Source organism: Chelon labrosus, assembly GCF_963514085.1.
Source record: "Chelon labrosus genome assembly, chromosome: 3".
In the NCBI taxonomy this organism is placed as follows: domain Eukaryota; kingdom Metazoa; phylum Chordata; class Actinopteri; order Mugiliformes; family Mugilidae; genus Chelon; species Chelon labrosus.
Window position 1 is genome coordinate 18,263,933 of NC_140339.1, and position 122,850 is coordinate 18,386,782.

Here is a 122,850-nt window from a genome sequence, read left to right on the forward strand (position 1 = left end):
AGAATAGTTACAGGGAGGGAAGTGAAGCCAGACCGACAGTATGATGTTTGTATGCTGCTCAGAAAAGAGCCAAAGAAGCAGATCACAATCACGTCTGTTTCCTAGATGTGAGGTCTGCAGCAGACATAATCACTTCTCAGATATGTCCTGAGAGAAGGGCTCCGTGGGCAACACTAATACTCTGAAACACAGAGTCATACACAGACACTCTCCTTGCGAAGAATAGAAGTAGGAAGCACAGATACACTCATATTCAGTGTGTTAAGAGGCAATGATGAGTGAATACATACACTGTACTTTAACTTTTTTTTTTCTCCTCCGCTGCTTTGATGCATTTCCTGTGCTGCGTGGCACTCTGGGTGCCTGCAGAGAAATAACCCCAGACGCCAAAACAGAGAGAGAACGAGTGCTGGGCAAAGAATGGTATTTTAGGTCAATGCTTGCGTCATGAAAAGAATTATAGTTCATATCTCTGGAGCTGCGCTCATGTTCCCCTTTGTATTCAGCTCTTGTTCACTTTCTTTTATCTTTTAATGCAACCATTCGTCTCATTGTCTAACTCTGTGGCAGAAAGAAATAAGGCAGCATCCCATTTCCTCACAAGGGTGAATAAATCACAGGTTTCTGCTCAGAATCTTCCACCATGGCTTCATCTAATCCTTTCTGAATTCATGTGTGTTGAGTCAACGATCAGACACGCGGCATCTTTTTGTCCTCAACTCAAACAAATATACAGGTTTATCGAAAGTGTTCCTCGGTAATCCAAAGGCAGTTCAGCTTAATAGAGGCTATCATTCAGCGTTTGATTTTGACGACACAAAGGTCTTTTTCTCAGCAGCACCTGACTGATATTTTGGTGACTTGCTGTGAACTTGACTGCCAGCGTGGGAGGAGAGGCATGGAGGAAGGCATGTCAGTTGCAATCAAGCGCTACAATGCAATTTCAGTGTCAAGACTTTCCAGGCTTTGCACTTAAATGACACCGCCTGTTCAGGCCAGGCAAAAAGTTCAGCGGGCAAAACATGTCTAATGATTTATTAGGGGTTCAAGAAAACATGTGTTTAAACTATAGACTGTATAGTCCCACCGGACCGCTTTACGGAGTGGTTGGCATGGCAACTTGTCGCCATTATGTCACATCCTATTTCTATTGCATCAAATAACTAAAATTACTAAAATGAGAACTTATCCAAAAATTTCATCAGTGTTATATTAACTACCTAAAATGACAGAAACCATCCATGAAAAAAATTATTTGATGTATATTTTAGTGTTTTAGTTTGGCCCAAGTCCCATCCACTAACATGGAGGAGGTGACCTTATGATCGATACTGCAGCCAGTCACCAGGGGGAGCTCTACTTGCTTTGGCTTCACTTTTGAGAAGCAGTTCCGTTGTCCATATGTATGCTGTCTGTGGTTTAATCTTGTACATGTTGCTAGTTTTGACCATACCCACACACACAAAAACCCCACAACTTCCACTTTTTACAAAGACTTCAGCAACTATGGCTGCAATGCAGCCTTGAATAGTTGTGTTTATTATGTATGTGATTAGCTGGATGGTGCCCACATCTCACTGAGAAATATATCAGTGGTAGAGCTCCGGTGTTATGGTTAGAGAAGCAGTTTGGGACCGTGAGGTCACTGGTTTTAATCCTCCCCTAACTGCTCCCCTCCTTGCTTGACAGCCCACTGTGTGCTCACATGGATGGGTTAAGGGCAGTGAACAAATTCCTTCTTTGTGTGTCCTGTACCTATACACATGGAAAATAAAGCTGATTAGATAAAAGAAATTAAAATATCAATGGAGTACATTGCTGACTTCTGCCAAATCATTTATTGCATTAGACTCTGGTTCTCCAGGGGCCCCACATTAATTTTATTTCATCATTAGTTATCATTTGCCATCTACGGCTTATTCAAGGGGGCCATATATTTTGCCTGCTTTACATAGATAATCCATCACGGTGAACATCAGAGTTAAATCACAGTTCTGTTATTGTTTCATTTATTTTACATTTTTATCAAAGTTATGTTAGCAGTGCCATGAAGGTGAAATACAACATCTTTATGTTCCAGTGAGACAATTTACCATCTTAAACTTAAGAGACAACTAAAGGCACATTTTTCAAGGACTCCGGTTTTAGCTTTTTTGTTGAAGAATTGTTTTTCCTTGCTAATGCTTTCAGGATCCAGGAGAACAATGAGACAGTGTTATATAGGTAAAAACAAGTGAGCATGGATCAAGAATTTTAAATTACTTTCAGTGAGAAAGCTCTTTGTGAACATGAGTAGACTACATTATTCTCCTGGCCCACTTCTGTCACCGGACACGCTAATTGAAGTGAGGCCATGCTTACTTTGCTAATGTACAATATATGGTATTGTTGAAACGTTTCATTTCGTTGAAGGCTTCTATTCTGTTTAAAGGACATGCAGTCAGTGTTGGACGGTCACATTTATGTTAAGACCATCTGTCCTCGCTCGCTTCTGTGCTTTTAAAGTTGTTTTTTTAAAGGTGTTGAAGACTCGTCTGTGTGAAACTCACATGTACAGCAGATTAGTAATTAGTTCTGACAGATCTTTAAGTCACAAACCGTTATCTGCTGACTCTTGGAGAATCACCGAGTGTCACCAATCATGCCCAATCAATACTCTGAGGTTGTCTTTAAAGCTTGACAAGTCCTCACTCTTGTGCCACCAATGACGGCTGAGCTCAATTCTAGCAGGACGCCGCTGAGATTGGTTGCTGGCTCTGTTGAATTGACTTTTGCGTCCACTGCACCTGCGTCATCCAATCTGTCATGGCATATGTTGCTTTGTGAATTTTCCTGCATCATCCTCATGCGTTTCTGGCATCAACATTCGCTCAGTATGAACAACTTGTCCCCTTATACACATATTTCTTACATACACGGATTTTAAAAGGCTGTAAACCACGTCGCATTGGTGTTGAACCTAAATATTCCTGAGCCTGCGTGCCTACTGAAATATTTAAACGTAATTCAAGCAAAAGTAGTATTGTGCCTTTAAGGCACCAAAGCAATATTATTCACAGCAAAATTAGTTTTTACAATCTCCTGGGGCCACAGAAATATGTAAATGTGTGTTCTTGCCTACTAAGAGCTAAAGAAAAAAAAAAAGCATGTTAAAGCTATTACTAAAATGAAAAATATAAGCTAATTTCACGTTGAGGTACTTGCTATAATAATTGAGCTTATGACAGATGTTTAGAATTTCATCAATATCAGGAAATGGTTTGAGGTTAAACACAGCTTGACTCTTAACACTATGTAAATGGGTTAAATCTTATTTTATGAAAATAAAATGTATCTAAATTGTGTGGAAGGCCATTGGCCCGACGACAAGTTTTTGGAAAACTTCATGGTATGTTTTGTAATCTGTTAACGGTCGACTCCAACGGTGACTCGCATGTTAATTTCAGCTGTAGTGATAAACCCATGTTGAATTTTAACTGCGCTATGCAGGTTCCCTCATCTCTGTGGAGCTTTACAGCACATTTCATCTCATTTCCCACTATTTTTTACTGTTTCGGTTCAGTCTTACTGCTCCCGTAGAAGGCAGCTATTTCCAGTGAAAAGCTCTAAAATCTCATTTCGCAATTAATGAGCCAGATGTTCCTCCAGGAGTTCATAAAGAGCAGAACTAAGCTAAACCGAGACTGATTTGCCAAGTTGCCAGAAAGACGACGGCAATGATATATCGATATTGTGTCCACAGCTTATTTCAGCTGCTCCCAAGTGTCCAAAAAACAGCTATTGTAGGTTGAAAGAGTTCTTTAACACTCTCTTGACTTCTCACCTTGCTACAGTAATGATAAAGTGCATTTTAGGATCTGGTGACATTATCTGTTGGATGTGTTACTCATGCAATATAGCACATTTCTCAGTCGCTGCTGGATGTAGTTAGAACTATCAACCAAAGACGGCAATAAAGTAAAGGTGCTCTGTGAAGAAGTATCTAAAACACTGCAGCCAATGATTCACAGGATTTGCCAGTGCGTGGTAAGGAATAAGTCCTCCATCATTCTTGTTTAAGACAATACGGGTTACGGCGTGTTTTTTTTTTTTTTTAAATATATATTTATATTATTATGTTTGAATTAAGCTGCAGCTTATTTTAGGCCTGTTTGTGTGAGTGGGCCGTCATTGTATGAGTAATCACCTTCGTTTACGCTTTTGTTACTGACCTGGTGAATGCGAAATGGAGACACTGTTCTTTATTTGGGTAATCCTACATGAATGTGGCCGATTGTGTTGGCATTACTCATTATCCCGCGTATTATTAAAAGCAGGCGTCTTCACGTCGAGCCGTGTATCCAGATAATGCTTCTGAGCGCAAACATATTAAATCAGCGCTCAGACCTTCTGAGAGATCTTTTGGAATCCTACAGGCTGTATATACTGTATGTAATGATGACGACATGACAGCGGTGTCTTCCATGCAGCCTAGTGGGTGATGTAGGTGGCAAACTGTATTTCCCCTGACTCCATTGCCTTTTGTAACAGACAGTGGGAGCAGTTTTCCAAAGGAGGGGGGGCGGTCTGGAAAAGAGGACATCTGGGCAAACTGCTCGGACATAGCTGGTTTCCTTCATGAACTATAATCATAAAGTGATTTTATTCGTCTATCCTGTTATTTGGTTTTTATGGTTGCTGTTTTATACCTTGGTGGATAGTTAAATTGCAAATAATTTGACTCAGAATTACTCAGGTTGATGATGTGGAACTATGAATTCCTTCTTATCTAACACAAATACGACTATGAGGCTAATTTCACATTGTAATAAAATTAATATTTGCAGATTCAGATACAGTATAGGTGCAGAATAATGGGGCAGAAAATCAGCAGTTTAATAGTTTTATTATGTGATTTAATTCAAGTGAATCGTTATTTATTTAAAGTTGTACATATGTGTGGCTCTTATCTACTAATGCACAGTTAAATGAGAAATAGTCTATTCAAAAGCAATCCATAGGGCGATGTTTATCTCTGATGTTTGCTTTTGTTCAGTCAAAAATGGCTGTGGAATCCGTCTTATTGCAGCCGGCTAAATATAGACGACTAATTGATCAAAACAATATCATAATTACAATCATTGCAATAATCGGGGCTCATTATCCCCTCTAGAAGCAGAAATTTGTTCAATTTAGTGGATGTTGACAGAGCCACGCGTTGCCTTTCCAGACTGCTAATTTCTCAGTGCCACGTGTACATCATTTGTCTTGGACGGAAATCTATTCTGAATGGAAGGCTTTCATTAAGTCATCCAATAATGAGCCTGTTTGTCAAGTACAAATGCCATGACTGCTGAGGGCAGTCATTCAAGGGCACATTTTCCATGCAATCCCAGTCAATTGTGCTGCTCCAATACTAAAAAAAAATCCAATACTTGCTTCCCTGAAGAGCATTGCCTTAAATTAAGAAATTACCATGATGTGTGTGTTGGCGTGCACGTATAGCTGTGTGATTTCTTTTAAAATGTCCATGTTATAAATGTGTATTTGTTCAGGTAAAATGTGTACTTGCATTAGTTTTTCCTCAACTTTCTTTTTCTTACCTTTATTAGTTCCACAATATACATTTTTAATTGACCCCCGAGGTCTGCTCACATGCAAACACTCAATTCACACTGTGATGGAGTTTTACCCCGTCTTATCAATACACCAACCCCCAGCAGGGTCTGTGACACCGTCTGTCAGCAGGTCATCGTGTAGTGGCGATAACACCGCTCTGATTTTCTCTTCCTGTAATAGAAAGGCCACACGCCAAAGAACTAATTAGCCTGTTGGACAGTTAAATTTCTGCAAGAGAAGGTGTTCAAGACAGGTCCTGCTGATGAAAGCTTTGTAAGTGTGCAAACCTCCTGCTGCCCGAGGACAAAGAGACCACGGAGTCGGTCATTAAGAAAAAGCTTGAGGTAATTTTCCTCTAATTTTGACTGCCACAATACTGCCTCTCTTTCTTAATCTCTCCATTTACTTTTTTGCCCTTTATGTTAAGCATCTCATTTCACCTACAGCTGATCCTTTAACCGCATTAGTGTCTTTATCGTCTGCTGCTTTTCTGTAAAATACACAGAAGCCCAGTGTGGAGAATGATGTAGAATCTTGCGGTTTCCCCACCACCACCACGGCCACACCCTTAGGCAGGTGAATGTAAGTCTAACATATTAAACACAGCATGTGCAACAGTCTCCACTGCATCATGGGCCGATGTAATATATTATGCTTCTGAAACACACGGGAGACAGCAAGCAGAGACGTGATGTGCATGCAGCTGAAGTTCGCAACAGAGAATGTCCTGAATTATTTAATACCAAACAAGGTCTGGGTGAGAGCTGAGGATAACAGTTCATTTAGGTAATGCGTGGTGAGAGCACTGTCACATTTCTCCCCAGATACATTCTTAACACTTCCAAAGGAACTGAAATATGAAACCACGTTGTCTTCTCTTGCAAAACATTTCCAAAATCATTAATCGTGAAGGATTCCCACAGGCCTCATAGTCCTTGAAAATGGGTTAGTTAGAGAAAAACAAGGTGTTATTTTTCTTTTATTCAAATGCAGCCGTATCAGAGATCTTCAACTTTTTCATGATCGGTGTTTGTGCTCATTATTGTGCTTTGAATATGAACAGCGGCATTGTGCCCGCCTTGATATACAAGAAAGCATTGCATACCAGGAACGTATACTTTTGTCTTGGTCTCTACATAAGCTGAAGTTGAGGACAGGATCCCTGATGTCCGACTGAAAAAGCTATTTAGTACCATTCCTGTGCCATATATGTCCAGCTTGGCATCTCTAACAAAAACAAATGATGTTTTATGTCTGGGGCTGCTCGTGCTCAGCTAGCCATGCTTTGCACCGTAAACAAGCCACAAGGCGCAATAAATCCCAGACTAAGATGTATTTCCTGCACAGACGGCACAATCCTAATCTATCCTAATATACAATCACAATATCAGCGCTGTGCAGTTCCTGTATGGTATAGAAGGAAAGAGATGCAGTCTGAGTGAGTGTGTATGTGTATGTGTCTGTATTAGTGGTTTTCTGTTGGCTTTTGAGTGACAGCAGGCGCTGTTGCCCGCTGGAGATGAGCGTGCTTTAGATGTTTTTTTTGCATATCGGCCTTTCTTGCAAGAAGTGCTACACAGTGTGTGCAGCGTTGTCTTGAAGCTTAATGTTTGCTCCCAGCGTTCCCAACATCTTCAACTCACGCTGTTAAACTCAAGGGGCTTCACAGAGCCGTTTTTCCGACGCTTTTGGTACAAATTCACTAGCGTGAGCTTATTGTCTAGCTTCATAAGACACCAGTCAAACCGCATTTTCCAAGTGTCAGTAAAATAATTCAACTCATTAGGCTTCCAAGGCTTATCAGTTGTTTATGGGATCACAAGAACCAAAACTTTATTGGTGGGTGATTCCCTCAGGCACTCCCTGCCTTTTTATCGAGGCCTGTATCTCTGTATCTTGTGTTAAGCTCACTGTCATCAAGGAGCCCTTTCTCATCTCCATCCACAGTCGTTATCACTGTCCCTATTAACACAGAGCACCAGTGAAAGAAGCCAGCAGCCTCTGAACGATCTTATCAAGGTCATCCCCTGGATAGCGCTGAGGAAAATAAAACAGATAAGAGATCTTCCATAACTTAATTAGCTTTTTATCACACAATGCAATTACAAAATTGTCAAGCAGTTGGTATAAGAGGCCAGGAACACTTTGAAGGAACTAACAATAACAAAGTGGTCAATGCCACTGAGAGAGCGATGGCCCTTTTTTGTCTCCTCAGCTAAAGGCAGTAACTCAGCACTGAGGGTAAATCAGAAGGAGCAATGTGGTTTATTTAGCATCCTTTGAGTAATGGTAGCCCGATGCAGAACATACCATTCTGAGGCCGGAGCACCCACTGAGATGCTGATAAGAGAGATTAATGGTGTTGTCTGAGTGGCTGGCATCCGATCAGTGCTTGAGCAACCCAAATGTGTCTGCTATCTAAAGCATCTGTATCCCTGCGAAGCACTGAGCTGGATGAGGCAAAAGGACAAGATGTCACATGAATAAATAAAGCGACAAGAACAGGGGGGTAAAGCGGCCCCGTGCCCGTACATTCTGGTCAATGCACAAAACCTGCATTAAGGCAAAACATTCGGGAAGAGACAGCGAGATGGAGAGACGGGGAAAGAAATAGGTATAAATGTATAAATAAATCAAAAGGTTAAGCAGAGAAAACAGAGAGTTTGAATTGCAGTCACACTGAATATGGAAATCTTTTTGTAAGTGTGCTCAAAATTTGCATGGAAATTGCATTTTGGTCCTATGCTCTTTTGCGTGTGTGAGTGTATATGCAGGGCAGGGTGGGGGTCTATTATCGCCTTTGTAATCTCACCACTGCAGAGAATCACACACTGGATTCTGGATGTCATCTGTTTTTTTTCTCACTTGGACCATTCAAGTTTTACCAAGTGCACCAGCTTGTTTCATTGGAGGAAAACAGTACTAAAGAAAGGAGGGAAACACTCTCATTGGCAGAATAAATCACTGTGCGCATGGTCTTGTATGTCATGTCACATTATTTCAGCAATAACAGAAGCTGACTTTTGATGTAAGAGAAACAGACAGTCCTTCAACAGTCACTTTTTATATGCTATCTAGTGTCAGTGGCTGAGTTTCCTTGATGGCTACAAATTCCAGTCAAGCCCTATAATTCCTCACGCTGTGTGTAACACTTAGCTTTTTAACCATCATTTCTTTAATGGTTAAAAACAAACACGGTCTACTCGTAAGCGTGGTCATCTTTAATTTTGGCATTCATGGCAGTTGTACGAGGGGTGAACTGTCATAAAACGAATTAATTTAAATTCATTCATAAAGTTTCTAGTGCCTAGTGTCTGCCTCGGCATCCCTCACTCACCTCTTTGAATACTTGAATTAACTGGAAATAGGTGAAGTCAGGTACTGCCAATTTGGCAATGGCTAGGGCAATACACATTGAGCTTCAAAATCGCTCTAAATAAATCTTCTGCGTGCCATCAGGGAGTGTTCTTCCACCATTAAATGCAGTCCATACTTTTAATGCTATAAAACCCATACCATTTTCCACATCAGTCCATTTTTATTCCAAATGTCACTTTGAAATTTGAGATTAATGTCAGCTAGCATACTGCTATTGGTGGTTATTAAGACTGATGGTTATAATATCACCCCAGTTCTCCGTAGATTTAAGTAGATTTCAAACTCCATCACATGGGTATTTCATCACAGGATCTGAGGGCAACTGCTGCATCCACGATCACAGAGAGATCGGACACATTTGAGCCGTAGTGGAGGTTTGCCATGACGAAACCATTGCGCTCCAAAAAGAACATGCATGAACACAAAGGCACACAGTCATTTATCCAGGTATGAATTCTGCATCATATAAAAGAGTGCTTGAAGATAATGTGAGGACTTCTGTCCAGAAGTTGAAGATGAGCCCTGGATGAGCCCTGGAGGTGGTTTTGTGTGAAATCTGCATTTTGCGATATACTGGCACCACCAACCATACCATGTTCAAAGTTACTTAAATCACCTTTCTTCCCCATTATGATTTCTGGAAGAACTTCAGCAAATGGCATTGGTCATGTCTATGTGCCCAACTGTATTTCACACAACTATAAATCATAAAATTGCATAACATGATGGTGGCCATCCCTCATCCCACAGGCACCTCTGGTGCATTTGCATTTCCAGTGTTCCATACATCCATTGTAGTAGGAAAAATGTAACAGTTGTTCCACTGTTACTGTTGTGTGCAGGGTACCAACCCATTGCTATGGTTTTGTCAGTTTCTGTCACACGCCCCCACTACCAATGAGAAAGTAATGTCTGCAGCCATGGAGACAGGCTGTTAGAGATGGTAAACAAACTGTGTGGTGTGAGTTCACTGCACCCTACCAAGGAACTATGTTTTTTTTCTTTTTCTTTTTTTTTTTTTTTTTTTTTAGATAGATAGGTTTTATTTGTCACATGCACAGTTATACATAGTACAATGCACAGTGAAATGTATTGTTGTACCCACAGCCAGTAGTAAAAAAATATAAGTACTACAGTAAACAGTAGTTTGCACACAAGGTAAGCAATATAAGTGTAATGTACACCGAGAGAAATAAAATAAAAATATAGACTGTAAGACTCAATTGTAAACTTAGAGGGGGGGTAGTTGTATATGTATATAAATTTACAGTATTTAGCAGCTACATGAATAAAGTCCAGTGATATTTAAGTCCAGTTAAGGCTCAGAGTTGAGCAGGCGGATGGCATGTGGATAGAAAATCTTCTTCAGCCTCTCAGTCTTTGTCCTCAGGCATCGGAAACGCTGGCCTGATGGCAGTAGAGAGAAGAGAAAGTGTCCGGGGTGACTGGGCTGTTTCAGAATCTTCTTGGCCCTTAACCTGCAACGTTTTGGTGTAAATGTCCTGCAGGTTGGGGAGGGGGGTTCTGATGGTCCGCTCCGCTGAACGGACCACCCTCTTGAGGGCCAGGAAGTTCTGCCTGGTACAATTTCCCATCCAGGTGGTGATGCTCCCACACAAGATGCTCTCGATGGTGCAGGTGTAAAAGTTCCTGAGCACCTTGAGAGGGAGCTTAAAGTCTCTGAGGCGTCTGAGAAGGTAGAGACGCTGTCTGGCCTTCTTCACGATGGTGTTCAGATGGTGAGTCCATGACAGGCATAATTGTCTGGAGATCAATCCATTTCAGTACTCATCTTTCAGCTATGAATGATAACACATATCTAAAACAGGAAACTTAATAAAGAAATCTTGTAGCTTTGTATGGCCACCTTACCACCCATCCATTCAAGCAGGAAGGCTGTAGAAAGTCAGGCGAGGTAGTATAAAGAGCAACAAAACCCACATCTGCCAGTGGTTGAGGAGTAAGATTGGATCAAACACAAGACTTCTGAAGAAAAAAAAAATAAATTACAACATTAACCATATGTTAATGTTCTTTCTGCCAGAAAGACTCTTTGTCAAAATGCCTCTCTGCCGGTGGTCTTGGCTGTGGACACCTGGGTGCCTGTCACTGCAATGCTATGCATCTGCATGTAAATATCCATATAATAGTTTTTTTTTCTCTCCGGGTGCAGAGAATATGTTGGCTTGTGACACCTGGATGCAATTCGCTTTTGCCTTTTTTATTTCTTTATTTCTAAATACCGTGTTTAAGAGATGGCAGGTTGTGTAATTGTGTAACAACAGATGTGTGTTTGGGGGGGGGGGGGGGGCGGTTTAGCATGCTACTACTGTTATGCTACAAGGTCATTCAATTGCTATTTCATGCACTGCAGTCTCTTTCAAAAGTTAGCATTTTCGACTTGGATGTGTGATTTGCATGGTGGAGAAATGGCACCACTGAACGTAACTTATTTTCTTTCATTAATTTTGGAAAGAAAGAGAGCTCCTGCTCCCTGGAAGTAGACAAGCTCAGGAAGTGCAAAGCTGTTGAAGTGTTGGAGCTCATATAAGATCTAAGAGTCGCCGCTTACTGTGTGTTTCGGAGGGAGCAGTTATGACTTCCGAGCAATTTCATTTGATGGATAGCAGGAAACAGAGGCTTTATTTACTAAGAGAACCTGGGAGAAGCACTACAGCTCTTTGTGTTAAAGCCCATTCTGGTTATCTTGGATGTGAACGTGACTACTGCTATAACTGAAGTACTAGTTGCCCTGATAACAGACTTTCCAACTGCCACTAGCAGGAGGAAGGGCTTTGTCTCTGATTGATCTTCAATATGGAGAACTGTGATGTGCCTTTGGCACAACTTCAATGCTCTCTATTGATCACTTCCCAGTGATCACGATACATTTTCTTCAGTACTATGGCTTCCAGTCGATGTGTTGGGGTGTAGATTTAATGTACATTAAAATCTCAGGCATTTTGTAGGAAATCTGCTTTCTACACAGTTGCAGATAATTAAAAGCCAGAAAACTGTATGCCATCAGTCTAAGAAAAGTCGATAAATGTCCTTTTCAATACAAAAGACTTTACTATACTTGATTGGTTCAATGGTTTCATCGTTTTCACGAGTGTTTTAAATTATTTGGGAGAGCTGTACTGTATGTTTATCAATCCTTCCTATGCTCCGCGCTTCCATTGAAAGGCCCTGATTATCCTGATGCATTATTCATAGTCAGTGGGTCTTGGTTGTCTATGTGAAGAAAGAGGATATAATTTAAAGGGCGGGGAACGTAGGCTTGGCCTGTCTTGGAGTGCAGCCTAAGGAGCACGTTGAAATGAAACCACCCTTTTTGTAATCTGCCTGGCATTTATCAGCAGGATTGCTCTAATGGGGATGTCATTGGAGGAGGAGAGGAACCGTTTCGCTGGGCTTCAGAAGAGGGACCATGATGGAGATGGAGAGCCGTGTAAAGATTAGCCATATCTCCAAATGAGACCTCCAGTCATATTAGAAAAGGGAAATTGTGTTCCTTAATCTGTGTCCTATTTATCACATTACACTAATGGCTATATCAGGCCATAGAGACTGATGGGGTTGTTGCCCTAACTTACTAACTGATGCAGGATCAGTCATCATGAGTGTCCAGTGACTCACTGTAGGATCACAGCTGGTAAGTTGCAGGGTGATGATGATGACTAATTGATTTGTCTTGGTAAAACCACAACACACTGACTGGTTGTCAAAAGCAGTGTGGAAATTTCTGCAGTTTCCTCTGAACACAGATTCCTTTCGAAGTTTTCACCAAAACTGATTTTTTATTTTCGAATCTGAAAGCTCTTTTAAGTCTCAATTAAGTCTGAGAAAGAGGGTGGAAATAGGACAAGCCATCTGCAAATACTTCAGCTTACTGTGATAGACCAAGAACCTTCCCAAACAAATCATCCAAAACCCTGACATTTTTTTGATACGAAAGTTTTTTTTTGTTTTTATTTTATAAAATGTCCACTTTGAAATTATTTCAAAAACACAGTGGCCTAATTAAGATGAAAAAATCAAGGCAAAACTGAGTCCAAATACACCTCTAGGCACTTAAGAATTAGCTTCACCACTCAGAAGTAGGATTTACTGCTTGATACAACAGTTTGCATAGACACAAGCAAATACATGCAGACATGCATAAACACCCAATCTCACTTTCAGACATAGAGTGTAAGCCTGCATAAACATAAGTGGACACATCCCTCGGGCACACGTGGATCATAATCTATGTGTTTTACTGTGTGTGAAGAGATTCGTAGCCCATACAGTGCCTTCTCTCTACCTTAGCATGGGCTTCCATTTATTTCAGTGCACAGTAGTGTTTTATATATGTTTGACATGATATAAATGTCTTATAGAGCCAAGATCTGAAATATCTAATATCCCGTGCCTGGTTGTAATTCTCACTAAATATATATTAATATATATTACAGGGTTTACATTTATTTCATTTATTTAGTTAGTTCACATGTTCCTGGGGTTAGGGGATTATTAATTAATAATTTTTTTTGAGTGTCCATATACAATATACTGTATTTCAGTATGAGAAGTTAATACTAATGGACTAATGATGGACAACAACCATAACCATCAATGAGAGTTGACAATGTAAAGTGTATGTCTTAATTTTCATGTGAAGTGACAGAAACTAGACACTTTTAAGGTATTAAGATAGAAAATTGGACATAACAAATTAATATAGTTTAAGATTTATAACTTATTTTGGTCAGTGGCTTTTCTTGGTTCTGGGATTAGTTTTTGCCACCAGGTAAGCAGATGTAGAAGTCAGTGAGTCACCACATCACCATGACTTCATAGGTGGAACCAGGATACGTATGTGCATTATCTGGTAACTGTGTGACAACATCTTAACCCCTTCACTTCCGCTCAGACTACAGCCGAAATAACGCATGTAATACTCCAATGTCGGTTTGTGCACATTCAAAAAACTCCTAGGAACCTTTTGCAAGCACTAGTTTCTCGTGGGACTGGTCGGAGTGGTAAGCAAAAACACAAATAATTAATTTCTTTATATAATTGAAAAATCAATTCAGGCGTTAAGGGGTTAACAGTGATTAACTGCAGAACTTAACTATGCTTAAGAGGTCTGGATGTGTTCTGATCAGACTCTGCTTAGTAATATCACAACCATAAGGGCATATCATGTCAATCAGAATAAATTGTGTTAGTCTGAGGGACTGAACCTGGAGAATAAAACAGAACAAAACGGGAGAGCTTTGTCCTTGTAGTTTGGCATTAAGTCAAGTTTGTCCTTTGTAGATTTTGGACTTGTTCCTTATCCCCTTTCTTCTTTTCATAGACTTAGTCGCCACCTGGATTTAACTAAGCAAATAGGTATGAGCCTCCTATTGGATAATTACTGCATGGGCAATTATCTTTCAGCTGTCAACAAGTTATTTAACCCCAACTGATGCAATGATTAACTTCTGATTTCTTAAACAACCATGTTGAAAGACACATCCCGTGGTTGTGAAAAAGATGTTAGGCTGTTTGAGAAGGGTCAAATCATTGGCATGCATCAAGCAGAGAAATAAAGGAGATTGCAGAAGCTACTAAAACTGGGTTGAGAACTGTCCAACGCATTATTAAAAACTGGAAGGATAGTGGGGAACTATCGTCTTCGAGGAAGAAATGTGGTCAGAATAAAAACCTGATTGATTGTGATCAGCGATCACTTAGATGTTTGGTGAAAACAAATTGAAGAAAAACAACAGTATAAGTCACGGCTATGTTTAATAATGAAAGTATCAACTGTCAGTTGCTACAGTTGCTCAGGTCTAGGTTCAGCAACATTATGTTGCCCAAAGAATGAGGTCAGCTGACTACCTGAATATACCGAATGACCAGGTTATTCCATGAATGGATTTTTTTTCTTCCCTGATGGCACGGGCTTGTTTGAAGATGACAGTGCAAGGATTCATTTGGCTCAAATTGTGAAAAGTGGTTCAGGAAGCGTGATACATCATTTTCATGCGGATTGACCGCCACAGAGTCAAGACCTTAACCCCACTGAGAATCTTTGGGATGTCCTTGAGAAGACTTCGTGCAGTGGTCAGACTTTCCCATCATCAGTACGAGATCTTGGCGAAAAATGAATGCAACACTGGATGGAAATAAATCTTGTGACATTGCAGAAGCCTATCAAAACAATGTCACAGTGAATGCGTGCTGTAATCAAAGCTAACGGCGGGCCAATGAAATATTAGAGTGACCCTTTTTTTTTGGTGGCGACTTTTGTTTCTGGCCAGGCAGTATATGTGGGAAATGTAAGGTAATACAGTATCTTTGCTTTGTTGGATAACGTTTTCCTTCTGAGTTGTTCCAGAAGGACAACGTTATCCACTGTTGCCTTTAATTGTGGTTAGCTGCCAGCTGCAGAGCGGTTGGTAACAGAATCAACATGTTCAAGTCCACGGTTCTCTCATCGAAATGCATGGCCTTCACCATAAAAGTTAGAGAAGTTCACTGGAGTCCTGTTTATGAGTGAGGAAAGAATAGATCATGAGATCTGCTGCAGGCTGGGAGCAACAGCAGCAACAGCAGTAATACAATTTCTTCACAGGACTGTTGTAGTGAAGAGGAAGCAGAGAGGAAGAGGAAGCAGAGCTGCAATCTAAAGTTCTCTACTTAATGGTCAGTCTACCCTCATCTGTGTTCACAAACTCTTGGTACTGACTGAAAGAATAAGGGATGGATTTAAGCGGCTGGTTGAAGTTCAGCCGAGGAACTCAAGAGGAGAGTCTTTACTCTGCATAGAGTGGAAAGATTAGCCTGTTGAGGTGGTTTGGGCACGTGATTAGGATGCCCTTTGAGTGTCTCTCTTTGGAGGTCTGCAAGGCATAGCCAGCTTAGAAGAGATGTCAAGGTTTTATTTATAGGTTCAAGGACCCAGGGTTATATCTCTCAGCTGGCATGGGAGCATGGGAACTCCCCAGGATGAGATGGAGGAAGTGTCAAGGAAGTGGGATGTTTGAGCTTCTCAACAAATGAAATCAAAAATCTTAAATCTTATATTAACAATGAATAATTTAAGTGTGAAAAGTGAAAGGTTTTTCAGTTATTCAAAATGAAAGATCCGCCCACCTTCAGCTTATCATACCATCTTGGCTTATCCCTTCGGTTAGACTTTCACATATGTTGTATGGTTCATTAAACCTTTATTTCAGGAAGCTGTTTTCTAACAAAAACATAGTATATCTTCCCAACACCAAACAACAGACGGAAAAAGTTAAAACTCCAGCTAGTGAAGACAGTCAAAAGGGGCCAAATATTTCTCTTGGAAAATGGTGGAGACCAAAGCAGGGTTAAAAGGGCTTTTAGAAAGACATGGCAAGCCTGGAGTGTTTTCTTTTATGGTGGAGAAGTTGCCATCCAACACATTCCAGATGTGGCTAACGGCTGCTTTAATCATTTCACAGAGTAAATCTTATGCATGTATGTTTCATTCCTCCCCATGCCACGGCACTTAATTTCTACATGAGTTATTCAGAATATAATATTTGTGACACTCTGTGAAGCACTCTGCTGCTGTCCTGCGTCTGACCCCCAGTACCCATCTGTCACTTCATCCCACCTACCCCTGCGCTCCTCTCTTCCCCCTGGCTTCTCTGGAACACAGCCAGCCGACTCTGTGACGACTGTCCTTTACTGTGGTCATAAGAAAATAACAATACATCAACACAGGATGAGCTGTTTTTGTCTTACGGGTCTAGTTGAGGATTAAAGTAGACAAGAGTGTTTCCATGCATTTAACAGGCTATGAAATTTAGCTGTGAAATGCTTGACATTACTGTGAGCGTTGTGATTTCTTATCTGGCAAGTTTGGCACATTAGAGCCAGACTGAGACATGACTTTTGGGGTCACTGTCGACAACAATTTTAGGGAGTAAAAGTTACAACACTGATATTTTGGCCAATATTCTTTATATCTAATGTATACTTCTGGGTATAATTTTTTTCTCTCTGTGCAAAATAACAACAACAAAAATAGTTGACAGTAGAACAGATTTGCAGTACCCAGCACTATGAGAAACGCATTATGAAGTTAAGTTGCAGTCCAGACCCTGTAAATTGCTCTGGTCAGTTTGGCTACAGCAATTTCTTAACTCACCCATCACTGCCAAGCAAGATTTATGGTCTTATAGGCACCTGAAATTTAGAATATAGCGATAGAAACTGTTGCTCATTTCACAAAAACTAACAGCTGCCTGCCTAATCATCTGTTAAAGAAACCACAGTGGCAAAATTCTTTTTAAATACCAAATGTTAATGCCTCTCATATTAAATTGCTCACTGAACAGATGCTAGCTTCTTTTAATTAAGTAACCCCTGAGTTTTGGTACTTCTCAGCCAATGATAAACCAATCTGCTTCACAAACCTGTAACTAGAGATGCTGAACATCCCATTTTCCACAATGCTGAACTGGTTCTAATGATCAGTGATAATGGCCCTTAACCATATACGTCCGTAGGTGGCAGCTTAGGGGGTAAAGACAGCAATCAACAGGATTAATCCAATCCATTGTGTTTTTTAATACAATAAATGCACTGTTTTGCTGATCCTATGATAAACATAGAATGATCTCTATCCCATTCTGTCCCAACAATTTTGGATACTGTGTGAATACAAAGTATGTAATTAAGGCCAATAACTAGTGGCAAATGTTTGCTGAAGGATCATGTGAGCAGCAATGTAAGTTCCTCTGTGAAAAAAGGTTTTCTCTGTAAAACAACTTGAGGTAATGGCATTTCTCTCGCATCTTAACCTCTGGCAAGGCAGCAGTGCCAGCCCCTGTGGTCCGTGACATTGTTTGCAAGGTTTAATTAAGTCACAGCCACTCTAGATGGAATTAGTTAAAGTCATGAGCCCCTGTTGACTTTGAAATGGCTGAGTGAGGCACATTTGTGGCGTCTGATTATTTTTCGTCATTAAAAGATCCAAACCCTGGAGAAGTTAAGGAAAGGGGTGCAGGAGATTTCATGAGTTGGGTTACTGGAAGCTGGACCTAAGGCCAAAAATAAATAAATAAATAAAAATACATGGCGGCAGTTGCATTATGCATCACTGTGTAGCAATTCAAGTACATTTTATGCTCACGTTCATAAAACATGTTCATGAACGTTCATGTTTTCAGTCTTTATCTCATGCGTTAAGTTCTCACCCTAGAATCCCCTCATTCACGAAAACTAAATAAAAGAAATAGATTTAGTCGATCGAAGTCTGAACATCGGGCATGTTCCGCATTTCAGCACCAACACTACGCAGAGAGCATTAAGGAAACTGTTCAGGTGACTTTGGTTGCTGTGTTTTGTAAGAATAAATTGTGGACAGGGGACAGAACGCCCAGGCCAAATCTTGCAGATTTAGCTGTCCATAAAATACAACTTAACAGCGATGAAGTCTGTAACAACACATTATTAAGACTCATCAGGAAATAGTGTAGTCTGGGTTTTGACAAATCATTGGACATTAGTTTATTGCTAATTGATTGATTATTCAGTGACTATATTTTTACTGAAGAGGTTTTCATTCTTTCCTCACACCTGCTGAACAATTTATGTTTACCTTTATTAAAATCACATTTCAGTTCAGGTTGTAGTAAATGCTGATTTCTCAATAACAACGGAGCTCACATATCAATTTCAAAACGATCAACGAAAGAAATATTAAATGACAAGTTGCAATAAGTGACAAAAGATAGTCAAACTCTTGATCATGTGTTTCTCAGTGCAGATTATAGAACTAGTGTTAAGAAACAGTTGTTTATTTTACATCCCAAAGTTTCAACATAACAAGTTTCATTTGTTATGTTTCTGATCATCTGATAAATCTAATTTTCAGTTTCCGAAGTACTCCTCCAGATTTTAGCTTTCCGCGAAAGCATGACTGGTATCAAAGCTGCAATGCTTAAGCTTTTTCTTTCTCCTAGTATTTGATAGAACAAGATGCAGGCACCTCAGGACTCTAAAACTGACTACAGTACATCACCCTGCCTCAGAAGCCTTCCTCTTCAGTGCCACAGACACACAAGACGGCAACCGCTTGAAAATCTGTCCTGATAATTAGGGATGTCCCAATCGGTGTCAGAAGATTGGAATCGGGGCTGACCCAGGGCTCAGATTGGCCTTCAGCCAAGCCCGATCTATTTGTTTTAGGTCTGCCATGAACCAAAACTACATCCCTGTAGTGTTTTTCAGTTTTAATGCCGGTTGGCTATCTTTAAAGCTGACAAATTTTGAAGAAGAAGAGGGAAAATCACATAAATAAACTGCTGTGTGGAAGTAATTTACTCTAGACAGCGATTTGTAAATGGTGCAAGGTGGTAGTAGGAGATCATCATTCAGTATGACCGCCTTGATTTGCCACCTACAAAAAAAAAAAATTTTTTTAAAAATCACAAATACATCAAGTACACTCAGGCAAACACTGCTTCAAAAAATGAATTCAAACATTCATTGACATAATGCAACCCCTGACCCTAACCATCTCATCTAAGTGCGTAACCCTTACCATTACTATAAGCTAATTGTAACCTTTACCCTAAAACCAAATCTTAACCCTCAAACAGCCTTGGAAAGTAAGGGCTGGCTAAAATGCCCTCACTTTGCACAAATGTCCTCACTCCACTGGTGTAAAACTTAAACTGCTCCTCAGAATAATAGCTGTACGAGAACACACACACACACACACACACTCTTATTTAGGGAAGGAAGAAATCTGGCAGCCATAAGTCTGAGAGTGTTCAAACACAAAATGAAAGTACAGTGGTGAGAATGAACATCATTCTGCCTTTATCATGCTCTCTCAGTCTCTTGCTGTCTATATGCCCCACTAAAGCTGAGGTCAGTTTGGCTTCATTTGCAGCACAAGCTCTTAATCCCTGGAGTCTCCAGTGTAGAAAGGGACATGAGGAGCATATGGAGGGCTTCTGATCCCTATTAGTACACGGCGCAGACTGCCAGAAAAAATTCAGGTAATTTTAGAAAGCAGGACTTCTTTCGAGCCTTTGTAGTTTTATCATTATTTCTCCTCACATCATGGCCCATCTGGGGGAAGTGTGAAGCCCCCTTTCTGTCTTTTAAAAACCTGTATTAGAAACTAATTTGTGGAGATTTAACAAGATTGTCGAAGACGAGATAAGAAACATATTTACCTCACATTTTCGCAATATTTAAAGACAAAGTTAAGCTGTGGTAGTTTTATTCTCATTTGTTCAGCAAATTCCTTTGTGTTTCCTTCTGCACAAATGCCCTACTTTACCCTCACTGCTCATTCATGTGTTAGAGCTGCCCACTAAGACCCCAGTCTTTGACTGCAGGTCTCTAAATAGCTCCACTTAAGCTGTTGGGGTTAGGAAGAGGGGATTATTCATTCACTTTCAAAGCCACGATTTTAGTGCTGGCACAGATTTCTGACCCAGCAACCTTCCAGTAACACATTTGCTGCCATCCATTTTCGGTTCGGTCCATGATTTGACTTCCTCAGGCATATAATGACATGGCTGTAAAAATCTGAAACAGGAGACCATCCAGCTTAGTGAGGCATTCTCCCAAATCACAAATTACTCCATCGTCTGGAATAAATCTTTCCACTCTGTTTGAGTGGATGTGATGCAGCAGCCCAAACACCACCAATCTCTCTGCATACTGGCAACACCGCATATTTAACACTTAACATTGTACCAAACTGACAGAGAGGTCCAACCTTAATCTCCCCTCACTATTAAAACAATGACTTTATCGGGCTGGATGAATGAACCTCACCCAATCATAAAAGGGTATCTATAATAATACCACATCACCCACGATATAAATGCCGGACTCATACACTTCTATTAGAAAGTCAAAACACCATAAATTTAATTATCTTCAAGAGTCTAGAACCATTTGATATCTTACAACCGACAATTTCTTTACAATTCATAACCATGTGGGTCCATTTAAACTGCTATGGACCAACCATTTATAAAAAACATTTCCTGGTTTACTCAATGATAACACCAATGCAGCAAACAACACTATGAACATTTCCTTGATCTTCTTAAACTTGCATTCCATTATACAACGGTGATGATAGGGCTAAACAGGCTTGATAGGTTAACATATTACACTCACCAATAATAGATCTGGTCCACATAAAGGTGTCAGTATGCAATGAATGCAAAATATGTGATATCACAAGTAATAATATTACTAGATGATGATGATCATGGTCAACACTAGCCTGACATTGCCAGTTCTTAGCAGAATATGAATCTGGTCAAACGTAATTTAGATTGGTTTGAATCGATACAGAGAGAGAAAATTAATCAAGGACCCAATGAGGGATTTTCCACTGGGCTCAGATGATCATATCTTTCCATCACTGCCCATCCAGATGATTTGATTTGGCCTGGTAGATCTTTGCAGAGTATAATTAGTTCCTAAGGGAATGATTCCAGACCAACTTGAGTGATCAGAAGATGCTGTATTTTATCCGGAAGTGGTATTGGGACATTGTTACTCATGAATATTTTCAATCATTCAGATTCATATATTGTTGTTGTTGTTCATGTCATTATTTACTCCTCTTTCAGGTCTATTTTTGGTCTCCCAGCTCTTAAGGGAAATATCTGTCACTTTAGCTGCTAAATGCTTCACAAATTGCAAGTTGTGTCTTTTGCATTAGAAAACAATCCTGCGAGAGGGGTTTAGAGTGAGACGATACAGTAAAACAGCGGGCCTGACAACTGATCTGAAACTCATCACAAACCTCCATAAAAACCCAGGGAAACTGCAGATTTAGATATTCAGAGTTGAGAGAGACAGAGTTGTCTATAGGTTCAAAATCATGAGTCACCCTTTTATATTCAGTACACACTTAGACTTACATAAACAACAGCATAAGGTGATTGCCAGTGGCTCTCAAAACAACATATACTGTATAACCTTTTGCTGAAACAGCCTCTATGGTCACTGTTTCAGTTTGCAGGCAGGTGAGATAGTATAATGAGTGACAAAGGCGGCATTTGCAGGCTGAGGAGGGTGATGGAAAGTCAAATGCTGGACTTTCAGTTAGGAGAATGGGGTTTGTTTTCTGTGTGAGCCACTTGGTTTAGGAAGGGGTCTCTGCCCTGCATTCAACCATTACTTTTTTTGTGCCGTTGACTTATTAGTTGTATTTCTTCATTATTACTTCCAGTTTCAGTGTTTGGTTAGGTTTAGGCAGCTAAATCGCTTGTTTATGTTTAGAAAACAGTTACAGTTTTGGTTCAATTTAAACGAACCAGTCAAACTTCTCTCATCTGTAACAAGCTTCTCTGCCATTTTCTTGGCTAGGATGTGAGTCCCACCCCAACGGGAGATGTTACACGCCTATTTATTGAATTTGTTGTAACACATGTGCGAGAGGTCACACGCACAGAAACATCTTTTATTTTTTATTGCTAAAGTTGAATTATATCATACAGTAAATGCTGTCTGCTTTTACGTGTCTATCCTAAACCCTTTAATCTCCACACACTTCTACACACATACAAGGATACGAGCAGCTGGCATACACATCTCTGCGCAGACAGGTATCTGCGTCCCTTTATTTCTCCCTTTTCCTTTGCTGTCTCATACAGTCAATCAAACTGTTGTTTAAGTGGTAATTCTCTGGTCTGTCATGTTCTTCATTTAACGTCACTCAAATGTATTGCGAGCAATAAGCAATCTTCACACATAGTTAGACTCAAGTCAGCATCATCATCATTAGTGCCAATCTACACTACAAACTCTTTTTCAAACTGTTTTGTTCAATATGGGGCTGGGAATGTCAAACATTAATAAAATAGATTCATTACTTAGCTGGAAAAAGGAAAGAGTGCAAAGGAGGATAAAATACCCCCCTGCTGCCTCCTCATTCAGAGCACTTCCAGCCCAAAACCTTTCTGCCACAGTCTCAGCCTTATTTTTGTTTATCTGTATTTTTTTTTTTTTTTTTTTTTTAATGCATCATGAACAAGATCTTGTCTCATGCATTCATAATTTCTGTGCCCTCAGAACTTCCTAATGGGGGCAATGCATTTTCTCCTCGTCTTTCTGTGCTGTGATCATTTGCATAACTAATCTGGTATTTACATTCATCAATTGCTTCATTAATTAGGTCAGTGATCAAAGCAGGATTTCAGGGAGGGAGGGAAAAAAAATCTCAACTTTTGGTGGCTCTCTGCTACGGCTCTGCTGAGAAACTCAAGAAATAAAAGCGGGGAGCTCGGGATGAGAACTAACACATAATTTTGTATGGACAGCCTGCTGAGAGATACTGCACTCTTATGTAACTCAGCAACATCATTATGAAGACAGTCAGAGAAGGCAGAGAGCCTCCATCTTTTGCCAGCAGCTCTGGCAGAACAGTCAGTTCGCCCACGCCATCTACTGGTGGATAGGTGGAGAGATTGTTTTTAACCACCGCTAATGACCACCCAGGGGAGAGGGCCAGGGGCAGAGGAAAACTAACAGTTCTTTGAGGGAATGGATTTGAGGCTTTTGAACACTGACAACATGTATGATCCACCATCGGCCGCTATCATTAGTCATGTGAGACAAATCCACGCTCTGGGACCCACGCTGCTGTTCTCTTGCTCTTCTGGTCCTTTGTCAGCAGTGATGTGTAATTTGTCTACCTTCCGCATTCATCTGACCTTCCTCTTGACAGGGCATCGTCTAAAAGACAGGTTTGTGTGCGCTGGGCATTTGCGGCGTCTTGCTGACACACGCAATGTAACCGTCGAGCAGTGCTCAGGTCCCTGCTCCACTTCTCCAATCTCTCATCTGCTGGCAGCACTACATCATCATCTGGAAGCTTAAGACAGGAAAGGTACACAAATAGAAACTGCTGACCCGTCTTTTCTATGTATGTGGAGGGGGGGAAAAAAAGCAAGAATTATGAAGTATGTACGAAATTGAAAAGGGCGTGATCAATTTGATAGGCATGACTGCGTTGAAAAATGAGCGTTGCCTTGCTTTAATTGCACATATTGAAGTTTTTGTGCCTCACTGACTTAAGTATTCTATTATTTTATGAGTTCACACATCCTGCAGAACCTGCTTAAAATAGACCTTCTGCAAACGGGGAGACTATAAATTACAGCTTTAAGAAAAGGCTCAGTAAATGTGGCCAAATATTAACTCCTCTAGCTCGTCCTGGTAAACCGTGAAGTCCACATAGCTGTTTCATCAAATGACACTAAAATACCAGCACACACACACACACACCCACCCACACACACAAAAATAAAACAGATTCCTCTAATTAGAAAGAGCAAGGCATTCTTTCCCTGATTTTCTCTTGCCCCTTCACTCTCACCTCACCCTCTAGAGCATACGTTCCCTAGATACTAATGCAGACTATTCAGCAAGCTTCCAATTGATCCGTGTTGACCCCAGGTCTGTTGTTGCTCTTCAGATGCCCAGGAGCAATCAGCTACACCCTGAGGTCTTAACCTTAGTCTCACAGGCCATTTGTGAACATGCTGACGTGAATGCTGAAGATACACGTGCATTACGTGTCTTATAAATAAATCAGGGGTTCGCAGTTATTCAGATACGACTCGTGTTTTGCAGATGTCCCTGCATTTAAAACTTTTTAAACTTAGTCACAATTTAAGTTTTGTACGCAACATGTGGAAGTACTCTCCTCTTTCTCAACAACTTACTGTACACAAAATCTTAAGCTGTGTGCATTACAGCACGAGTGGGTAGAATATACGTATATATCATCAAAATATGTCACATTCACTCCCCATTGCGTCATTTTTTTAGGCAACAGCGGCCATGATTACTTCAAGATTAAATGAGCTAGAGGATGACGGCATTGCACACAAAAATAACCACATCTCGTGTTTACCCAGAAATCCCTGTGTGAGGCTTGTCGTGTGGAAGATTAAATTCCATTAAATGACCTGCTGTTGAGGGAAAAGTAAGTCGAGTGCAAATTCAGATTGAGTTATATTATTTTTGTCCTGGAAATCCTGACAGGACAGAAGGTTTGACCTGCCTTAACTTAAGTGCGTTGCTAGTGTTAGGTTGGAAAAGTGGTGAAAAATTCAGACTTAAATGCGAGAATCACCGAGCGGGAAGCATTGTCCGTCACCACACATTTCGTGATGGCTCTGTCCCGACGACAGATTGCAGCCTCCAATTCTTTGGTGACCTGCTGAACTGTAATTGCATGCTGTTGCTCCTGTCTGCCACTTTCATGTCCGGCTTCCTTTCGTTGCCCCACTGTAACCCCTGAGAACCGCTTCAGAGTAAACAGAAATTACATGAACAATGAAGGGTTTTTTGTCCTTTCTTACCCTGGAAAACAGTTTGTGGAGCACATTCGTGTGTCCCACCTCTATTAGCATTGACTACTAAACGTCTTCCGTTATGCAAGAGGAGGTTTGTCGTGGTGTGTGCTTAAAGGCAGCGCAGCAGGAGAGAGCGCTAGCTGTTACTTTACATGGCGCCGTGTGGGATAACCAGTGCAGCTGGACTAATGAGACACTGCAAACGCTGCGTTCGCCATTGATATTCAGTGATACCACCTCTAACGTTCATCTGTGAGACAAAAGATGAAGATTTTGCTCTTTTGGAATTGTTTAGGCTTTATTAATTACTACTAATTTTGTTTTGTGTTCCCCTGACAAGCTACCTCCAGATTAAAAGAGTCTGCCCTATTCTTTCTCTCTACAGTGAATTGGTTTTGGTATCTGGTGCCATTTTGTTAATGGCAGCAGTTACAGCTGCACCATTCTTAATGTCAGTCAATTCCAGGTGGGGTGTTGTAGCTAAAGAATGGCAATTTTAGTGTCTAGTGTCTAAAGTATTTTCCGGATTTAACTTTTTCAGTCTGAATACTTTGAAGTGTGCTTGATTTCAAACAAATGCTTAGTATTATATGCATACAGGGACTGATAGCCTATCAATGAGAGAGAAAATAGGGGAGGAGAGAGGAGATGAAAGAGTGAGAGAGCGATAAGCAGAAATGGAAGTGTGTTTGGGGAGCATGCAAAGGGCCAAAGGAGTAAATCAGAATGCGGATGACAGCGATGCACCTCACTGTAATAAGTAAACACATCACAACCCCATGTGATTTATTGCAGGGCCGGGATGACATTTCCAGCTGCAGGACAAGGAGCCGTGGTCCTGTTTTTTTTTTTTTTTTTTTTTTGTAATGCAGAAGACAAATCCTGCATTCTTATTCTCACATTTCCCCAGTAAAGAAAGGGCAGTATGCTTATCTCACACCAAGAGGAGAATCCAGCCACTTGGGCTGAAAAAGGTGAGAGGTACGGTATTGGAAAAAAAGGGATGGGAGTTTGCAGCTTGATAAAGACCCAAGAAGTGAATCATGACAAGAATAATAAACCTTCCCTGCCATTGATTTCTTTGTATTTGTTTTTTACTGTTTGTTTAAGGATTCCCACCTCCTGCAAAATGGACACCAAATAAGAGCAAAGAATCATCTTTGGTGATTCGTTCCACCTAGCTTTCAGAAGTTTTAATATTTTACTAGCTGAAATCATGGATCACTGAGTCCATAGTTTGTGCCAATACTTTTCATCAAAACCATGCCACATTGTGCCTTAATAAAAGCTCTAAACTGCACACCCCAAAAATCACAAATAATGTACCCATGAGTTATTAAGAGAGATCCGCTTTAAAGAAACACTGATACTATTTTGTATTTCAGACGTGGACTCAAAATGGTTAACAAGAAAGAAAAGGTCTGGCAGTGCAGATCCCAAGTCAGCATTCTAGTGCTATTATGCCTGCCAGGGGAAGCTCATACACAATAAAACTTTAAACATAAAGGTGTTGAAAAGTGATAAAGCAGAACACCATCTCCACGCTGAGGTGTTTACATACAGTAGTAAACTGTAAACTACATTTAGTAGCTAACGCATAAAGTCTGAGGGTTCGGTGTACTCTCACCCTCACCTCCAGAGGAGCAACGTGAAGGTAGCATGCTTGTCTTTCACTGCCAAAAGCAAAATATGAGCTTCTCCATAAAACATCCATCGCATTTTGTTTAATAATCGGCAACGGATATGACTTCTGCATTAGCAGGGATTCATAGTGAGATTAATGCTAATTGTTCTATCACTTGTTTCAGATTATCTTTAGGATAACAAAGAGGATTTTCCTGTCCATGACTGCAGCTGACGCAAATAGGATAAATAATAAATGTGTGAAAGGATTATGGGTGGATGTGCATTGACAGTTGACAGGTGTAAGGTAACAAGAACCCGTAAGAGCTGCTATTATGCTCTGTAAAACTGCTTAAAAACAATATTATTCAGGCAACTGTGTCTCGTCAAACATTTTATTGAAGATGTGGAGGGAACATTAGGGTGTCGGTTTGAATTTGCCCATAAATAGACCCTCAAGAGGGCAGTGATTTGTTGATGTCGCTTTAGATATGGCTGCAAGGGAAACGTTAATGCTGGGGTGCGTTTAACTCCCCCAGTAATGGGTAGGAACAGGAAACCATTAGTGGACACTGATCATTAGACCAGAGAGATGATCAATATCCTGCTTCTGCATCAATAAACGTTTATGTAAACCCCCACAAGTTGTCATATACACCGATCAGCCACAACATTAAAACCGCTGACAGGAGAAATAAATAACATTGACCATCTTGTGACAATACAATGTTCTGCTGGGAAACGTTTGGACCCTAGGCACCCCCAGCCCATAGCAATGACACACCTTGATGGCAGCAGCCATCCCCAGCAGGATGCAGCCTGACTCAGGCACATACACATAAATGATTTAGGAACAACTCAAATGAAAAACAGCACAAGGTGTTGACCTGGCCTCCAAATTCACTAGATCCCAAATTTATCAAGTATCTGTGGGATGATCCACAGAGGCCCCTCCCCTCCCCATAGGACCCAAAGGCCCCCACTGACAACATTGTGTTGCCAGACACCACAGGACACCCTCAGAAGGCCCATGTCCATTCTCTGATGAGTCACAACTGTTTTGGAGGCACAAGGGAGACAAATATAATATTAGGACGGTGGTCATAATGTTATGCCTAATTGGTGTGTATCATGGGTACATTTAGAAAGTCAGTGACACAGTTCACTGAGACTGTCAGACACTCCTTAGGCTGCGCTTCCTATATCTAATTCAGCAAGTATTTTAAAGACTCCTTGCCAATTGTACTTACATACAGTGACTGCTTGGGCGTCTTCCTTGAGCTCCAGAGGAAGACAGAGGAGGAGGGAGCATGACCTCACATCTTCACTCCTACCAGGTCGGGTGATTGGGTTTGTCTGGCGGCCAACATTCAGCTGCCTGCAACGTAATCATCAGGAAATGCCTGGGAAGTGTTTTAACCTGCCCATCTTAATCCAAATGCCAGAACACTAAATCAGGCATCCCAGAGCAAATATTCCAGTCGTTTTTTGGCTTGGCCTCTGCAGTGGGTTTGCAAAGCACTCTCGCTCTCTTTCTTTCTCTGAAACACTTTGGCACTGACCCCACAGAGCAGCATACATTATGAAAATACTTGGCAAGACAACTTGACAAAGGTATTTTTATTATATGTACGTATTTTATGTGCACGTCCCCGGTTCAACTTTAGTGTTCTCGAGCAAGGCACCAAATCCCTTTGAAATTGCGCAGGGGTCAACAGTAGAAAAGTGGCTAGAAGCTGACTGCACGTGACAATGTAGTGGGGCGTGATTGCAAAAGAGCCCATATTCCCAGCTCATTCCCTCCCAGGATAAATAAAAGTTAAGAAAAACACACTTAAACACTGGCCTCTGACTTCAGTATATGTAACAGAGATGTTTTGTCATACTGCTGGGACTATCCTGCATCTATTAGTTTAAGATTGATTCCACATGTTGTTAGCTTCGATCTTAAATCAATGTGAAGCTTGCTTTATATTATGTGGTAACTCCACGGCGTACAGTAGAGCGCCTCAGTCGTGGCTAGTATTATTTGAAGTTCAAGTGTTTGCTGTAATCATTCAGAAAAATAAACACAAGATGTGTTTAGTCCCTGCGGGGAGTGGCTGGATAAGAATTTGAATGCTTCCCAAAGGGTGGGAAGGTTTTCTTTTTTTTTTTTTAAAGGTGGAATTTCAGGAAGAAGCTCTAAATTCAACATCTGACCGAAATGATTAGGATGCCTCAGATTTTCGAGCAATTGTGTAAACTGGGTCCATGTGATGTTTGCATTTTGTCCTTCATGAAAAAAAAGGAGGAGCCTTAGTGCTGACCACTGGTGTGAAATTTGAGCTTATAAATTTTTATCAGTGTACTGAAGGCCTTGGATCAAACTGAATAATGATATCTGGCCAAGGAGGCTAGTTCTCCTTTTAGAAACACAGCCTCTTGGAGGAGATAAGGGGAAAGAAAATAGTTGTTTCGCTATTCTCTTATCAGTGAGAACTGCATAACGTAATCTGACTCAATGGCGTATCAGATCAATCATTCTGTCTGGGTGAGGAAGAAGGGAGAGAGGGGGAGGGAGTGGAGACACTGTTCGGGTGTAAAAATGTACTTAGTGTGGAATTTTTATTTGGAAATGCATATTTCTGCTGCTTGGTGCAGAAGTAACACAGTGCAACGATCTAAAAAAAATATATATCATGTTAGATGCAATGCAAGATTTTGTGTGGAATAAAGTAGCCAGGGCAGTTAGCATGACCAGAAAAGGATACCCTAAATCATTTATATTACATGGAGGTGCATGTCAGGGATGCGTGGATCAGCTGTTACGCCTATCAAATCAATATGCATACAGATATACGGTAACAGTACTCTGAAGTGTGCTGGTTTAAACTAATAATCATTTATATATTGGCTATTTTCACAAAAGTCTGAACACAGACTGATTTCTTTCGTCCCGTCATACCAAAATCATGAGTTTTATTTAAATCTCCCAATCTCCCAGTTTTAGAGATCATAATTAGCTAATTTTTTTCAATCAATCAGACAATTCATTTTCATGTACATGTTGGATGATCCGCAGATAGGACTGCAGTCCATGCAGCCCGAGTGCATTTACTCCACAATAACCTCATACTTATTTAAGTGCAAACATTGTTTTATTATTTTTACGTAATAAGCAATGGATTCAATTGTTTTAGCTTCCTACCAAAAATCTAATTTGGAAGATTGCACAGTTAGTCCTCAAATGTCACTTTTTTGTAATATTAGAAGTTAAAACAGAGCTACCTTTGGATGACATAAGCCACCTAAACACATTAAATAGCCAGTTGAAGATGGTGTTTTCAAAGAGGCGGAATTAGACTACGTTTACACGTGGCCGGTTATTTTCATAAACGGACATTTTTCAAAAATAACATTGTGCACACCTATCAGTTTTCAGAAAAGTTTTCGTTTACACGAACCCGTGTATGTGCCGTCAAGAGCATGCCAACCCTGTAGGTGGTAGTGTAACGAGAAGCTCAAGCCCACGTTAGCCAATCAGAATCCTGAAAATAGAAAGCAAGCGACGAATAAACATAAACATAGGTCGCACTTTTGGAGCACGCAGGTGCACCTTCTGGCGCATACTGTGACGTCGGCTTCCTAAACCTTCGTTTTTGTCAGTTTACATGCAAACGTGCAACCGAAGTTTTCCAAAATATCCACTCTGGCCGGAGTTTTTAGAAAGCATCGTTTTCAGAGGCGAATTCTCCGTTTGCGTGTAAACGAAGGGCTCAAACGAAGGTAAATGTCTCCGTTTTTCAAAATAACCATGTACGTGTAAACGGGGCCTAAAACATTGCCCTGCAGAAGAATTTAACTGCCAGCTGATTTCTTCTCTCTTTTTTTTTTTTGCTGTGTATATCATACCAATATGTGTCAGATCTTCCAACTACATCTAACCTAAAAGAAAGGCAACCTGAGTACACACATAATCTAAGTTTTAAATTATAAATTTATTATATAACACCAACTGGATCCTTGCGGGTAAAGAAAAAAAAACTGTACTGATAACTTGTTGCTGCTGGATTAGACACACTTAAGCCTGACTCCTAGCAGCCATGTTCAATCAAGTCATCGCTTAAAAAGACAAATTACCAGAAGCATTAGGTTGGTTAAAAGGTCTCACCAGTAGCACTCTGCAAACATTGAGAGAAATTCCAGAAGAGGTTGGAAAGAAGGTAATTGAAATACATCCGTGTAAGACAGGTTATAAAACTCTTTCTATGGCTCTGGAGCTCAACAGTAAGAACATCATCTACAAATGGAGATGTCTAGAAAGCATAGTGGCTCTCCCCAAAAGTGTTTGACCATCTGAAATTCCTTCAAGAGCTCAGTGGCGACACATCAGGCAGGAAGTTGCCAAAGATCCTTGGAAAACATGAAGCCCTCTCACATATCTGTAAAGATCAGTCTTTATGATTGTATTATTTGGAAGGCACTAGGCATCATGGGAGAATGGGAAGACAAAAATCGCTACTAAACCATGAGAACATTACACACCTTGATTTCAGACATATGCTCTACTGATGAGTGGAAAGTTGGACTCTTTGGAAGACAGATTTCCTGATACAGCTGGTGTAAACACAGAAACACAGATTTAGTTTGGAGATCTGACACAGTTTGGTTCGAGATACGCAACAATAGAAGAACCGAATAGGGATCAAATCCTTTTTTTTTTCCACAGCACTGCAGCTAGTTGGCCACCGCTAATAAAATCTGACAGCAACAGTTGTTATTTCATCCAAAATGAAAGCTTGCGGGCAGATTTGTTTCTGCCTTGAATCCCAAACCCATTGTTTCCAGAATTATGAAGGCTTTGCTGTGATAAATCTGCTCTCATCGCGGGTAGCGCATCATACTAATGGCACAATAAAATGATCCTGCCCTTCAACAGTCCGCACCTTCCTGAATCCAGTGAACGGCGACTTTTCCATTATTTTTGTACCTTGTTCTGAATATCAGTGTGTTAGAGTATGCCAGCCTGTGTGCCTGCGCACAGGAGTGCCTTGCATGACTCTTTCTCCTTGAACAATATCAAGCAGAGGTGTGAGATGATTTCAGATTCAGCCTGTTGTCTGCCTCTGTGCTCTGTATACCAGCTCAGCCAGCATCTGATTACCAGGACCTTGTTGTGTTGTCTAGAGAATGTAACAAAGAGGAGAGGAGAGGGTTGAGAGAAGGAGAGCCATGGAACAGAGGAAGGGGTACTTCTCTAGGGGCGTGGAGACAACAGCACAAAAACACATGTGTGGAAACGATTCTCTGGGGACCAGCTGTGGATTTCTGGAGCTAATTGAATAGGCTGCTCCAACAAATTTACAGGCTGCTCTTTCTTTGGGAAACACATGACAATGGAATTCACACTCTTGCATCACTTGCCTCCACCCACACTACCTTACAGTTCTTGACTTTGTTTCCCCTCTTTGCTCAATATTTCCTGGCAGTCGTGGCGGTGTGTAGTGAGTGCTAGAGGTGCCCAAAGACAAGGGCGCTTACTATGCCAGTCACTTCCTTCTATCTCCACGTCCCTGAGAGACCTAATTGATATTCCAAAGCAGAGTTGGAGCTGCATCTCAGGCTCACCTTAGTCATTAGTGAGCCCCACAGGGCTGTTTGCATTATAATCTCTGATTTAGATTGTGTGTTGCCTCCGTGTCCTTCCCTCGAGGTTGAGCTGTGTGAGCAAAAGGCCACAGTCCTGAGGGATCTGGGCTCAAATTAGACCCTGCATCTGAAGCAAAGGGTTAGAGGCCACGAACTCGCACCTAAACACACAGGTCAGATGAGCAGATTAATATCCCCCCAAGGATTGTCACAGAGCGTGAAGAGTGAAAACCACCATCGAAAGGTCCATCTGGACATTTGTATGGTAACGAGGAAAGTGAAAGTGCTCATAACTCATCAAATCAGGCTTATTCACGGAAGGAGCATGAGAGGAATACTAAAAATTTGCAATCTTCCAATGCGGTACCGTCCATCTATCTGCTGTATTTTCTGGGTAAGGCTGCATGGTGTATGATACATGTATATTAATGCTCTCCTGTGCTTTGCTTAATTGCATGTTTTTCTCGTCAGCCTGTTACACTCTGGTGAATATTTGTACTCATACTTGTCAACACCAAACAAGCACAGATATGCCCTACAGCTCCTGGTTCCCTTGACTAACCTCAACCATGGTTTAGCATCAATCACATCCCTCCCCTCCTAATGTGGGGAGGGCAGATTGTCAAAGCAGTGTGCCTGTTAGGCAATTAACTCTCTTTGTCCTCCCTCCTCCTTCCTTACCCCCCGATTTCCACTTCATTACGTCAGCAGTATCGAGGGACTGAAAGATTTCACCCCTTGGCCACACCGTATTTTGAATGTTCTGTGAACTTGGCGTCACGATCACAGATGGGATTAGTCAGTGTGTCTTTTTTCATACAAATTAGGTCTCACGTCTTGCTTTCCAGATGAATCCCTCACTGTTTTGTCCTAAACAATTCCACTGTGAACTGTCTTGACAATCTTGGCACTTCAGTCTCAATACAGGGAGGGAGACAGAGGACCAGTTCAATTGATGTAAACACAAGAACACTTTATTAAACACGGGGGGCTTTCAGCCTTTTCTGCCTGGCGTATGCAAAATTATAACGTGCTATAACGTGTTGTATTATGAAGCAGATGGTATTGTCCAGCAAGGATCCCTTTCTTCTTATCTGCCGGCTTATTACCTTTTACTGTATATTGTAATGTTGTTGTAACTCTGCGCTCCACATATTCACAGCACACATTTAGATCCTCATAAATGCTGTTGTGTGATCATATTTTAAGACATTATAAAAGCTCCCCAGTTTCAGTGGCAACATTAAAAGCAGTGCTTTCCATGAAGAATGATGCCTTGTATCTGCGCTCTTAGGATGAAACAGAGAGTCCATCTATGTAAGTCCCTTTAACAGGAGGTTTGATGTTGTGCGAGGAATAAAACAAAAAGCAAGTCACCCTGTGATTGAAGGCATTTTCATCGTTTCTGTCTCCTTGTATCTGATACCGAGCCAAGAACAGAGTGCAGGTGCCTGATGACTCTCCTTGAATGAAAATGAAATTAATGGAAAGCAGGTGGGTACTTCAAAGGCTGACTGCTCCAGCGGTATTACCAAATGTGCGTGCAATCGCCAACCTCAGCTGTTGTATCTCTGTCGTGGTGAAGAGGAAGTTGGGATTGTAAATGGAAATAATGACTTAATATTAGAGCCGCTGTGAGTAAAGATGAAAGAGAAAGGATCTGATGGAGTCAACAGTTATTCCAGGGTCAAACTACAGATACAGCTTGTGGCTGAACATTGCTGACAGTCTTGATGACAAAGTGTGTTCTCGTTTTTTTTCTAACAAAGCCATTGTGCCATAAGTCAGCGTACTAGATGTGTGCTTTATTGTTACACTTGCTGGCCTGCTTTCACTGCACTAATAAAACCCATGTTATTGCAGCAATGCTTAAACTCTTTCACTGATCTATTTTAACACCTACGTAACAGATCGAACCAATGGCCCGAACAACAAAGGCGCAGCTTTTTTTAATAATACGTTTATTGGATTTATTAATAATAATAATAATAGTAAATCTCCCAACATGACCCAAAAATTATTTGCGAAATAGCTGGATATCTTCCACAGAAAATGCAGCCACAGCGGTCTTTTATGTGTCTCCAGCAGATTACAGATGGGAAGGAAGGCTGTAGGACAACAAAACGCTGAATGTGTCAGATTCTCAGTCGACTTCAGGAAGTGGTTTATCATCATGTCTTAGATTGAATGCACAATTTTTGGCATCACAGTGGTCTCACTGCGGCTGAACTGTCGCTGTATTGTTCCATTCTGCATCCTTTAACGCAAGAACAGGGAATATTAGGCATGTGCAAGAAAAAGAGATGTTCTACACTGGCAAGCGATGGAACTTTTTTCTGTACATTTTTCATCTATCTTTTATTTGTGTAACAGACTGTTTCCGTCAGGAATAAGGAAGGATCAAATACGTGTATTGCAAAATGCAAGTCTTGCAACATCTGACAGCTGCAAAGTTGAAAGAATGTTTTTTTTCCTGTTCTTTTTTTTTTCAATAATTATGAGCTCTCCTTATGTGATCTTGTGTGTTGTCAGCCGTCAACATTAGCATTAAATCTCCTCTGTGCAAAACCTGTCTCTGTGGAGAACATGTCGCTCTTTTGACAGGAAAGATACAAGTGGTGTGTGGCTGCATTAACAAAATAGCAGTTTTTCAGGTAAAGACCCACAAAAAGAAAACATCACTTTATTCAGTGGATTTGACTGGACTGAAAAACAATGCTTGGGTTGTTGTAACATCACATGTAAGAACTTGTGTCAACTATCCACATGCATTGACTCAGAGAAAGAAGTCATAGGTATGTAAGAGCATCCTTAGCTTTGATTCTGTGCAGCTAAAGGTTGCACTCAATGGGAAGCCTACTCCCCGGCTCCTTCCCTCTGTGGTGCATAGTCGTTGAGATCAATGCTTTCTTTCACTATACCTCACAGGGTACATGGTGTTTCCAGCCGACAGCAGATGCACACAGAAGTCGCACAAAAACAACCAACCTTGCCTCACAACTTAGACTAATCTCTGTGGAATGTTTCGGTGACATGATTTCAAGGCGTTGAGGTTCTCTGCTGGCCGGCCTCTTTAAAGCAGCAATTTCTGTCTCAGAGGAAAGATCCCATGGGATCAATCTGTAATTAAGCAAAAAAATAAATAAATAAATCTCAAGCCTAATATAACCAAAAGAACGTCTAAGGGCATGTACACACATGCAAGCCTTAAAAACAAGGATGAGCTAAAAGAAAGAGAGAATTTAAGCTTTTAAAAAGTTCTACACAAAGTGGGACAGTGACGCTGTCCACCAGGAATTTCTCCATTTTGGGCCACTTTGAAACAAAATTCACTCATAAAGTAGTCACAGAAAAAGTAAGATCTGAACACACTCTAAGGAACCGTTGCTTATGATGATGTACTGGTTTTAACTCAGACTCTTGTTGACCTCTGAGAAAGACTTATCTTAATCCAGTAATAACATAGATGGAGGTTTTATCTAATATCTGAATGAGTAGGGCCCATTTGTTAAAAAACAGGACACTTTTTACACAAATGTCTGTTTCTGTGATGTAACTTTTGGACAGGCAGGCCTTTTACAAGCAAAAAAAAAAAATATTCACATTCACATGGACAGCTATTTTCCCAGTATGATCATGATAAGTGACTCTACATCCACATGGTGTACATTTGACATATATGGAAATCACCATCGGGTTGTTTTTCTACGTCCTTTTTCAGAGAGTTGCCTGTTGCCCTGGAAGAATGATGTCCTTTCTTTGTGCTGTGGCACACTGTGGCTGTTGCCCCTCCGATCCGTGCCAAGGAAAATACAAACTGCTGACTTTGATAACAGCGGGAAATCTGATACATTCTGCATGAACTCTATCAAGGCAAGCGAGTTTCAAATCCCACATGAATGTGTTTACTAATGACCTATCTCGAAAACATTTGTGTAAATGAGGGTCTCATATCGCAAAAGTGCTTTGAAGAACAGTGCACAAGCGTGTCTTGTAGGTGAACCCAGCATGCATACACTATGCATGTCTTTTGTGCATTCAGTGCGCTACAAGTACCATGGGGAATGAGGGGTGGAAAGGGATATTTGTGTGTATGTGTTTGGTGGGAGGAGGGTTTGAACAGTGTCCGAACTGACCTCTGTTTGATATTTCTAAGGGCGGAGTACACATTTCCCAACATATCCACCGCATAAAGACAGAACTGTGTTGAAGGAGAGACGTTATTTCATTCATATTAGGTCATATTGTATATTACAAGACAGTATATCCTAATTATGTTCACTGTTTATACAAATGCCACTCTAAATGACTTTCTGCCTCAACAGGGCTTTATGTTACCATAGGATCCTGTTAAAAGAACTGTTTTGTTTATTGCGTGGATTCCATCAGTGTTTATCTGTGACAAAATGCTCCTGTTAGCAATTAGGGAACTTGCCATTTGCATTTGGTTGTTGTAATTTCAGGTTTTAAAGGAAAAGGGACAGCATAACAAGCCTTTGAAACAGCGGGAAAAAGCCATGTTCACATTGTCACTATCTATGCTTGTACAAGATGAGAAAAGAATTCAAGGCGTGAGAGGTGTGTTACAGTTTGAATGCCTTTGTAGATGGTAATGTTGACTCTGGAAACCTCATGGAGCCCTGGCTGCTGCAGGCCAGGAAACATCACTAGCACTAGGGCCGTGTGGGACCTCTCCTTAAAAAAAAAAAAAAAAAAAGGAAAAAGTTTGAGATTTCTTCACAGCCCATTGTAAGCAATCAGGCAAATAGAAGCTTGCAGCCTTGCAGTGCAGAGACACTTTCCAGAAGGCAGAGAGCAATGCTGAGTGTACTGGCAGGCAAGTCAGCAGACCGACAAGAAGTCAGGACGTATTCTTATATTCTCAGATGGTAACTCCACCAGTAAGTCTTCTGAAGCCCACTCTCTCTCTCCTGGGTGTGATTGCTCTTGAATGCACATTCAGTCTCCTCTACTGGTGCCAGTGAAGAGCTGCAGATGCACTCAACCACAGGCTTACTTTTCAACCCGGCATCTGACTCAACACAAGACTGTACCCACGGGAGGAGGATACACATGTTTTATTGACAGAGCTACAGGTGGTTTGAGTTTCAGCTGCTTGTGGACTGGAAGGGTTTCTTTTCCTTTGTGGTGAGCATCTTTGGAGACAGAATGTTGCCTGTTGTTGTAACATGCTTGGTATTCACCCTGCTGGGCTCCGGGCAGGCTCAGGATGCCACACAGACACGAGGGCAGAGTCAGAGTCAGAATCAGGGCCAGGATGGCTCTGCCACCCCTTGGAGACAGGTCATCCAGTGGGAGAACAATGGCCGGTTGTTTAGCCTACTAAACAGTGGTGCTGAATACATTCCTGCTGGGGCAGAGGCCCAAGACAGAGCTCCCCGGGTGGTGGTGGCGGATGCTCGTCCACGCTCTCCGCGAAGACCTCAGGAGGGCAATGTCCGCCGACAGGCTCCTTCAAGGGCATCATCTGAAACTGTCCGTGGGCAGGCGAGGCATCCTTTTGGCTTTGGACAAGTCCCTGAGAACTGGAGACAAACCACTGGCAGCACGGGTGCTAGCCAGTTCCAGGGATCCTCGAGCAGTCGCTTTCGGCCAGCCACCGGCTCTTCATCGGCGTCATCATCCTCATCCTTTTCATCATCTTCGTACAATATACAAGCCTACCCACAGTATCCATTTCCGCAGCAGTCTCCCGTCCTACCTTACGACCCTAGTTTTGGGGATGGACAAGTCAGGAGCTACGAGCCACCTTTCCAGCCTATTGGTGGAGGGTATGGTGGCGGTGGTGGGTATGCTGCTGGAGGGGTGTATACAGGAGGTAGCTATGCAGCAGGTGTGGGCCCGGTTCTCCCAGGATCTCCTTCTGACTTTACCGACGGTTACTATCAGGGTTATGGCTATGGGTCAAATCCTGTGGTGCCTGCACGTGCTGTTCAGCCACCATTAAGAGATGGTCTGGATCACAGATACACCCACAGTCTCTTCAACGAAGAATCTGCCCCTGCTGTCCCCGATGCCAACCAGGCCACTCCTGTAGTAGTGAGCAGACCCGGACCTGCCAGTCAAACACCAGTCAGGAGCCCCCAGTATGAACAGTTTCCTCCGTTTGGAAGACCCCAGCCTCCATTCGTGCAGCCCTTTCCTTCAGGCAGAAATAATCCAAACTCTGCCATTGAGAACCCCAGCATAAATGTTGGGAGCGTGTTTCGACCCGAACAGAGAGGTACAGTAAGGTTTATTTTGGCTGTTTGTGAACTTACACAGTGTATCTTTCATCAGCTAATCTTTCCAAGACATTTGGGCAAAACTTGATAATAACAGAAAATGCTGTGACACGTGAGTAGAGTGGTAGTAGATGCAGATTTACAGCAGTGTGCTTAGTTTCCAAGGAAATCTTGAAGCACTTAAAATATTTCACATTTTCAGTTAAAAAAAACAAACTCTGCACGTGTTCACTTTAGGCATTCACTCTAGGTATGTCTGTTTCCAAGGCCAAAAATGAAAAGCTTTCTATCTGATCTCTGGTATTTGCACATATGAATGTGAAATATGCAGAAACCCTGGGGAACAGAAGGCCCAGTGCAACTTCAAGCACACGGTCATGTTTTTCCAATATTCCTTTGTCATCTTCAAGAGAAACCCGAGGTAATCGAAAATGGAACAGCTGTTTAAAATTCAGCCTCTTTTTCAGTTTACAAACAGAGCGAAGTGGACACAGGGTTCATCTTTTCCCACTTGTATGGTTATTGAAACCAGGTGTTGAGCAAACCCTGCCAATGCTCGGAGAGAGCCGACACAAGAAACACTGTGTTTTTGTGTGGGGAGTGCTGTGCTACAAAAAAAACAAGTAGATTGGTTCATGAGGCGTGTGGAGATTGGTAATGGTGGTGGTGACCTCATAGTGGGGCTGGTGACAGGGTGTTTGGTGGCTAACTCCTGGTCTTGATGGCAGGAAAGGAGAAACAAGGGAGGGAGATACAGTACTTCCCCACTCCCTGAGGGGGAGGGATAGCGTGGAAAGTCCCTGTTACACATGGGGTCCATCCCTTCAACTACAGGAAATCAAATAAATATTTAGTTGGTTCTTGGGGGAAGAAAGAGTGTCAAGGCATGCAGCACACAGTTTTTTAAAATGTTGATTGGGCAAAGCAGCCACTTTCTTTGAATCTGTTAGCCGTCGCCTTCATTTTAATAAGCTATAGCCGTGCTACATGGAAGAAGATTCTCTTGAGATTTGTGTTAATGAGTGAGATTTTGTGCCTCAATGCAAACAACATGAGGGTCTATGTTCTGAGTCCCGGAGGCTGTGTCTGGTCTGAGCTGAAAATACAACGGGACCTCCACCGAGATTCCCAGACTCTTAATGCAGCTTTATCATTTAGTTTTACTCAATTATTTGCCTTGCTGTGCAGCAGTCTCTCTAGTATGCTGTGTGCCGCAATGATCATTCATTAGGCACTCTAAAGCTGGGAGCCATTTCTGCTGCACAAAAAAGCCAACATGTGTGCAGATGCCTTAGTGCTCTCAGTAATCATTGTGATAAAGATTCAGCCATTGGGAGCTGTTGAAAAGCTGACACTTTCATAGCGCCGCTTCACATCAAGACATTAAGCCGTTATGGTGTCCTATTAGCGCTTGTGATATATACAGTGTATTTAAAATGTTGTTAAAAGACAATAGTGTTTATATTTTAAATCCAAAATAACAGAAACATGTACAAGGCACCGTGATATTTCAAATAAATTATTTATTTCAATGGCCAGGCCTCTCATTGAATAATACAAACTCAGTTTATCCAACCATGTGTGTAAGATGAGTGCATAAACATAAATCTAAGCACAAACAGAGCTACGACTGTTTTATTGTGTGTGGACAAGATGGAGGGCATTATCATTACCAACCAAAATGAATGTTCAGATATCTGCAGTTATTGTACTGTATGTGAGGTGATAAAACAGATTGCATTGCACAACCACTGGCACTTGTGATAGGGCTTAAATCTCTACTATTCCTTACATTGCTGTACAAGGCAAACTGACAAAGAACAGACTCTGCACAACAATGAGTCTGATTTGCTAAACGATTGAAAGGGATGGACCAAATTGATTCCCCAGGGCAGATTACTCTGTGTTAGCAGCATACAGGAAAGAATCTGATTTGGACTGTGGTTCCTCTGAGTGCCTTCTAGTTTTGAAAGCCCCATCTTTGCAGGGGCTTTGCGAATACTGAATTATCTCTGATGAAGTGTGATGCGGCACAATGTCATTTCATCGCGCTGTTCTCACATTCCGTGACAAAACCAGCTGCTGTCATAGGTGAGAATAATTAGGACATAATTTGTGCCTTCATTAAGGTAGCGCTCAGGTTATGTTAATCATTTGTTTTACCAGAACATATTCATATTGAAAGAACAGATTTCAGGACCTCACTTTTGCTAAAAATGAACTTGAATCAGCTGACCACAAAATATGAAATGGTTTATAATCATCAGAACAGATAAGATGCCAGATCATTTACTGCAAGAGGAAGTGGGAAGGATATATCAGCTGTCAAAGGAAACTGTGAATATTAAAGCATCTGCATAGTTAAACGCTGGTATTAAAAGGAGCTTATTGAATTTCAAATATTCAAATCTGTCTGCAGCTAACGGCCCATGGCCTTCGCGTCTTTTATTTTGCTATATTAGAGGGTGTTCAAAAGCCTGGCAAGATTCAGTTTCTTTTCTCCGTGCCCCACTTACAGTGTAATGTGTGGCTTTGTCACATGCTGCTGAGAGCCGATCAGCTTTGGCTTTTCAATACACTTTATCCCTCAGAAAGAGACCCACTTTCACATTTCAAAAGATTAGAGGGCAGAGAACAAAGCTTTCCTGGGGAGAGGGGGGGAAAAAAATTGGGGTTGGGAGTGCTGTTGGAAAACTGGTTTACAGTGTTTACACGGTCTGGCCCAGGAAGCTCCCCCATGTCCTGTATGCCTGCCTGCCTGAGAGAGAGAGAGAGAGAGAGAGAGAGAGATGGGATGTTTACACAGTGCCCACAAAGGCAAAGCTTATATTTAAACACACAGCTGTGGAGGGAAGACTCACCTGTAAGTTAAACTTCAAGAAAATATAAAATGGAAAACTCGCTATCTAGTTTCTATACACTGACTGTAACTGAATGCCTTCACGTAAGTCCAAAATCATAAGACACCAGGTTTTCTCAGTTGTTCTGTCTCCCATGTTTCTAGAGCGACCAGCAGCGTGAATTATAGGTTGTTGTTTTTTTTGTAATTTTTTTCAAACTACCAGGCTTAGAGTTCAGATGATTTGGCTTTCTGTTGATTGAACGAGTTAAGTGTGTCTGACCTTTGTGAGCCGAACTGGGAGCGGTGATAAGCCAGAGACCCTTGCCTGAATGGCCTTTTCTGGAAAGAGACAGACAAACAGCCATTTACTCCGACACGTAAGATCTGATTTTCTTTTCTTTCCTTTTTTTTTTTTCTCGTCTGACTTATGTTTTTCTGACAGATGTGGTCAATGGCCCACTTTAAAAACAGCAGCGATACAAGGTCATTGTTGTTTTGCCCTGGCACACACATTCTTCCTCTTCATGTCTCTGTCTGGTTCCCTCGCTGTATCTCTGTATACCTTTGTCTTTCTACATCTCTTCATCTCTGGCTCTTGCTTGCAGAAACCAAAGTATTAAAGCACAGGCTGCATAACAGCGAGTGCTCGTCTTATACTGATACATTTCCAAGTTTAGCTTTGTCCCTAGCATATATGACTAGCCCTGTTACCGTGTTAAATGATAAGCTGAAGTGACACGTTCATGTTAAGATTTGTGTGATGGAAGATCACATCGCATTAGCCAAGAACGCAAGCAATTACTAGGACAGTTTACCCCGTGTAAACAAGGAGAATTTAGTAAGAAGCCAAATGTAAGTGACACTAAAAGTCAGTGTACTGAAAGTGTAATTATATGTTTTTTGGGAGGGGGTTGCAAATAAGAGATCCAAATGTCAAGCTTGTGCTCTTCCGCCCCAAACTCACCCCTGTCTGACAGGCCCACAGAGCAACAGTGTCTCATTAGAAATCCCCGATAATAATCTGGAATGTACGGTAATTAGTCTCTTCAGCGTGACCCAGTCTTGAACTGCGGGACGTGTCGCTGAATTGTTGCCCGTCACGTCCTCCATCAACAACCCCATATTTACTTGATAAAAATGATGAAAGTATGTGAACAAGCACTGGGGCAGTGTTGACATTTGGATTACTCTGGTGTAAATGACATACACGAAGTGACATTGTTCAAGTATAAATAGCTCCTCTTTAGTTTTTAATATCTGGAGCAGACTTGTGAGTAAATCACAGTTGCCTCTTTCAGCGAGGTTGAATGAATGACATTGTAGGCTGAGCGACGTGTCTATCATTTCAGGTTTGCCTGACCTGGTTCCTGATCCCAACTACGTCCAGGCTTCCACATACATCCAGAGAGCCCACATGTACTCTCTTCGCTGTGCCGCTGAGGAAAAATGTCTGTCAAGGTAAAACCCAATTCTTTATGTCCTTTGCTTGTTTATTCATTTATTCATACGTTTCTTACCTCTTCATTGTGTTCCTTCTGATACCAGAGCATCAAAAACACTCGTGCCCCCTTTGGATTTATTTATTTTTTCTCATATTCAATTCAAAATACTTTAGTTGTCCCCGAGGGGCAAATTGACGCAAGTGTGTTGCAAACGAGTACACATGTCCAATTCGTTCACAGTAAAAAGATGAAATGTAAACGCAGTTCAACAGACTTGGCCAACAACTTCTACAAGACATAAGACATGCGTAATCAGTCTGTACACAAGTAAACTGACCGTGTTTCTGTTCGTGACAATTCCTCATTTAGATGTTTTTCTGCAACAGGGACAGCATTGTGGCTCAGCTCAAAGACAATAAATGGAGACAACAAATTGTGTTCCTTGTCTAAATGTTGCCAAGCATTAAGCAACAAGTCAGCCATCCACTATTCTGTGTTAACCTTTATGTCCATTCTGTACAATAATATCTGAAAGCAATAATGGAAAAAGTTGAGTAACAGCACAAGTGGAGGGAACTAAATCCTGGTCACCTTCAGGGATACAGGCTGTCCTTAGTTTCATTTCTCTGTGTTGGTGGAAAGCATCCCCTGAGCCCCAGGCCTGGGCCCTTTGACTGCCTCTGCACTAAGGACACCATTGAAATGATGGAAGTGTGATGTCCCTGTGGCTGCTCTATTTGCCCTCCTCTCATCACAAGCACACCCATCCCTCAAAGCCCTTTCATATCCTGCCTGAGTTTGCAGCAATCACCGACAGATGGGCTGTTGTAATTTGCCATACACTCCAATGTCAACAACAGTCACAAGATGAATGACTTAGATCTTCAGTGGTATTGTGAACTCGAGGTTGTGCCTACTTTTCCACACACACACACACACACACGCATATACACACACAAAAGAGGGAATTGGGCAACAGTCTGTACACCTCGCTCTGTTCCCCTTCCTCATGTCGAAACTGTGTGTTTGGAGAGATAGTTGTAATCTGTACAATGAATTATTTAGTGGATATGCTTGTGCCTCAAAGCATTCCAGTTCTGCTGTATTTTTTTTTCTCTTGTCTTAGTTATGAGAAACAGACACGCCGACATTCTTTTTTTCAGACACATGGCAAGTTTTCCCTATCGTTCTTTGTCTTCATGTACGCATATGTCTCCCATTCAGCACTGCCTATAGCCCTGAGACCAGTGACTATGATGTAAGGGTCCTGCTGCGATTCCCACAACGAGTGAAGAACAAGGGCACCGCTGACTTCATGCCTAACAGGCCTCGTCATACCTGGGAATGGCACAGCTGTCATCAGTAAGTGATAATACATTATAATACATATCACCCAGCTAGCTAATTGTGTTGCACGTGCTACAATGTCAGCCGTTATCAAACATCTCTATAAATGTCTTTATGATTATACCCTAGGAGGGGTATTATGGGGTTGTGTGTAAGTACAGTAGCATATAGTCCCATTCTTTTGAACCTTTAACTAGAAGTTGGTGTTAAAAGGTCAAAGTTCTCTGAGACCTCACAAAACACGTTTTGGCCAAAACTGAAGAATTCATCATGACAAACGTTCACAGAAAAGTCTGACAGGACTGTAGTGTATATCCAGCACTTTCAAAGCATTACCTGAGAGGCAAAGGTGTTTGAGTGGAGGTTTGTAATGGTGATAAAGTGGAAGTGAAATATGATATTAAAAATTTAATTTTTATAATTTTTTGCTAGTTAGCTAGCTAGTGAGCAAGCCGCCATTTTGGATTGACGTCACTGTCTAAGTCATGGGGTTGGTCCGTTGCTTGGGCTACTTAAGACAGTCGAGCATTTCTGAACCACCATCAACAAACACTTATGCTGTACGTATATTTCACATAGGAGAGGGTGGAGATCTAACCTTGAACAATAAGCTCATAATTCATATTAAATCAAAAATAACTTGATTTAACTTCGTTGGTAAGATCAGTTTTGTAAAGAGTTTTTATTTTTAGGTTTAGGTTGACAAGCTAGGGGAGACCTACTTGAAATATCTCAGGCAACAGTGAGGTTATATTGGCTCCTTTATCATTGCTCAATGACTTTATATTTCATGTAGTCGGCTTGTACCTCCATTTCCACACGTCAGCCCTCTGACGCTAGATCCCGGCTCTCCTTTGCTATTCTCATCTTGGAGGAATGTTGACTGGCCGTTAGGAGATTGGCACTGTTGTTGCTGCCTGACATCAGTCTACATTTACACAGTGGTTCCCAGGAGGCAGAAAGCCAAGGCAATCATTCCACTGGCTGTGTGATCAGAATGACAAATCAATCCATTTTTTTCTGTCAATCTGTGACTCCAGATCACACAGCCGCTAAAGTATGATGGCATGGATATGGGTTACTGGGACAGAGTGTTTGGTTACAAAAAAAATCTCTTTAAGGGAAGAACATTTCTAGCCCAGATTCTCACAATAAACTTCCCTGCCCTACATTTTTGTCACATAAGTTGTGTATTTGACAGTTTTGCTTTTTACTACATTCACTCCTATCTTTCGTTCCTGAGTATAAAAAAAAGGGAAGGGAACAGCATCCTCCTGTGTATTGTGAACTGGTAAAATGTTGGATTTTTTTTCAACACAAATGGGGACAAAGAATTTTACTTGTAATGCCAGCCAGTTTGGGATCCATAAGAAGTCATTAAACATGCTTTGTTTATCGTTCTCCCTTATGCTACAACTTTTGTTAAGCTATGTGACCTTTGTGCTCAGAGATCGGGGTAGCTATTTGTGCAGGTGGTTGAACATATGTCTTCACATCCTGGTTGCACATTTCGGGAGGCAAACGTCAGGCCGCTGCTAAACACTCCTCAAAGAACCTACTGTAGCTCCCAGTGTTTTATAACCAACACTGTGATCTAAGCAACGCTCAAAGTCTCGTTTGTTGCAACACATGTGGAAAATGACTCACAACTATGAAGAAGGATTGGAATGTACATTACGATTACAAGCTAGCTACTCTTGTTAAATCCCCTATGTGTCCTTCCAACATTACATTCTCTATAGCTGACATAGTCAGTGTGGAGATCCAGGAATCCAAGGAGGCAGGGGACCCTTCCAGGCACCTCGTCGCCCTGCACCTCCCGCTCTCAGTCTTCTTTTTTCCTCTGTTTCCTGCACTCTTTCATTTTGTTTCACACACACACACATACACACTTCTACTGCAGATAATCATCTCAAGACTGCCACAGAAATGAATGCCAGTTGCGGGAACACAAACAAAGACTGCCATTCAGCTTTCCAGGCCCTCAAGTTCTGACTAAATGCACTCAGACATGCATTGCAACATGCGTACCCATATTCGCTCATAAAATAAGCCTATAAACAGACACAGATATGAATGCATGTACGTCAACAGAGACAAAGAAAGACAGACAGCGATTAATACCCAGAGTCACAGTAAAGATACTGATCAACCTCAAATAACAACAGACAGGTCTACCTGGGAGCAGCTCCTAATTGGTTGCCTCTCATATGGAACAAATGATTCCTTGAATGGGCACTTGCTCCATCAGTGGAAAGTACCCACTTTTCCTTCCAAGTCATCCTTCAATCTTTAATGACTGTTCCAGTAAAAGCTGTTGCCGTGTTGAAACATGGGCCATGAAGTAAGGCAAAAGGGCAATATTTATATAGGCTGACTTTGTCTGACTGTAACAGATCCAGAGCTTACCTCAACCACTACAGTCAAAGCAACTAAAGCATAGAGCAATTAGAAGAATTGGGCAAAAATCATTACAGTTACTACCCTAGGATCTGTTTACCTCCTTTAATATATAATTTCAGTATGTTGCCACATTGCCATCAGCCTTTTCTGTTCCCCTCCTTTCCCTCTTGAAAACAAGTTGAATTAAATAATAGACATAATATTAATAATAATACTAATTGACATAACATAATATTCCTATCAGAATATGAGTCTGGTAACACGCCATTTGGATTTTCACCATAGGGCGTGTTTTAAGCGATACAGAGAATATAACCTCTGCATGTGAGTGGATTGTCCTACAATGGCATATATCCTTCTAGTAAAAGTAATCTTAATCGGTGCTAACACTTCACGGCTCTCAGATGACATGTATGACTACGCTGCTGTTACTGTTATGTCCATCAAATCCTAAAGCCCGCCCAAATGCTTCGATTGGTCTGGCAGATCTTCACCGGGCCATAATGTATCCTGATTCCCCCACTAAAATTTTATGGGCCTGGTGTCCAGGCTATGTTCCTCAAACATCCCCCTGACATTGTAGTTGTATCAACTTCTCATCTTTTCAGTTTTACAGTGGAACAAGCCTTGGATGTACCCATAGGATACATAACTAAGACTTGTGCTATAGCGTATGTCCCAAACATGGTCTATTCTGGATCAAGTACAAGAAGACATATTAGATATAGTGAATGTGGGAAAAGATAAAAAATGAAAATGTAACCTGCTATAAATAACAACCAAACATTTAGCTTTTCTCTTCCTACATGAGATTATGTTCTCATTTTTCTCCATGCAAACATGCACTTGCCAGAATTCTGTGTGCAGCAGTCTTGTGGAAGTGAATAGCATCCTGGGTCACTTTCATTTTTGGTACAGGACCAAACCATACAGCAGTTAATATTGCAGATGATTTCAAATGGACCAGCTCACTGCCTGAGAGGGTCACTCAGTTCATATCGCGGTTCACTTGAAATGATCAGCAGCCATGTGCATCCAGGCTTTTCTAAGCTGCTAAAGCTGTGCAAATACACACGAGCGCACTGCAACAAGTGCACAAATGTTCTCATACTGTGATATACACACTCAGATGTGTGCGTGCAAGCTTGAAAATAGCCGCATGTGCACGCGCACAAATGCCTGCACGCCATCTCTCATGCGCGCAACACCTCTGATCTTGCCGATTGGCACAAACTAATTAACAACATTCATACATCATTAGGGCGTTAATGCTTTGCCTCGCCAATGCTTTATTATTGCCATTAATTAGTACCTATTATCCACTGATGATTTATGATGTGTTCAGTCAAGGTGCAACATCACTTACAAAAATGCTAACAGCTGAGGTCAACAGGATGAATATACAGCATATAAATCTACTGTCTGACTCAAAAGTTACCTGTTACATTTCAGTGGCAGTGGCAATGTGATTACAGTAGCATCTTAACAACCTTAATAAAGACACTATCATTTCTGCTTTGATACTTTTGTATAGTGACGTAGTACTAAAATAAACTCTTTGATTGCCCACCTCAGCTAAGACACTTTGCTTTTGTTTGTTCCGACAGGCACTACCACAGCATGGATGAGTTCAGTCATTATGATTTACTCGAGGTCAGCACTGGCCGTAAAGTGGCTGAGGGACACAAGGCTAGCTTCTGTCTGGAGGACACCACCTGTGACTTTGGGCATTTGAAGCGTTACGCCTGCACCTCTCACACTCAGGTAATGCAGCAAACAAACACACAAGTAGAGATAATCTGCCTTGAGACGGGGTCCCCATTTACTGCGTTCATGAGAAAACGTCATATGAATGACCCCCTCATCTGGTATTCACAACCTCGTAAGTGGAAATGGTTGGTAATGTCCAAAATTGTGACATGTTTCGGACATTTTCAGAAATGGCGGAAGCAGTTTGTGGATTAATACATTTTAACTTATGTCTGTGAATATTCTAGGTTATAGTATATCTACGAATAAAGCTAAACCAAATCACCTTCATCCAAGTGGCTTCTGCAGTTCTAAATGACTGATGGTTTTATTGGAAACATCTAAGGGTGGTGGCTACTTGTAACTCAGGTGACCTGAGTGTATTAATGACCCAATTAGAGGAAGTTGTTCAGATTAACCTCGGTGGTGTCCTGTTTTTTCACAATTAGCGGCCCTCTACTTCCAGACTTTAAGTGGTGTCTCAGTCCACCTCCCCTGTTCAGAGAGGTGTTTTACAATTTTGCAAAGATGGCTTCTGTGGTGGCAGCTTTATTTTTTCATGTTTCAAACCAACGGTCTTCTCATGGAGAATGTGCATGTTATTGTCCCCCAATGTAATTTAGTTAGATGGCGTTTTCTTCGTAATTCTATGTTTAAGAAATGATCATACACCCAACAGCCTCATCCTTTCTTCATGTCTTTGCATTGGCTTCTGGACACCAACAGTTGCCTAGCAGTGGTGTGCTCATAACTTCATTGACCTGTTCATTCATTCATTCATTTTCTGTAACCACTTGTCCTCTGGAGGGTCGCAGGGGGGCTGGAGCCTATCCCAGCTGTCCCAGACACAGGGAGAACTTGAACACTCTGCACAGGAAGGCCTCAGTCGACCAATGGTTTCGAACCCAGAACCTTCTTGCTGCCACCACACCACTCTGCCACCCATTGACATGTTTATTATTATCTACTATTTGATTCTTGAGACTGTTTTTAGCTCAGATCAGTACTCCTCATGAATCCCCCAACCCCCTTCTCTGTTTCTTCAGGGTCTGAGCCCCAGCTGCTACGATACATACAACGCTGATATAGACTGCCAGTGGATCGATATCACAGACATCCAGCCTGGAAACTACATACTAAAGGTAAGTGGGATTACGACATGCATGCGCATGACAAGTTTCAGGACAGTGCGAGGTCAGATTTTATGGAGTGAGCGAGCGCCGAGGCCGCCGAAACAAATCGATCCGGGTCATTAAGTTTTTAGGTTTCTTGTTATCTGGAATTTTTAAGGTTTGCAGAAGTTCATGGCTCAGTGCCACTGGATTCTCATCCATCATATTGTCTGTTTCCATGCATATTTTATTTGGTCAATATAGCTGCAGGATGTCCACAGAAACAGATCTATACGTGCTCCGAGGTGTGCGTTCTGAATACATTTTCTTTTGATGCAGTGCCACTTCCGTTTAGATGTCATGCATGCTTGTTTGAGATCGTGACTGTGGTGAAATGTGATGTCCTCTCTGTCTTTTATCTGCAGCTCCAAGTTAATCCCAAGTTCTTGGTGATGGAGTCAGACTTTACCAATAACGTGGTTAGGTGTAACATTCACTACACAGGACGGTTTGTCACAACAACAAACTGCAAGATAGCACAGTAAGTAAAATGGCGTGGTTGTTTTTTTTTTTAAATTGGCAATCGCTTGATGGTTTTAGTAATTCACTGGCAGGTTGTTCATTGCATTTTTAATGTTCTAAGAATCTGCTTTTGCAGATTGGAAACTGGGAAAATCTGTAAATCAGTATTTTTGCCACTTTCCCACTACTGCTAAACCACACGACGGGGTGGCCGCTAAATGCAGTTATGTGAAGAGCCTTGCAGTGTTTTGAAGTACTTAGTGAACTTAATGGGTTCCACGATGAAATATTTCCTGTTTTAATGAATTATGCTCTCATTCTCCCGTTAAGATTAACAGCCTCTGAAACTTTGATATTTTCCCTCAAAGGGAGATGTAGGGCTGTTGAACTTGCTAATGGTGCTATTAGGAAGTGTATCATTGCACTCAGAATTACTGTCATATCCTCTTCAGAAGACTTTATACAAAGAGGTTCAAGTGGTCCGGCTAGCCTCCCTTAGTTTCACTGGTGCTATGAAAGAAACACTTAAAAATATGTTTGCCAGATCACAGAAAGCTGGATAGAAGAGTTTGGTTTTTTAAAGCACTGATGATTAGAAAAGAACTGCCTGGTGCAGTCAGGTTGCAGACAGTTAAATGTATTATTATATATTTTTTGTCTTTCTTTGGCATCACATTATATTTAAACAAATTTTCAGTGGCTAGATATACACTACATTTTGATTTTGAACCAATTGGCACATTTGGCTATGAAAGTACATCTTGGAACAAAACACTAAGAAAGGATCATTGTATTATTGAACAACTCACTGGAATCACTTTTTGTTTGCAGACATTTGCTTTAGGTAATTCCACCAAATGCTAGCTCAATATGTTGCAGCACAGAAGCAACATAGTAACCCTTTAGAAACCTAACAGCATAACCCATACATTTCCAAAAGTCTGAATACTCTAGATAAAGACCTCAGAAGCTGTCTGTGAAATTATTTTACAGTAATAATTTAAAAGGTAAAATGTCAAAATTACAGTTTAGAAGTTTCCATCAGAAGCCAGAAGTTTTTATTCCACCTTTTCCCCCACTACATTGCAGTGCGACCCTTCAGTGAGTCTGGAGCGTCACAATTCCTCTAACATAAGTGTTGTTTGTCGTCTGTTTCTGTTGCAGGTCTTGATCAGTCTCTGGAAGGCTGCCACATTAGAGTGAACCCTGATCGCTATTCCATTGAAATGTGAATGGAATCCATTTGTTGTTGGTTCATTGTTGGTGTTGTTTGTCTCTAATTCTTCATGCTCTTGTGGGATCCCGGGTCCACGACAAGTGAGGGTTCCACTGGCGCCGAGACTGTAGAGGTTTCAAATAAACATGCACACTTGCACACCGTTGCATAATGTATATTGCATGTCGATATCCCAATAATGAACCAACACTTCACATCCCTGCAACCTACGCTGTGATATTGTCCAGCCAAGTACATTTCTCACATTGCAGCTCTTCCAGTCCGATTTGGTTACGTGCTAGGACATATCATTGACTTTCAAAATAGGTGTTTACTCCATATCCACACACAGAGTCGCTCTCTTTGAATTATAAATAGCATGAAATGGTGCCTGCGCTGCAGTGAGGGCTTCCAGACGAGTCAGGGTTCAGCTGCAATCCAACAAATAAAATTAGGCGACATAGTCTTCCCAGGGCCATTCATCCATGTAGTGTTGGGACAGACAGCAATGCCCAGTGACTCAGAAGAACTGTAATGTGTTTTCTCTCTCTCTCTCTCCCTCTCTCTCCCTCTCTCTCCCTCTCTCTTCACTGCCTCAGCGGGTCAAGCTGGGATACTGTGATTTTCTGGGCACGTTGTGTTTAATGTTGTGTTAACAGCAAGAGTGAGACAGCAGGTCATATTTGCATTTGTCAACATCAAATTATAAGTCAGCAAAAAGACAGACTGTCAGTGCTGGACGCTGTGCTCCTCTAAATCCTTGCATATTTGGCGCCGCGTCCCCATTCCTTTCTTATTTCAATAAAACAGGAACAGGAAGCTCGGTTGGCAGAAAAGGGTGCTATCCAAAAAACAAAAACAAAGAAAAAACAAAAGCTGCAGCACGTAAGCTGTGTCACACCGTGATCGCTTCTTCAGCTACCGACACTGGTCAGACGGCACACCTTTTAAAGAATGTATATACAAATATTCCACTGATGCATGACTTAAATGATAGAGATTATTTTGTTGTAACTGATAACTGTACTATGTTTATCCATTTTGGCTTGTAATTGTGAAGCTCAATGAGTTTATATATTTTTTTCTTGATAATCAGAATTATTCAATTAGTATGTGTTGTTGGAAGAAAACACTACTGCTAAGACTCAGTATTAGAGTGCCAGAAAGCTGTTTCTACCTACCTCTCCAACTGAGTGAGCTATGTCCAATACATATCCCTGCAATAGTTTACTATGGCCTTGTACCACACAGCTGATACCCTCAAATCAGCTGTTTATATATATATACTTAAGGTTTCAGCCCCTGTCCATTTGGCAACACTTGTTGTGTGTTTACACTAAAGGTCCCTGGAGACAGCAGGCTTTACTTGAACAGTTACGTTTGCAGAAACACAGCAGAAGTGGTGGATCTGTTTGCAGAGCAGCCAAACAAACTCATCCTGTTTTAGCAGTCGGTAATTTTTTTTTAAACCGAGCAGCGTGCCACACAGTTCCATTTCTCCCTGCACTATTTAAAACAAATCTTCCCTCAAAGAAGGCCCCGCATTACCATTGTCTTGTTTCCCTAAGGCATTTTTGATGATGAACTGAAACATTGCATTTCTTGTGTGCTCTACAATAAAAGGCACCTTGTGTTTTGTCAGTGGAGCACTTTTATTGTGAGGCGGCGACAGTACAAAATATTCCGTTGGTAACTTCTTACAGTAGATATATACCATAGTGTAAAGGGTCTGAACAGCAAACTGGGAGGATGTCAGGGGTGAGATTAAACTACAAGCAATAGCACTTGACCACTGACCCTGTCAGAGTCCAGTTGTTTTAGCTTTGTGTTTTGGAAATTCCTTGACCTGGATGACTGAGAACTTTCACAGACAAATACTGTTAGAGTATATAGAGCCAGTGTGTAGGATTTGGGGAGATCTATAAGCAGAAAGTCTTTATTGTATAACCACTTGAAAATAAGAATGCTTGTGTTTTCATTAGTTGTTTCTATTCCACAAAACCCTCCATCATACGAGAAAGTACGTCTACAGTAGCCCAGAACAGTCAAACTAAAGACTTATTCTGTGGAGTGCTTTTTGTGTTTTTTTCTCATTTTAGTGACCAGTGTAGGTTTCCCTACAAGCTTAGTAAAGGAGGGGTGAGGGGGGGTGCTGTCAGTTAGTTGTAGTATGCAATCTCACCACTAGGTGGCACTAAATCCTACACACTGCTCCTTTAAATGCTTGTTCAACTTACATATTATTTAATAGCCACTCCTGTAGAAAGCTTGGGTATTAGTACATGTTATTTGACTAGGTGAGTACTGCACAACAGTTGCTCAAATAAGCATTGATTAAATGTTAATAAACTGTTCTCAAGACAATTAATTGCTTTAATCTGATGATGTGCCAACTGTTAAATCAGGTTTTTTTAGCAGATGAATTCAAATTAGGCAAACTCTTAAGAACCCAATGTACTGGTCATATTCTGCAGGTATTTCATATTGTACTGTAAATACTCAGTCATCTTATTCTTGATCATGCTGTCCACACTAGCATCACACGGAATAATGTTATTCAGTGGACAGGGGTAAGTGACGGTTATATTCCACATGTGACATGTTTTGATGCAAAGCTGTATTTCTCTAAAAGTGAACACCTGTCAACCAACGTCTTATATAATAAATACACTTTCATGTTTGCTGTGTGCACACGTTGGAATATGAAACATATGCGCCGCTCTTAGGGCAGTGGTTCACTGTGCTGCATGCGAGCACACATCTGCAGGTTTATACAGAATATATACCGGGTGATCCAAAGGAAATGCCATACGACAGGTGTGACAAGTTGCTGAAATCCTCTCCTTCTTATAAGATTAGGTGTGATATGTTTAATGCAGGAAGGTATTTCCGTGGGTGCAGCGTGTTATTTTGTCATGCATGATTCAGGCAGGGATGCAAACCAGACCTTTAAATTATGGAAAAAATACACACTGCATATGAGATGCCCAGAAACAGTGAATGCAACTGTACTGTGGACACCAAATGAATCAGTTATGGTCTTGTCAAGTTTCCACTATTTGACATGTGTGAGCAAATCTGATTTGGTCATATTTCCATCATTGTCACCCGCTGTCACCAGAGAGCCTCAGTCATTTCTACAAGTTTTCCTTCCTGTCGCAAATAAACATTCAGTATCGCCTACCTTGTTTCAGCAACTAAGACCAATCACATTATGGCTGAAGGGTCATTCTGGGTCACGCACCGTGTTGAGGAACTTATAATGTTGTCAAAACTGCACAAAAAGAGATCCTATTTTATGTAATCAATTTATTTTTTCATCTCCATACTAAAGAAGGACTGGGATAGAGTTAATAAATAATGATAATGCACCATGCTGTAATGTAAACTAATTAAGAGTGCTGGGAACGTAGAGCATGCACAAAAACATCAAACACAAATACACAATCATTTCTGTCCAGGAGTTCATTCACAATCCAGCTTGAATGGCAACTTTGAATTTAAATGAAACGTTGCCTGTTATTCAACCCTTTGAGTTTGATTTAATTATTTACCAGATGAGAACTAACACTGTTAGACGATGCAAATAATGCATTGTTTTGGGCTCGACTTTTAAGCCAGCATGAATGAGAAGTCCTTAAAAATGCTCAAACGTTTGAATATTTAAACATGTTAAACTTGGGCCTTTTGAGGAAATCCCTTTGATGGGACTCGAACAACGTTGAGTATACAATGGAGGTGAATCAGCACAAAAAAAAAAAAAAGCTTGCAAAGTTTACATTTATCCTTGCACCGGCGAGCAGAGAGCAGGTTTCTGTTGCGAGAAAATGTGTTAAACACAGACATTCCTCGTAGAAGTATTTCCCGTCCCCAGGAGGAATTAGAATCCATTATCTTGTTGTTTTGATACGTACGTTTCACTCTCATATTTGGTCTGTGTTAACAAAACCACGACCCCCGTCATGGGACTTCCTCCCCATATGGGCTGTTTTTTCAGGCTGTTCACACAGAATCATTCCATTCCAGGTCTCTGCCACATCATGTTATTGTGGGAGAGTGCTGCATTATGTGGTGGTATTTTCCCCTTTTGTTAGAGAAAGAGTGATACGTGAAAACCTTCTAATGGAGAGAGAAACCAAATGATGCACTGAAGTGTTGGAGGTATTCTTTTTCCAAAAAGACTGCGTACATGTCGGTCTTCCTGTTTATATGTATTTATATTTTCATAAGCATGCTAAAAGCTGTGTTTGTTTCTTCATATGTTTGTGCAGCTGCTATTTAAGCAGCTTAAATGAAGTTTTACATTCCTCAGTGTAACTCACAGTTTCCACCAGGAGCCCCTTTTGCGGTGCTGGCGTCATGTTCGTGTCGTTGACAATGGAAGGGACACATACAGCAGCATCGGTAATGGCTGTCAAAGCCGGTGAGTTGTATACACATAAATGATTTAGGGCTATTTCTTGCAACAAGCAAAATACGCAATTGTGACAATCAGAAGTGTGCTAGCGGATGTTTCCCAAGTGAGTCCAAACAGTGTGAGATCCTGAGTGGAGCATGGAAAAATATCCCTCAGGAGTGTGCAGAACAAAACCCTGCAGACACACACTGTATCGCTGAGATGTACACACAGGATGCCGACGCACGCGTGATTAGGAGAAACTAGAACAGGAGGAGTGTGGGGGACAAATTAGAGCAACTAGCAGCATGTAGCGAGAGGAAGTGTTGGTGTAAATGGTCAGACGCCGCTTGTCACGTTATGCAATGATTACAAGAGCCAAATTATAGGATGTGTAGCATCGTTGCTCATCCTGATCTAAGATAAACCCACGGTGAGATACTCCATGTGGGCTGAAACATTCATATCTTCAGGCTTTATCCTAATTCAAACTGCGCAAGCGAGCGACATGCATTCTGTTATTTCCTTTGAACGCGGCAGATCCCTCCTCATTCAGTGCATGAGCCATGCATTAATGCTAGCACCCAATCAAAAGAACATGTGTGGCAAGATAGCGTATCAGTATCCTGTGAAAAGGGAACCATCCTCTAGACTGCGTGCAGATCAACTTACTGCATGATAAGAGTAAATCCACTACACGTGTAAATTCTCTGCTCGGGGCACTAAAATGTTATGTCTGATAAGCAGAAGATCTGTGGGGAGAGCTCTAAAGGCCCCCCAAGACAAATATTTCCACTTACAACAAGCCGTATTTACTTTACCAGCAAACCTATGTAAAGCAGCAAGTGTTCTGCAGCTGTGAGCTTGCAGCCTAATTGAGGGAACAGATCAAGTGAAGTGAAGCAGGACTGATTAGATCTTCCAGCATTCTCAGTGGTGAGACGTCATTGAATACACAAACCCCCCCTCCTCCCCGCGGGACTGCAAGCAATGGGTTTAATGCTGCTGATGCTGAAAGAGGAAAAACACAAGGAAAGACCTTTTTCAGGGTTTTAAGTTGTCAGTCATAACAAAACGGGGACTGCATATCGTGAACGGCCTTCGGTTTAATTTTCAGTGAAGCAGGGAGACGGTTGGCCATTACAGTTGTACTGACTGTGCACCGTGGGGATGTGTGATGAATGAGGGCATGTTTTAAAGGTTGTTAAGCCTGCAATCAAAACTCTGACCCATCATCTCTGCCTGTTTTATTTCACTCCGTCTGTCGTCGTCTTTTTTTTTAAGCTGCGATCACAAAGTAACCTCGGCTGAGCCTGTCAGGAGGCTCTGAGGATGGTTTTGTTTTTTAAAAAAAGAGAAATGTAAGTTAATTAAACATACATTTTCCCTCACTTACAATCATCTTCCTGACTTCCCCTGTACAGCAGATAGTTTAGTTGATCTGACATTCATTTCTCTCACGCAGCGCCTAATAATAAGTTTGTGTTGACACTGATGACAAGGCGACAACCCTCAGCTTCGCTAATTTGCTCACCCGAACTGCACCCTCTTTTCTCCTGTCCTGTTTTAGCCACAGCCAGTGTGTGCATTAGTTTGTGGCAGCGTTTGTGCTTTAATTGTTAATTGTGTTTAATCAGACTTTTTGTCTGTGGTCATTTGCCTCCGTAATCTGCACGGTGCCTGCATGAAGCTTTACTTAATGTACATATCTTTATTTCTGAGGCAGCATTTGTATTATTCATTTATATATATGTTATTTTAAAATATATCCAGAGCAGAATGTTAAACACCCTCTTTGTCCTGCAAAGTTTTTAATGCACTACACTGACTAGACCTTCCCCTCCATTAGTGTTGACAAAAACCCAAACCACTCTCCACCCTTATTTGACCAACTGGCTCACAAAGAGACGTGGCTGAAAGACATGACTTTAGACCTCCATTCTTCACTGCAGCAGGTTTATACAAGGCTAATTGAATTTAGTGGAAAGAGAGAATGGGGACTCTCTCTGTGAGGCGGCATTGCCAAAAAGCCCACCTCCAGACTTGAGGTCTAATTTCTGCAGAGTCTACTGTGTAGAGATTCTGTGGCACAATATCAAGGCCACAGGTAATTCATCTTCTGGCTCTAGCTCTGCTTTGCAACCTAATTAAATGAATAAAGATGTGAAGAAATCTTCATTTCCGTAGGGATAAACACATTGCTGCATGGGAAAGGTAAGAGGAAAGGCAGGCTTTGTAAAGCAAGAATAGAGGCAGATGAGAAACCTCTGGCTGCGAGATAGTCAATGGATGAAGACTTTTGAATAGTGAGGGAAAAAGTGCTCTGATTTACATGCAGCTGCAGTTTCTGCCTCATTTGTTTTGATAATAGCTCATCCGGCACACAGAGCAGACTCCACCATATATATCTGAGTTAACAAACATTTCACTTCTTGTGTTAACACACCACATCGAAAGGGATGGGCGTTTACGAGACAAAGAAGCAGCTTGTGTCATAGACACAAGACACACTCGAGTGCACTGGCTGACAGATTAAATACTGCCTGCCTCATCACTTAAACATCTGGCTTGTCTTTGGTGTCCGCTGCAAAAATAAGCACTCTTTCTAACAACTTAGTTCATTCACTTTCCTCACTCATCAATTTTAAGGAGTATGCAAATGGACAATTCCTTCAGCATCCCTGGGAGTCCTCATGGTTACAACAACAGGGCAATAAATTCTCATTAAGGCTTTTCTCCCTTGAAAGGCAGAAATTGAAGTCGGGATATTCGTGTTTATAGTCCCAGGCAATTGGAACAAATGAGGAGATGTTGTGTAGGGAAGATAGGCTCCCAGACTTAATCGGGTCCCTTCAGAAGCCACAATCTCCCACCAACCCACCCCTCCGCCGGCTCCATGGGGAGTGTCAATGATGAAGTCAGCCACGGGGAGCAACAGCCCTGCGCCGCTGTGCTCAGCCTCTCTCCCTTCTGACAGGCCCATATTTCACCTGAGTCATTCTCCAGCCTCCACTGTCACTGTTTCCTGCGCTGTCAGGGGCACGACTCCCATCATCAGAAGGGTGATTTCACAGCCTGGTGGCAGCAGCACTCCCTCGCTGAAGCTGACTAACATGGCCCCGCTCCGGACAGCTGGGTGACCCCCTCCTTTGTAGCTGGCTCTGATTCCTCCCATCATGCACATGGAACGATCATCTGGGGAGGGATTTTTTACTGAATGATGCTAATAGCTTTGGGGAGTTTTTGTTTAAAGAAAGTCAAAAGACCAGCTGGAATTACACCCTTGTTGTATTTCCAAAGTTCTCAGATAGATGGATGAGCAACAGGGGCTTAGCTTAGCTTAGCTTAGCTTAGCTTAGCGTAAAGATATAAATCAAGTAAAGAAAGCTTGCTGGCTTTGTCCAAAGATAACAAATCCACTGGACTTGGACTCACACCGTGAGTTATGTTGATATTTGGCACAAATGGGATCGCAGCCAAACAAAAATATGCAAATTTCCGGCTGTGATTGATATTCACCAGGAGATACGAGATTCAGATTCAGATCATTTTCTCAACTCACAGGAACATTTGATCTCAGTGAAACGACCTGACATTAGTTGCTGTTATGTTACTAACGACATCCTGCAGACAGAGCAGCCGTCGTGCAAGGCAAGAGGTTTTTTTTTCAAGAGTCACCATTAACAGAAAAAAAATCACATAAAAATACAATTTTTATTTTCTCCTTTCACTTTTCTTAAACCAGCTCTGTTTCCAGCTCCTCAGTTTGCAGACAGCAGATGCACATTCAGGACAGCAGAGTTTAACGCCCGACTCTCACACGTTGACCAGTCCTCAGACAGTCTAAACATGCGTTTTGAGTTCTTGCCATGTGTTGCATTACCAGCTCTCGCTTTGGTGAAAACATTTGCACCTAGCTCTCTTCCTTGTCTCTATCCTGTTATGTTTCACCCACAGCATGTCTGGGTGGGTCAATGACCCCCCAGAGAACAGTTACAGGAAATATGTTGGGTGTTAGGCTCCACGTGCGCATCTGTGTGCGATACACAAGCCTAAATGCATGCCTGTGTTTTTGCATGACTCCATGTCAGTGCACCTTTGTCCAGGCAGCGGTGTGTGTGTGTTTAACAGCATGAAAGGACCCTCTATCTCCATCTCTCCTGAGAAATTAAACACAAAGACTCACTGTGCTCCGTCCACTTCGGGTCACACCGTGCCCTTTACGTGCACCTCGCCGCATTCCTTCCCACAACCCCTCTGTTCTACGCCGTTGATATGACTGATCACTGAACCAAAGAGCTGGTTGTCAGGAAACACTAAAATGTCTCATTAGCTTCATAATTAACTTGGGCTTTTCTTAAATAGCCAGGTTTTTAAAGTCTCTACGTTTCCCAAAGCTTTCATCCCATGATATTGCTGAAACACTGAAATAAATTTACAATCTTCAGCAATTTCGTGACTCAAAGCGGCTTTAATTTAATCTGGGCCTCAACTTTACTGGTTTAATTCACTCTCCAGATACAGCTAAATCTCTTGCACGTTGACAGGCACAACACCGAACAACAGACAGTCAGAAACTAGCTGTTAATAGACGTGGTGCATTTCTTTGCTATAGATCATACATACGTATCTCAGTCGGCTGATTTTGGAGACTTCAAATCAAACGCGTTCTTGATTTTTATTTGCTAGCTGTGTTTGTCTTCTGACAGCTTGTTTCTGCTAGATGTAAATGATCCATATGCTGCCATATGCTTGATGAAAGGATGAGGTTTAGATGCACTAATGAAAGAAACCCTCTCTTTATTAACTACAGAAGGTGAAACATAAGCCGGTGCAACAGAAGACAGAGTGAGGTGAGACCAGATGCTTCGCTGTTTTTCTATACCAACACACGGTGTGACAAACGAGCCACTGAGGCACAGGAGCTACACGGGAACTTGTGTCGCTCCTAGTTTGGCTACTGTGGGAATAACAAACCAGATGAAACCCCGGTCCTGTTGCTGTGACATGATTTCACGCTATAAACTTGTGTTAGAAATCAAGTCAGATCTGAATTTCTTTTTGTTTTTAGTAGTCTGACTGTAATGAGAAGGCGCCCGTGTTTGACGTGTGACGGAGTAGAATTTACCAAAACGCTTCATTTGTTCAGCCTTGATTTGTCATGAATCAATGACCATATTCTATAGGTAACAGCCCGTCCTGTTTACTTGAAGCTGCAAGTCTTCGCTGTCACTACTTGTCACAAGGGATTTCCACGTGTATGGCAATTACAGTGTTTGTTGGTGGCTGCCGGTCGGTCCTCTGGGCATCTGTATCGCAGTATAATTTCATCCCCCACTCCACAGAGTAATTCTATCACTCCTGCAGCCCAGAGAGAGGCAGAGCTTAGGGACAAGAACAGATAAATCCATTTGAAGTGCATTTTGAATCTAATCTTTGATGGTCACCTGTTCGCAGGATGTCAAAGGAGAAATTGCTGCATGTAAGCTCAGGAAAAAAAAAAAATACAAATTTTAGTGTAGGCAAGTAGCATCAATCACTTTAACTATCTCAGATTTCTTGTGCCCTTGTACAGACTTAATAAATACATTGCTGGAAAGAAAAGCATAAACCGTGTGTATAGCGCCTCTGGTGGACAGCGAGCGTCAAAGGCGGACCACCGCAGAGGGACGATACTGCCACCTAAAGGCAAAGAATGGTTGCTTCTCCATTTTAACAGTGTTTAAATGTGGCTGCCGTGGTACCATTTGCCGTGTGTAATGTATTGGAAACAATTTAAAATCACATTTTAATGATTGAGTACAATGTCTTGATTAAATGGAGCAAATATAACAAAACACTTATACGAGAAATAAATAGGCTCTGTGCAGAGCAACCTCCTTGAGCAGAGTAATAATATGGCAAGCTGTTTGCAGTCTTATTTAAACAGGGTTTTAGGTCCTTCATCTCAGTCAGAGTAGGACAGTCTGTGTGTATATCACGGGAAACCAAAGTAAATGAAATGAGGTGTGAATTTGCCCATAATGACACATCCTACTAAACATGTAGAGGGTCTTCTTTTATCAGTAAGATCTGAATGTCAGAATACTTTTTATTTTTGTTATTGTAGTTTTTCTTCAGCAACAGCAACAGCAGCAGCAGGGAACCAGCCATGATCTGCTACTCGTCCAACAATTGACTTTTCATTTTTTGTACCCAACAGATCCACACGCAGTGCTGAGCCCCCACCCTGAACGTGTGTTACCGTGTTAGTATGACGCAGCTAAAACAGAATGCACATGACAGAGTAAATACAAATATATATACCATAAATGCAGACATTGACCTGTGAAGGATGAATGAAGGTAGTGTGAACATGTTGGAGCTTTTTATTTCATACTAGAACCGTCAGCGCCTCCCTGTGGTCAAACAGTCAAACAACAAGAGGCAGGTTTTCTCTTAAATAAATGCTAATATTTCCATTTTTATAAAAGACCACGCGCTCTAAATGGACATTCAGTACAAAACATTCACAGTTCTAAACAAAGTGCAGCTGGCTACATAAAACAGGTCACGCATCTCACTTTCTTTTTCTGTTTTCTGAATTATTGAACCATTAAACCTGATTTATCCCGTGATGTAAATCTGCTGTGTTCAGTGTCAGGTGGACGTGTCAACAGGAAGCATCAAGCACATCAAAGAGGAAGTTACAAGTACATTTCTGTTACTGATTAAATCCACCTGAACACCTGCAATAATACTGTTTCCTGTTGTGACACAAAAAGACTTCCTTTCGTCACTGCACCATTCTTTCATTAACAGCGCAATCATTGATAAACTGCATAGAAATATGACGACATTTCCCTGAAGTCATGCAAAGTAGCATCGTTTTCAATAAAGTTACAAAATTACATTTGATCTTTGGTTCTCCTTTTAGTTTAAAACACACAAAAAAACTATATATGAGTATAATCCTAATGATGGTCACACTGATAATAATAAAATTACTAAATCATTTAATCTTTAGTACAATAAAAATAAGTTTATAAGAATAAAAGAAGACAAAAGTCACTTTTTTTGCTCTCTTTTGTAAAACCTGAACTGCAGGCCGACACATTATCACACAGCCCTCATAATGGAGCCACTACAGGAATACTTATTCAGTCCTACTTTCACTCCCAACTGAAAAAAAACAACAATGTATGAAATGACGTTATACTCTACAAATAACTTGCACGCCCTTTAACACAAAGAGACAAAAAACAGCTTCCCACAGATGCTCAGAGCCGTTAGTTTGCTCCATAATATCAGATGGTAAGGTCTTCTTAACCGTGTTGCACAAACCTTGGCATTACCGTCACATTCTTGTTTTTTTTGTTTTTTTAACCCTTCTTGTCTTAAAGGTGCTACATTTGGTTGCCATCATACTGCGGGCTGGAGTACTCATTCTGCATGGCTCCAGTGGCTGCCCCCATGGCGGCCTGCTGGGCTGCTGCCTGGACGTGAGGGTTCTTCCACGCTCCTGTGGTCCATTCCTCCTGAGCTTTGGACATGCTGGCCCCGGTGCCACGGTAGAAATTATGGATCTGCAGACAAGGTGGGATCACGAAATTGTTGACAGCATTATAGCCAGAAGTTACTTACGGTTATTAGATGCTAATCATTAAGCCTGTAGGGCTATTTGCATAAACCTAAAAATGTTCCTTTGTTGATGTCAGCAAAGATGAATCAGTCTCAAATCCTTGACTAATAACAGCTTAGAAGCTATGGAACAGAAAATGGATTTAAACAGTTTAATAAAATGATGTACCAAAACACATAATGGCTTGTACTCTAGTGTACAAATGCATCTGTTAAATTCTTACCCTGGTGAGTGCAATGAAAGACAGTGAGGCCACAGCAGTGAACATGATAGTAGGGACCAGCATGATCAGTGCAATGAAAATGTTATAGCTGAAGAAGGAGATGGTAGCCAGCCAGCCACTGAAAGAGACAATAATCACCGTTAATGGAATATGGTTAAAAAAATAATGCTATTTGAATCCGAACGCGAACCAAAACTGTTATTATCGGTTAGTGAATTGTCCTCCCCGGCCTGCTGCTACTGAGCATCTGGATGTTAAATGCCAATAATAGTGTAGACTTTAAATGCTGCGATATAAACTTTCAGAGTTTTATAGCTCATACATGGGAAAATCCAACCGCACATGGTGACATTTATAAACTTTATGGAGGCTGTCATAATATTAATTTCTGATCATCAGCCTGAGTCAGGTGGCATTTTGAGGATCACTTTAATGGCCTCTCAAAATCTAATAACAGGACTATCGTAAAAGTTATAGGAGGGCAATATCTGACGGTCCATCACTGTCGTGTTAATGAAAGCTGAGAACAAGGGCTTTAAAATACATTCTGAGCTCTGGCCAGATATTACTGGAGCACAGAATGAAAGACCACAAAGGAGATTTTGTGGTCTTATTAAAGTAACGTCGGATTTACATTGTCGGCTTTAATTGCCCAGTAATGAATTAATCTCTTATATCTGCTGGTAGAAACGTCTGTGCGCTTTAAGGATGGTTGCACAGCTGAGTTGTCCTGTTAGAGTCTCACTGCTTTGGTCTAGTTACACTTACTAGTGCTGAATTGCATCGCTTTCACAGTACTTTTTTCTATTATTTGCAAGAAATCACCATAAATATATCCTTTGAATGAAAGATCCAAATCTCTGACTCTTACCACACTCCCCATCCTGGGATGCCGATGCTTTGGATGATGCTGATGCCAACTTGGGCCATGAACACAAAGAAGAACAGCATGAAGTTGAAGGAGCTGTCACTCCTGTGAAAATAGCAAAAAGACAAACAAACATATTGATTTATCCTTCTGTAGTTGAGGGTTCCTCTTTCTCGCCTCTGTGCAAACTATATGCTTCCTTTTATCCTCCACGCAGGCGTCATGTGCCCCCCGACTCTTCAAACGAGCCATGGAGCACAAACCGAGATCTAGAGCATATAGAAGCAATTTAAACACATTCCCTTTGACTGTTACGTGTTTCTGCTGTACAGTGTGTCACATCATGGAAGAAGATCCCCATGTCAACAGAGGATATGAAAATTACGCTGCCCTAAAGTGAAAGGGTGGAGGGGCCGGTCTGGATGGCCTCCTGTCTCCTGAGGGAAGGGTTGACACATTTATCCCTAATGTCACTCAACGCTCTCAGAGCATGGAAGACAAATGAGCTTTAAGCCAAATCAGCTATGGACCATAGCCATTGATGAGTATGCTCTCTAGTTAGCCAGTAAGCCATTTATTATACTGTTAGTGTGGACTCCTACCAGTAAAGGCTGAATGATAATTTGAAGTGATGTAAAACACTACTCAATCTATCCAAAAAAGGTTTGAAAAAAGGCAACTGGACTTTTTTGAGAAGATGTTTCACCTCTCCTCCGAGTAGTTTCTTCAGTTCTAGGGGATTGGTGAGAAGTCTGAGGTTTAAATAGGAAACTCCTACTGAAACTTGCTTGTTGTGTAAACAACCATAAACCAGCGCAGAAATGTAGGTGGTTCCTGTAGTCTGCAAGTTTCGAAGGGTGCTGCTCCCAAAAGTGCGTCGCAATATGTCTGTGAGGGTTCTCAGTCATCCACGTCATGCTATATCCAAAAAAGGAACTGAAGAAGCTACTCGAATGAATGGCGAAACGTCTTCTCAAAAAACTCTACGAGTCCAGCTGCCTTTTTTAAACCTTTTTTGGATATACCATGACCTGGATGACTGAGAACCTTCACAGACACTACCCCATCTAGAATTAGGCTGGAGACAGGATGCAAACCGAACAGGTTCAGACGTCCATTATAGGGCAGTATGCAGAACTTGCATTCATTCATTATCCATAGGCACTTATACTTCGAGTGATTGCAAGTGGGCTGGAGTCTGTCCCAGCTGACATTGAGAGGTGTGGTACATATGTGGAAAGGACACCAGTCTGTCACCAGTTAACCTAACATGAATGTCCTTGGAATATGGCAAGAAATCAGATGACCTGGAGAAAACCAGCGTAGGGAGAACAGGCAAATTCCTCACAGAAAGGCCGTGACAGTTGCAGAGAATTATTGCAGGGGAGCAGGGGACACCTCCAAAAGAGGTGTCAGAGTTAATATGTAGACGCACAGAGTCTCTCAATTTCAAATTATGGAGAGAAAATACTTTTTTTGGCAGCTTAAGAGACAAAAACTGAGTAGAACGCAATGTCCTACAACCTACAGACTTCTATTGGTGTGACAACCTGGACTAAAGCATAGATAAAGCTGAAAGCTCAAGTCTACCTGTGACCTTCCAATGTCTTGTATTGCATTAAAAAACACTGATCTTTTAACAGTATGTGCTACTCGAACTTATTTCTGAACAGCTTTTAAAATAATACTTCAGCAACAACTGCAGATGCTTAATCACATGTTAAAACAATACTAAACCCGTCAGTGTATATTTGGCTTACTTGAAGGCCTTGTAGATGGGCCTGAACCAACACACGTAAGAGCAGGGAGTGAACATGATGAGCCAGATGATGGCCAGTCCAAAGTTGGTCACTCCACCTCCACCAAACATCCAAGCGAAGCAGCCAAGGAGATTCACTGCAAGCGTGGCACTGTTCACTGCGAGAGCACGACAGAGGTGTTTTAGGTATTGGTGCAAGGAACTATTTGATAGAAACATGTGAACATGCAGTGGAAGAGTAGTAGAGTATGAAAAATAAAAGAAAACTGGATATGAAGACAGGAGGTATTGACTTTTCATATTAACTACACCTGGTCGTCCCATTGTTTGCCCAAGTTCTTTACATTTTAAGCGCAAAGCCAAACACAATGGGAACATGGCAATAGTTTAGTAAAGACATGCAGAGCAGAAAGAAAAGGCTATGTTCACTAATAAAATGAAGAAAAAAATGGGCAAACTGAAGAGTAAAAAAAGGCAACATGCATGCTGTACTTGAACAGTGGAACATAATGGCAAATCAAGAAAGGTTAAAGAGCAGGTTACTGCAGAAGAAAAAGAAACAGTAGCACGTCCAAACAGACTGGGACTCTCCATACCTGCTTATGTTTATTAAAAAGAAGACACCTGCAGAAAGAAAAGAGGTTAGTTGTGATTGAGGCTAGTTTACAGAGAGAGATACACAGTTAATCCACACGGAAATCATCTGTAGCGATGCAGCCAGTCAGCTGTGGTTTACAGCAGGTACATAGACTGAGAGCGCCTTCTAAATTTTCGCTTTCAGCTTTCGCCCAGCTCCATCTTTAGATTATTGCCTTATTCCTTACTGCTCAGTTACTGTCATGTCACCTGTGTCAGTGCTATGTCAGCTTCGGGGCTCTTAACCGCCCTCTGCTCTCTCGCATGAATTCACAGTCCGGCGTGGAGCTTTCAGAGCAGAGTAATATCACAAACACCATTCATTGTGCTGTGTGTTTACGGTGTAATAAACTCTGATGAAACTGCTTCTGGCAAAGACTGTTTAACACAATTTTAGTGTTAACTGCTCTGCTCAAAACCAAGACCATCTGGTCAGCGCTATGACTCATTAGCAAATAAACCAGTCAGGGCATTACAGCAGCGGCAGCAGCATGTAAAATGTTTTTTGGGATCAAAAGGACCGTTGTAAACCTCCGGCCTACTGTTAGGTAGTTCTTATCATGACCGGACAACAGATGAGAAGACTCTACGTGGGACCTGCAAAATTATTATTTATTGGGCAGTTAGGCAGCCTTAACAGCAATTAGACAGTTTCATGTTTGAGTTCTAAGCTCTAAGCCTGATGTAATGATGCAACTTCACAAGCTGATTCTGCCCAACATCCCTTTGAGCCACTCACATATCCACAGGTGGTACATTTTCTTGCACATGCTGCGGTGCTGCTCAGGAATCTCGTCAAAGTCTTGATAGAAACATGGCTTTAGAGGAATGAATCCAGGCAGTGGGGGGAAGTTGGGCTCTGCAACAAACAGTTAAATATCTGTTAGACGTGGTTTATTGTTATTATTATTAAAATTATGAATATGACTATTTAATTACTGACCAGCCATGTGGATACAATGTAGAGTTTGCTTGTTAGATTTACTCCTTCTTCAGTCTCTTTAGCCTGCGAAACAAAACGAATCTTCAGTTTAGGTGTCCATGTTGAAGCTGTGATGATTTGGAGTTGTGTTTATATGTTAATTGGTGTGGGGGTGGATCTTACGACAACAGATCCCACACACAGAGAAAGCGTTTAACAGAGGGCGGTATTAGCTCTGCTGCCGGGGGATTTAATGTGTGAGCCCTCCAGTCAAGTCTCCAGGAGATTTCAAACTATCGATTCCTTCCGGTTTCAGAAGGACGGTAAGAAAACACCAAGACGCTCCGTGCGCACTTGTTGGAGCAAACTTGAAACCTCACTTAACCAAAATGTGCCAGCGCACATTCGATGCACATGTGCGAGGAAGACAGTTGGGTATGTTGGAGCTGGCCATTGCAACCAGGAATTACGGATTCCAGGGGAAACGTAATCTGCTTACCTCCTCCAGAGAGCAGCCGCTCCTCTCTTTAAGGCGCTCTCCAACGGAAGCTTCACCTGCGCGTTGAACTGATTGTCGGTTACAACTGGACGGGCCCTGCAAAAAAAATCTGTTCCGCTATAAAAACACTTTTCTTCTTCTCAATGTGACCACGGAGATAAATCCTAGATCTCCTCGCCCTCGACCAATCACCGTGCTTAAATCCGCTGTCACTTTGATTCAGACCAATAGGCGGATTACTCTAATCCTTGACGTTGCATTGTTGACCCAATCACTGCCTAGCTCTCTGTCCATGGTGCTGAACATGGAGGAGCAACAAAGTGTGGCGATGAACAGCAAACAGCCTCAATGTTGACAATTTCATTAATATGACAAACACGCTGCAAACACATTTAGGGGAAACCTGACAAATCTGACACTTCTGATCCCACTCCCGTGTTACTGTGTAGTCGGCTAAGCGTTCAGAAATGCATGCAGTACTGGAAAAAAACATAAAAACCCTGCGGCGACAGAATAGGTCAGGAGGGAATTCCTTTATATTCTGCAAATGCAGGTGTACCACACTCCACATGGTATAGTGCCATCAGTCAAGTCACTGTCTGTGATAAACCTGAGTGTGAGGCTGGAGTTTGCTGATGACCTAAATACTAAGCTGACTACAACTCTCCAGCTGGGGTTGCTGTTTCACTACAGTTGGTGAGGGAAGCCTGTAACACAGTTACTGCACAGTGCTGTCAGCTTGGCTTTCACATTTTAGAAGGACTTTTTTTTTTATCAGTTAGTTAGTTAATAAAAATGTATACAGCAAATAAGACACTCACACTCTCATGCAGATCTAATACAGTGTGATTTACAATGAAAATATAAATTGACCTGGAAGAAAATCATTAGTACCATTCCTTTACTTAAGCAAAAGTATTACATTATAAGTAAGAGTAAAGGTTCTGCATCAAACGACGTGATGTACCCACCATTTTACAGTTGGAACCAGTTTCCTACTCTTTGTTTCCAACTTAAGGATCAGGCCTCTCCAAAGCATCCATAGACAAACCCTGGGGGGTTGGTGAGGAGGTTTATGGAAGAAGAAAAACAATGGGTTCTCTTGTACTTAATGTTGTTGTGGAATTTTGTATAATTTAACTTCCAATGGAGATTTAATACGTTTAATAACTAATAACACTTCTGTTGGACCCCAGCTAGATACTGGTGGGAATAGTTGGAAACCACTGAGTTAAACTTTGAGCAAGTACAGTTTTTAATGAGGTTATCATATGTTCTAAAGTAAAATCTTGTTATTAAAATGTTAATCTTAAAGGTTAACTGCTAAAATGGCCAAATGAATTTAAGAATGATAAGAATGTCAGTGTATTATGGCAATATCAACCAATACGGCCATGATGGTACTACACAGTAAGTTGTTTTGACTCATTTATTGAGTAAGCCTAATGAAAGAAATGAGCTGGAAGTTCTATACTCCGATCAGTCATAACATTATGATGATCTTAATATTGTCTCCCTTGTGTCTCCACAACAGTTCTGACTCATCCGAGGATGGACATGAGCCTTCTGAGGGTGTCCTGTGGTGTCTGGTAGCAGAATGTTGTTAGTGGAGGCCTTTGAGTCCTACGGGTTGAGGGGAGGGGCCTCTATGGATCATCCCACAGGTAATTAATCAGTTTAGGGGTCTAGGGAATTTGGAGGTCAGTTCAACACCTTGTGCTTTTTTTTCATGTTTTCTGAGTTGTTCCTAAACTGTTTTTGTGCATGTGCTTGTGTCAGTCTGCATCCTGCTGGGGATGGCTGCAGCCATCAAAGAGTGATTTGGTACATGACTAAGTGACATCCACATGAATGCCGGGTCCAAAAGTTTCCCAGCAGAACGTTGTACTGTCACAAGATGGTCAATGTTATTCATTTCTCCTGTCAGTGGTTTTAATGTCGTGGCTGATCGGTGTATATGACTGACATATATAGATATATACCAACCCTGAGGGTTGCAAAAAGCAGGGCTCAAATGCAAAACTCTGGTGGGTAAATGTAAAACTGCGCGGCTTCAGGCACAATTTGATAACAGACAGACAATCAGCAGGCAGGCAAGCACAAATCAGGCAGATGAAAAGGTCAGAATCAGGCTCGCACAAAAAAATGTGAAAAAATGCTAGAATATGACGGCCACAGTCCAAAGACAAACTGGAAACAGACTAAAAAGGGCTAGCATATGTACTAAAGAGATAAGGAGGGGTAGCTGCAGGTGTGCACGTGGGCCGGGTGAATATACAGGAGGAAAATGACCAAACATAAGCATCACTTGCAGTATGTGGAAAGAAACAGGCCGAATAATATGAGGTTGATATTTTGTTTAGCATTTTAACCACCCAGACTGGTTACATTAGTGTAGTCTATCATAAAAAGCAATGCAGTCGAAGGATAGAAATCATACAGGAACAAACCACAACGGCCAACCACCTACAAAGTCATTTGATGGCGTCATGTAGTTCACTAACAGACTAATGGAGCGCTTCTTTACTCACTTACTAAACAACTGCAGCAGACTGAGTAGCTCAGGACAGGAAATGCTTCTGTCTTGGAAGAAGTAAGACATAAGACATGTTTATTAATCCCATGTATGAGAAATTTCCTTGCCACAGTAGCAGGAATTTGGCAGAATATATATACAAAAACAATAAATCAAATCAAATCTGCATTAATTAAGCATTAATTAGAGAATCTGCCCAAATTTTGGTCACCCACCATACTCCAAAGATAAAATGCCCAATCTGGCAACACTGCAGGTCATGGGGTTGACCTTCGTCAGACCATTTTTGTCTTTCTCTGCTTTCTGGTGGTACATGTTGCTGCAGATAAGGTCCTTACTCTACACTAATGAAGGACAGAATGCTGCAGTGCATGTTTTATTATAAAACAGTTTATTGTTAATATCTCCTAATATGGATATCTTTGGAAAACTGTTGCTAATACACCAGATTTGTTTCCATTCTCATTCTCTGAATTTCATCTTTATTCAGTCCTTGAACAATGCAAACCTGATGCCAATCATTCACTAAGCTCATAAGAAGCCATCATGTACTTTTGTACGCTGAGACACAGGAGGTCCTTCAAACAGGGTTACCTGAGCTGAACCATAAAATTAGTTGTAATTCAGATTGTAATTGGCTCCCTGCAACCTTCCTCTCTGCCATTAATTTGCTCTGCAGTTAACTTAGCTGCCGCAAATAGATCGGCACGACTAGAAAAGCTGCTGTAATTGATCAGTCAAAGCAGGTCTGATGAAGACGCGCTTGTTGTTGTACTTTTCCAAAAGCTCTCAGTATCACCGCGTGTTCCAGACCCTAAAACTAACTATCCCTAAAGAGACCGATTCAAAGTCCATCGTGAAAAGAACATTTATCACTCAAATCAAAGAGGGAAATTGCAAGTTGTGTTTTTTCTAATAACAAAAAAGTGTTAAAAAATGAAACTAGTCATCACTTACAGACAACAGCAGCTAACAGTGCTCCAGTGTAATCAACAAAACCTCTTTTCAAATCATCGCTGAATAAAATGAGAAAATATATTCAAGAATACAAGTTTGCAGGACTCATTAAATGTATTCATTTAAAGTATGTCTGGAATCCAGTAGCAGTCTGAGTGGGAACATATTAGTGCTAGCGACCACATTCAGCAGATGGAGCCTTATCTCGGCTTAGTCATTGTAACCAGAGTTTAAAAATATTAACAATTTATCACCAGATCATTAAATGATCTTTTCATCTGCTGTCATCGCTTGTCAAATCAAGGCCACTAAGGATTGAAAGCTGTCCCCTCTCACTCCACTCATCTCACACTGTCGCTGCCCCCTCCTCTCCATCAATATTCATCTGAAGTAGTTTAGTCTAGACACGCTTGTGTGGGGTTATACTGAGGCCATCAAGCCATAGGGCTCGCACAGAAATAGACAGAATTGTAGGCTGTAAGTGGTCTCTCCTTCTTGTTTCTCTCATCCTGCCTCTCCCATCTTTCCACCAAACAAGGCCTCCGCTGACGGAACCATTGAGATGAGCTCCTTTCTTCAACGGCTCGCAGTCTTCAGTGGAGATACGGATTCGAGATCTACTTTTTGAGCTAATTAGGACGAGGGCAGCTTCTTTCAGGTAATAATGGTCCTGCTTCCTCCCTCTCCAGCTCGCCAGCAGTGCTTCACTCTGCATAGATTAGCATGAGAATGTCAAACTTCCCCTCGTGAGCTTTGCCAACACGGCGTTTATGGGACACAATGAGTCTTTTCTGGGTCCTCTTTGAAGTGTGCTTTGTCATCAAGCTGGATGGGGTGTAGACAGAAAGCAGGATATTAAGTACTGAAGAAGACAGTGGGGTAGGGTAGGAGGGGAAAAAAGAGGAAGACAAGAACATTAACATCTGAACACCAGAGGCACACAGAGGTACAATGTGTTATTTGTTTTAGAATGTAATGCTTACTTTGGATCTGTAAAAATCTGTCTCTGCTGCCTTTCTTGGCAAAAAGAAAGAAAAGATTTACAGTCCATTACTGAAAGATGCATATTAAAGTCACACATTGATTATGAGTGTTACTGTTTTGAAAGAAAGAGAAATAAGTCTCTCTGTGTGCTAAAGTTTTAGCCTTCCACACACACTTTCAGCCTCCCTGTTTCATACTGAAACATGAATCCATTTATTTATCGTTCCTCACCGCGTGCCTAAATGCACTTTAAATGAGGTAAAAATAAGTGTCTGTTGTTTGACACTCAACATCCCTGCTTGATGCTCTCAATAGCGTAGCAGCCTAGTGCCAGTGCACCCTAGAGTCATTGTCCTCCAGAAGAAAAGCCATTTGCCCAGTCACCCTCTAAGCCCATGTGCCACCATTGTCTTAGTTTCTATGGAGACGCTTTCCTCCAGACCAAGCATGTGGAGGGCACCCCTCCAGCGGAAGGAGGTGGAATAACATTGTGGAAAGGCAAATCATACTCCAACCCTCATTTACATGTCCAAACATGAACCATGGACCGCAGCTTACAGTGTTTGTTCACTAAACATTTCACAGTGTTTGATTAAACCGAGCCCGGAATGAAAGACATATAGTGTATGCCATTCTTATTTCCGTAGCAACAGAAAGTGTTTAGTTAATTCTGAAAGTGTGTGAATGAAAGCAAGTTGATGAAAACAGACGAGGGAAAGCTACAGTAACATGCAGTTATTCTCTCAGATCTCTCAAACCTCTATCTTTTGCAACAGTCAGTGCAAGTTCACTCCCTCTGGACTGTTGGCATGAACGATACATTAATGTGTCTGGGCCTGATGAGGTCACTCCCCAGCGCCTCCAGATGGGGGCACTGTTCCATCTGTCTGTCGGTCAGCCCGTGTTATGTCCTTACCTATTCAGGAGACGCACAGCTGTCAGGCGGCGTTGGATGTCTCTGACCTTGCAGAAGATGAAAGACAGCCACCTCAACGGCTACTGTACTCAGTAAACCTCCCAGAGTCAAGACTCTCATCTGTGTGGCCTGGAGGAAGGGACACAATGGGGAAGAGGCAAGCTGGTATTATTTTTATTATTATTAATTTCCACCTCCTATCATTCCTATACTTATTATCTGTTTCCCCCATAAAAACTACTACAGTTGAATAATGGGGCAGAAAATATGATAGTTTTCTGATTCTTGCTTGTGATTTAACATGGCTACTAGTTGATAGGTCATATAATAAGAAAACCAGAAAAGTAAATGACATTAACATATTTCACAGAAGCAGGAATTGTGGGCCATTGATAATCCAGGCCTGAGTCTTGGAGAGTCAGGAGCCACCGCTGCAGGAATGATAGTGCTGAAAGTGAGTGGCTGACATCACTGAAACACTACGTTCCAACTCTTTAACTTGGTCAAACGAACCCACGGTCATAAACAAATGTCAAATAAAAGCTAAGGCTAACGACCTATTTAACACATAAAATACCAACTTGCGACGGCACATGTATCACGCTGGAATATGAACCGTTTGTAATCCTTGCACCATAGAGCGGCTAATGAACCTCATAATGAAGTCATCAATATATGTTTCCCCTAAAATGCAGCAAATCCTTCAAGAAAAATGAGCTCATCTCACGTTCACTACAGGCAGGATACTTGTGTGTAATATCTAAACAATCATGCAGTGTATCATTGGGCGCTATTTGTTTGTCATGAATAGTGGTAATGAATGATAAGTAGGTTATCCTCATTAGTCAGCCCATATAAATCAGCCCGTGGCTCACTGAACTTTCAGGTATTCACTTTAGTTGTAGTTTGCTTCTGTTTCACATCTCTAATATTAATTTCGCCTCCTTTATACCTGTTTAGTAGGTAGAATAAAGTCTATATGAAGTAAATACTCGGGGCTCATATGCATTATATAAAGCTAACATGGATCTTAGTGTGAAATATCAAATTGAGTTTTAAATTAGCATTTATTGCTTTTTTCACTATTTATTTATGTCGCATGCTCCATTCATTTTTCATCAGTTGTTTATTTAAAGCTTTCAGAATATGTTTGTTTCTCCGCTGACTGAATTTTAATGTCGACTATTACAGTAATGTTGACACTGAACTCAATCCCAGCGTGCTTGTGAATAACTGGATAAAAAGCAGATTGCAGTTCTTTGTCATTTGATCCATGCATATTATCAGTGCAGAGTACGTGCGCTGGAAACGACTGCATAATTGTGTTTAAGCTCATCCCGTGCAGTTTATTCCAAGAAAAAGGTTTCTCTCCGCAACAGTTTCAAAGACGGACATTTTCTGGAAAGCGGCGCGGACGCTCTGCTCCTCACAAACCAATTACAGTATTGTCTGGAGTAGGGAAATCTAATTTGTTTTCAAAGAAAAACAGCAAATCCAACTTACCTCTAAATGCCAAGAGAAACCCCTAAACCCTCTCTGTTTGACTCAAGCCAGACAAGTTTACCATCCTAATTGGTCACAGTGGGCAGCGCATCAAAAGTGTAAATAATTTTCCCAGCAATTGGCTTAGTCTTGGCTGTCCTGGCTTTCTTTCACAGTGAAAAGAAAGCTGTCCCTGTTGGACGTTTTGTAATAATTCCTAAAGCACTTTTTTTTACATCTTGTCCTAAACAGGCGAAATATGGTAATGAGAGAGCCATATTCAATCACAGGAGCAGCAGCTTCATAATATGAATCAACCAGAGTGCATGACAGAGTCCACTTCAATTACAAGCAGAGCTTCAGGTGTTGCTGCACCATGTTCCCCTGGTTTGAGGTTTACGGGAATCGGGCTACATATAACTAAGAACATACAGTAACCTGCAGATCTAATCATGTTTCGTGGTTCTGACAGGCCACCCACCAGTTGTTTCATTTCTGTTTGTCAGAACTGTTAGCACTGCAATAGCATTAATCATGCTTTTCTACATACAGGTGCGCCGCGTTTATATGTTGAGACTTCGCAGAGAGCACACATACGCGGTGTGACAGATGGAGGCACACAGGCAAAACTCTGAATTTGTGAGCGGCTGATAGTTTGCGTTCATTATTTTCCCGGCAGCTGGGGAGAACCGGGGAAATTACAGCTTGACCACAATCACAGAGGACACGGCGGCACTATTAGTTTTCCAATGCAATCACATAATCCGATGGCCTGGGCATTTGCTTTAATCAGACACCTGGGAAATGCATCCATCCCATTTCATTTCATCAGCTCAAATCAATCTCCCATCAGTATTAAATGAATACACTGAAACGAGAAATCTGCCCGGACAGGATATTATTACCAAAAGGATCTCCTTCATTATGGCCTTTTATGGTGGCTTGTCTTTCTCCTCAGTGTTGGAGGCATATGAAACATTGTTTCCTGCATGTGTTGAAGCACACATATTATAGTGTATGAAGACCCATGTAATAATGTGTGACAGGCTTGTTTTTCATCCCATCAAGCATATAACAAGTACAAGTCACGTCATCAAAAGATGTATAATGGCACTGTGGAACTTCAAAGAACGTTACTTTGTCCATTACAGTGTAACAAGCAGAATCTCTGCTGTGCATATTCACATGTGGCATTATCTGACAGGTTAAAGCTTTTGCTTTTTATGTATCTCCCTTGCACATCTCCGGTGTGCTGGTGGATGTGGGGATGCTGCTGGTATCAGGGATGCTGAGAGCGCTGCACGAGGAGAGTCTTTGTCTGCTCTGGGAAGGCTGGGCTCCAGCTGGCTCCTGCTATGTGTTTGCATGCAAAAGTCAGTGGGTCCCTCAGCACTCAGAGCAGGAGGCGAGCTGGTTGATTGATTGGGATGCACACCAATCCCCCACCCACCCACCATTCCCACCTCCTCCTCTTCCTCCTCCTTCTCCCTGTTCTTGCTCAGGGAGCACATGTGCCTTTCCTGCTCTCCATTTTTTTTTATCATTTGCAAAGACCTTCTTTATCACACACAATCATTCACACAGCCATTAACAAAGGTGCATGCTCACACTCAAACGAGACCTGAAGAACATCTGAAAAAAAATAATAAGACACATTGATTAACTGATGCATGATTAATTGCAGGGGACGTGTATCTTAATGTGAGAGCGCTCATAAATATCACCAGTGTCTCCAACATTGGGTTCATTCAAGGCAACGCATTAGCAGTCATTCCAGATAACCACTTTGCCAGACCATTCTCCACACTTCGGCTTGCTCTTGCAGGGACTGAAGCATTGCCCTAACGAATTCATCATTCCAGACAGACAGCGAGGGCGCCTGAGGTAAAATATATTTTGACAAATGTTAGTATCGCAAGCGCCTTTCTGCAGCGCATCCGCTTTGAATGGATCATCCAAGTGTTGGCGGAAAGCATGGAGTTGAACAAAAAAAAAAAAAAAAAAAAAAAGGAGGAAGAAAGGGTGTGTTAGAATCACCGACAGCTTTTCGGGACTCCAGCTACGACCAGTCAGCCAGTGTCTGGTGAGCGGGCGTGTGCGCTAAAGTGCGCGTGCACGTGTGCGTCCATGCGTGTGTGTGTTTGTGTGTGTGTGTGTGTGTGTGTGGACCAGCAGCCAACACACACTTAACATTCGATCGCAACATGGCGTTGAAGCGCCGAGAGACACGACGGCTCTGCCCCGACTAATGCAGCCTTATTGTTTGGAAATCCAGCAGAGTGATAACCAAAGAGACCGCAACATTCACACAGACTCCTTTACGCACCGGCGGAGACAATAGCGGATTCCAACATATGCATGTCGCTATAACGGTATAGCTGATTGTAAAGACGCACGCTGCTACCCCACTGGTGGAAATCAAAGGCTGTACATGGCGGTGGAGAGTACAATTTGGCTGTTCTGTCTTCTTTCGGTGTTTTGTGGTCCATCCAAGCAAGGTAAAGCTCTAATCGTGTTTCTTCTTCTTTTTTTTTTTTCTCCGTGGAGTGCATGTGTTAGGCAGCGGACCCCTTCCATTACACTGAAGTGCAGTTACTCGGAGCAGAAGTGAGCAGCGATAACGGATAGGAGAGAGTTACTGGGTGAATTTGCACCTTGCACGGCCACGGTGCACTATCGCCGTATCCCGTGTTCACCTTATGTGGCCTCTCTGGTGCTTGGGGTGTAGGGGTGCATTGTTACTTGACGAGTGTCTCTTGTCTCAGGACGCACCGGAAGGCTGCGAAGTTGCAGCACATTGCCCCAAATAGCAGCCCCTGAATGTTGCCACAGGGCGGCCGGGGGGGAAGTTCGGGATCAAAACCAGGGGACGGGGGCTCACGGTGAAAAGACATGTGGGCTCTGCTTTGGTGTTCAGTCAGGGAAGAGCGCCCTGGAAGCAGCCCAGTTATAAGTGTGATGATTGCTTGGCCAATTTAAAAAGAACTTTTATCTCTCTCTCTCTCTCTCTCTCTCTCTCTCTCTCTCTCTCGCTCTCTCTCTCTCTCGCTCTCTCTCTCTCTCTCAAAAGTTTAATGAACAAACTAATGTGCGCACATATGTCTGTTTTAGCCACTGGCTCAGAAAAGTTGAGTGATAGACTTCATCAAAACTATATAATCTACACACGTTATTGAAAAACTTGAATGTATCTGAGAGCTCGGAGTAATTTCCCACTAACTGCGTGGCCCCTGAGAGTGGAAGAGGGCTGATTGGAGAGAACCTGCCCACACAGGCGACAACTAGTCGGTGAGAGACTGACTTGACACAGGATTTACATGATAAAAGACCTGTGCAGAGTATCGGTGCAAGCTGAACACCTAAATGCTTTCCAGGAACAAAGACATGACACCAAACTCTCCAAAAACTTTTCATTAAGGACCCTGATGTTTAGTGAACATCCCAGCATAGATCTATATGAAATCACTGAGACAGGTTAGCAGGTGGCAGACAATGATGCAGTGAAGCAATCACGTAATCCACCTATTCATTACCCATAATCCATTATCTTTCAGCAGACCTTTAGGGATCACAGTGAAATGTAACCAGTTTTTATCAGACTCACATGTCTGTGATGTTCTGTGATATTTAACTGTGTATCTCACATTTAGGTAAAATGTTCACGTAACATAACGATAGCAATAGGTCGGCTTTTATCTGTTAAAGCCTTATCATGAAGACCAGAGAGGTGGGACTGTGTGCGGCTATAGTTGTTACTAATGTCTTATCTAATATTTAATTGTATTTGTGTAGCTGATTGGTTGATTAGCCAGTGGCATTGCTACAAAAGCTGTTTTTTTTCCCCACCAGAAACTCATACCTGAGCTCTGCCCAATCGGAAAAAAACACATTTCTTCCATCACCTTAGTATCAATCATCAGCCTGTGTAGTTTTATCCTCCTCTTGTGCCTCTAGACATAGCTGTTCTGCTGCTGCAACTCCGGCGTGTCATGCTCTGCAGTGATTGCTGGCAACAGTGATAAGAAATAAAGCATTACAGTGCATGGGGATCGGTGTGGCAGTGAAAAGTCAAAGTTGATGGAATAAATATATCAGAAATGTACGCAAATCCGCGTGGACGCCACCTCCCTGTGAGCCACTGGAAGCTTAACACAGAAGTTCCATTATTCATTGTTCAATTATGCATCTAAAGGCCTGAAAAAGGGAGGCAACTACGGGTAGAAGGTCAGAGGATACCATTTAAGTTAGATTACCATGCCCTGCAGACTCCTACTGAGACAGAATAAGGAATTACTCCCCTTGAGATCCTCCTGACAGGAGAGTGAGTGCCATACTGCGGCTGATCACATCCACATGATGAAATTTCTGATTGGTGTGGGTGAACAGTGAGGAGGAAGTTGATTTATTTCCACTGCGAGATGAATCACTGAAAGTTTTTAGATTGGGGGATTTAGTCTGTATATTTAAAGCTTTTGAATTAATAAAACATTGCATTTATTAAATTTAAGCACATTACATTCCTGCTTCAGAGCAAAAGCAATATTTGCGTTCATGAGCGCCGTTGATGGCAACGCTGTGTTTTACAAGCAAATGCTCAGATTATGTATCATGTATCATTACCAAACAGTCACACTGCATCGTCATTAAGGTCAGTGAACAAAGTCTGCATGCTTCACTCCGTGTGCGCTCGTGTGTTTTGTGAGGTTCAGAAAGTAGAGCATGCATGAATGTTGAGGTCTTGCTGGTTGTGGGAACTGAGGCTGGTAGTGAGTGGGGGCTGGGGGTTATTCTGGGACAGGGATTGGCCGGTGCTGTTTGGGCGAATTTGGGGGCAAGGGCCACTGCTACGCGCACAGAGAACTTTTTCGGTCCCCCTAAAGATGAAACTGAAAATGTGTCACATCACAAGCAAACGAATTCTGCAGAATGCGACATAAAAAGCGTGTCTGTGGGATCACAGTCACACCATATTGGAGAATTATTAATGGGCATAATAAAAAAAACTCTACGGTTGCTGCAGGACTTTATGAGTAAATGAATTTGATTATTCTGCCACCTTTGGTCTTTTTATATGCACATGAATGAAGTAAACACAGCTACAGTGGCTAATGAGAATGTTCATTTGAAGACCCGTATTTGTCATTTAACAAGGCAATAATCATCGTCTGCTGCAAGTCATGAAACTGATATCGCGGTTTGTGGCGCTTCTCTGCTCTGTTCAGCTAAAACGTCACACAGTTAAGTAGTTGGAGGAGGATACCTCGTGCAACAGCAACCTACTGCAATTCCACCGGAGCAGCAGAGTGTGATGTGCCTTGATTAAGCTGTAAAGTACTTCATGTTAATTTCTTCCCTTGTATCCATTATCATCCATTCTCAAAAGTGCTTATCTTGCATGTCCATGAGAGAAAACCTGTGTTCCTGCAGAAAAGAAGCCAGCAGACACAGAGACAACGTGCAAACAACACGTAAAGGCACAGCTCTTAATTCATCCAGAAAATTGACAAGCACAGTTTTTCTAAACAAATATTTCCTAACTGCTGAGTCCAAGGGTGGGTCCTTGAGTGGTTCACATGGATGGGCTGTGGGTCAGATGCATTCAAAGATCAAATAAATGCAGTGACCATAGGATTTTTTTTATGTTCGTTTGTGTGCAGCGAACTAGGCTCCTGACAATTTCAAAAATAAACCGACCTAACCCAAATACATTTTTAACACAAAAGATCAGTATATTTTCATCTATTATATTAATTTGCTTTAATTTGCAAACAGTTGCCTATTTACACATCCAGCAGTTATAGACAAACATTATCATTTATTACAAGCCTGGGCATCTTTAGTGTCTTTGGGTCATTTTGGTGCTCAGCAAGTTGTAGGTGTTTAGAACCGCCTGCTGCAGCTGATAACATGAGATCGGTGAGAGTGATCCGAAAGTATACCGCCGTGGACTGGACAGCTAAACAGTGAGCCAAAACTTGCCGAAGAGCTTCGTAAAGCTCCAGAGAGCTGCAAATTCAGTCCACCATTCACGTTGAGCCACCCCTTTTGATATAACCACATTGCTTCAAAATTGGCCTTTGGTTTATTATTAATGAAACGTCAAAATGGAGAAAAATCCCAGCATGTTGTAACCAGCGGGTTACATTAAGCATGTTTTATCAAGCCCTATATATTTTCTTCCATCTAATTATATAAGTACATTGGGTTTCAAGGCCCAACCCCATTTATTTTTTAAGTTTACATTTTGTGAAGTTAAATTGAAGAAAGTGGAAGAGTCGTTTCGGTTTTGTTTATGAGTCAGTGACTGAGGAGCCCAAGGAACTACTGATCTACAGATCTTAAAACGAAAAGCTGCAAAATTCTCCTCAGCTTTCTGTGAGAAGTGACACTAATTCATGTATCTCAGATTACATTATGTGTTCATCGCGGCATCCTCACTCCTGCATTGACTTCATATCGCCTTATACAGACAAAGCACTGCAGAGAAAACCAGTTAATGTCTCTTCACGAATACAAAGGGAGTGGTATTGCTCTGCGTCCAGTTTAGTTGGTATTCAAAACAAAACGTTTCCAAATGAGCAACATTTGATCACATGTTCTTGACATTGTCTTTCAGTGGTGTCAGCTGGCCTGTTAATGTCTTATTTTTACAGTAGATTGGTGATATCTTTGCTCTCTTCACCTTAGACTACCTGTGTTTGATCAGACCTAGGAGGGATTTTTGTTCCACATAACAGATGATAGAAAGATGGATATCTCTGGGAGTCAGCATGCAAACTCAGTTCCTGGCAAAAATACACACTTTTATTCCTCCAGTATTCTCAGGTCAGGCTTTCGTTGCCTCAACAGCTTGTTTCACACAAAGTTACTATCTTCATGGAACATCCGATGAAAATCCGACTGTAAAAGTCCCGCTGCTGGAGTGACCCTGCGCAGTATTAGGCATGGTGGTGGGAGGGAAGTGTTTTTTTGAGTCAACCATTTATTCCACACACTGCACCAAGGTACTGTGGTGCAAAGTCCATTCTTCAGCTTAAATATCATGGCAATGTAAAGTTACACAAAGAGGAAACGTTTTTCCCCCTTTTCAGCAATACTCAACAAGGTTATTTGTAGAGGTCTAAAGTCCAAGTTCCACCACGAAATTCACAAATTTAAGTTTGCAGCACAGTGAAGTCGTGAGTGTCACAGAAGTTGCCCAATGGCTGTGATAAAGTTGAATGACATTTCGCATGACAGTGATACTATTACAGGATTGAATCGCATGAAAGGCTTTGGAAATTTCTTCCAAACTGACATTTTAAAATTGGAAAAAAAAAAATCTTTTCAGTATTCTTCTGCTTCTGAGCTTGATTGCATTATGCTGCCTTCAAACTGTAGGCATCAAAACACAAGAGTAATGTCAAGAAATCAAAACTGTCTTGTTCATTTAACAGATTGTTGGACAGCTTCAACAAGACACAAACCCACACCTGACTCTCTCATGTTTGTCTTCTCTTGGCAGCTTGAAAGTATTACAGTAAAGTACAACGGGATCTGTGCTCAACGAAAAGTCTGTAATTCACAGTGCAGTGTTTACAACGGAAGCAAATTAGCACGGAATATGCTTTTCACTTTGAGCTTTCTTGCATTATGGTGCCTTCAACCTTTAGATGTCAAAACACATGAGTAGTGTCAAGAAATCAAAGCTTACTTGATCATATAATAGATTGTTGTACAGTCCCAATACAAACGTGACAATTATATTTGTCTTATCGTGGTATGAAGTCATATTCAGTTCGCAGCATTTACAGCAAAGTCTTCTCTTGCTTGGTTTGCCAGATACTCTAAATAAACATTGCACGCCTTTGGCTCGGGCGATATTTTGTTCTTTTCACCAGCCAGACATTTACATTGTCTCTCATACATATAATTCATACCAGGTAGCAAACAAACAGCTTGTATTACTGTTGGGCTGGTGCGAACAGAGGCGCATAGATCCCAGGGCAGTTTTACAAAAGGCTTTAAAGATTTCCTTTAAAGCTTGGTTGTCCTTTCAGGCACGAGTTTTCCTTCAGCAAACCGCTTCTGTCTGGTGATCTGATTCTGTTACTAGTGGTATTTATATACTAGCCTTCTGCAATTTCATACTTGGTATCAAAGAACTAAGAACTTATGCACTTAAAACAGCTAAACTAACAAGCTTTTAGAACTTCCCGCATCCTTCTGCAGAGCCCTTTTCACCATTGTTTCTGGTCTCCCCCTAAGAGTTACCATCCGTAAACTTATCTTTAATATTTATACCGTGTTCAGCTCCGGTTTGTTTTGTCTACACCATCGGCACAGCTGTTCACTCTCCTGTACAGCAGCGGCAACAGATTATTAAACATTGGTTTTGAAGAGGGAAGTATACCGTGGATTAATCTGCACCGGCCTTCAGATTCAGTTGAATAATGCTGTATGTAAACGGCACTATTAGTTTCTTATGCTGTAGTTTTTCAAGGTAAACTTGGGGTGGAACTCTTTCAGTATATATGTGAACATATATATGTAGCTTTCTTGAGACTTTAGCACAAACAGAGCTTGTTGGGCAGCATCGCCTGTTGAGACTAGCTAATTACACATTAGTGGTAAATGAAGTATCTGCACGTGTGTGTGTGTGTTTGCCAAGGTCCACCCGGTGTGCCGGCTTGTTTGCTTGCTTGTGTGTAAGCGTGGGTGTGTCAGCTGCGATTTGTGAGTGCATCTTGATGCCTTCCCCAGAGAGCCCATGCTAAATTAGGATGCATATTATTTAAAGATGCCCTGGGCTGAGTTTCAGCTGGGTATATTTGTGCAGTGAATATGTTGATTTTTATGGTGCCCTCTGTCTGCCTATTCATGCTGCCAGGGAAGCAGTCTTAAGCACAGAAGAGTTTGCATGAAAGAAGAGGAAGCCTTGAGCTTGATTTATTTTTCTGCTAAGAATTCAAATGATTTGCTCTCTTGGACTGCTCCAAGCATTTTGATGAATTTATTTTTTTGAATTCCTTTTCTCTGTTGTAAATAGCATGGCCTCTTAAAATATCTGAAAATAAGACGTGTGAGTGAATGCGCTTTAGAAATAAACTGCAACAGACATCCTTAAATAAAATAATTGTGGTTATTAAAAAAAATTGTTTTTATTAATGCTCAGAAGTATTACTATTTTTGTTTAAAATTTCAAGCTCGTATTTTATTGAATTGTTTTATCGAATACTTTTGGGTTTTTATCTTTTTATATATTGTCATGAGTCATGTAGAAAATATGAAATATTACATGATGGTCCTTTTCAGATAATGCCATCGTGTCATGTGCTTGTGTGACGCTGTTTCCAAGTTACTCGTTGGTAATGCTGCTGTTGGTAACGATGCAGCTCTGATGGGTTGTGTTTTTTCATCCCGTTGGTTTCTGTCACTGAGGTTTTCCACATAGTGTAGTTGATATACATGATTTAAGTTGTTGCTCAGCTGTACCGAAGGTAATACACGGTATATTCATATGTGCAAACCTGGACACTTAGCCAGCGATAGCCTCAGTCCAAGGCCAAACCACCCTGTTTCCTCAGACTGTACTTCTGATCAGTTTACTACTCTGGTAATATTTTGCTTTTATTCTATCACAGTACTTTAGCTTTTTTATGATGTGTGTGGGTGTGTGTTTCTGTGAAAGTATCCGCGGTCTGGCTGTGATCACTCGGTCAACCAACCTGCACTCACATTCCTTCCATTCCTTCCTGCTGTCCGCTTGGTCACATTAGAGCGGAGGAGTTCCACTAAAGGTGGCTGTGTAGGTGGGCTGTCTGTGGAGTTATATTGACGCGCTGCTGTGTAAAAGGCAGCTTTAGGAATACAAAGTATGGCTGCACTTCAGTTCCTGTATCCTTAATTCTACGTTCTGCCACCACATAATAGAGAACGCACATCTGAACACACACATGAATATCTGAACAACCATTTGTGAATTCACGCTGAGTACGCACACTCTTTAGTTCTCATTCAAATGCAGTGTATTATTTAAAGATCACAGCACATCTCTCACATCTGTGATGGAAAATGTCATTACTGAGAACGCCAGTGTGAGCATAATATGCGAGGGTAGCCCAGTGCAGTCTGCCCTTCCTCTAGTGCATGTACCTGGTAGTGTCACATAACAGTCTCATTCATCATCCTGATTTTGTGTGAGACTCAACCCTGAACCTTTCGCACCACCATTACAATGCACCTCACTTTAAAAAGCTGCTACTAGCTCAGCAGCATAATGCACCTCACTTAAAAGATTTTTTCGAGCTGTTCTGCATGTTTGTGGTCTCCTATCGGCTGCCACACCATACAGTAGGGATGCCGTCCATGCACCAGTGTCACCAGCCTATTCCCGCAAATTTAATGTGCTCCTGAATAAATGAATTCTGATTGAGATCTCCCATGCTACTCTCCTGCGAGCTTTGTTGACTCATGCAAGTGGGTCTGCCACTTGATGTGACCATGTGGAGGCCCCATGCTGCTGGGAGGCCCCACATGCAGGAACGCTGCGCTGTGATTGGAGGAGGCCAGACTGGGATGAATGAGCACTGTACATAGAGCAGGAGGCATGAGGGATTGCACTGATACGCCCCCTCTCACATTCTCTATCCCTTGTTCTCTCTTCAGCTCCCACGTTTGTCTCGCCACAACCCTCGTTTTTCACTGTACACTTTCAGTCCATTTGTTTTTACACTGGCTGCAAGACTCGTAAGCTCTCATTGACTGAAGTGTACATGTCACATTTATGCTTTATAAAGAAACACAATCTTCAACAGCAAAGTTTTTGCACATCAAAGTACAGCGGGACAAGTGTGAAGACAGGTTGACAAGCAGTGACAGATTATTCTTGTTTTAAAAGCTTGGGAGCAATTTACACCTGAAACGATTAGTTGATTAATCATTTAGTCAGTCACTGGCTGAAGCTTCTGAAGTGTGATTTTCTTTTTTCCTCGGATGTCATTAAAAGTAAATTTTACTCTTTTTTTAATTTTTGCTATATGGAGGAAACACAGCCATTGAGAAACTGTTAGTTTGGACTTTATCTTTATTTTCTGTTGTCTTACAGAGAAAAGTTCAAAGAAGTAATGTGCATTGGGGGGGGGGGGGTAATTAGGTTATAAGTGTTTTTGACTTTATACTTAATGTATGTACTGTGCATAATATACTTAATTTAGAAACATGCATGTTCAACCTTTTTCTAAAATCTTTGATTCATTCAGCTTTCTGACAGTGAGAGAGTGACTGTAGGTCTGTGCAAAGGACTGGGTGTGAGAAGAACCGTGGTGTCTTGTCGTGGGAGGAAACACAGCTGGAACGGTTAACACTTGACACAGCAGCTGTTCACATTGTTGAGTGACTCGCAGCCTCACTGTGTGGGTTCAGTGAAATGTTGGCCCCACTGTACTCAGCATTGCTCAACTAGTAAACAATCACAATTCATTCCATCCAAGAAATCAAAGGCACACGAAGTGCAGGTGAATGTGAGGCACGCCTCCGACACCAGACGGAAAGAAGCTAATGCCCGCAGCAATGTTCAGATAACGCTATACATGAGGAACGGCTAAATATTTAGACAGTAGTAAGATTCATCTGTCAGTGTTTCTTGTTATTGCCCAGGCATTTCCACTTGCACGCTGAAACTTGAGAGTCTCCGTTTCCCTACAGGGTTCGTGTTGGCTGCTTCTCAGCTCAGATGATCACAACTGTGGCTTCAAAATATTGATTTATTTTTTTCCCCCACATGTCGGGTACATTTTGGCCACAATTACATGGAAGTAGTCTGGGTTATTTTATTTTACCTTGTTGCTATTGATGTAAGGTAATTGAATTCACAAAAATCCACCACTGAAACCAAACAGCAGCAGCAGTAACAAAGTGGTTTGGGGTTTGGTTTTCCTGCTGTAAATGGTTCAGTGTTATCAATGAGACCATCTGTCGCTGTCCATGGCCCGTATAACATTTCAGTGCATAGTAATGTCCTACAATCCGTGTTTTCCATGAAGTGCTACCTACATGCACAAAACAATACACTGGTAACATCATTCAGGGGCAAATAATAGCAATTATCTGCTGCTGCTGTGTCAGTTTAGTAGATGTACAATGGAATCTGGTTATCTCGGCTTCTGTGTACTTTAGCGCCGCTTTAATGGTCCCTCTTCACAAACGCGTCTTTAATCACATTTCCCTGCTCCCTTTCAATTGAGTCTCAAGACTGCACTAATCTTATCTGCATTTGCTCAGTCTCTGTTTCCTTCTGAGTCTCATGTGTTTTCATTCCAATCCTTACTTCACGTTCTCCACCTTTTGTGACCCCCTTACATCGCACTAGCACTTGTGAGTACCACACTTTAGAACTTATAGTTATTATTCTTCAGTTTTCATCACTGACTTTATAGATGGCAGTGTTGGTCTATCCATCACCTTTGATAGGTTCTACAACTATTGGATGGATTGCCAAGAAAATCAATTTTGTAATCATTCATGCTCCCCCGAGTATTAAACCTACTAACTCATATGGTAGCTTTATGTTAGCACCTCAACCAGACAGACAATGTGGGACACCAAAAAAAAAGGTCACACACTCATTGGCCCGCCTTTAGCTTTGATTATGGCACGCATTCGCTCTGGCATTGTTTCGAAAAGCTTCTGCAATATCACAAGATTTATTTCCACCCAGTGTTGCACTGATTTTTCACCAAGATCTTGTATTGATGATGGGAGAGTCTGACCACTGTACAAAGCCTTCTCCAGCACATCCCAAAGATTCTCAGTGGGGTTAAGGTCTGGACTCTGTGGTGAAAATCCATGTGTGAAAATGATGTCTCATACTCCCTGAACCACTCTTTCACAATTTGAGCCTGATGAATCCTGGCATTGTCATCTTAGAATATGTCCGTGCCATCAGGGAAGAAAAAATCTATTGATGGATTAACCTGGTCATTCAGTATATTCAGGTAGTCAGCTGACCTCATTCTTTGGTCACATAATGTTGCTGAACCTAGACCTGACCAACTGCAGCAACCCCAGATCATAGCACTGCCCCCACAGGCTTGTACAGTAGGCACTAGGCATGATGGGTGCATCACTTCATCTGCCTTTCTTCTTACCCTGATGCCCCCATCAGGGTAGGACTCATCAGACCACATGACCTTCTTCCATTGCTCCAGAGTCCAATCTTTATGCTCCCTAGCAAATTGAAGCCTTTTCTTCCGGTTAGCCTTACTGATTAGTGGTTTTCTTAAGGCTACACAGATGTTCAGTCCCAATCCCTTGAGTTCCCTTCACATTGTACTTGTGGAAATGCTCTTACTTTCACTATTAAACATAGCCCTGAGTTCCACTGTTGTTTTTCTTCAATTTGATTTCACCAAATGCTTAAGTGATTACCGATCACGATCAATCAGGATTTTTTCTGACCACTTTTCTTCCTGGAAGACGATGATTCCCCACTGTCCTTCCACTTTTTGATAATGCGTTGGACAGTTCTCAATCCTATTTTAGTAGTCCTCCTTAGATGTGTTCTCTGCTTGATGCATGCCAATGATTTGACCCTTCTCAAACAGACTAACCACCACAGGATATGTCTTTCGACATGGTTGTTTTTAGAAATGAGAAGCTACTCATTGCATCAGTTGGGGTTAAATAACTTGTTGCCAGCTGAAACATAATCTCTCATGCAGTAATTATCCAATAGGAGGCTCATACCTATTTGCTTAGTTAAATCCAGGTGGTGACTTCTTTTTTTTTGGCCATGCAGTGTATAAATACAGCCCTAGAAATAGGCCTGCCCGCAAAACTTGACATTCTCATCAAACCCTAGTGCCACTCTTGTTTAGTGCTAATTTGCTGTAATTAATGCTGTTAAGATGCTAAAGTCAGGTGGTGACAATTCTTAACAAACATGTCTCTGCATGACAATACACTCAGCTTACTAGGACGTCATGAGCAAGAGTGATTTCTTGCTTTGACGAGTCAAATTTGCGATTGTTATGCCAAGTTTAGAAATGAATGACCTGCTGAACATCACCATGTTCATATCAACCTTGTAAACATTTTAGCATGCTAACAAAACAGCTTTAAGCCACCAGTCCTTCTCATGGTGAGAATCCATCCCAAAATATTGCATACAAATTTACACATTTCATTACAGAAAGCACAGATTCATTACATGAAGCACCAGATTTTGGATTCTTTTAATCCAATCTCTTTGTTGGTAGCACTAAGTTGCTGAGAGGCCTGTGGTATTGTGTAGCTTCACTTTAGAGGCCGTGGAAACCTGAGCTGTGGCCTCAGGGTCACTAGGTGGCCAGTCTCTGCTGACAGCAAGCTTAGCCGGGTGAGATATTCACTGTGTTGAGTCGCTCTCCTCCTCCTGCTCCTCCTCTGTTTTCCTTCTGTTCTTCCAAACGTTTTGTGAATAGGTGATCCATTAACAGAAATGGACTAGTGGCATAAGTGTTGATGGTATCAAGACCACTGCCCTCCAAGCGTCTCCATTTCCCCTGCCTTTTATCTCCATTTCTCTCACTGAATGACAGAGAAAATCTGTTTCTTTTTACACTGGGCATTTTGTTTCTCTCCTTTTGTCCCTGTTCTGTGCATTTGATTTTGAATAGCTGTACAAATTACTCTATACATTTCTCTATTAATCCATCAGCAGAGGTATTCTGTATGTCTGTGACATGAGGTTCTTACCGGCATTGTAAACTTAACTATAATCAAAAGACTATTGTTGGTGTAATTAGAAAGCTATTAGAAATCCAGACAAAGCGTCAAAAATGTCTAAGGGACCTTATATCAGGTATGAATTGCATCTTCTATTTATTTTCTTGTTTTTGATTGTCGTCTGGTGTCTGTCTCTGTTTCATCCCCACTCCCTTTTGTAAACTGCTGTCCTCTCTCTGCTTAGCGTAAGCTATGAACCTCTTGGATCGGGGCCATCACAATCCATTCACTACAGCTCAGCGCGACTGCACAGCCGTTACTATATCCCAGAGTGCGCCCTGTCCTTTTCCAGCAGCTCCCACTTGTACTGTAAAATGGCAGAATGGCCACTTCACAGATCCCCCCCGCCCCCCACCCCTTCAGTGTGTCCTCATGAGACACTGACGGTAACTGTGTGTATGTTAGCATGTGGACGTGTGTATGTGCGTACTACACGTAGCCACATATCTAGGGCACTTTGAGGTTTCTGGGCAAATGTGTGTGTGAATATCAAGTGTTTTATTCCCACATGAAATATCCACTACTTGAAACATGTGATATGGTTACCTTACCTACTTCTTAAAGGATAGTAGGTCATGCTAAACCTAGATGATAAAAAAGATAAAATGTTACTGTAACTTTTCTAGGTTACACACCTGTGTTTTATTTTATCTTATTATGTAATTAGTTTTACACAGGTTAAGATGTCAGCACCTTTCTAAGACCTTTCTAAGAGGAAATTACTGTTTTCCGCTTTCTTTTCTTTACCTCTGCTGAAGTTTTGTGAGGGTAATGGGTTCCATATCCATCGCCGAAGCATCCTCGATTCTCACCAAGGGAAACCATTGGCAGTGAGCTGGGAAATGGCTGCTAACGTTTTAATGACTTAATGAGACCTAATTAGTTGAAATGCGAGAGGGGATGCAAAAAGCAGTGGAGGTGATCTACGACTGTGTGTGTCGACACGCACATGCAGTTTTTTAGTGCTCGCTACGTCGTGCGTCTCTCTGTGCAGGAGTTCTCGGTGCATGTGTGTGCATGCATGTTTATGTTGTCTCCATGGCAGATGTGTGTGTGTGTGTGTGTGTGCCAGAGTGCTGTACGGCAGCCTTTCTCAGCATTACCCAGCCTCTTCATCAGGAAGTGATGGTGGGGGGTCAGGCCTCATTTAATCAAGGAAAAAATTTCATCTCCCATTAACTTAATTAATCCAACGGCAGAGAAAGACAAGCTGAAAGAAACCTGCCTGACTGTGTGAGTGTGTGTGTCTCTGCCTCTGTCAGAAAATGATGTTTTTAAGCCGAATTCACAAAGAGGGTTTTTCAAATTATGTATAGAGGGGCCATTTAAGTTATATTACTTGCATAGATACGCATGAAATCATGTAATGACTTCATGTGAAAGATGAAGTAACATAACCTTAATATATAGTATTTAAATCAGGAGAGACTTGAATGCAAGAGTAGCTTAAGGAGAAATTACATGCCCCAGAAGAAGTCTTGACACTGGTGGTGGTGCAGGAATCAAGAAAAGTGGTTGAAGACGTGGATGAATGCAATGTGAGACAGGACTTCTGATGAGCTAAGTGGAGGGGCGCATTGAAGGAGGTATAGGTAAATGGTGTGGCGGAGGAGGGCTGCATAGATCTGACGGTGAAGCGACAGATGACAGAAGCAGAGAAACTGTTTTCAAATGTGACAGAGGCAGTGACAACATTTTATTGGTTTAAGTGCATGAGCCAGAGGATGAAAAATAATCATCATGATTGAATTTTTGATAAGCTGTATTTGTCAGCTATAGACAAATCTGGTTGTAGGAAATGTGTTGCCACTGCAGTTGCAGCTCAAACGTAAACCAATGACTGACACCGTGATGAACAGAATTTCTTGAGCGCTTTTGCTGAGACATCTGTCCATGAGATTCTGTGGAGAATTCGACAAACGTAGTTTGCATTAAATGCACGTTCTGAGTAGGAGGCTGAAAAAAGATAGACCATTTACCACTATACTGAACAATCAGCCTAGGGGCTGAGCAATTCACTCTACCTATATTCCATTTGTTTTGCTAGTTGGATACTTTCATACATTCCTCTTTTACAATATCATGGGTCTCCTTTTTTTCCCTTGTTCCTGTAATGTATTTTTGCAATGTAAGGATTTACAGAGCTTGAAGATTTCAGTCAGAAGCTATAGCAAGTAGTTTTCTGCAGGGTCTAATTAGCTGCACATACTGCTTTTACATGAAGGGTAGACAGCATGGGTGCATTATTGTTATTTTTCCTGGAGGCTTTGTCACAACTAATTCCAAACTATTGCTTTGAGATGGAATAACTTCCCTGCACACACACACACGTGAAGTACATTCAATCGTCGGATTGGTTGACTGCCGACCACACACACACACACACACACACACACGCCTTTCACTTTCACTATAAATGTGCTCAGCAGTAATAGCCACTAAGATCGAGAGCGCTGCACATAAACCAGCTGTCAGATTTGTCTATAGTAGAGGTCAGACAAGTGTTGCTCTTTCTAAAAACAAAAAGACATCGCCAAGTGTGTGTTACTTCATGCACCTGCAAGCCTTGTTTCACTTACTAAATTGGCAAATGTTATTTATTTATTTATTTCAAAGTAATTTGAGGGAACTCATTCTGAAATGATGATGGCTGTGTCAAGTACAGGGACTGGAAAGAATAGCAATTATCCGACAAGGATGGGATGGATACAGTATAGGGAGGCAGTTTTTGCAGTGGTGATTTATTTTCCTTAAAATGATGATGTATTTGCTGTATGTTTACTAAGATGGAGATGCTCAGGAAAAGCAATTACTAGAAAACAAAAAAAAAAATGTTATTAAAATGCAACAATTTTAGATATGGATGTCGCTTGCACTGAACACTGTTTAGTATGGACTGAGACACACTGTATTTTGCAGATTACTAATCACCATACCTTAGCTCATCCTTGAGCTGCAATATTTTTTTAACAAAAATGTAATCATAAAAATACACATTCAATGTCAGTTTTACAATAATTTTCTAGTAGTTTTCTCTGATACGTGGTAGAAGGCTGTGAAAACTTTATTGTCCACCTATAAGTAAAGGAATTGTGTTTTCAATGCCATCCAGAATGAATGATGGCTGCCATGCATTCTCTCTCTCTCTATCTCCATGCCTCCATCTTATTGTTTGTTGAACTAAATTAAAACTCTTCCACAGGGTTGTTGTAACATGGAGGGGGCAAGCACAGAAAGAATCTATCAAACTGTGCAGATGAGAGGCAGTTATATAAAGACAGGCAATACAGTAAAACAGCTGGATGCACATTCCAGGAGGAAAATGTATTTATGTACATCCACAATGATCTGCAACTTTCTTTTATAAACGTGCTGCATATTGTTTTTGAGATCATCAAAAATAAAGAACATTTTGAGGTGGTATAGTTCCCAAGTTTAAAAAAGCTTGACTGCAGTTCATGCAGCATTATTCTGCTCATCTCACACCAGCTCATCAACCTCTCACTCCAGGACTTCCCCTCTCTCACTGACTTTTATGTCCTGCCGTTGACATACAAATCCCCACTGCACTCATTTCATTTACAGAGCTCCCTCTCATCCTCCTCCTCCTCCCCCTCCCACTCCTCCTCCTCCTCTGGCTTCTTCACTGTGTCCAAAACAGTGTTAGGAATGCACAACCCCTAACCATCTGTGCCGCCAGTGCTATTGACTCCATTCAAGTAAGGCTGTGAAATGAAAAACTGGCAAATGCTGAAACTGATAGAGGGCACTAAAGAAAAAGTAACACAAAAGACACACACTCAATGAAAGAAAGGACATTTTATTTTATAGTTGAGCTGCGCTAGTTCACAGAGCAATAAGACAGAGAGTTGCAGCAAAATATAATATTTTAGTAGAATGGAGAGAAACGTAGATCAGCCTGTGCTGTAATATAAAGACAGGCATAGCTAACAATCTTTTCATTCTTTGTCCTGCCCAGAAAAGCCTGTTTCGGTGGAGCTGAGCTGTGGTGCCGGGCCCAGCCATGTAGTGTTGGAGCCGGGTTTGCCCCTCTTGCTGGACTGCAATCTGGGGGCCACCGACACACCATTCAATGTCACCTGGATAAAGGACGGCCAGCTGTTGCCCCAGGAGGGGGGTGACTACCTGCAGTATTTGGTCAACGGCTCCCTCCTCCTGCTGCCCACCTCTAAGGACGGCCATCCTCCCCAGGGCGTGGAGGGGGGTTACAGCTGTGTGACTGCCAGCGCCCTCGGAGCCCTCACCAGCCGGACTGTAAACGTGCTCCTAGCAAGTAGGTGTTCAGGAACAACCACAGCAACCTGTTTCTTCTTAGAGCTCTGGTCAAGTGCAATTTAGGTGAAGTAGAATTGCCTGTGTTGAGTCAATGTGAGCGAGAGTATCTGTCCTGTCAAGGTCTATTAGTAACCCTGTAGAAAGTTCATGAAATGTTTTACAAAATCCTTAACTCATGAACAATTTGACACTAAATTATAAGTAGGGATATTCAAATGTACACTGAGACTTGTGTTAATTATATCCTATGCCAATAGCAGTTGGAAGCCCTTAGCTCATTGCTTATTTTTCAGACACTTTATAGACAAAAAATAGAAATTAATCACTAGTCAGTCACTGGTTGAAAACCTAATGGGAAGCTTAAAAATAAAGCTAATGTGCATATGGGTTGATTGGATTGTTCTGCATTAATTTAAGCAACATTTTGAGAAGTTGTTTTCCTCTTGAGAAAACTCATGCAGTAAATGTGAATTATGTCATTCATATTAATAAGACATTTTCATTAATACTGTCCATTTTGGTATTGGATAAACACAGAAGATTCAAGATTCTTTACAGTCAGATACTCTGTAACAATGCCTGTAATGAAATTCTTGGTGCATGGAGCCCGCTCAGCTTCACAGAAATACAGTAAATAACTGAATAAAAATATGTGACGAAATAAAATAAAATATATAAAATAGAAACAGAACAAAAGTGGCTTTGTGCATGTGAAAGACAGAAAGTGTCAATTAGTGAAGTTTAGTGGCACTTTGGGAGAACACATCAAGCAAATCAGCAGATTTAATAAAATGTCAAACTGTTCCTGGAAGGAGTGGAAGCATGAAGCATTCAACAACGCAGAAACACACACACAAACATGTAGGGGAGAGTCAAGGGAATTTCTGGCACGGATGGAGATGAACTTGGTTCTCTGCTGCCTCAGATAGGACCTAGCATGTGTCCTGCGATCAGGTACACTCTTAAACAACACTCGTACCGAGTGTAGTGGGTGGAAAGGGGGTAAAAAAGAACAGGACGATGGGGATGTAAAGGATGAGAGGACAACCTGTAGTTTTTTTAATCACTCTTCTGAGGAGGCCTCTTTCTCTCACACTACCTAAGTGGTAGTCTTTATTTAGTCATTAGCTTTGTGTAAAATGAGACAGCAACCTCTGCGGATGCCCCTTCTTTTGTCAGCTGTCACATGCCTATTTATGAGGATGTCTTGTTTGAAGGGACAATAAGGGCTAAAGCGGAGGTAGGGGGTTGGATGAATGGTGGGAAGGCAGAAAAGGTTGAAGAGTTTGCGGTGGTGGTGAAAGGAAAGGCTCCTGAGACCATTAAGGATGACCTTCAGTTTGCGGGTGTGTATAGGTGCATGTATGTGTGTGGGTTTTTTTGAATTAAATCAGTAGCGGGAAGACTATGAGATAGATGTGACCAGTGTGAAGGAGACCGAAGGGGTACTGCCTCAACACTGACATTGAGCCGACATTCCCATTTCCCACTGTGTCTTCACTAGCAGGAATGAGTCTGAAGAGAAAGATCACATCTGTGAAAACACATTATGAAAGCCACCTGCTCTAGTTTCCCTGTTGCAATATATGATGCGTGAGATCCAGAGGCAGAGAGACGGAGACCTTTTCTCTTTATTTGTACACAGACTGAAAATTGATTTACAGTTTTTCAGTTCCGCCTTCTCCTTCTCCTGGCAAAATGACAGGCGGCATACACATTTCATTTTAATTGTTAATTAGGATAGAGAAAAAAAAGCAGCCTTTAATGTTAATTACACCAATTAACCTTGAACATCAATATTTCCTAATCCCTACAAGCTTTCACAAACCATTTCAGTTAAACAGCTGATGTCATGACCACAGAAGATTTAGAAGACATGGGAGAAAGCGTAATACTAATACATGCAAATGTAATTTTTTTCTCTCTCTCTCAGTATTCTCTCTCATTATATTCTCTCAGCGTAAGGAATGGCGGTTCAGAGACACTTAACATAATACGAACATTTCTGTGCTGTAACCTTATTCTTAGTGAAAGGTGTTGCAGAATTAATGTAAACGGCTTCCTTTTGTCAGCGGTGAAGGGCATTCCCACATGCATGTCAAAACTGCACATATTTTCCAGTAGCTCTTGAAAAATATCCGTCAGAACTGAGGGCACGCTTGATGAGTGTTCGCAGTGTCACTCAGCCTTAAAGCAGGGTAGCAAAGAGGTCACGGGTGGAATTATCTCCTTACACAAGGGGAGGGGAAAAAAACTATGCAATCTGATAGCTGTGGGGCCAAAGACTGGGGCATAGATAGAGGCACGGACAAAGACAGAGAAAGAGTCGGGGTAAAGTCAAGGGCAGGGGAGAGAGAGAGAGAGAGCGAGAGAGAGAGACGCTGATAAAAGACAAATGAGGGGGAGTAATGAATGACAAAATAGAGACTTAGCACATTGCAACACGTTATGCAGCACAATGAAGGGTTAAACTTTACATGGAGAAGTGCCCGAAGGAGCTGTTCCTTCATACAGAGAAAGGCCTTGTTGCTAGGAAACAATTGGGCATATTTTTGACCCTGTAGTTTAGTATGTCACCTTTGGCAAAGGAGTGCTACAAAGAAAAACTGCCCCGTGTATCAGCACAAGGACAGGCTGAACTGTGTCAGCGTGGCAACATCTGATATGTATGATGCCGGGTAGATCTGCAGTGGAATTTCATCAAGGGCCTAGGGACCCTCACGGAGCCCTGAGACTAATATGATTATGCTTTGACAGAGCGGAGGTGGAAGCCCAGCCAGTCGCCATTGTTCGATCACAGCATGAGTAAAGTGTCTTCTCCGAACAGCCGCTGACCCCCTTTGCATTAATGCGTACACTCGCTTATCAGCTGTTATTCACCCCTCACATGTAGACGCCCTCCCCCCCGTGCACACATACACCCGTGGACATAGATGCACACAGTGATCCAGTAATGTAATCACAAGCAGACCACGTACAGGCAACAAGGCACACACTAGAGTAAACACTGAGGTACAAGTAGTTTGGTACACACACACACACACACACACACTTACCCTAACCATCTCAAGAACCCCCTCGACCCCTCAAAAAGACAACCTGGGCCCACAAAGTTAGCATTCCTCAAGAGTTTGGCCCCCACAACTTAATAAAAACAAGAAAACACACACACAGTGGGCCTGGCACCCTGTCAGGCAATCTGGCAGCGTCACAGGTTGTGTGTTTGCATGAGGGTATCATGCTGCGTAATGGCTGGAAGTGGTGGGGGTTAATCATCAACACCTCCTGTAAAACTTGCCACGCACCAGTGAGTGCAAGTTTTCTGAAATGAATCAAATGCTTTCCACTCTACTATGAAGCATCTGCCTCCGTGCACTCATTGAGAAACTTTGTTCCCTTAGAGCAGCAGGAAAACACAGATGGCCAGTTTGCTGCCATGACTAACAGTTGGTATGATGGGGTTAGTGTAATCTCGGATAGTCCGCCCCAGTGTCTTCCTCAGGCTTTACAGTAGTTTGGAGAAAATCGTGTACAGAACACTGGGATAGCTTGAGTTTTGAAATCTTGAGGCACCCAAGAGTCTGAAAGTCTGAAAACACCTACCTCTGAAAATGAAAAGTTTCATGTCATAGTAGAAACAAGGCCTTACATAGTTCAACCCTCTGAAGTTTTGTTTAAAACCTAATGACATCCAACTGTGCCCACACTCTTTTTGCCACTTTGTAGCCATCTCAGTAGTGTGGATCTATGGACGGTAATGTTAGCTTATTAACAAATTCATTTGGTCTGGATCCCTGATCCTGACTGGAATATCTTGACTACTGTTGGGTGGATTAACATGACATTTGTAAAGACATTCATGATCTCTTCACATTTGGTAATTTTCCCAAATCTATCTCTAGTGAGTGTTTTGTTCGTGTATAATGTCTTGACATGTATTGGAAATGTTATTCAGCAGATGAAAGCATGAATTATAACAACTTTGATGATTCCTTGACTTTTCATTCTGCCACACTGAGTTAAATAGTACACTAAATGGATTAGAACAAACTGTGTCTTGTACCGTCACAATTTTGACAGAGTTTAATTTCTTGATGGATTGCCGTGAAATTAGGCACAGACAGTCATGTCTTACATTTCTTAAATGTTAGACTGGCACCATTATCAGATGTTTTGGTTTAAACGTTGGGTTTCACTCTAACAGAACTACTACAGAAATCAGTGGAGTGATAAAAATGATGAGAATACTGCACCTGACAGTCGCCCCTGGAAGGCATTTATAGTTTTGCATTTGGAAATACTACTGGAAATAAATAATTAACTGGGAGAGAAATTCAACCCTCGTACTCACATTCACACCGCTGGCCAGTCATGGAAAGTTTTTTCAGGAAATTAAAGAAAACTGTAGAAATGGATTGACACGTTTGGTCCCACTTAAACATGGAACATGTATACGTTGGTACGTATGTTGGATAATCTTAACATGTTTTCAGGCTGTGCAAGTCCAGTCTGCATTGGCTGTGTGATTGAGTCCCCAGTATATCAGAAAGTGTATCACCAGAAACCAGAAACAATGCTGCTTATTTATTCATTCGATGCATCATCTGGTATTCTCAAATTTCACTGAGCTCAAAAGTTATGGGATATTAGTGGAACTGTGGACAATCTAAGTACGTACTGAATTTCTAGTCTGTCTGGTACTTGGAGTTTCCTTGTTTCCCTGCTTTTTTCTGCCTTTGGTTGCCTTCTCCTCTTCTTTCTCTGCTCTCTCCTTTGATCCACCCCCACTCTCCACTTCTCAGTCAGGGCTACAGGCGAAGTGGCTGGGACAGCCCGCTTGTTTTGTTCTCTCTTCCAACAGCCTGTTGGGGTCAGAGGTTAGAGGCCCTCATTCAGTGCTCCCTACTGCCCCCTGGTGCTCAGCATTACCTGCAGAAGGAGGCTTTCCCTCGTGAGAATTGGAGCCCTGCCAAGAGTCGACTTGGACAGAGAAATATTCAAGACAAGCGTGATTAAATCCCCAAATTTCCCTAATCAGGACATTCAAGGGTACTTAAATGGTCTGGGCAAGTCTTTAATTAAATTACAAAAATTTAAATGGTGCCTGTAAAAATCCTGAAAGTATACCAAATTAAATAAAGAAACACAATAATTGAGCTGTTTAAACACAAGCAGGCAATGGCATAGTTGAAGGGGTCAGTTCTATGTGTGTTGGTTTGAAGGCTCGAGCTGACAAGTAGTGTACAGACCTCCTATTTCGTAACCGTATGGGTTGTGCAACCCATGTAACTAGTGTAGGTGTGCTTGATACTTATTCAAATACATCTCATGGACACTCTAATGGAATGGGAGCTGTGGACCAGTTGTGAACAAATCATTAGTTATGTCTATTAAATAAACTTTTTGCATTTCTTCATATCAGAGATATAAGGTACATATGTTGCATGATTAAACAAAAAAAGTTTAATTTCTAAATATGGGTAAATATGGATCATTGTATGTGTTCGTTCACTATCTGCTTTTTATAAATTGCCTATTTTTGTATCCCCAGGTCTGTCTAAATTCCATCTGGAGCCGTCACCCCAAACAGTGCCAACTGGGGGAGCTGCCCGCTTTGAGTGTCAGATCGAGGGAGTACCTACACCTGTTATCACATGGGAAAAGGACGGAGTGGCTGTCCCCGAGGAGACAAGGTAGCCCCGCTTTGTTTTTGGAACTCGTTTGTCTTAAATATCCTCAGTATAGTGCATCAAGTGTACATCTTATCATATTCCCCTTAATTTAGTGTGAATTTACTGCAAACGCACCTTGGTGACTGCAATGTTACACACTCTGTTCAAGCATTTGTAGTCAAGCCGTGTGTTGGCCCCCATACGCACATTGGAGTTTCAGATGTCGGTCTAAATTCATTAAGTCTCCCGAGTGTTTGAATCCCAGTGCGCATAAATCCTAGCACTGCTGTAGTCATCCAGCTCATTTAACAGCTACTGCGTCTGTGTCACATTGCAGTTCAATTGCGGAAACATACATGCTGAGTTTGGAATTGAAGTCCAGGCTACGATAACATGACCTTGTTTATTACCTTATGTAGCTCTGGGCTTTTACATTTGTTTACTGCCATTTATTAATTTTTGTTGTTGTTGTTATTTTTTTATTGCAATAAGCAGCCTCAGCCTCAGTTCATGGTGGAAATACAGCCAAAGTCTCCTTTTATAATTTTCCTAATGTTGCCAGTCAGTCTTGTAAAGTGCCAACAGGAACTAACCATCAGGTTTTCTTCAGAATCACCTGTTTGCCTCAGAAAGAAAAAGGTAAGGTAGAGGAACAACAGTGGTCCCACTGAGGGGTAACCATTTGATTACATTCAAAGTTTCTTTTAATTAAAAATGGGCCAAGGACTTTCGCATGCCCCCACGCTGTCAGTCCCCAGCTGTGAATCTGAGTGCTCTACAGCTACAAAGTGAACCTGGAAAATTAGAAAACCTTTTAGTCATCTAGTTTGACATTTGAATCATCATTCTATGCTCATTAGCCCATGTGTAATTATTTATGCTGCTTAATTACTTTAACCTCATAATTTCTGTGTATATTCCTACATGCTGTATTTAGGTGAATTCGATGCAAGTAAGACTTAATAGTGGCTGCAATTTACAGAACACCCAGCCACATCAAGTGTATTTTACTCTTTAAACTTTTTCAAGGTAGAATTTTATGAACTACGAGAAGTAGCATCTTAAGGCAAACACTCCACTCAGCTCCACGTTTCAAGGTCTAATCCTGTGACCACATTGTGAACAGGTCTCCCTCTTTGTCTTCGTCTCTCAAAAATATTCTCACTTACTTGGCCGCTTAAAAATATTGACATTTCAGTGTGGCTCTACTGGCCCTGGAATTTGTTTCAAGCCTTGCTGCACAACGCCTAGTGTTAATGGCTGCCGTATCCCTGCGTGACCCGCACACAGCTTCCTGCTTGTAAGGTCTTACTGGAGGGATGCTGCTCTCCCACCTCAGGCACTGTTAATGGCTTCTCACAAAAAACGAACCAAAGTATGGCTGATAGATCGCTGGCGCTTTTCTCTGTGCTCTCCTGCTTTAATGTGGCTTTCCTGTCTATTGCTTCCTCTGCCATCGTTTTCTCGTCTCTAATGCCCCCTTTCCGTCTTTATTACCGTTTCTTTTCTGCCCCCGTTTCTCTTCATTCATGGCTCCCCGGTTTCCTCTCATTATCTCTTTCTTTTCTTATTCTTTGTTTTTCCTATACGCTACCTGTCTTTATTGTCCCTGTCTCTTTATCTCCTATCTCTCCACTTCCTTTCTACTTTGCTTGTGAACAGGCGACCACTAGTCATAGTTTGGTTGGATTAATAGACTATGATAAAGACAATAAGAGGCAGGAGGGCAATACATTGCCAGAGCCATAGGGGAGTGAGAAGTAGTGATGTGTAGGATTTCAGCAGAGTAAATATCAACATTTAAGTAGACCTTATAGACCAAAAATACAACCTATCACTATTTTATAAGGTTTATACTTGTGATTCTGTGAAGCTTGTCATGTCTTAGTCCATTAAATGACTTTCATCACTCGTTTTCAGCCCCTGTATTTCACTTTCATTTCACTTTCACATTCTGAGTTTTATAACTAATAATTGTAAACCCCCTTTGTGCGCAAAAACCCCTCTCTCCTGAATAAAGAAGGATGGAGCCTTGTGAGGACTTGTGGATCCCTGCAGAGTTGATCCGCTGGATACTTTATGCTCTAGAGCACTAAAGCCATTTATTCAGTTGTTTTCCTGTCTCACTCTGGTTCTTAATCTTTTTCCTTCTGCCGCCTCTCCTCTCTTTTGCCCTGTGTGCAACAGGTTCATTTCCCTTCCTAACGGGGTGCTCCAGATTCTGGGGGTGACCAAGGAGGATGAGGGCGTCTACCGCTGCGTTGTCTCCAATTCTGCCAGAAAGGACATCAGTCATGAAGCAAGGCTGACTGTCACCACAGGTGAGCCCTGCTGCAGTGCTTTATAGTGCTTGAATAGATGCACCACTAGGAGCTTCCAGGGCAATCTCTACTGTGACTTTTTGGACAACATGCTTCAACTGCATAAGGTCGGAGCATGAGTTTTATTTTTAAATTTAAAAATTGAGAAAGGGTTATAACTACCATATATTTTTCTGGCTATCTTATTTTCATGGTAACAGGTTGCTCTTTTATTCTATTATTCTAATAATATAATTATGGTAATAATTTGTTTCTGCGATGGTTTTCCATTGCTTTATTAGTATAAATAGTTTTGCTCTTAAAACACTTAAATACTGAGTTCACATTACGCTCACTTGCAGTATTTGATACCCGGCCGTGATGAGCTTCCATGTTTAAAGCGATGCCACAAAATCTTGGAAGGTACACGTCTCAAGGTGGTCACACACAAACTTTTCCACTCCAGCAGATGAATATGAAAACAGCCTTCTGCTGTCAAACTGCACCTACATCATTCGGCGCAGCGAAGGACAGCCGAGTGAAGCACATTACAGCGGTCCGGGCTTTGAAGATGCATTATAATGGAATGCATTACATGAAAGTACAGTGGGTTTGTTTACGTTGAGGATGCATTTATAAAGGATGCATTTACTCTAGTTGTTCCAGGGCTGTGGTCATTACAGCTATAGGAATAGCCGATCCTGTACGCATGAACAGTATTTAGAACAAATCTCTTGATTCATTCCCTTAAAACTTTAAACCAGACAGAGGGACAAAGTAGTTCTAATAAGATCAAAACATGGCCTTGTTATGAACCACCTAATTGTATAGAGGCCAGTGGCTGGCCTAGGGTAGATCTGAATAACAAGAGTTGAACATTTAACTGTTAAAAGTACATTTGGACATAAAATTAATAATTCTGACCTCAAGTCACTGGAAACAGTAAAGAAAAGGCCCTGTGCTCTACAGTCAAATTGCTGCTCTGAATTGATGTCTGATACTGAAGCCATCTTATTGAACGCGCTTTTATGATGTAAAGCACTTTCAGCTGATGTTGTGGATTAAATACATTGGCCTCGCCTGTCCTTCAGAATTAATTTGCTGCAACGTACAATATCAAGAAACCTTTATTCCCTGAGAGTCTACTGACTGTATTCACCTTCTATATGGCTAGTGGCAGTGGGCTGTACACTTTTAACTTAGTCTTCCAGAAGTGTCTGGCTCGTTCTCCCGTTTTGTTTACAGAGTTCAAAAAACAAAATATGAGCTGTTTTTCAGACTTGTAAGTACATACGATAGGTTAAAAACAAATGACCCTGTCTCCATGATCCCAGCATTTTTGTCTGTTTCAGAATTTCATACCATACCCGCGAGAGAACGCTGGCAAAAATCACATGGCACCAAGCAGCGCGGTCAAATCACTGAAAAGTGGATGTTTTATGTCACCTCTGAAAGAACACCGCAATATAACATATGTGCTGCAGTTTGCACTAAAAAGTGAAAAGAGGAGCTGTAGAAACATTGCAAAAATTATTCTGCAAATCTGAGGGAAGAAAACTAATGTCGAATAATATTTGCAGAGATTTTAATTAATCTGACAAACCGTTACATGAGTCATGTAATTTCAGTCATGTAATACCTTTTCATTAGATTTCAACCTTTGAAATGCTGAGTAAATATTTCAAAACATTTTACTGCAGTTTCCAATCATGGCATGATATTAATCCCATAGATCTGTGGGGGAAACTGATCATTTCATACATCGCATCAAACTCTAACTCAGCCTTACCTAAATGATTTTTAAAAAAATTCTCATCCTGACACCAAAGAAAGAGGACATCAAATCCTCAAAATGTACATTAATTTATTTCATTATGTTCAAATTTATGAAACTAGACTAGCAGTTCAGTTAAATAGGTAATACTGTTGAGAGAATTGTAATATCTTTCACTGTTGTTTATCTATCAGACATCACCACACACCTTTCCCCTCTCTGATCAAAGTCCCATGGTGACTGTAAAACACTTGCTTTAGTGGATTACATGCTGCATTGAATCAATGAATGCCATTGTGTGCGGTGTGACTTCACCATTAGTGAGCCCACATTAAAGCCGCGCTGTATTATCTGCCTCTGTCACTATAGCCAGCCGGAGATCAGTCAGCTTTAATTGGCTGCTCTGTGGAAAGCTTTGTGTCCTCTTTGAATCACGACTTGTGAGTCTTTTTAAAGAACGAAAAAGAGAAAGGAGGGAGTGAGGCAGAACCACGCGAGTGAAACACACTGGAGTTGTTGTAAAGTTTTCAGAGTTGTTACATCCTTTTTTAAGTTTCAGTTTTTAGTTCATTATTTAGTTTAACTCTCACCTCAGCTTTATTCTTTAAGCTAGATCTCGTAATGTGTCAGGTCTTGTGCTTGTATAGGTATTTGTATACAAAATGCACTTTAGTCAACAGGTGCAGAAGTATATAAAAATACATATACGTATATACCGATCAGACATAACATTATGACCCCCTTCCTAATACTGTGTAGGTCTCCCTTGTTCCTCCAAAACAGTTGTGACTCATTAGAGAATGGACATGGGCCTTCTGAGGGTGTCCTGTGGTGTCTGGCAACAGAATGTTGTTAGAGGGGGAATTTTGGTCCTATGGGTTGAGGGGAGGGGCCTCTGTGGATCAGGCTTGTTCCAGTGCATCCCACAGATACTTGATCAGTTTGGGATCTAGTGAATTTGGAGGCCAGGTCAACACCTTGTGCTGTTTTTCATGTTTTTTTAGTTGTTCCTAAACCATTCTTGCGTATGTGCCTGTGTCAGGCTGCATCCTGCTGGGGATGACTGCTGCCATCAAGGAGTGTCGTTGCAGTAGGGTGGGGTGGTCTGGTCTGGTCTAGGTGGGTGGTACATGACCAAGTAACGTCCACATGAATGCCAGGTCCAAACGTTTCCCAGCAGAACATTGTATTGTCACAAGATGGTCGATGTTATTTACTTCTCCTGTCAGTGGTTTTAATGTTGTGGCTGATTGATGTATGTATAAACTGTATGTGATCTTGCAGCTGTCACAGAGGTAAGAGAGGACACTTCTTAAGACTCTAGTGCGAGTCATCACATGAAACAGATGTCAGATCTAATGCCTTCACTTCACTCGCTTTCATTTCTGTGAATAGAATTCCTTAACACCCACACCCAAGCTTTGACAGGTTGATGTTGAAGTCATCAATTCACATGCTTAGCTCGAAAATATCAAATATTCAGCTGCTTTAAGCCCGCTGTCTATAGCTTCCTCCATTCTTCTTTACTCTTGCTGTTTTGCACACATCATATTTGCACCCACCCCTGTGAAGGCGCACCCTGTAGCGCAGCCCTCGCAAACGCAGAGTGACCCACTTAAAGCCTAATGCATAACCAAGACTTGCTGTATGTAATCCGAATGATTAATTTATAATGTGTTTACAGACGGCCAGGGCTCTTTCCTGAGATCATTAGCATTATGAGCTGCTGAGGACTGAGCAGAATTGCAGGGAAGTAAGGCCCACTCACACCAGCTGTACCTTAGGGGCTGATACTCAGGAAATAAGCATCCCTTCAATCCATAAACAGTACCCTTTGAATAACATCCTTTGTCACTGGAGAGGTAGGGTATTCATCAGCTCAGTAATTGAGGCTATTCTATCAGGTTTTTTTTTACTCTCACAGAAAACATTCTTTCTTTTGTGTTATTACCTAGAAGCATCACCTCCTTTCTCCACCTAACCTCCTCCACTCGGACGGCTGATGACGCATTTCTGTAAATGTACAGCATATCCTGTCATTTGAGCTTTAAGGGCCATCATCTGGTTTTCCAGCAAATGCCCTCACATCAGTACCCCTCTGATCAAGATTTACGATAAGATTCATATCGTATCCACAGCCACCGTGTGATGAGAATTAATTGAGCCCTAACCAGATACCAGGAAGCCAACTGTAGGGAGTGTTTTGATGTCAAAGTCCTCTAAACTGACAGTTCCTCTGAAGACATCCTCAAAAGCTCTCTGGATCCTGTCTTGTCTCCCGGCTAAATAGAATACAGTGCACAGATTCTCTAATACATGATAATTACAATTTGACGTATGAAATTGTAGGTTCTCGCAAAATGCAAGGACAGGATAGTATTAACTGTGACTTACTGTAATATGTTCTGTGTCTGAAATTAGTCACTTCAGTGGTGAGTAGTATTTGCATTACTGAAGAATCTGTAAACCTTGTCAGAGGATCATCTGTATTTGGCTTACAGCACGGCATATTTATGGGTCCATAACACCAATGCATACACTTTTTTTTTTTTTTTTTTTGGCTATTACAGGCTCTACTGAAGCCCTGAACACAGTTGTGATTGTAGCACCGCCTCAGAATGCCACAGTGGTGCTTGGCCATCCCGCCGTGATGGAGTGTATGGCGCAAGGCCAGCCGAAACCCCTGGTGTCCTGGAGCAGACTAGGTAATGCTCTCAAATGTTCTTACTCGCTCTTTTCTCTCTCTGCTTCTCAGGCCTATTTGTTTTTCCTCTTGTGGTGCATCTGTCACACTTTCATTATCTGCGCCTCTCTCCGCGTCTGTGTGCCTCTCTCACAGAACGAACACATGTCGGCAAGGCAGGATCAGATTTACGGTACCTGTAGCTGTGAAGCTGTTGTTTCAGTGATAATGGTTGTCTCTTCCGGGCTCCTCTATTGCGCATTGAGTCATGGTTTAAGATCATTTGTCACTTTGATTCATGCACACCTACGTAACTCTGACACTTAAACACACACACTTCTTGGTGGAAATGATGTGAATTCCTTCCTGATGCTGATATTTGGAGTCTGGTGCTGCATCTGAAATGATTCCCTCGTTTCACTATACAAAGAATATACACGTTGTCACCTTTTCACTTGCACTCTGTTATTCAGTAGATGTGCACTTCAGATCGGCAACTGTCGCTCAGTGAGTGATCATTTTCCACTAGGTTGTTTTGTGAGATTTGCAGGTTTTGACCGTTTTCTGTGGAAAATCTTCACTCAACAAAATGGCGGGCAAACTAAGTAGAGGTCTATATGGTGAACAGTGAATGATCTCAGACACGGCCTAGGAGTGTGCCAATGCAGACGCCTCAGTGCACCCATGCTGAAAAGTCACAGAGCCACCTGTTGGTCAGTTTGTATGATTACAGGTCAAATCCCCTGCTGTTCAAAGAGCCGCCTCTCTCTTTTGTGCTGTTTCTCAGGCAACTGAAAGCCCGAGAAATGATCTCCACTTTTCTCAAGGCTAGTCTCCTTTTTTTCCCATCTGTATGATCTGGGGCCGTCCTTTGTTATTCTCCATTGCTTTCTCCTTTGAACAGACGGAAAGCCCATTTCCACTGATGTGGTCGTCCTCGCAACAAACCTGGTGATTAGGGACACGAGGCGTCACCATGCCGGCATCTATGTCTGCCGGGCCAACAAGCCCAAGACCAGAGAGTTTGTCAACGCTACTGCTGAGCTGCATGTGCCTGGTAAGAGTAGTGTTATGTTCTGTACATAATGATTAGACATTTCTGAAAGCTGTTTCATTGAAAGCAGCAAATGAATGTTGGATTTAATGAAAGGTGTTGAGTGAATTAACTGAAGGTTTTTCTTATCTATAAGTAAATGAATAACAACTTCGCTCCTGGCAGATGTACAGTAGCTACCTTTGTAGCTCATGGGTTAAGAAGCTGACTGTGAACTGTGACATTACTTGTTAAGCCCTGCTGTTACATCACTTTCCTTTTTCTCTACTTTTAGAGTGTTGTCAAATAAAGAGGTGCAGTCTATGGCTGGGGTTTAGTCATGAGAGGGATTTCATAATTCCAATTACAAATTTGATTGGAGGACTTAGATTAAAGTGAAATTTGGAGAATCAGTAAGAGCAGGAGGACAAGGACGAGGTAGAACTGAATAAATCCGACATCCACTACAGTTCTGTAAAATAATGACATTGTTTTTCCAAGATGACGTCCAAACGTACACGTCCTCATGAGTCATTGGTCTTTTAGATGCTACAATCCACAAGCTGATGTTTAAAAGTGGTTTTATGACACAGTGCTAAATGTGAGATTCTGAAATGTCTTTTGCAAATGATTTAAAATATTGTGTTGTTTAAAGGAAAAATGTTATGCATGACAATGAGCATTACTCAGCACTGCTCAGTGTGTGAAAGCTGTATTTTGTCAACTGTAGCTCTGGAGGTGCTTTAAGTCACAAGAGTCACTTGAGTCATCGTAATGTAGGCTGGAAACATTTAAGTAAAAGACAGTCACGAACACAGGTAGGTTTGAACTGGAAGATATGGCATTTATCTGATGTGAACCGGGGCGAAAGAAGGACATTCAGATAAAACTGAAAGTCAGGATTTCCTCCAGCAATGCTACATATTGAATCCATCTCATATAAAAGCTTTTGAGTTTCTAGTACACAGGTCAAAGTTTTGGTTCTTCTTTCCAACAGCCCCTCCAGTGATTCTTCAGCCCCCAGAGACAGTGTCCCTCTCCCGGGGAAACACAGCCAGGTTTCTTTGCAACAGCTCTGGGGAGCCTCCTCCTGTGTTGCACTGGCTGAAGAATGGCCAACCCATCAAGTCATTCAGACGAGTGAAGACCCAAAGCCCTGGAGTTCTGCTCATCAACCAGCTGGCTCTGGAGGATGCGGGCTACTACCAGTGCATAGCAGACAATGGTCTTGGCACTGCCTGTGCCACTGCTAAACTGACGGTCATTGTTAGGGAAGGTCTGCCCAGTCCTCCTCGCCACCTGTCTGCCACACCCTACTCCAGCACTACTGCCCTCCTCACCTGGGAGAAACCTGAGTACAACTCAGACCAAATAATCGGCTACTCTGTGCACTGCCAGCGTGCTGCAGGTGTGTCCCTTTCAAAACTTGGTGTGTGCCGGTATGATATGAGCACATTTTCAAAAAAAACAGGATTTGATTAAAATATTTTTCCTCCTTTTCAGGCTCCGATAATATGGAGTATCAATTTGCAATGAACAATGACACCACTGAGTATCTTGTCAAAGAGCTTCTCCCGCACACTGCCTACACCTTCTTTGTGGTGGCTTACTCTCCCATGGGTGCCAGTAGTCCATCCCTGTCTGTTACTGTAGAGATGCTGGAGGATGGTGAGTAATCGAACACAGTTGAAAACAGCTAGAGATAAGGCCACACGGGAGTTCAACCTGGGAGGCTTCACTGACATTATAACACTCATACTTTACAGTTACTGTACACATATATAGGGTAGGCCTTCAATGTGCAGCGTTAGACAGCTCCGTCTGTTCTTTCTTTCCTTCTTGCAGTACCCAGTGCACCTCCTCAGCTGTCTATAGCTAGCACTTCTCCCACAGACATCAGGCTGATGTGGCATCCATTGTCCTCGCAGCACAGCCATGGAGCTGTTACCCGCTACCGCATTGAGTACAGCACACTGGATCAGGGTGAGTAACGGCTGCGGGCTATGACTGACACTGGAAAACAGCAGTGTGACACACTGAGTTTAATTTGTCATCGAAAGAACTTTCCCTGAACTTATGGCACCGTTGCACTTCCACTTGCATTTGCACATTGATGCTTTGGTTTATTATGTACTGTTGCCTTTGTGTGGCTTTATTGTTTTTTTAGCTGTTTTATCTGAGTAATCCTATAATATTTATAATGTCCTCTATAATATGCTAGAATATCTATAATATTTATCTGATTTATCTTTATTTGTAAAGAGCACAGTGGGAAATAAATTCCCTGCTTTCTGTTTCTGAAAATAGTTCATAATGAGAGTGCAGAGCCTCAGAAATTGGTATGGCAGGGCTAATTAATTTATATAATGCAAAAGTGTACTTGAAGAGCAACATCATTTATTCTCAATAACCCCTTTCTGACATACACAGGGATTTCAAGCTCACTGTAAATAGAGCGTATTTTCGCAGGTTGTCCCTAAGAGACAGAAATATACATAAACATACATTAGTGCAGCAGCAGCACATTTGTGGTACCAATTACGCTATTTCCTGATTCATCACTTCCAAGAAAAAACATATACAGCTCTGCATTTTCTCTAAGAAAAGCATTTGGAAAAAACAGCTACTACATTAGTATGTTTGTATGCTATGTATGGATGCATGTACTGTGTGTTCCCACAGTGGACACTGTGTTCTCAGTGGAGGTGGGGGGGAACGAGACTCAGTTCACGCTGAGAGAGCTGCAGCCCAACCAATCATACCGACTGAGGATAGCAGCTGGAACAGGCGTTGGCTTTGGGGTTCCCTCTGAGTGGGCTCAGCACCAAACGTTAGCCCACTACAACCACAGCGACCACAGCACAGGTAAAGAAGACACATTTTAAACCTGGAATTTTTATTATTCTGTTGGATCTGACAAGGACCAGACTGTGATGACAAGACGACTGTGTCTCCAAATGCGGGAATCCCAGTGTGCATAGTCCAAGGAACACCAATTAGCACAGGCGCCAAGGTCATGGGCACCCAAGGCCCACTGATATGCATAGGGAGAGAGAAGGCCAATCAAACAGAGCAGCTACTGTAGCACTGAAAGATGCACATGCACAGCTTGTTTCTTTTTCTTCACCTGGGAAAGAGATGGCGACAGGGTGCACACTATAGGAAGAAGGCAACCTGGCAGAGGCAGTATTATGATCTAAGAAATGTTGTGGCATTTATGTGGATGTTACTTTGACATGTACCACTTATGTAATCACTGTTGTAGACCATGTACGCCCTTTCATGACAACACTGATGGTGTTGGCCTCTTTCAGCAGGATAATGCACCGAGCCACTGAGAAGAAAAATGTTCAGAAGTGTCTGAGTAATATGACAAAGAGCTCAATCGGCTTGAACATCATGGGTTGGGCCGATAGTCTGAAGTCCAGTACATCAAGGCCCCACCTCACCACTGCTGCTCACATCTTAGCATCTGATACTACAGGACTCCTTCGGAAGTTTTATGGAGTCAATGCTTTGATTAGTCAGAGCTGTTTTGGCAGCACAGGATAAGGCATCTGCATATTAGACAGATGTGGACATTACTAATTAGCTTAATTTTATGTGAATGCAAAATATTTTTATTTTTAAGATTTTTAAGATTAAGAGATGAGAATATTACACCGATCAGCCACAACATTAAAACCACTGACAGGAGAAATAAATAACATTGACCATCTTGTGACAATACAATGTTTTGCTCAGAAACCTTTGGACCGTCTTGCCATTCGTGTGGATGTTACTTAGACATGTACCACCCACCTAGACCAGACCAGGCACCCCCACCCCATAGCAATGACACTCCTTGATGGCAGCAGCCATCCCCAGCAGGATGCAGCCTGACACAGGAACACACATGAAAACAGTTTAGGAACAACTCAAAAAACATGAAAAACAACACAAGGTGTTGACCTGGCCTCCAAATCTCCTAGATCCCAAACTGATCAAGTATATGTGGGATGCAGTGGAACAAGGCTGATCCACAGAGGCCCCTCCCCTCAGGACCCAAATTCCCCCACTAACACCATTGTATATCCAGACGCCACAGGACACCCTCAGAAGGCCCATGTCATTTTCGGAGGAGTCAAAACTGTTGTAGAGGCACAAGGGAGACCTACACAATATTAGGTCTTGTTTTTGGGTTGACAACAGAGTTGTGTTTTTGATAGACATCACACATCAGGTAACAGCAGGACTGCATGAATTTGACCAGGGATCTTTTCCGTAAGCAATGGGTCAAGTAAAAGTCAAGTTGTTCTTCTTTTTCAGTGATCTTTGCTCCTACTGAGCTGAAAGTCAGAGCCAGAGTGAACACACTCAACGTGACATGGCATCCCTCACCCAATCACACGCTGGCCTCTGGTTACAAACTGTCCTGTCAAGAGGTGGAGGCCGAGGAGTCGGTCCACAGAGCGAGAACAACACAGACCCACACCATAAGGCTCCGTAAGAAGGCGCGGTATCATCTCCTCACCGGGCTGGGTAAGCTGGGTTGATAGAGCCCTTTCCTCACACATATTTGTGGTTTTCAAACCTTTCATTATTTCACATTTTGATTTAAATATTAACTCAAATGGTGACCACTTTGGAAGAATTTGGATGAGGCTGTTTTTAAGTAAAATAGGTTTTGATCAGAGCAAGGGAAATGCTGTTTAGTTTATGTCCTCTACAGACACTGTTGTATTGCTATTTAGACAAATAATGAACAGCAATAGACAGACAAGTCTCAGGAAAAAAATATAATAATTGTTTCAGGACATAAGTGCAGGATCTAGAGCATCTAGAGTCTCTCTCTAGGTAACTACAGTAGGGAAAATCAATCATTCTGCCTCTGTCCCTGTGTGTTTGTGTTTGTGTCAGTCCCTGACCGGCAGTATGAGGTGAGGGTCTGGGCATTCAACAAGCAAATAGATGGAGCAGCTGCAGTGTGGAAGGGAAGGACAGACAAGGCCCACGACAGACGTAAGACTTCACCTTGTATGTGTGCATGCATAAATGAAAGATGCTAAGTGTTTACATCTTGACCTTTATTCCTTTTACGGGCTGAAAAATAGTGACAAATGATGCTTATATTTGCCAAGAGTAAAGGAAAGTCCTGTGTACTTGTGTGTTAAAGCATCAGGACCGCACACGCACCCCTTTCCGTTGCCCCCAAGCAGCATCCAGGCCACGGCCAACAGCTCCACCTCCATCTGGCTGCGCTGGGAGAAGCCGAGGTTCAGCAACGTACGCATCATCAACTACACGGTGCGCTGCAGCCCAGCAGGAACCACCAACGCATCCCTGGTCTCTTATTATACCAGGTCAGAACATCGGGCTTAATATCGGAAAGTGAATCATGTCTGTGTTATATGTAAGAGATAACAACTTATGTCACAAAATTCTACTTCCTCCATATCCCCCTTTGTATCAGAGATTTCCTCCATTTGAAAGTTTTCTTCTGTAATTCTACAAGTCTAAACTAATGACAGAAACAAGTCATGCAGCAGCACACTATTACTTCTGCGGATGTAATATTATATATGGGAGAAAACACATTCTTGTATTTTCCTGCCTAGTTTTGATCTGTCTTTCTCTCACTCACTTGGCATCTGAACTCTTTAAGTTGCCTCACTAGAAAATAGCATTTGAACCTCTGTATGTTTTTAATAGCCCCATGGTCTCAAATTTCTTCCAGTACTGTTCAGGACCAAAAAGGCAACACATCTTTTCTGTTACGTTTTGAATGGCTGGAGTAGCTCCGGCTTGTCAAGTTTTGGTGTCAGAGTGTCTTTAGAGGCACTGACTAATGGCGCGAAAAAACGTGTTTCCATTGCTCTTACATTTTACAGTTATATTATGACTACAGTTACATCCCTGCTGTCTTAACCATTCTTGATATAGAGTTACATAAAAAGATACTGTACTATATAGGGGTCTCATAGTATCAAGTATTAATAATAGTAATATAAAGATGACAAATAATGTCGCACAACACGCATAAACTAACAAGACTTCACTCACTTGCCAGTTCATAAATGTGTTACTAGTGAAAAGGAATGTACCCTTATATAGTAAACACTAAATCTTGAAGGTTATGGTATTCAGCATTTCTTTAAATAACTGAGAAACCTGTTTCATTTTGGAGGCCGTGGTTTGTGGCACTATTCAATTGTACTGACACATTTTTCTATTATTTGGACAACCCCATTATAGTAACAGAAACACTTTAGTGTTTAATTCAATCCAGTTTAACCCTTTACAGGGCGTGGAACCATATATGGTAACTCTAACACACATTTTACCTCAGTGAGGTCTAGAAGCATGTGGTTTTCACCCAGACAATCAGCAAAGATCAGTCAGTCTCAGGTCAAATCAGGGTCAAATTTGGTCTGCAAGGTCCAACTCTGCATGAACGCTGATTGTAACTACTTTATTAAGTACCACCAAGAAGTGGCCTAATTTTGTCTAATGTGATACTGTGTATGTTGACAAGTACCTGAATCAGCACTTAATGTTCTAATGGCCTAAAAGACATGTTTACATCAGTTTATCACTTAAGGGCAAGGAACCATATATGGTCATTTCACTGAGCCTGATTTAATACATAAAAATGAAAAATTTAAAGAAGAAAAAAGGCTTTTTATGCCTTACACTAACACCCTCGGGTTGGAGATTTGTAATTTCCAAGTATTTCAATGAGTGGGTTAAAGGGTTAACAGCAGCACAAACTACTTCCTACACACAAAATGATCATACAGTTAAATCACCACCTTCCTTAAGCTGAGAACAACATAAAACGAGCATTATAACAGCCATGAGGGGGGATTTAGTGTAGACAGTTATATTAGGATGCATTTGTTCTCACTAGTTTATATTTAATTATTAAACTGCATTATTATTATTTTTTTAATTAAACACAGTCAAGGCTCCCCTGTCTTTGTATGTTGCAGTTCTGCGCAGGATATACTGCTCGGGGCACTGAAGCCTTTCACCCGCTATGAGCTGGCCGTGCAGTCTAATGGAGTGGACGGGGTTGGACCCTTCAGTGGCACTGTGGAGGAGTCCACTCTGTCTGACCGTAAGTCTCCACCCAACCCTGAAGATTTCACCGCTGCTTTTACTGTCGGCATATTGTTGATTATAGGTAATCAGTGGTATATCTACAGTGGTTGTAAACCTTCTGGCATAAGAGAATTTGCTTCAAGTGTGGTGCTTGATGAATGAAAACACTCCTTTTCCTTTACGGTTCCCCTGAGAAAGTCTCTTAACCTAAACGGCTCAGAAAGAACTGCACCGTGCCAAAAAATAGGAAAGCGCTGGTATCCTAGGCAGTTAGCAGGTGTAGATGTGTGTAGATGTGTTTCTTGCAGCAAATGACGACAGTGGCTCTGTGGGAATTCTCTTTTTGAATGATTTTTAAAGACATAAAATAAATAACTTCAACTTCTTTACTCAGCCATCCAGCTCCAGCATAGTCTTTACGATTGATTATTAGATCAACACTTGGTCTTAAAATGCTTATAATGGTTGAGTTCATATTTTTCTTCTTCTTGCACATAGCAAGGTAAAGGTTTGTTTTTTTCAGCTGCATCACATGTATATGAAGGTGTGTTTGATTTGTGCATTCAAGTGAGTGTGTACTCAGATCAGTGCGTTGGCCGGCGTACGTGAGAATTAGTGCTTGGCAACAATTTCTGGTAACTGGCTGTTATAAAACACCCAGGTGTAATAGTGGCTCTAATGTTGGCCAGCAAGACTTTTCACTCAGGTGACGGTGGTGAGCGTTGAGTGTTCTAATGACATTATTACCACGAGTCGCCCCGTCACGCTCCCTGCTATGGTGTGACAACACCTGAGCCCTTTCCCATTCCCCCATTGCCCTGCTTGTCCCTCCTCCCCTGTACCCAGGTGGCCGGGACATGAGGACACAGATGGTTGTCACACAACATGTCAAATCCCCCACGCAGACAATATACATTCCCCAGCTGTGAGGCCTCATTACTGGACTCTAATTACTGACCTGGTCCTCCTTTCCCCTTCAGGGCCCTCCACACCTCCGGAAGAGCTGCAGCTGAGTGCTCTGGACTCCTCCTCTGTGCTGGTGAGCTGGCGCCCTCCGCTGGAGCCTAATGGTATCATCACCGGCTACAGGATTCTGTACAGTAGCAACCTCAGTGAGCCTGAGCATTTGTGGAAAAACCTCTCTCAGGATGGTGGGTCTTCCCAGACATGACACAAAATAATGCTCACTTATATTGGTTTATATATATTTAACAAGATCTTTAATGCAGTTATTGATATACTGTAAGTGAAACTGTCTGTCTGTCATAACTGACTATGGATCTCTCTCAGGGAGCATTACCAGTGTGGAGGTCCAGGGTTTGTCCAGTGGCACTCGTTACTTTTTTAAGATGGGAGCATCTACTGAGGTGGGGCCAGGCCCTTATTCACCTATAAAGGATGTTCACACTCCCCTTCAGAAATATGGTATGTGTTATATAGACCACATATGTGACAGTAATAATAAGGAATGAAGGTGTTCACCAAAGGGGTCAATAAAAACTATAGAGTTTAACAGACGGAGACTAAAGCATCAAAATCAACCAACAACCAGTTTATATGAAAAAGTTAGACTACTTCAGTATGGCTGTACATTTTGAATAGGAATTTGGACCTTGACAGGCAGGGATGTTGTGTTGTTGGATGTTGTTGTTATGTATACTCGCTACTGTATGTACGAATGAATGGTTACATGTAGAGAACGAATTTCCCCATTAGGATTAATAGAAAACTTACAAAAGCTTCACTTTGTCGCACAAATGGTAGCACCATCTTGATCAACAAAGGACAACAGCTACTACAGTAATTAAATGAAATGCGTCACTAATGCATAGTTTTCATTGGTGCTTACTATTTAAACAACGTGACTTCTACAGTGTTTTTTTTTTTTTTTTTCACTTCAGCGCATGAAACAGAAGAAACTATTGCTCATTTGTCTTCTGTGTACGTTGTCTTGTTTTTATATTTTTTAGTACCAGATTTTCTCCCTTTTCCCCAAAGGGTTGCCCTCATCAGCGACCGCCAAAGGGCATCTTTAAATTAAGACTCTGCACAAAACACTCTCTTCACTTTCAAGTTGCTTTCTGCTTGGGCTTGCAATCTCATTACACATATTCTGGGTCCATCGGTCAATAATTCAGACAGGAAGTGTAGGAAGTGTCTTTTTAAAAAAAATAAAATAAATAAATATATTAAGCCCTCCACGTCCTATTAAGCATTTGAGTTTTCTCTGCCACATGTTCCTCTAAGATACAGGAAGTTCATACACATCCAGTACTTTTCCGATGCAAGAAGCCGCAGAATGCATTTCTTCTTCATTTTTAAATTTTTTTTTTTAAAGCAAAATCCTTAATATAATAAATAGAGTAACAGGTTTATTTTGCTCACATGCGCTGCAGAAGTGTTACCAGAAAGCAGTGGAAATGGGACTGAGATGGCTTGTGGGTGGGTGAGAGCTCTTGCCATCTGTTTCCTCTCCTCTCCTAATCCCGCCTGCCAGAGCTGCCCAGCATAAATGAATATCAATGAAGGTCTTCTTTCCCTTGTCAAATGTTGCCTCATATCTCTTGGCTACACTAACCTTGCCTTAGATGAGGAAATCAATACATTCTAGCAGCCCCTTTACATCAGACCAGTACCAAACTAGATTTCATTGAATTTTTAAGATGGACTTATAGGTCAAGTCAAGTCAATAGCTACTAATAGATTTATTATGAAAATAAATGTAGAATTTGTAACACAATATTTCTGTCATGAGTCGATAGTTGCCTGTTTATAACTATAAAACTATAACTATTTTTCTTTCTCTCTTGTTACATGTTTTATGGTGTGTTAACAGAGTTGGACATCCACGCTGTGACAGGCATCATTGTTGGCGTGTGTCTGGGGCTCATATGCATCCTCCTCTGCATGTGTTTCAGCTTTCGTAACAGCAAATCCAGGTAAGGCAGTACCGAAGAATATCTCATTTATTAGGAGACCAAACACTGAAAGTGGCTGAAACCCTACTGCTTTTGTTCAGATTTTTCTTATTCTGTCAGTATAGTATGACTGGCGGCTACATTGTAGATGGTGCAAAGCTCAGACTTTTATTGCAGCTCTTCTAAGGCCAGACATCTGAACTTTTCTCTCCCCCTTGTGGCGGTGAGAGTAATTACATAACAACCATTGACGTCTGCATATGACATATTCCAGCAGTCTTCTGTCCCTCTCCAAGAAAAAGCACTGGTTAATTTGAGTTTGTTCTCATCTTTTATATTGTAATGCTTCCTCTGGATGAAGAGCATTAGAAACTTTTTTGGATGCACCCAAGCTTCCTGACCATCACAGCTGGTTAATTTCTTGAACCCAAGTTACATTTATAACTCTTGTCTACCTACGATTGCAATATATTGTATGAAATAAATAGTATAATCTGTGCTGTATGAATCGTTTGTCATGGGCTTGAATGTACAACCCAGGAACCTGTATTCACTTTCTTAAAGGATCAATCTCCTTTTCTTCCCCTCCCATCACTGTTGCCAACAGGGAGATATCAGGCGGTCTGGACCCCGCTGCTGTGATACCTCAGTACAGGAGAGGAGGCTGCCCTGGTCCCTCCAATCTTCCAGAGTGTAGCAATAGCCATGAGCTGGAGACACTGATGCCCCCAGGCAGCCAAGAGTCTGCTCAGTTGCCATCAGAAGCCCCGGAGGAACAGAGTTTGATGGCAAGTGCTAATCCAGGGGAAGGGGAAGATGCCCCTGCACCTGAACCCAAGGTCAAAACCTGCATGTGGGGAAAGCTCATTTCCAGATGGGTCCTGGACATGCTCTCTGTAATTTTTTTCTTCACATATTGATAGCGGGATAATAGTTCTAATTTTGATGCTTTTACTGTGTTGCTCATCTTGCAGGCTGCTTGGAACGGATCTGTGAGCCATAACTGGGCCAACAGAATCACTAGATACAGAGACACCATATCAGAAGACTCCCCAACACTCATTAATGGAGCTCTCAACATGCTAATTACTGATAACGGCATGGTAAATAAATGGATGAATGACCTACACCATCTGCGATAGTTATCAACTGGTCTCTGACAAGCAGCTTTAGCTCTAACATCACTGGCTAACATTGCATTTCTAATCAACTGTTTCCTAAGCCCGCCCTTCATCGTTACTAATGCCTCTCACACATGTAGAAATAGTGGTGTGAAGTTACAGTAAGTCATAAACCAAATCTGAACTGTCATCATTAGATTTTACCAGCAATAGCTCGCTAAGAATTGTCTCTATTCTGTCTTTATTGTCTCCAGCTGACCTGCTTATTACAAGAACCCTATGAATATGGTCTGAACTAGACACTTCATAGAAACATATACACCGATCGTCCACTACATTAAAACCACTGACAGGAAAAGTAAATAACATTGACCATCCTGTGACAATGTTCTGCTGGGAAACTTTTGGACCTGGCATTCATGTGGATGTTATTTAGACATGTACCACCCACCTAGACCACACAAGCCACAGCAATGACACTCCTTGATGGCAGCAGCCATCCCCGGCAGGATGCAGCCTGACACAGACACAAACAAAAACGGTTTAGGAACAACTCAAAAAAACATGAAGAACAGTACAAGGTGTTGACCTGGCCTCCAGATTCACTAGATCCCAAACTGATCAAGTATCTGTGGGATGCAGTGGAACAAGCCTGATCCACAGACACCCCTCCCATCAACCCATAGGACCCAAAGACCCCCACTGACAACATTCTGATGCCAGACACCACGGGACACCCTCAGAACCCCCATGTCTCTGATGAGTCACAAGGGAGACCAAGACAATATTAGGAAGGTGGTCATAATGTTATGCCTGATCAGTGCCTGTTATTGTTCTAAAGACTGAGGATTAAGTTCCAGAAGACAGAATTAGACATTGTTCTTGTACTGAAAGGAGGAAGTACTCAGTCCTATATTTAGATAATCATACACTTCGTAAATGCATTTCCTCCTCCACATCTCTCAGTGGCTGGACATAGTAAATTCACCTTCCCTCTGCCCCCTAGAGACCATCTACTCAGACGTCTTCTCTCTTTTCTGTGTTGCAATGAATTCAAAAGTAACAATAACATTTATTAACTCCAAGATGAAAGTACGCGGAGAAAGCTGCCGACACACCAGCACACGATTATAATTGAAGTACAAACTGATCTGTACTCCAGCAAGCTGTAAGCTAGTTAGTTATGCTTACAGTTGCAGATTACGTAAAATGAAATATCCATTCCGTACTCTTACACATACTCTGGGAATGTTCAGAAGCATCATTCTTAATTATGCAGGTAGCTAAGCTAACAGATAAATCTCAAGAAACACTGATGTTGTTTTGTTTGCAGGGTTTAGACGATCGTCTCTCCGCATCCCTGTGCAGTAACCAGGTCGAGGCAGAAGTCATCGTTCACTCTGAGCTGTCAGACCCTGAGCGGGACAAAGAGGAGGAGGGCAGTGACAGGGAGAAAGATTCTAACACCATCAAAGGACCCTCATTATCAGAGGGAAGATGTTCCCCCTTGAGTCAGCCAAGTGTGCCGGGAGAGGAGGAACCTCCGGAGAAACTGGCCCAAAGTCTTCCCTCTATAAAGTTGGTGGCTAATCACAACAGGGAGACAGGCGACACAGATCCACAGCAGGACGTGGGGCTTACCAACGGCTTCCACTCTCCTAAGACTGTGAGGTCTGTGCTGAGGTCAGAGCATCTGGAAAACAGGGACTCCAGACACTGTCCTTCACCTGCAGGGAAGGCCATCTCTGCTGGACTGTCCCCTGCCCCCTTTGTCAGCTCCGGCCTTGTCCACTCTACCTCAGCAGCACACACTTATCTGTGCCCATAGCCTCTGCATGTAGGGCATCAGCCACACATAGACATCAGACCGATTTTCTTTTATGTACCCAGGAAGAATCCCTATGGATCATTGTTATGCACCTCATTATTTGATTTATTTCTCTTCCTTGCAGAGTTTTATAGATACTTTTAATCCATCGTTTCATATGTGTGTGTATATACAGTTTGCCTGCATATACAGTATATTTTTAGTGGTAGAGTACTGTATATGGGTATGTATTCTCTATCACTGCAACCATTCTTCCCTCTGGGTAGCTTTCTTGTTCATAGGAAAGAAAAGAAATATTTAAATCAACCAAGCAGATGGAAGTTGATTGGAGGAGGCTATTCCCACTGTGTCACACACACACACACACACATGGCCCTGTTCCCCTCAGGAATGAGAAAAAGGCAGGGATGTACCCTGAGTGAGTGAGCGCTTGGACAGGCTATCATCACTGACGGGACGATTGGAAATGGCGGTTCTCCAAGGGCTTTGTTGTGTGGATGCTACTTTACCGTGGCGCTGAGGAATACGCCTCGAAGAGTATCTGCACACTCTGAGAGTGCAGAACACCTGTGTCTCTCTCTCTCCAGCCTCCTGCTGTCTCAGGGTCCACAAACAAACACACACAAACAAACTGAAACACACACAGGAAGCTGAAATCATAGCTAGTTCCTCTATATCTCACACACCTTCAAACAGCCATGCATAAACACACATTTACACACATTTCCTGACTGGAGTGTGGGGGTCTCAGGTGCCTAATTATTCTAGGTGCGTTTATAACCTCTGTATATTTCTATAGATGATTATACTCAGTACAAATACAGAACATGTCGACATGAAGGTAACAAAATCACTCAAGATGTAAAAAGATAGATCTGGGATTTTCCTTTCCGAAATGCGATATAGCCTGGTGGCGTGACTTTGTAAACATGGACACTAGGTAAAGGTGACGATATCTCGTCTTGGAATCAACGTAGTTACATGTTGATGTTGGTATTGGTGTCAATATGTCGGTGGGAGAACTAGAGGGGATGTTACAAAAATCCATCTGTATACCATTCTCCTTTTTCAGCTCCCAGTTAGGGATGCACCAATGTCAAGATACTGTGCCATTAGTTGGAGATTAGTTTTTAACTTGGGATTGGGATATATATTTTTTAATGTGAAATACTTGCCATGGTTTTAATTCAACTCGGCTTGATTCTTCAAGCCATTCTTATTCCCGATGTATCTCCACAATTCTTTACTCTGCCACCGGAGACGTGTAAGACATCAACAAAATGTGGCTTCAATTTTTTTGCATTTGATTCAAAGAAAATAAACATGTTCCAGTTTTGTTTTTACTATGACACCAAATTGTTGAACGTAGTCCATAACCATCTGATCAGTTTGCTTTCAAAAATGAAAGCATTTACGTTGTCTGTGAGCCAGTATTGGTTTAAGCGGTGTAAAAAGTGCGACTGGTGCATCCCTACTCCTTATCAACGGCCCTACCTCATTTCTTTTCAGGACTGTTTCCAGTTTGGCTTTGTTAGTTTTATGTAACTAGCAACTTTTTAAGACCTTTTTCTTAACTTGTCTGATGTGATTTTACAGCCTTTAGTGTTTGCAGTATGTTCACTGACTGTATGTCCATCCCTCATGTCAAACTGAAAATTACGTCTCTTGGGTGCATCGAAGCTTCCTCTCAGATCTCTGATCGAATGTGTCTCTTGGTATAAATATGACATTCTGTACCCTACCGAAACCTGCCTACCTGGCAGCTTTGATGTGACACTGTGTGTCATCCTTTTGAAATTTTGAAGTTCCTGTGAAAGTGCCACCAAATATCGGCAAGAGAAGTAGTAACTCACGCACTTGTGCCACCTGGAGGCAATGAGCGTTGGAGGTTTTACATTCTAATTGATACACTCTATCACACACTTTATACTAGACGATAATAAGTCCTGCATTGATTTATTTTATTCCACCTTTGTCGTAGTTTAGACTAGAAAGTTAGCAGTTAGCGTTCCAGCTACAGCTAATAAGCCCTGTGACAAGCCACTTCCACTCTTATCTCCAACTTCATGGTCGAGAATACGAGACTTTTTGGTATAGTCTGCACCTTAACACACATTATCTACAAGTGCCGC

General features: G+C 41.7%; 3 protein-coding genes across 3 annotated transcripts; 2 read left to right on the forward strand and 1 right to left on the reverse strand.

Moving 5' to 3' along the window:
* The first annotated feature begins 37,371 nt into the window (after nucleotides 1-37,371).
* On the forward strand, nucleotides 37,372-54,715 carry loxl1 (lysyl oxidase-like 1). Its single transcript, XM_084541601.1, has 7 exons — nucleotides 37,372-38,832; nucleotides 43,025-43,133; nucleotides 44,342-44,479; nucleotides 48,475-48,631; nucleotides 49,663-49,758; nucleotides 50,154-50,269; nucleotides 51,415-54,715. The coding sequence occupies exons 1-7, from the start codon at nucleotides 37,758-37,760 to the stop codon at nucleotides 51,419-51,421; spliced, it is 1,698 nt and encodes a 565-aa protein (XP_084397727.1). The 5' UTR covers nucleotides 37,372-37,757; the 3' UTR covers nucleotides 51,422-54,715.
* An 8,082-nt stretch (nucleotides 54,716-62,797) lies between these two features.
* Nucleotides 62,798-67,930, reverse strand: scamp5b (secretory carrier membrane protein 5b). Its single transcript, XM_084541735.1, has 6 exons — nucleotides 67,913-67,930; nucleotides 67,709-67,828; nucleotides 66,335-66,491; nucleotides 64,578-64,679; nucleotides 63,707-63,824; nucleotides 62,798-63,427 (listed from the first exon to the last, which is right to left on the reverse strand). Exons 1-6 carry the CDS (start codon nucleotides 67,917-67,919, stop codon nucleotides 63,248-63,250), a joined length of 684 nt encoding a protein of 227 aa, XP_084397861.1. The 5' UTR covers nucleotides 67,920-67,930; the 3' UTR covers nucleotides 62,798-63,247.
* Nucleotides 67,931-77,696: 9,766 nt separating this feature from the next.
* On the forward strand, nucleotides 77,697-120,718 carry igdcc4 (immunoglobulin superfamily, DCC subclass, member 4; the record flags this gene model as incomplete). The annotated part of the gene is made up of 20 exons (XM_084541027.1): nucleotides 77,697-77,763; nucleotides 93,990-94,304; nucleotides 99,858-99,999; nucleotides 102,166-102,299; nucleotides 106,623-106,757; nucleotides 107,640-107,792; nucleotides 108,766-109,176; nucleotides 109,272-109,436; nucleotides 109,614-109,751; nucleotides 110,451-110,633; nucleotides 112,077-112,289; nucleotides 112,668-112,769; nucleotides 112,924-113,110; nucleotides 114,740-114,867; nucleotides 115,832-116,002; nucleotides 116,142-116,276; nucleotides 117,688-117,790; nucleotides 118,377-118,608; nucleotides 118,744-118,872; nucleotides 120,224-120,718. 20 exons carry the CDS (start codon nucleotides 77,697-77,699, stop codon nucleotides 120,716-120,718), a joined length of 3,738 nt encoding a protein of 1,245 aa, XP_084397153.1.
* Between the last annotated feature and the right edge of the window lie 2,132 nt (nucleotides 120,719-122,850).

Bases quoted from the DNA above. Each gene is read 5' to 3' on its own strand.
- scamp5b (XM_084541735.1), bottom strand. The intron at 64,680-66,334 runs GTAAGCCAAATA...CTATTTTCACAG, and splicing joins CCCATCTACAAGGCCTTCAA to GAGTGACAGCTCCTTCAACT. The intron at 63,428-63,706 runs GTAAGAATTTAA...CCTTGTCTGCAG, and splicing joins CTTTCATTGCACTCACCAGG to ATCCATAATTTCTACCGTGG.
- loxl1 (XM_084541601.1), top strand. From the start codon at position 37,758: ATGTTGCCTGTTGTTGTAACATGCTTGGTATTCACCCTGCTGGGCTCC. The intron at 44,480-48,474 runs GTAAGTGATAAT...TTGTTCCGACAG, and splicing joins GAATGGCACAGCTGTCATCA to GCACTACCACAGCATGGATG. The intron at 49,759-50,153 runs GTAAGTGGGATT...TTTTATCTGCAG, and splicing joins CTGGAAACTACATACTAAAG to CTCCAAGTTAATCCCAAGTT.